The sequence below is a fragment of the Drosophila santomea genome, chromosome 2R, assembly GCF_016746245.2.
Source record: "Drosophila santomea strain STO CAGO 1482 chromosome 2R, Prin_Dsan_1.1, whole genome shotgun sequence".
Lineage (NCBI taxonomy): Eukaryota > Metazoa > Arthropoda > Insecta > Diptera > Drosophilidae > Drosophila > Drosophila santomea.
The window spans coordinates 4,713,626-4,841,459 of record NC_053017.2 but is presented as its reverse complement, the minus strand read 5'-3'; the positions used below and the strand labels follow the sequence as shown (position 1 = coordinate 4,841,459).

General features: G+C 40.1%; 2 protein-coding genes and 1 long non-coding RNA gene across 4 annotated transcripts; 1 reads left to right on the top strand and 2 right to left on the bottom strand.

Moving 5' to 3' along the window:
* Window positions 1–26,763: 26,763 nt before the first annotated feature.
* LOC120444801 (putative neural-cadherin 2) lies at window positions 26,764–76,323 on the bottom strand. The gene is made up of 14 exons (XM_039624748.2): window positions 76,239–76,323; window positions 59,719–60,186; window positions 53,132–53,275; window positions 48,511–48,626; window positions 46,927–47,091; window positions 44,046–44,183; window positions 40,755–41,175; window positions 39,412–40,320; window positions 37,496–38,579; window positions 36,857–37,027; window positions 34,381–34,622; window positions 29,153–29,374; window positions 28,889–29,062; window positions 26,764–28,435 (listed from the first exon to the last, which is right to left on the bottom strand). The coding sequence occupies exons 2-14, from the start codon at window positions 59,768–59,770 to the stop codon at window positions 28,083–28,085; spliced, it is 4,191 nt and encodes a 1,396-aa protein (XP_039480682.1). The 5' UTR covers window positions 59,771–60,186; window positions 76,239–76,323; the 3' UTR covers window positions 26,764–28,082.
* LOC120446414 (akirin) lies at window positions 49,581–50,361 on the bottom strand. 2 transcript variants are annotated; one of them, XM_039627373.1, is made up of 2 exons: window positions 50,343–50,361; window positions 49,581–50,249 (listed from the first exon to the last, which is right to left on the bottom strand). In XM_039627373.1, the coding sequence occupies exon 2, from the start codon at window positions 50,245–50,247 to the stop codon at window positions 49,684–49,686; it is 564 nt and encodes a 187-aa protein (XP_039483307.1). In that variant the 5' UTR covers window positions 50,248–50,249; window positions 50,343–50,361; the 3' UTR covers window positions 49,581–49,683. The 2 variants fall into 2 exon arrangements, with proteins under 2 accessions (XP_039483307.1, XP_039483308.1); XM_039627374.1 differs by lacking the exon at window positions 50,343–50,361 and having other exon boundaries at window positions 49,581–50,117; window positions 50,169–50,336.
* LOC120446417 lies at window positions 58,594–59,013 on the top strand. Its single transcript, XR_005615852.1, has 2 exons — window positions 58,594–58,722; window positions 58,786–59,013. It is a non-coding gene; the product is annotated as an uncharacterized LOC120446417 (long non-coding RNA).
* Window positions 76,324–127,834: the final 51,511 nt, after the last annotated feature.

Genomic DNA, 127,834 nt, shown 5'->3' with positions numbered 1-127,834 from the left:
ACCGCAGCAAACACGAACATGAACCGGTGGGAGAAAATCCAAGCCGAAGGAGACTAATGGAGGAGTTTTCCCGAGGAAACGGCCACCGAATTGATGGGTGTGTATGCATTCTAACGACCCCATTTGGTAACCCTTGGCCCCAGAGCCCCAACTTTATTTGTTTGTGCTACATCGCCACCCCCCCCCCTGTCACATGTGCGTCCGATTTATCACTGAATCGCATTTTAACCACACGATATTTGATCTTGTGCCATTTGACATAAGTCTTGGCCAGCCAGCGAGCTCCCCACATCCTCTAGCTGCAAGTTGGGCACACATTTCCACATTTCCACATATCCACATTTCCACGTTTCCACAGGGGGAGTTGTTTGTTTGCACCCTCGAAAATCAATAAACTGATAAACATATTGCATTGTGAGCTCCGAGTGGGTAAATTGAATCGAATCCCGTGCGGTCAGCTTACGGAACAAAGTTGTCAAAGCCAGAGTGGGTATCGAATGAAAACTAATTTTAAATTAATGGGGAAAGTTGAACGGCAAATCGATTGGGCAAGGCCATTATATTAGTGGGTAAAACAAAAATATTTGCACATTATTGGCTTAATTTTGGCGGTTATCGTTGGCTGGAATATTTAAATCAAGGAAAATGCTTCAAAAGTCCCATATTTAGTCTGGTTTATTTTGAACGACAAGAGTATAATTAAAACGAAAAATTTTGAAAACATTCAATTAAAACATGTTTTTGGTGGCACATAATCCTTTGCACCGGAATATTTTATATGTGATAATACTTTAAAAACAGTATTAATTTGACTTACAGCACACATTTGCACACATTTTAAATTTGTATTTGTAAAATACGTTTCTTTAATGTTAACACGCTATTTTATAAAATTATTTTATAACTATTACTTGTCTCAGTCCCTATTTTCTCAATTAATTAATTCGATTCAATTGGCTGCCAAATTAGACTGCTTCAAGATGTACTCACTCAAATTAGTTTAATAAAATTAAAGTCAATTTAAGCAAATCTCCTTAACAGGTTTGCTGGGGAATTGTGGAAAGGGGTTAAAAAACAGGAAATGCTTCCCAAGCATCTTATTTCAAAGACAACATTTTACCGACAAACAACTCTTGCACAAATGCCAAGAAAATAAAGGAGGCTGCTCTGATTATTTGCCTTTGTTATTAGATCGCAAGCCGTTGGGTGTTTGTGCCCAGCTGATAAAACAAAGCCAACCGTTTACTATAATAAAATATAATGATTATAATGTGGAGTGTAATCAGGGAAAATATCAATGATTCAATCCATGACAAGTGTTTGCGGGTCGAACCCAATTTGTTGCTTGTTTTGACATCATCAGTGGCATTTCGCATCGCATTCCATCTACCCATCAGCATCATTATCGTGGAGCTGCCGCTAGAATTTTTATGAGAAAAGTGGCCCCATAATCATTATGTATGAGTGCCATTTACCCCCCACTTTCCCCACAGCTCTTGAGGGAGCATCCAAGCAAGACAATCATTATCTTTTGCCGCCCATCGAGAATCGAGCACTCCCCACTTTCGTCCTCTTTCAGTGCCAGCAAAGGGGGAACTAAACTATTTTCTCTGTTTTGGTCTCCTGATCAGCATTTGATAAAGTAATTTGTCAATAAAACTAAGGAAGAACAGCTCACTTTAACCAGATATTGGCTAGATTGACAAAGATTAACGGACTTGATAAAAAGTATTTTTTTTACTTTGCAATTACATTTTTCTATTGAAGTGTAATATTTTTGACTGGGCACTACAAAATAATAATTTAAATCATTCATTCCCCCAAGGCGACTTGATTAATCACATAAAATGTTAATATTTTATTAATAACTTTTTCATTGACTTTATTCAATCTCCACCTTTTTTCCTGAATTTAAAAGCCCCCCGAGAATTTTCGTTTATTAACATTATGGCTGCCCTGTCATTATAAATTTAAAAAATACATTAAAGCCACAGGCGTTGGCCAACGTTAACTCTTTGAGGCCCGCATGGTCAGTGTTGTGTGTAAATTAGTGGTTAAGCAAATATTTGCTGCACAAAATAAGCAAATTATATATATTTATGTAGCCACATTAACAATTAATTACAATTGCCGTGCACAAGCGCCCAGAGTTTGATGATGATGATGACAACACGGCACACACGCCCCGTTGAATGCGGCTAATAAAATTTAAATATTGATTTTTATGCCTTGTTCTTGGGGCTATTTTATGGCTTTAGTTAGGGTTTAAGCTGAACAATGGTACGAACAGGGAGAGTTTTCGTGTGTAAATCAGCATAAATCCTGTGGTTTAGTTTGCTAACTGAATTGGGTCATTAGGAATGGTTTTAAGTCGCCATTAAAAGCTGAAAAAAACCTTAACGACTTGGGCAACTAGGTTAAAGCGGCCCACCACCTCCAAAGGCGACCAGAAAATCTATAATACTTGTGATTTCAAACGATTAACGTAAAGGTTCTCAGCTGCAATTGAGAGGGAACTTGTTAAGTATTCTCACACTTGATCATCAATTAGAATGCCTGCAGTCATAAGAAATTTGCGTACATCGTCATTTATCATATGGAGCCCAAATGCCTTTCCCCACCCACAAAAACCCCCAGCTGTGACCATTGTCTGAGTGGTTTGCTCCATTTATGCCAGAGAGCCTCATAAACAAAAACTTTTGTATAAATAAATAAGGAAGTGAAGAGTATTTCCCTTAAACGATTTCTCATGAATTGGACTGACAGAAATGATCGAAATAATTCTACCGAACTTGTGCTTAAATAATATTTAGAAAGGGCTTTATCCAAATGCTTAAACAACTTTTGTGGTTACCATTACTGTGACTTCTGTCGTCTATGATAATAATGGCGATGATGTCAGCATTTTTTTACCGACTTCCGTTAAAGGGAAACAATACAAATTATGTAGCAAAAAAATGAATTTTTGATCCGCTTTTACTTCATTTATCATTTTACTGATGATTTATATTTCATCATTGGTACGTCTTGGGAAACTGTGATATCAGCTACAGCTACCACTTTCATAAGGACTAGGGCTTCACATAGTGTATAGGCATTTTAATTCTGTTTTCACCTTTCGGACTCTCTCTCTTTAAAGATTTTCATAGATTTGTTCTGCAATCCAGGCATCATACATAAAAACTGTGATAGGGACTTGAAAAATTAAAAAATCTAATTTTTCCACCTACGCTTTAGACAATTTTTAATTAATTTCGTTTTTGATTTATTATATACATATGCTTATCTGTTGCAAATAAACACATATAACTTATTAATCAGTCATTAATACTCCAAAAGCTTGGCTGAGACGCCTGGGCTTGGTCAAATAAATCGCAGGGATTCGAAACTTCCACCGCACATATTAATTAACAGTCTGAAGAAGTCCATTGTCATAAAATGCTCAGACATGCAAGCAATTTGTATTACTTTGGGTGATTTAGGGAGGAGAAAAGCCTCGCCCAGCAGAATTTTATTGCCTGGGCGCGAAGTTTGTTAACCTTCTATAGATAAAAACCCTTTTTTGCTGGAAGGGAAAGTTTACTTTCTGCCGGAAGTTGTTTTCAACTCTGGGCTTGGCCAAAACGTTCCCCTTCTGACTCATTCTCCATTCTGGCGCTTCTCTAAGCCATTTATTTTCGAGGTGGTAAGGCACACAGATTAGCAGATTTATGCGAAGATTTTGCACTTGTTAAATGCTCGGTTTAGGCGCTTGTGTTTTCTTTGAGCCCAACTCAGTTTGTGCGTATTTTAATTAGAATTGGTGCCTTTTGAAGTGGGGTTTTCGTTAATTGAATTAAAATATTAACATGATTAATAATTGATGAAAAAAAACTTTTTGTTTTCCATCTTCCACCAGCTTTATCAACGAGCGAAACAACAATGCATTAAACTTTATCCTAGATTGTAAATTACTGGAAAATCTCAAATTCAACGCTTTCTACTTTCCCATGATTTGTTCCTCAGATTAATCCGAGACCCTGATAATATTTGCCTTCATTTTAATTCGTCATTTTTAATCATTTTTCGTCGAGATAAGGTTCTTATTTATCCATTACCGAAATACTTTCGACCGAAATTGATTTTGATACGCTTCCACTCGTCATTATCAATGGAGGCTGCACCCCGACATACAAAAACTTATCGAACAACTATAGATCATGGGCTTAATGGCAGCTCCGCGATATCGAAGAAATTGAACGGAATTTGAAAATATTTATCATGCTGTATTAATCAATTTCATATGCCTCAAAAAGTGGGATCGGGTCGGGCAACGGGGATTGTCTAATAAAAAGCTGTCTCGCATTTGATAAACGCGAGCGATAACAAAACGACACACGGAAGGTTTGCAGCACCCGCACGAGATTAGTTCAAAAAAATAAATATATTTGGGGCAGGGGCAACTTCAGCGGCTTCTTTGCCTTTTTTTCGTTGTTTTTCTTTCCTTTCTTTCTTGGCCAAACATTTCGGTTAGGCACGCTAACCCAACGAACCCGAAATGTGTGGGGAAACGGGGCCAACCCAAATAAAAAAATAAAAACATGAGGATAAAAAAACAGCGGTCAGAAAAAATTTCAAAAAGTCATCATTAACCATTAGGGACGTCATCGATTCAATTCGACGGGGTCGATGTCGTGGTTGGTGCACCTAATTAATTGTTAATTAATTAACATAGATACAATGTGCGTTGTGTGTTTGGCAACGGCCGAAGCCAAACATTTTCACGGCGGCTGCTGTTTTTGTCATAACTATTTTTCTGTTCGTTATTTTTTTTGGTTTTTTTTTTATTATTTTGTAAAACGCATTCAACACGCACTGGCGCCGAACAAATTCCCCAACAAAATGTCGAACAAAACGCAGCGAAGAAAACGAAAACCGAAATACATTTGCGTGGCTCTTTTGTTTTGGCCCAAAGTAAAGAAAAAAACGTCACTACCAGCGGTCGCTGCACGCGACCAAAACAGCAACTTAAATACCTACAAAAATCCAAAAACCAACAACCGAGAACGGCTGCCAGTTGACCACAACAAAAATACGGCCCAAAGGTACCGGATTTAGGGTCACTTTTTCTGTGGGCCAAATGGAGTGTTTGGTCAAGTGATGAGCAAATTAGCTGAAATTGAGCCGGTGGCAGTTAAATTAAAAAATGCTTAGGGTGAGAAACCCTTTTTGGACGGGTGACTGCGGGAAATGTGTGTCAATATTTTCAGTGGATGGGCTTTAAACGATGGAAGACATTTATTCTGTTCGGCCTAAGGTAAAAATATTAAATATTTTTATGAGAATGCCATTTCTAACGGCATAGAATTATTCCTCTTTATTTGCCAGTATTTGAAAAGGAGTTTATTTTAGGCTGTAATAAATAGAAAATAGTGTTGACTTGTGTGAATTAAAGAAGATTGTGTGATTAATTCTAGTACAAATTACATTCACACTACGGAGTTACCTCTAACAAACAGAGATTGCTCACTCATTACCCAAGCCGACTTCCTCAATCACAAATAAGACAAAAACTGTATCATTAAGATCATTAGTACAAACACAATCCCAATGAATTTGTACATAAAGTCATTGCAGTGCGGGCAACATCAGAGTATGAGGCACGCAACATTCAAATCAGAGCCAAAAACCAGTTATAACATTATTCAGGAAAAATGAATAAAACTAATAAAACTAAATGAATACATCGACCAAAGAAAACTACCGCACAACTTCGATGTAGTCGAATCCTGTCGAACGGGCAAAAACTTACTTCTACGTAAGAAGTTATTTTCAAAAATTGTAAGAAATTTATCATGTGCCCATAACTGTAACTTTGACCAGAAATAGACGCCAAAATCCAAAGCCATCGATAGCAACCGCAATACCGTTGATTTCCACGTTGATTTTGAGCAGATGCATGTGCAGCCAAGATACAGATACTAATAGATGTGTGCGAGTATCTTTTGTGTCCATTCAGGGGACTGGCCGGGCTTGTCTATCTAGTTATTATTGAAATTAAATTACCCTTAATTGAATCTGAAATGGTCAATAAAATCGCATGCCGACAACTATTTTGTTTCGGGCTTTGGGCTTTGATACGTTCCGCCATTGGCAATCCCTATCGTTGCCTCAATTTGTATTGGGTTTTTCTTTTTCTTTTTTTAATTTGCATATGCATGGCAAAAATTCCATTTTTGTTTTGTTATCGTTTACAATTTGTTACCCCTTTTCTTCGGGGCACGCTTGTTTATTTAAACAAAATGCAAATTGAATTAATTGTTGTTATTTCTCTTAGATCGGCTATCGCTTAATGTAGCAATTTGTCTTTGTCTGCGATAGCGATAGTTGGTGATATAAATCTTTAAATTGCCGCATTTTTGGGTTAACTGGATGTGGAGGTGAAGACAAAACGGTGTATTCCGGTTTTTGAAATTAGTTTTAGGTAAGTAAAAAGGTTACCATAGGTAATTGACTTTTTGTGCATACTGGTTTATTCAATCCCGACACAAAATACTAAAGCTATTACCAGAAGTCTTTATAATTTTTATAAATAGCACAAGCAAATAGTCGATATTCTCAAGCAATTAATGGCCACTTGGACACTTGAGCATTCTAGGAATTTATCCGTACTTGATAAGTTTTTCTATCTTGTCGGATCTGTTTTATTTTTATTCGCTTCTTGGAAACTATTGCTCCATATGTTCTCGAGCTACTCCAACCACTTCTGATTGCAATGGTTTCTTGTGGCTTCTTAGAGGAGAATCGTTCCACACTTTATACGACCAGGACTGAACGCTTATAGCTTTAATTACCTAATTGATCGATCTATTTCCCTGGCCCTCTGTCACACTTTTCTACGTCGGCTTAGTGTCTTCCGATAATTGCCCGACTCGTTAGGCAACCAATTCCACTTCAATTTCCATTTAAGCACTTAGGAAAATGCCCGTTTCGTGCTTTTCACATGGACAATTGACGGCGGAGTGAAGAAGATCAGTCAGAGTCAAGCTGCCAACGCAAATCAAAGCCAAATCAAATCAGCGACAAGTCAAAAGCTAATTAACTGAAAAACGCGCTGAGAGACTGAGTAAGAAAGCAGTTCAACGCAACAACTCGTCGGCCAAAGACTGATGATCGTGGCGAGTCAAAAGTAAATTACATGCGAACATGAAAGGTGCAGATAAAACATGCCAAACAAATAAAGCCCGGCTCGGGCAAACAAACAAACAACCTACAAGCAGCCAACAACAACACAGCAATGACATTAAGCATTAAGCATTTAGCCAAGGAGAATCAGCGAATTGATGATCAGCCAGTGATCTGTGTTGGCCCCAATGTACGCTCGATTGGGTGCTCCAAGTGGTCGCTGCGGTTCCTCATGTTGTTATGTATGCCAAACAAAGTCACTGCAAGTTGACGACATGAAAGAGGCTCAGATAAATAAATAAATGGCCAGGACCATGGGATCGCATCGGAACGTAGGATCGTTCGATCTCATAGATCGAGCAGCTCCACTTGGCCACAGTGCATATGTGCCGCATAGTTTGGCGTGCCTTCAATCAGACGGAATGCTCGGCTGCACAGAAAGGAAAATTATAAAATTCGAATCATGCCTTTAAGCTGGTATTATAGGAATAGTATTCATTATTAAGGTGGTTTTGTTGATTTTGTAGTGGCTAATTATTATTGCCCATTAATATTGTTAAATATTATAATTTTTAAAATGCGTGCAGGTAACATTTTTTCCTATATAAAGGTAAAACAGTTTTATAGAGCTTATATTTGTATCAGTTTTGTTGGATCAGCTACTAAGAAATAATGCTCTACCTTATAAATAAAACAAAAATGTTAACTTTAAGTCCCTAAGTCCGCATTTGTCCACTTTATAGATTTATAGACGAAATTTGCCTAGTGTACTCGTACATTTTGCTGGTGCTTACCAGGAAACTGTTTAGCGTTTTTAAAGTGCTCTCCTGGCACAAAACATGTCTGAGATCTTTTGACCATAAATCCAAACGCAGTCGAGCAGACAAGAGAAGACAATTTAAAAATTGTCTAAGTCGAAGGCAGTGCAGCGTAGAGTTCTTCCTTCCAATGGAGAGGTAACAAGTACCCACAGCTTCAGCTGCAACTCCAACTCCAACTCCGATTCCAGTCCAGCCATAAAAGGTCACACACAGCATTCTGGCCAAACACTTGTGAACCCGTTTAGCCTTGGCCCGTTTTGGGCGTCTGGGGCTGGTAATTGCCCCAAGATTTATTTGCACGCCCCCTTCGAATTGGGGATTCTGTGCTCTCGGTTTAAGAGTCTAGCAAAAAGCATTCTTTACCAGTCTGTGTCTCTTTTGGGCACAGATAACTTGCCACAACTCGGCTCTTCGGGCCAAAACTCGAGCGTGACTAGACCTTCTTCCCCCAACCATTGGCCATAAAGAAAAAAAGAATATATGAGAGATTCTCACGAGCCGGGCCTCTCAAATTGGTTGACAAACTAGCCGGGTCTGCTCATATGTGCCAGTCCATTTGCATATATCCGCTGCAAATCCATGCCTGCCTCTACCTTTCGGCCTAAGTAATTGCTTTTGTGGCACGTCTTTAATATGTTTATTGGCCCATGGAGATAGAGATGGAGATGGGGATGGGGATGGGGATGGAGGAGTCGAGCGAACGTGCAGCACCTCGGGGGGACTTTTCGACTCGATAAGCAGGGCATTAAGTGGTAGCCAAATCAGTTTGTGTTGCCGCCACCGAGTTCCTCCCAAGATCCCCATCCCCATCCCCATCCCCATCCGCATCCTCAGCCTCAGCCTCACCGGCTATTCATAAGTCGTGGCGAATTAGCTCTGGCATTGACTTTGGCATCTCCGATTGTGAGAGAATGCCCAAGGAGGTGCGGGTTTGAATAGATCCCGGCTTTTGGGATTATTGAAATATTCTACGAGAGATATCCGAATAATTGTATAAATTATTGGGTGAATTGAAAGGCATAGTGCCAGTATCTGATTTTGTATGGGTAATTAAGTGTTGGCTTACACATAATTATTTGCGGTTAAGCCAATAAATGTTTAGTTTCTAGCTAATGTTTAGTCGTGATTGTGAGCTGGGATTAGGTTGAATGAATTATAACATGAATACTTTTTAAGTGTTTGTATCAGCATAAGAATGAAATATTCGTTAATGTTTATAGCTGATATTTATTTCTTACCCAACCCATATGTAAACATAATTTCGTTTTTCAAGTTGATTCCCGACCTTCACTGTTCACATTTCCAGATGATTTTCGCGGTTCCTTCGACAGAACACGCTTAATGAACTCTAAAACACAATTCAGCATAAGACCAAGCCTTGCTGAAAAGAGTTTCGAATAAATAAACAGCCACATCCTCTTTCGAGTGGCCGAGGGCTAAGATGGGGAGCCAACCCCTTTGGCTGAACTTAATTAAAGTCGGCAAAAGACGCCTGCAAAAATTATGAATTCAGTTGATTTATAAGTAGAGCAAATGCAAAAAAAAGCAACAAAAAATTGCGGGACAAGTGACAATCGGCGACAATTCCTCATTCGCGAAGAACAAGGGGAGAACTCAAACTGCGGCAGCTCAACGTGATGAGCAATTGTGCAGAAAAAGTTTACATGGCCGCCGTAGGGGGGTAAGACTGTACGGGGGGCAGACATTGACATGAACTGCCAGCTAATCGACGGCGAAATAAAAAACAAAAACGTGAGCCCGAGCTGGAAGCCACTTCGGAGATGCTCCGACAAGGCGACCCATTTGTTGTTTTCACTTGTGCACCATTTCACAGACACTTCACTTGCCATTCCAGTGGGATGAAGAGGGTGAGAGAGGGGGAGAGGTGCCCCAAGGTTCAGGGGAGTAGATTCCAGCGGGGGCGAAGAAAGCGGGGTTACAGGGCACGACATATAGGGGTTTACGTTTAGTATACCCTATAAAACGGGCGGTTGTCACGACGTTTTCAAATCCCACCCTCACTTGCTTTTATGCCTCAATTTAGGCTTACGACTTCTGAATTTAATTGAATAATTTCAGTTTGTGTTAAATTTTAAATTTAAATTCATTTAAATTTGGTAAGCATTTTTTATTAGTTTAAAACTACTATAAACAAGCCGTTAGTAATAAAAATTACTATACATTCAAATTACCGAGTTTCTGTAACAAAGCTCCTTCAGTAACTCACTTTAAAATCAGTAAGTAAAAGGCATAAAGATTATGCATTCACATGAACTTCCAAGAAGTTAAACCCATTTAGGTTACGTTTATCGGCTATGATCGTTATGATCGCTCACGGAAAGAGTATCAACTGTTCGCCCATGCTTTCTACCTGCTTTGGTTTCCTTAGGACTCGGATTTGTTTTAGTTTAGCTGTCGCACCGCCTCCAAAGAACATTAAACGTGCATGTAAGGCAATAACTACTATTACGACTAAGACAGTGTCTAAGACTGCGGCTTTAGCCTGGAGTTTTTGTCTCCGTCTATGGGGCTTTTTGTCTGCAGCTTCCTGCCAGTTTTCCTCCTCTACTTCCACCTCTACTACTTCCATCTCGAGGTGAAGCTGGAGAGCTGAGTTGTCAAGATGAAGTTGAAGCTAAAGCCAAAGCTGGAACTGCCGCTAACGATGTGTTTATGCCAAACGACAAACTGTGGGAACAAATAAAAATTTAGCAAATGCCAGACACTGAAGACGAAGCGAAAGAGGGACTGCAAAATAAGAAGATGGGCCACTGAGAATCATCCGATTGTGGGTTGCAACATAGTGCGCTTATACAGATACTGTATCTGAAGTAAAATATATATGTAATCTGGAAAGGCTTTTCCGTTCCATTTTGGTATAAAGGCAACTGGAACCGTGCGAATGAAGTTAGCGCCGCCATTAATGTCGAAAATTTCAAACTGTCAATATTGTTAAACTATATTTTATGATATCTTGTCTCGCACTTGTTCTCCCCCATTTTCACCAACTTCATCCTCACTGATGCTACTTGACTTTTGGATTGCATTCTGTATTGAATAGACTTTAAAACTTTTGAACGCAGCTTCTGCCAACCGTATTTCATCGAAGGCATATTTCCCACTGTCATTTCTTGTTGTTGTTTTCTACGAAAAAAGTTGTATAAAATTCAAGCCACAAATCGCTCGTCACGTTTTTCGCGCGCATCTTCATCATCGTCTTCCGCTCTCCAACGTTTCAGATCCAGCTTTATTTCGTATATCATTTTATTTCGGTTAACCATTTTCCCGTATTTTTTGTCTGTCAATTCCAGGGACAGTAATCCAAAATACGGCATCGCGAGTGCTCGAATCTTTAATGCCCTTGCCACTAAATAATGGCATTCGCATTCAGAAGAAAAATGTTACGAGAAGGGACCGTGTAAGTCCGAATTATGCAACTATGTTGTGGGTTAAACAAGAAAGAAAAAAGGGCTTTTACGCGTTTCACTCGATAATTAAGAGAATTTCGGATGTTTGATGAAAAAAAGTAGTTGCTTCGTTATGTCGATCTCTTTGATTCGATTTCAGGTAAGAAACACTTGAATACTAAACCTTAAAAATTATTTAATTTAAAAATAAATTCCAGAATTCTTCTTAATAGTTTCTTTAAAAGTTTCCTTCTTGTATTGCAATTCACTCAGAGATGACAATCACTTGCTCCTTTACCGGCGACCCCAAGCTTTTTTACCCATTTTAAAGCCGCGAAATTACATTTCAAGCCAAGTGCATAACAACAAACACGATTTTTGCCTTACAAAAGGTTAAATTCCTCGATTACCTCCCGAGCATTAAACTGGAAAATGCAAACACCGAAAAACGCTTTTCATTTTACGAGTTACAGCTTCACCAGAGCTCCTCCCCGTTTTTCCCCCTATCTACCCAATTCGCGGTGGGAATCCTTTTCCTGTTTTTGCTGGTCATAATAGTAAAAGCAAATTGCGGCAATTGCATCCATCATTAGGCGCCACTTTTTGGGCCCGGCTTAGACAAAAGGTGCTCTTAACCCAGTGGACTCCCCCTCATAAATGATGTTTCTATGAACGAGCTCACATTCTTGCAATTTGCGCCGAGAGTCGGTGATTTGTTGCAGTTATCAGCATTTTTCATTTTCAAAAGCGCTCGCGGTCTGTTAACAGAGACACATCATCAACAAGGCGGCACTCGGAATGGAATGGAATGGAATGGAATATGCACTGAGAAAAAATTGAGAAAAACTCCAAGCTTACTAGCTAATATTCATTTAAAATCTCAGAATATTCACACATTACAAATGTACTTTTTAAATGCATACAACATTTACTTTGATAATAAAAGCGTGTCCGCAAAATGATAATATAACAGAAACAAATAAATGTTTATCAAAACAAACTTTTGAGAAATTGTGCTTTAGATAATTCGACTTTCCAGCATTCATCACAAGTCTTTTGTATGTGCCGAATTGCGTAGGTGATATTTTCTTCTTGTGTAGCTAAGGGCCCTTGCCACGCCCCTGTTGAGCTGCCTCCCACGCACCGAGTGTGTGTGAGTGTGCAAGTGGGTGCCATAAGTCAGATTTATGTGTGCAAAATAGTTTCTGGGGTTTCGGCTTGTCCCTATGCACTTTACCCTTCTCCAAGGCGGTGGGCGTTGGGGCGTTGAGGCGGGGAGGCGTGGCTGAGCCTAGTTTTACTGTTATGCTGCTGGCGCTGATGTGTAATATGATTTGTGGGCCTTGTTTAAAAGTTTTCCTCCAAGGCGTTATTTGTTATTGTCTCTGGTTGAACGTGGCCAGGGGTTGACATTCCAGCGACTACCAAAAGAAAAATCTGCATCAAGTAGCAGATTTTGTTTCACGGATAAAGTTTCTTTTTTGAGTAAGAGCAATTGTAGATGTGTGTGACTTAGAGATTTGAATTCAAGTGATGAATACAAAAATTTGACAGAAATGCTGATTGCGGAAAACAAACACTTAAGCACAAAAATATATAAAAAAAACTTGTTTTAAATTGAACAACACAAAGGAATTAAGTTTATTTGAGGATATATTTATATCCTTCTATTTTCAATTCACAAAAAAATCATACACTATATACGTATTTATTTTATAAAAACTCAATATTAACATTTTAAATTATTGAAAAGGGTTTAAAGTGTTCTATGTTTTTAAAAAAGTCTTTCACATCTGCATTATATGTATGTGGAAACCTCACAAAAAATATAGTAAAAGAGTCTTGACGAGTAGCCTGCAGCCATTTGACTTGAAACGAACTGTTAAAACATTAAACCAAATTACTGAAATTACATCAAAGAAGATAAAATCACTGAAAGTACAGAAAAAGAAGACGAAAACTGGGAGATTGTAGCCATTAAATAAAAGATACTTTTACGCCGACGAAGAGCCGAGAGGATTGCACAAGCGGCGAAAATATTTCACAATAAATGCATAAATCACAATTTGTTTGCCGGTATTGGAGATATCAGATGGAATGCTTACCGCCAAGGGAAATAATCCAATCCAAATTACCCTTTACAAAAAAGGAGGACGGGTAAGAAAAAGCACAACGAACTATACAAACACTTTCGAATTTCCGAACTTTATTTATCTCTTGATTTCGAGTCGCTGCTCTGCGGCATTCAAATGCATTTCACTGGCGGGCTCCCAAAATAAACACTTCATTATTAGAAACACATGCAACGCACTTTTGGCAGGGGGCAAATCTCCAAAGGGCTGGTCTTGTTTCAGTTATTATTACATTCGGTTGCTTGTATTGCCTGGCCCGCCTTGAGGGCGAATATTTAAAAATATACAATATTTTTCCTTCTCTATTTTCTCACATCACTGCACTTTAGCATTCTGTTGCTCTTGTTTTCCTCTGTCGATTTTTGCACGCACAACGGAAATGCTGGGGAAAGATGCAAATGTACGGTAACGGGATGGGGTTGGGGCTCCAAAATAAAAAGGAAAACGCACTGGGCTCCAAAAATAGATTTAAAGGCATCGAAATATGGGGAAACTTTAATGTAAGCAAAAGGCACAAGCACACCGCAAACAATGCTCACGATCAATTTTATTGTTGAGTTTTTTAGTTATAATATCTAAAACAAACTTGTTTCAAAATCTGAATATAAATGTCAAATTGATCGAATTTCTTAAATTGCAAATTTACACAAATATTTATTCAAACGGTTATAGATCTTTTTGCGTAACTGAGCAACACATTTTTAATGACTTTATAAATTTGAAATAATTGTAAGTTACATTTGAAGTGTTTAAACTAATCTTTTCAGGTTTTGCTTTTCTCTCTGGACCCCAATTTATGCCCATATTTTGTTTACATCCGGAACCGATCCCCGATTTTCCGCACCTTTTTCTGTTTAACTCCTTCGTCAGCACACTCTTCTGTTTTTTTTTTTAACAACGTGCACTTTTCACGCGCTCTCCCGCCAATAAAAGCCGCTTTTCCGACCGCCTTGTTCGCTTGCCGAAGCTTCCCGCTCGCGTGTCCAAATCGAACTGAAAAGCGAGGAATAAAAACTGCCCACGATCATCGGCGATGCTGATCCGCCGTTGTTGTTGCTCGTATCTTCTGCCGCGGAAGAGCGGCTAGGTTGTTATTCTTGTTTTGTGCCCCAGCACGGGACGGAAAGAGACGGGTGGACAGCGCAAGAAAGAGAGCGCTGACGGGAGCGAGTTCATCCGCGGTGCCGGTAAAATGAACGCTTTTGTTTATATTTTGAATGAACAGCCGGCTTTTGCATATATATATACAAGTACACAAGAAAAAACAAAGGAGAACTATATAGTCGACTATCAGGTACCCATCTAACGGGAGTGCTAAAACTAACACAGTAATTTGACAAAAAAAAATTATAAAAATAAAAGACAAATAATAAATGGTTCAATCTATCATTTATAAATCCAGGATCTCGATGTTCATACGGACGCACAGACAGACGGACAGAAATCCTTCTACCTTTTAGGTACTTGTGGGAATTTTGTAATGTCACATACAATATGTTTTTAGGATAGGTCAAAACATATTGTGTTTTCAAAGTTCTTTTTGATGTCTTTACTTGTTCATTCATGTGAACTCTACACAACTACTAATACGCTACTTCTCGCACAAGAATCGGCGGTCTACCAAGTAGAAGTAAACCACTTCCACATCCTTTCCAAGAATCTAGAATAACATATTACTCTAAAAGTAAAGGGAATAATTAGTATTTATTTATTTAGAACCAAGTTGATTTTTGAAAGTATGCTCATTTGGCTAGATTATGTCAGATGAGCCATTTAAAAGCACAGTCAACTAATAATATGTGAAACAAAGCGTTTACGATTCTACACAATAATATTTGCTTGATATAGAAGCACTGTCCGTCCGTCCGTAAGAACATCGAGATCTCATAAACTTTAAAATCCAAAAAGTTGGGAATAAAGCTTGCTTCTAGTTACTTTACAATTTAAATGACTTTGGTGTAAACCCATTCTAGATGATTATGCTTGGATAATCTACGTATTTGTTTAATAATGTTCGCAGTTTAAATAATTACCTTGGAAACAAGTTCAGAATGGTTTCAATCGTTCTGCTGATCATCAATAAATAAATAAATATTTCATATCCAAGTCCACATGTTTGTTCTCACGCTGAACTCATAAGACCGGACCTGCCACCGTTATCTTATCGTAGGCAACCTTGAAGCATTTGCGCTATTATGCGGTCAGCTGTTGGTCATTAGCCACATGATGGGGCGAAAACGGGGCTATGGGGCTATTAAAAAACGCTTGGCTAAAAAGCTGTCACATCGAAATGTGCAAGTGAAGATGACGGAGAGGGCAGATCCCGAAGGAAAGAGACAGCCCGTCGGCAAGTGCACCAAAATGCTTTAGTGGAAAAAAGAAGTGACCCACAGACAACGAATGTCATGCACGACGGAACCAGTTTTCCAGTTCGAAAATGTGTGACAAATATGAAAGGCGATCGACGCTGAGATATTGATGTCGGGCAACAACAAAAGTCGGGATCCAGAGATATATACTCGTCTGTAGTCGACGAGACAAAGCCGCCGACAGGCAGAAAGCTCTTAGATAATCATCTCTTTGAAATCGCTGACAAAGCGAGCGCAAAAATGGTAAAATAAAATGTTGGCAACGGAGGGGGAAATGAAAACAAATAAATAAGAATTCCTTTCAAGCGTAACGGAAGTCGTTGAGAGCTAAATGGTCAACGGGCCAGTGGGCAATGATTAAGAACGGGCTAACAAGCTGCCACCGGATGCTTAAGTCGGCTAAGTTGAGGGGCTTATGCCCGAAATTCGAGGAGCACTTCCATGTAGACTTCTCTTTCAATGTCTATTTTTCGAAGTGTTAACATGTTATTTGCATCTGAAAAAGGTCTTAAATTGTGTTGAACTATTGATTCGAGAAAATGATTATGAACTATTAAAATACGTATATTTTGTGAAAAGCAAACGGTTCCTTCTTAATACCTTACATAAGAATAAAAATGCTTGGGGTACCAACTTCTTATAGAAGCCTTGATCCGTTTAATAAGAGACTAAAAAATTATGAAGAAAAATTTTGCACTCCTAAAAATGTATTAAATTGTTTTTCATTATGTTTAAAATTCATATGTTTACGTAGCCTAGTAATAAATATACACAAAAAGTTTTGCATATTTAATCAAAATGCAGCATTCTGGCTTCGATTCTCATTTCGACTAATTTTCTATTAATATTAAACATATACAAAATCCTCGCCTCTATCCAAATAATTAGACATATTTATGTGTTCATAAATATCCCAGATATGATTCCACTTCGTCCGAATTCTTTGGCTCCGTTAAAACATATACATTTTTCTTTCAATCCAGTTTTACTTTGGTTGAAATCAAACCTTCGGCAGCTTTTAATTAAAATGCGATAAAAGTGAGAAAATTCGTTGCGGTTTGTCTAAATGGGCACCCAAAAAAGGCAATCAAACGCCCAAAAAAGAAACCTCGATGGTGAATAAATATGTGAGTGTGTCGAGAGGGGAAAATCAACGATTTCTTATCCCGCTTTTGGTGCGCACTTATTTATGTAAATCCCAGTCGTCCCAGTGGGCAAACATCTAAAATGCATTTGTGGAGCAAACGGAGTACGACTAAAAAAATAGGAAAAAAAACCAATCGAAGGCAATCCAATTCGAATTTAAGCCAATCCGATTCCGACGGCCACTCGAGACGTCTTTGGCAAAAGCCTATTGAATAATTTTCGATTTGATTTTCGTTACAAATGCTGTTTGAATACACTCTCTCCCCACCTCCTTGTTCGAGTTCGATTCATGCCTTAATCACTTGGTTACTTGATTTTCCACTTTATGACATAATAATGTGCCAATGCTGGCCAAAGCCCCTAAAAGGAAGAAAAGGTATTGAATTACTGCGAATATTTTATTTACCATTTTGGTGTGATAAATGGCGTGCTAGAAGTATTTTTTGGCTACCAGGTCATTAATCAATGTAATATTTGCTTAATGTTCGCTGAAAGTTTGAGATTGATTTGAAAATGTAACAAGAAGATATACAAAATATGAACACCATACCACACACGAACTTAAGACTTTATCGCTTGATGGTTGTAAAGTAAAAAACTGAGCTTCAAATTTAATCATTCAAAAACTCGCTTACCCAGCGCCACTTTCGTAAGCCAGTGGAATGTAATTAATTTTTTAGGCACTGCACGTTTTTCATTGAAACAATCAAAAGATATTGACTTTAAAATGAGGATGTGCATTTAACCCTGTTTACAGACCTGTTTTAAAACAAGCGTCCAAAAAACGCATATAACCGCCAAGCAAAGCACGTGATAAACGCACTTTACAGGTGATTTCATTTAGCGAGTGATGAATTAACGCACTGGCAAAAAAGGAGCAATGCAAAGAAAAAATGTGTAAAACGTTTGAAAAACCTTAGGATAATCTAGTAGAACTTGACTTAATTTTAAAATAGGAACTACCATTGCTTTTCGATATTGTTTTGAAATACCATTTTCATATTTGGCCATCAATCACTACAAGTTTACAGAAATCTGCAGAACGATTTCCCACAGCTTCAGAGACAGCTTTAGCCAAATCAACAGATCTGTGACAAAAAACTCACCGAGCACAACAAAAACATGGCTAAAAGAACCATAAAAACCAGCAACAATAAGCACAACAGCAGCAACATGGGAGACCGCAGCAGCAACAATGCCACGCTTTTCAAAGTGCTCCCAAGTTGCCAGGTTAGAGGCCCCCTCTATAGGACAGTGCCACCAGTGGCCCCATGACCACACCGAAATTTGTGTGAGAGCCGTTTAGAATCGCGGTTATGGGGAGAATCGAAACGCGAGGAGGAGTGCAGTTAATAAACTTCTGGCAGGGCCGAAAACTTGGTCTAAACCCGGCGAGAAAGTTGAGGAGCGCGGAGAAATTAGTTGGAAAGACGTGCGTAAGGTGTGTTGCGGACAGTTCCGCTTCAAGCCCGAAAACCAGGGGATCCAATGCGGTTCGGTCCGGGATTCGTGGCAGTCAGTCATTTAGCCCATCTCTGGGCTTTACATTGAGAAAAATTTCAACCCGTAATTGAAATAGTTTCTCTAGTAAAGTCAGCTTGATCAAATTAATAGGAGACTTTTATAATTCAACGTCAATTATCCAATAAAGTAAACTTCAAATTCGTTTTCGTTTCCGAAACAAAATGATACATTTATTGTAGATTAATCTTCTTGTTTTTGAACCTATTATATATTTTACAAACCAGGAATCTAACCAAGAAGCCTGTGGAATATATTTCAGTGGCCCTCCGCTCGTCATTCATTAAAACTGACGCGTCCTCTTCCAAACACAAAAGTTTTTGACAAAACGGGCAAGAAAATATGGCAGCAAAAAACTGAAATGCTTTCGCCTGCATTTTGGCCACGAGTCCGATAAAAGTGTCAGTTCCAAAAGTTTGTTCAAACGCAGGAGCATCTGGCCAACAGCAACAACTAAAATTAAAAGGGTATTTAGGCAGGGAAAGGGGAAAATGGGAAATGGAAAAGGGGACTAGAGTTTCATGGCTTTCCCCATTTGTGCGAGCCAAATGCATGGAATGTTCAGGGAGGTCAACTGACTAGCCTTGATTGGACCAAAGTTTCCCCAACTAGGTGAAAATATTAGCAAGTATCCATTTCACATTTCAGTTGAAGTTTGTTGAAAATGTTTACCCATGCTGGAAACATATGAAGAGTCTACCGATATAGTACGTTTCGTCATTTAATAGGACGTTAATAAATGAAACCACCAAAGTTCATTATTTATATTTAGGAAATATTATTTAAAAAGTTATTTGAGAGCGCGACAGCTAACTGCTAGTTTTAGGCAGCACTTTAACTATTTCTAATTATTGTAAGAAAGGAATGATCTATCGTTCTATCTATCGAAATTTAAAACCACTTCAGGAGTTTCAAGGGGGCCTTATCCACACAGAAAAACATCAAGAACAAACAGCAACCGCCGGTCATTTGGCAAAGGTCAACGACAAGCCATCGCAGAAAAGCATACAACTCAAACACCATCCAGAGCTGAACCGAAAATGTTCTACAACCAAATCAGCCTCCAGTCGGAGGTTCATTATTGATTTTTAGCCACCGAGCAGCAGGGAGCGGAAAAAATCGGTTAACACATATTAAAATAAGCTTAAAGCTGCTTGTTAGAGATGTCTATTTTAATTATTAACAAATTGTGCGCTGATTAAAAACATCATTAATTAAATATGAATCGGGGCATATGCCAACTTGCAGCCACTTCTCTTTGACACGAAATTATCGCCATTTTTCAGATGTCATTAAAAACGAGTTTCAACACTCGACAGTTTGAGGTTGATGATGAGGGGGGTTTAATGGATTTGTAAGGTGATTTATATCTACAATTAAAAAACACATACTTTTGTAACATCAACTCATAGTTATTCGCCGAATGTTTCGTTTATCAATATTTTAACAAACATACAAAATATAAATAGCGCGCTCGCTACCCTTTTTTTTAAGAGCTCGTAGTACAGAGATATCGGAAAATGACAGCTTTACTCATATGAATTCTAAGTTGAAAAAAATACCTCCTCTGACGTGGAATAGACGGCTATTAGGACTTCAACTCTCCGCCTGGAAGGACGATCGCGTCTGTATGATGCGTGCATACCTGGACAACTTCAGAGTTCAGTACAAAGAAGCTTTTTTCGCCCTATACAGAGTATATGTTCTTGGCTTTGTCCGTATGTCTGTCCGCATAACCGTCGAGGTTTTGAGAGCTTAGGTTTGAACATTTTCCTTTCAACCAGCCGACCTACGGGTATCTGATAGTCGAGGATATAAAGTATAGCGTTCTGCCTTGGTTTCATTTGTAGTTATAATTTCATTAATATTTCCATATATCCCATATGAAAGATGTTTATGAATATGAAAATGATATCTAATGGAAAGCTGATACTTAAATAAAGCGCATTGTACAAGCGACTCCCATATGAATAATTTACATTTCACACTTTTTTACCTTCTGTTTCATTTTTAAGCTTCTGCCTGTCGTCGCCGCGGCGACAATTTAGTAATTTAAATTGATTTATGTAACTAGAAATAAATAAAACCGGCAACACACCGCCAGCGGCCTCCTTCTATGCTGTTCTCTCTGGGCCTCGCTAATTAAATTTAATTTCCCACTGATTAAACGGATTTATTTCGATGTTTTCGAGCTTTCTGGTAGTTTTGACAGCTCTGCCAGGTATTTCTCTTCCACGTTGAATTATTAATTGGGTGATTGATTGTTACACTCGACGTGTGGTCCGTGGTCCATGGTCCCCCTCGGATTTCTGCGCTTCGTTTGTTTCGCATTAGCAGCAAGTGAAGTCCGAAGAGCAACTCCGCGGGGAGCTAACTACTCGATGAGGAAGCAGCTTTGGCTTTTTATTTATTTGCCGGCCTATTTGGGCGTGAGAATCGCTTTTTTCTGGCCTCTTTCCCGGCTTCTCCCGCTTCTTTAACAATTGTTGTCTTCAATGAAGGGGCTTGATTAGCCTCGGTTGCCGCGGTGTCAATATTAATGTAATTTTTTGTTCGAAGAGCAATGGCATGTTTTGGCGTTATTTGGAATTTTAAGAGCGCTAACTTTAAAATCGGTGCATACTCCAAAAAAATGTTGCAGAGAATGGTTTGAATGGGATACAAGTCTAGTTTCAATCTGGTGGTAAGAATATATGTATACATAATTTTATGTATTAGAATACAAGATAACCGTAAATTATATAAATTGTTATACCCCGGAAAATAACTTTCTAAAATTATTGATCATACAAACTTAAAGTGAATAGAGCAGAAAAATATGTAATTCGAAATTTGTGCAGAAACAAACTAATCAGAAATATTTAAAATTTAATCTGCTATGTTTGCAGTCCCTACATCACATCAGAAAATTAGACTAATTGCACTTACTATTAGTTTATTTTCTTTTGAAAAACACATTCGGCAGTTAGGCGCAAGGTTGCCAGAAGGCCGGAATCCGAAACGGTGGCTTGTCAAACTATGTGACACATAGGTGGCGCCAAATGAATTCAATTACTGGCGCCATCTGGCGACCGCTGTTTGTTACTGAAATATTTATTATACAGATGGCGTCACGAATTTGCTTACTGTCAAAAGCTAATTGCATTTATAAATAAATAGAATAATGCATTACATTTTGTATGTCAAAAATGTGTTGAACATATTTAATTACTTTTGCAATCACAAAATTCCTAACTTCATTTTTTGCAGGCAACTACTTTCACCAGAAAACTTGAAATATTTGTTCGGAAAAAATAAATATATAAAGAAATAAATAATATACCGTATTCCTTTTTTGAACACAAAATCCGCTGAGTTTGTCCAATATTAAATAATTATTATACCCGTTACTGGTAGAGTAAAAGGGTATTCTAGATTCGTTGAAAGGTATGTAACAGGCAGATGGAAGCGTTGCCGACCATATAAAGTATATATATTCTTGATCAGGATCAATAGCCGAGTCGATCTGACCATGTCCGTCTGTCCGTCTGTATGTCCGTCCGTATGAACGTCGAGATCTCAGGAACTACAAAAGCTAGAAAGTTGAGATTAAGCATACTGACTTCAGAGACATAGACGCAGCGCAGGTTTGTCGATTCTTGTTGCCACGCCACTCCAACGCACACAAACCGCCCAAAGCTGCCACGCCACAAACAGCCCAAGCTGCCACGCCACACTTTTCAAAAATGTTTTGATATTTTCATTTTTTCATTTTGTATTAGTCTTGTAATTTGTATCGATTGCCAAACAACTTTTGCCACGCCCACTCTAACGCCAACAACCGTCAAAACTGTCAGTGTTGAAGACTCTTCTTCGCACTTCCACTAGCTGAGTAACGGGTATCAGATAGTCGGGGAACTCGACTATAGCGTTCTCTCTTGTTCTACTCTTATATTAATGAGTTGATTTATGTCTTACCTACTTGCGTTTCAATAAATGTTCTAACATGTAATTGAGCTCATAATAATGTGATTATTTATTCTGATTCCAGCATTTCAATAACAATGCTGCGCATTTTCGTGGCCATTATTGCTGGCCAAATGACAAGGTAAATGCCTTTAATGCATTCGCTCAGAGCCCAAAGTTCACATCCCGCCAACCAATATTCATTAAAATAATAACAACATCCAGGCTAATGTTACCGGCCATTTTCGTTAAGTAATGGCCAGCGAATGGAAATGGAACAACATTTTCAAATGCTCAACGAGGAGGGTGTCGATGGGAGGTGGGAAGGGAGGCATTCGCAGTTTGCGGGCTAAGAGGTAATCCACAAATATTTTCAGACGCGAGCAAATTGGGGCCAAAAATAATTAAGAAATTGCATGATATTTATTAATAATTATTCTGTTCAGCGAGGAATATGCAAGTTCATGCGGCAAATCAGGCGAAATCAATGTAATTAGCATTCATTTTGGATACAAATAATGCAGTCGGTTCTCCTTTCTGGTTCATATTCCAATTATTAGCATAAATCCAAGCGATCTCCTAGTGAAGCTATTTAAATTGAAATCGTCCTAATGAGTTATAATAAATATATTATAAAAAGAGTGAAGCACTTGTTTCCTTCAATAAAACGCATAAAAGTCCAAAGTTGGTGAACAGTTTCAATGTTACTGTTTTTCAATAAAAATTTGTTTTCGTTTCCATATTGCAGTGCAGTAAACTTTACACCGTTCATCATGGAATCCTTCTAATTGGTGGTGAATGATAATTAGTTACTCTTCTATGGGCAATTAAACCATCGGAACATATTATATTTCACAATGGATCTTTGATTTTGAAACTGGATAGGTGAAAGTGGCTCTCCCTTCTTTCCCATTGTTTCTTACACAGAGCTGCTTTCGGCTGGCTTAGTTTGCTGGAAATGGGACTTAAACTTTACATCCTTAACATCCACAAGTCCTGTTGCGCATCTGTGTTCTGCTATTGTTGCTGCTTGGGCTGCGAATTCCGCTCGGCAAGAACCTTGTGTTAATGCAACTAATTAGCTCGTTTCCAGGCGGCTCCATCCCGCATTGAACTATTGATAGCGAATGATGCCACATTTGCAATTGGAATGTAACGTTTGAGAGAGAAGAGAATTATTTGTTAATTGAGGGACCATCAATATATGTTTTCTTTCCATAATAAGTACTTTGAAAGCGAGAAGGTTACATTGAGTTAAGATTTAGGAAATAACTTTAGTCTTGCCAGACTTATCGCCCTTATCGGCCATTCAAGTAATCACTGTACCGAGTAAAACACGATTTTTAACTTACTCTGTCAATATAAACCATCAATTTATCCATCCACAAAGAAAGCCAACTGGGAAACCAGAGCAGTACGGATATTTGAGGCCTGGTGACCATATTTCATATCGATAGCTCATTTATTATGCACCGTGAAGTGTTTTTTGTGCGCACCTGGTAATCCAGTTGGCGAACAAAATAGCGGGCAGGCAACCTGAACCGAGAAATTTCAAGGTCACCGTCACATTTTTTACGGCCTAAAGAGATGGCCCAAAACTGGCGGTTCATCAGCCGGCTGACAGCTTCTGGTTTCTGTAAGAGGCAATGCATGTTGCTCTGTCAAACGCTCCGTTAACTTTGCCTTTGGAGAGGCAACTACTTTCCCGAACTTGAATATGTTGGAAAAATATTATAAAGAATATTATACGTATTCCTTTTGACACAAATCCGCGAGTTTGGCCAATTAAATAATTATATACCCGTTACTGGTAGAGTAACAAGGGTATTCTGATTCGTGAAAGTATGTACGGCGATGGAAGCGTTGCCGACCATATAAAGTATATATATTCTTGATCAGGATCAATAGCCGAGTCGATCTGACCATGTCCGTCTGTCCGTCTGTATGTCCGTCCGTATGAACGTCGAGATCTCAGGAACTACAAAAGCTAGAAAGTTGAGATTAAGCATACTGACTTCAGAGACATAGACGCAGCGCAAGTTTGTCGATTCATGTTGCCACGCCCACTCTAACGCCCACAAAACGCCAAAAACTGTCAGTGTTGAAGACTCTTCTTCGCACTTCCACTAGCTGAGTAACGGGTATCAGATAGTCGGGGAACTCGACTATAGCGTTCTCTCTTGTTCTACTCTTATATTAATGAGTTGATTTATGTCTTACCTACTTGCGTTTCAATAAATGTTCTAACATGTAATTGAGCTTCATAATAATGTGCTTATTTATTCTGAGTTCCAGCATTTCAAATAACAATGCTGCGCATTTTCGTGGGCCATTATTGCTGGCCAAATGACGAGGTAAATGCCTTTAATGCATTCGCTCAGAGCCCAAAGTTCACATCTCCGCCAACCAATATTCAATTAAAAATAATAACAACATCCAGGCTAATGTTACCGGCCATTTTCGTTAAGTAATGGCCAGCGAATGGAAATGGAACGAACATTTTCAAATGCTCAACGAGGAGGGTGTCGATGGGAAGGGGAAAGTGGGAGTTGGGAGGTGGGAGGTGGGAAGGGAGGCATTCGGCAGTTTGCGGGCTAAGAGGTAATCCACAAATATTTTCAGACGCGAGCAAATTGGGGCCAAAAATAATTAAGCAAATTGCATGATATTTATTAATAATTTATTCTGTTCAGCGAGGAATATGCAAGTTCATGCGGCAAATCAGGCGAAAATCAATGTAATTAGCATTCATTTTGGATACAAATAATGCAGTCGGTTCTCCTTTCCGCTTCATATTCCAATTATTAGCATAAAATCCAAGCGATCTCCTAGTGAAGCTATTTAAATTGAAATCGTCCTTAATGAGTTATTAGAAATATGTTATAAAAAAGAGTGAAGCACTTGTTTCCTTCAATAAAACGCATAAAAGTCCAAAGTTTGTGAACAGTTTCAATGTTACTTGTTTTCCAATAAAAATTTGTTTTCGTTTCCATATTGCAGTGCAGTAAACTTTACACCGTTCATCATGGAATCCTTCAATTGTTGGTGAATGATAATTAGTTACTCTTCTAATGGGCAATTAAACCATCGGTACATATTATATTTCACAAATGCATCCTTTGATTTTGAAACTGGATACGTAGAAAGTGGCCTCTCCCCTTCTTTTCCATTGTTTCTTACACAAGAGCTGCTTTCGGCTGGCTTAGTTTGCTGGAAATGGGACTTAAACTTTACATCCTTAACATCCACAAGTCCTGTTTGCGCATCTGTGTTCTGCTATTGTTGCTGCCTTGGGCTGCGAATTCCGCTCGGCAAGAACCTTGGTGTTAATGCAACTAATTAGCTCGTTTCCAGGCGGCTCACATCCCTGCACTTGAACTATTGACTAGCGAATGATGCCACATTTGCAATTGGAATGTAACGTTTGCGAGAGAAGAGAGTTATTTTGTTAATTGAGGGACCATCAATATATGTTTTTTTCCATAATAAGTACTTGAAAGCGAAAAAGGTTACATTGAGTTAAGATTTAGGAAATAACTTTAGTCTTGCCAGACTTATCGCCCTAGTGACGGCCATTCAAGTAATCACTGTAGCGAGTAAAACACGATTTTTAACTTACCCGTACGTAAAGCGCTTTTAACTCTGTCAATATAAACCATCAATTTATCCATCCACAAAGAAAGCCAACTGGGAAACCAGAGCAGTACGGATATTTGAGGCCTGGTGACCATATCTCATATCGATAGCTCATTTATTATGCACCGTGAAGTGTTTTTTTCGCCCTGGTAAATCCACAGTTGGGGAACAAAAAAGCGGGCAGGCAACCTGAACCGAGAAATTTCAAAGGTCACCGCTCAACATTTTTTACGGCCTAGAAGAGATGGCCCCAAAACTGGCGGTTCATCCAGCCGGCTGACAGCTTCTGGTTTTCTGTAAGAGGCAATGCATGTTGCCCTGTCAAACGCTCCGTTGAACTTTGCCTTTGGAGGAGGCGCCCAAAGTGGCTTCCTTTCTGCGGCTTCCATTTGGACACCTTTGCCGGGACTTAACGGCGCGTTTAGGACACCAAATGCCGCAATGTCTGGGCCGGAAGTGGAGGCACCAAGCGTCATTAGGCAGTGTCAACAAGCGGATTGCCGGCAATGACGCTTGGCTGGCATCCAGAAATCCGAAATAGCGAAATTCCGACAATTGCAGGCGATATTGGCAGGGAAATTAGTCTGTGTGGAACTTGATACACGTCCTTTTTCTTTGGGGCTTTATTGATTTTTAAAAAATTATGCTTAGATGCTAGCTACTAACAAATTGTCCATTAACTAACGTAAATGTAATTAACCATTTGCTTCGTTTATGACTCATACTTTAATACATATTACAATATTGTTCTTAATACTTTCATTTTCTGTACGGTTGGTTGTGTAGTTGCTAGTAAATGCAGAAATATGAAATTGGTTTGATCAACACTCGTATTTGGGTTCGGTTTCCTTTTGTCGGTAATCGGTAATTAAATGTAGGTTTAATTGTTGTTAATTAGTCTATTAGTTGTTTGGTTTTGTTTTCATTTCTATGCTATAGTAGCCATTAATTTAGTCGTAAAATTACAGAATTGAATATGTACAAAATTATGTTACAGTAGAGCTTCCCTTCCGATTTACCTTTACCTTTCATTTTCACCAAAGTTAGTTATGATTTTCGTACTTTTATTAAATTTCCACCCCGTTCTGCAAACTTTTGTGGCTGCGTGGGTTAGGTCGCAGTTTTCAGCGCATGTTTTCCAGGCCGTCTTTTCCTGCTTTTCCGGCTTTCCCGGTTTTCAGGTGCCACCTGGCTCGGTGGCATTCGGTCACGTTCCCCAGTCGGCGGCTCACAAAATTTTGCAACGCTCAACATTTTCTGGGAATTGTCCGAATTCCGGTTTAGTTTGGTTCAACTTACGTTCTAGAGAGTTAACGGCGTATTTATAGTACATGGTCTTTAACTAACGTATAGCAAGTTTTATAAACTCTTTTTCATTGTAGTATGCTTAGTGTAATCATATAATTTAATTCGTAGAACTATTCATCGATTTCTCAGTTGGTTCAGTTGAATTTCATCGAGAAGATGAGCTTTGAAAGGAAGACACAGAAGGATGTTCGAAAGAAGGTGGCCAGGGAATGTTATACGCATTCGCTTTTCAGAGGATTATCTGTAGTCTTAAAGTTTTAAAAACTGGTTGAATAAAGTATACATAATTGAATACTTATTTAAATCATTTTTAACAGACTCACACATTTCCTAATATTGAAACTTAACAGCAAGGATTATTTTCCTTTCTTTTCCTAACAAAACGGTCTCAATCGAGGAGCTTGAGCAAATAGTAAAGGAAGTGTCCTTCTCCGAGGATCAGCTAGCATCGTATATGTGAGAAACACATAAAACCTTAAGTTAGTCTTAAATTCCACAGTTAGCCACATGTACATACAATTAACCCTAACCTGACACACGAACACACAAAACACCTGCTTCGTTCTGGGGATTTCCCCCATCATCGTGCTTACAGCTGAAACATCGTTTTAACTACAACTTAACTATTTATTTTTATAATACAACTTTGTCGACATCGGGCAGTGGCATTAACCCACTGATACCTCCGCAGCCGCCGCCTCCAGGACCTGCTCCACTTCCCGTCGCCACCACTGCAAGCACATTGCCTGTAGTCCCAGATCCACCTCCTCCTCCGCCTCCGCCTCCTGTCCCACTGCCTCCCAGCGGCGATGATGATGAGGCTCCAGCGCCAGCTCCAGCTCCAGGTCCATCTCCAGATCCTCCTCCGCCATCCGACGGCAGCTGGTTGGCTTTCGCCTTGTCGTGCACGTACATGGCGGCCAGGGCATTGAAACGTGGACCCCAGTTCTGTAGATAGTTAAAGTCTTGATTCTCATCATCGGTGCCTGGAATTGCACAGGGGAGAGAGTGAGTTTAAGCGATTTCTGCGGAAAGTGGGGAAAGGATGTGTCGGAAATGGCCGTTAAATTACGATATTTGATTGAACTGCGAACTGAATCTTGTTTGTGCTCAGGGTGATTTTAAATAGTTTAAAGGAGCCGGCAGTCAAGTGACAATTTCAATTTAACTTGCAGGCCAAGGAAGTAGTTCTAGAAAAACTGAGTCATATTACAAGCACACTTATTTATTTGCTCTTAAAAAAGTGTAATTATAAGAATCTTCTTATATGCAATAAAGGCACAATTGGAGCTTCAATACAAAACGATGGAGTAATTTTCCGACCAAAGCTACGAAGCTCCTTGAACATTAATTCCTTGAGTTTCAGCTTTTTCCGTTCAAAAGATTGGCAACGTTGCTCTAGGACTTGTTAAAGTGCAGACAACATAAAAGGTCCTTACCAGAGGCCAGCGAACTCAGCGACTCGGCGATGCTGCCGCTGCCCTCGAAGGTGAAGTTCCGCAGGTCGTCGAAGGGCGGTGCGTTGTTGTCCTTGTCGATGCGCTGCTTCCGCTCCTCCATCAGATAGGCCACGTTCAGCTCCTGGCCAGGTGGCAGCAGCGTCATCACGGGGTCTAAGTGCAAACAACCGCCCAATTACTTGGCCATGTCCCATCAGGGAGTCAGGACTCGGGATTCGGGCACTCTGCGCCGCGTTTACTCACAGATTATGGGCATCTTGCAGGCGGCAATGTCCGGCGGTCCTCCCTGTGCGCTGATTGGTATTTGCAGTGGCGTGATGTCGAAGGCCGTCATGTCGTCCTCGCCGCCGCCCTCGTCCTCGTAGCTGATTACCGTCTCCCGGACATCCTTCTCGGGTCCGGAGCGCTTCTTCTTCTTGGTCGTCTTGCGTTTGCGACTATATAGCACGAAGATCAGTGCGAGAACTGAAAGGTAGGTGGAAAACATAGGTTAATTGCCAGATTCTTAGCGAGAAGAGTGGCCGCAATCACCATTTCGTTGGTTAATCACAAGTATTATTTCTTTTTATTTATCTTTTTGTTATCTTTTACTTTAAATGAGTTAGTCGAGTTAGTTAGTAGTAGTTTATATATATACATAAATAGTGATTTTATACCTTCAGGAAAATGAGTAAATCTCTTAATATCAGAATCTTGTCCAACATATAATTTAACTTTGGGCAGTTATAATATCATTTCAAGTATTTATTCTTTCCTACCTCATGGTTTTCTTTAATATCTTAAAAAAATAACTTAACATTTATGAACTCCATCTATTCTTGTTCTTCTCCTGGTTGTCTTTCTTATTAAAATCCCCTTTCCAACTAAAAGTCTGTTTTCCTTTTTTTCGCAATAGAATAATGAACTGAAATTAATGAACTCAAAAACTTAAAGCAGGAATGGAAGTCTGTTGGGTGTCTGTTAACTGTCAGTGCCACAACAACAGCTTCATTTTCATTTAATGAAGGTAATTAAATGTAGGAAAAATTGTTGTCTTGTTTTTGCTTTCGCGTTGCCACACTTTAGCTGTATACATATAAAAATAAAAACCACTCTTAAACTTTTTGAATATGAAAGCTTTGAATGCTCTTGAAACCATCCCCCACTTTATATGCACATTTTTTTAAAAGGAAACTATTTTTGGCTAGCCGAATCTTATATAGCTTTCTTGAAAATAAATAAAAAAAAAAAACCCTGTCTGTTACCACATTAGAGCACTTTATGGTCAGAAATAACGAAACTATGATATCTTGTTTATTATTTTCAAATAATTTTGATACGATTTCTATATGATATAGTCATCCGATTTGAATTAAAACGAAAAATAATGTTTTGTCAAAAACTGGTATACAGCGAATTAGAGCTCATTGTGATTTCCATTTTTCCATTTCCATTTATATTTTTTTATTGTTTCTATTTATAATTTATATTGTGGCTCATTAAATTAATGATTGAAATCAATATACCCTCCGCAAGTGTTTTAAATTAAATCTAGGTTATGGCCCTGAAACGGTGCCAACAAATAAAGCATTCGAAATTTAAGAAGATAATGATACCAAGTCGCATCCAGTGCCATCAATTACAGGAAATCAACTCGCCAGTAGAGAAATGCTTTATGCTCTGTCCTTATAAATGAACTCTGTGCCTGTCTCTGCGAAAGTCAGCTGGCAGTTATTGCAACTAATGAATCCGCTTAGCCCAGAAGAAATGCTGGGGCATTAAAAACCAAAAAACGGGGTTGGGCAATCCCAAGGAAACATTCTTGGCTGGCATGTCATTTTGGAGAAGTCGTGCTAGAGTTTTAATTATTTTTACTTAGCTGTTTGCTTAACCCCACAGTGCCGCAGCCCAGTTAATATTCCTGTCAACTGAAGCGCAAATGATAAAATGCAAGTCTACGAGTGAGTTTCTCTTTTTGCGGTCGTCTATTCATACCCTTCCAAAGGGCATTTTGACTTCCGTTAGAAGTTTGCGACGCAGTGAAGTAGACATTCGCATACATGTATGCAATCTTGATCAGTATCAACAGCATTCTCGATATGGCCTTGTCGTTTGTCCTTCTGTTTGTCCGTCCGTTTGTCCGTCCGTTTGTCCGTCCGTTTGTCCTGTTTGTCCGTCCGTTTGTCCAAAAAGTCTTATTTTATTAAAGGTAGCGTATAAACTTAAATGGGATGGATCGATATAACGCATTATTTTGGTCATTTGATCAAGATCCGAATTAACAGTTGCAAAACAAGTTGAATTGAAATCCGAAAGAAAAGAAATAAGTTTCGTTGCATTTGACCATAAAGTGTCTTATTCGATAATCACTGTAAGGGAATAAAAGCTACGGCTTGCCGAAACCAGCGTCCTTTCTTGTTTTTGTGTTTCCACCGAGCAAACCCAAGCCGACAAACAGAAGGAGAGTGCTTGGGAGTTGCCCAGAATATGTTGCAGTGGCTGAGTGGAGGGAACTTATTAATAACTTTATGCTACTTAAGCAAACTAAAGTATAAAGGCAAACGCAGAAAGGACACCAAACTTAACAAGTTTTCATGCTACAACGACTCGGAGTCACTCGAAATGTGCATTTGGAATGCGAATGTTTTTGGCCGACTTGTAATCCGCTTAGCTGCAAATGACTGTCAAAGTGGGAGACCACTATGTTATCCATCCATCGGATCACCCACTACCATTCAGCCCGATTCAAGTCGTCCTGTGTCTCTGGGAGCTGGAAAGTTTAATGCAACAATTACAGCATAAAGTTGCAACAGCAGCAGCAGGACACAAAACCCAAAGCCACAACCGAGTACCGAATTGAACCGAAAATAGTTTACTACCAGTTCTTGGCCATGGCTTGAAGTGCATTAAATTTGTCTCTGGCCGCAGAAAGGAGCGACAAAACTTTCTAAATTATCTTGCCGCACAAGTTTTGCTATTAATGTGCCACCCCATCCAGAAAGAACCAACGGAAATCTTCGATAATTCGTCCAAAAGCGAAGCGCACCAAATCTGTTTTCGAAACTTTTGCAAATCAGAGAAAATTTCATAAAGTTGTTCATGACCGACAGGACTATTTTTAATTGTTTTTGAGGACGTGGATATCATTTTGCGGTTAGGTAAGGGAAATAGAGTAAGATAAAATAAAAAAGGTAGACATGCTTTTCGAATTTAGCTCCTCTTTGTAGACCCAGCAGCCATTATTAACACAATTAAACTGGCAAACGTGCTAAATAAATATTTTTGGACCCGGGAAAGTTATGAATTTAGTTTCCCGTTCAAACGTGCGGAAAAATCCAACTGCACAACAAAGCACTAAACTTAATTATAAGCTGACCAATCTGCTCCTTAAATTTTGACCAAAAATACCATATGAAAGCCCAATTTAAAGGTTGCGTTTGGGATAGATGGCACAGTGTTTTGCTAAGCAGGCCAGGGCCAACTGTTCATTCATCAACCTTTAATCAACATTACCTCCGACAAGAAAAATAAAACAAGAGCTAGAGCCCGAAAAACTGCTGCACAACAGCCGGAGGAGCAGGACGAAGGACGAAGGACGAAGGAAGCAGGGAGCAGCAGCGTCTAACCTACATAAAAACTAGCAAAAACAAAGCCAAAAATATCCCGTAAGATGAACAGAAGCCTGGGAGAACCGAAAGCTCTTTAACGGCCTTTGTTTGCACTTAACTGTAAAAGGACCAAGGACCGGGTAATATCTTGTTGCTGCCCGCCACGAACTTGCTGACCAGGTCAGCTCATCAAGTTTGTACTAGTAGTTCCCCAGTACTTGCTCCACTCTGACACTTGAAACCTTATGCTAAAATACAGTTCAGCGATTCACAGATTACACTGGAGCATCCTGAGCTCCTGCGCTCCTGTGCTCGGCACGAACAGAACATGAAAAAGCGTCGACTGTAAATAATGCTGGATAATTATTTAGTTTGTCCACCACCACTGCACTCCGCCTCACCGGAACTCCGGAGCTCGGGAACTTTACGCCACTTTACGGCGAATCAACACAAACTGGGGAGGGCAGGACTGCGGCTGTCAGATTTCATGTCTTCGGCTCCTCAGATATTTTCACATCATAAAAAAATTGAAAGGAGGCGCAGATGAAAGTACTTCTGTGCGACGGCTCGCCGTTTATTTATTGCGCCTATTTTGCGGTTTAGCGGTTTTATGGCCACTTTAGGCCTTTGTTTTCCCGCCCGCAGCGAACTGTGTAATTATCTGCCTTAGCAGCGACTAATTAGCTCTGTCCTGGCCTTTTGTTGTTGCCTGGATTGTACCCAGCTGCAACTTTGGCGCAAGTACTCATTAAAGTTGGCCCAAACGCGGCCGGATAAATCAGCGTCACTTTTAAATGTGGCCCAAAGTACCAAAGTAAATGGCCTACGGCGTTTGCCAGAATTCACGGCGAAAGAGCCAGAAATATATATGTGTGGATGTGGATAAAAGCCATCCGAAACAGGGCCCAAAGTGTGGCGCTAATTGAAAATCCCTTCAAATCCCAGACGAGCTGGCGAAACGAAAATAGATTGTCGTGCATTGCGTGCGAGAAAACGCATTTGCATTGGACTGGGAAGTGCGGAGTGGGAAAAATAGCCGAATGGCCAAAGCCACTTAACACTCGTTCGCAAAATCCATTAAGTGGTCGGAGCGTGGCTGAAATTTTATTCCATTTTCTGCGATTTTTTCAAGCAATAAAATGGTCCTAATTGGCTTGGCAGCATTTTCAAATCCCGTCTAAAAAATTTTAGCTTTTATTTTAGTCGACGCCTAAAATTAAGTTTTAATTAATTTGATTATAAGTTTGTCGATAGCAGAAAGAATGTAAAAAATTATGTTTTAATAGATGATAATTTTTTATTTTTTAACAGTTTTTTCTATATATTTTCCATCGATTAAAGTACATATGATGAAAGACTTTTTGTCTACGTCTTTGAAATTTGCTAGAAAATTCCAACAAGCTCTTCAGGCAAAACGAAACTTTTCTGCACTTTTTGCCAAGCTTAATTAGCCACTATGCAAATATTTTCGTGCTCCTTTTTCCGTAGCTAAACTAACAAATTGCCCCTGTCTGGGCATAAAAAAGTGTTGCAAAAATAAAGCAACGAATGCAGGATTTGTTGCCACTTTATGTTGTTGAAAATGCATGGCTGCCTCCCATGTTAACCCCTTACCTTTTTATTTTTTTAGCCCCACACGGCCACGACTGTCCAAACAGATGTCAGTGTCGTTGTATTTTTGTTGGTTCTTGGTTTTTTTTTGGAAGACGGGCTTCCCCAGCAAATTGCATTAACATGGAAGAAGTGTGTGTTTTTGGGTGGGGGCGTTTCCGAGCCAAGCAAAAATGTTGCAGCTTAAGCCGCTTAATTGTGGCACATGAATGGGAAAATTCGGCGTGGGAGGGGCCATTTAGTCTTCACTTGCGGTCACCCCCGTCTACTTACTCAGTATGATAATCAGGCAAACGAATATGGCCCCCAGGGCGCCCATGCTCAGCTTCAGGCGCTGTCCCTCCTGCACCAGCTCGCAATTTTCGCCCCAGTAGCCCTCCGGGCAAATGCATCGATACCGGAGCCGGGGCTCCAGATTGATGCAGGTGGCTCCGTTCAGACAGGGCAGGTCCAGGCACTCGTTGCGGTCCACACATCCCTTGGTGTCCGAGGACATGATGCGCCCCTCGCTGCAGCTGAAACGACAAATTCGGCGGACACGAGAGTTATTACGAATTCAGAGCCGCTTACTGCAATGGAGAGTGAAACGTATGCCCAGGGATTTCCCTGCTTTTTTCCTAGAGACCTTATAACTAAATAACTAAACTCTGGAATGATATGGATAATGTATGCTGTCGCAAGACTTCCCTGCTACTTTTCACTGCCACTAGCAACAAATTCAAACATTTTAAAACCTGAATGTAATTGACATACATTTTTGGCAAAACAAAGTCCTTATACAAATGAAACAGAATGATCGTTCAGGTAAGAGACAAAAATCGTATACATTAGTAATAAAATAAAATAAAATTAAGTTAAATAATACAAGATACGATTTTCATTCCACATTTACAATTAATAATATGTGTGATATTTGGATATATTTTTTATTTAAAATTACATTATTTTAAGTCAGTAATTTTACAACTCGAAACAAGGTAAATAGTTTTAAAACACATGAAATATACCCAAAAAAAAGGTAATTCTGGCTTTCAAAATTATAAGCGGAACATTGTAAAGTGCGCTTTTGTTCTGCGCATTTCTCCCCGAAATAAAAGTTTTTATTTTCACACAAAGTTGTGCAACCAAGGGATGGAATAATTTCCCCCATGAGCTGGGGCCCTCTCAAATATTTTCCAAAGCGCATTAAGGGCGTGAAGTTTTGGTTGGACTGGAATCCCTGGACAACTCAGCGATGGGGAAATTAAAGCTTTAAGCGCGACGAGGAGGACCTTACCCCTCGCACACACTTTGCACATTTAAATTGAAGTCATTCCGTATTCCAATTGAGGGCAGCCCCTTGTCCGACATCTTAGTGTCCTGAGTGAGTGACACAAATTCCAGCAGAGCACTGCGTAAACTGCTGCCCACAACTGGCAACGAAATTGAGGCTAAAGTAAGCATAATTTATGACACGTCGCCACCTGAAGCCGAAGCGTGTGACACTATTTAAATTTCTCTATTTCTGATAAAAAAAATCCAAAGGAAAAGACCGCAAGGATGCTATCCTGGCGAACACGTGTTAGAAAGCAGCAGGCCCAGATGTTCCTGTTCCCGAAAGCAAATGGAGCGAGAAGCTCACAGCTGGGGTGCTTAGTCTCCTGCCCCGAATAGCGGAGGAGCGACTAGGACATGATGCAGTGCAAGATTGAGTGTCCTCGCCGCTGTCGTCGGCTCTCAAATGGAGTCACTCCGCAAAACTAATGATGTGGAAAATGTGCTCTGCTCTGGGCGAGGCAACTGCCACTTTCATCGCCACATTCACAGCCACCTCCACATTCACCATCACATCCACCTGTACCGCCACTGCGACCCGTCATTGATGAGGTGTTGCGGAGCAGAAGCTCCAGGATCACGAGTCGTGCCCCAGATTTCCAACCATCCCCAGCCGGGAAAATGTGAAAATTTCCATGTGCAAACACTCGGAAAATACACATTTTTCGAACAATATAGTCGAACCGAGTTCATTGAACACGACGCAACGAATTTTAAGCTTAGGAATTAGGAACTTCAATAAAAAGTTTAGACTTCTAAAAAATATAGCATTGATACAATTGTCATGTCCTAGAAGATACAATAAAACATGAAGAGACAAATAAATGCTGATGCTTTAAAATAATAATAGAATATTTTGTAAAGTCCTTCATCTTCTACATTAGTTATTAAATTGTGGGCTTATTCATTTTGTAGTTATTCACTTTCTATTCCTATTTGTGTGGCTACATATTTCTCAGTGTGCATTTCCACTCCTTGCGGTGGCTGAGTTGCATGAGCGAAGGCAGACAGGCAATGACAATTGATATTATTTGTTTTGCATTCGAAGTCAATTTGCTGTTTGGCATTGTCTGTGTGCCTGCAGTTGGAAAATGGCAGGGAGTCCTTCTCGGAAATAAATGGATACGAGTATGTAGCCCTCCTGGCTGCTTTTATCGTAATGGCGTTCAGTTCTCAAAGTTATGTTTCCCTTGAATTTGGCTCACTAGTCAAACAGAGCCAAAAGTCTGTGAGGTAATTAGATAAATTCGATCTTCTATTGTCCAGCAAATAGTTATTTTATTTGTAATTGATATTGCTTCGATTTAATTACTACTTTTGGCAAAGGCGAACAATGAGGACTATAATTAAGTTGGAAGGCCAATAAATTACTGTGCACCGTTCACAAAGCACAAAGGGAATGCCCAGGAAGTGCATCCGAAAGAGCTATACTTACGTGCACTCGTACTCGTTCCACAAGTCGACGCAGTCAAAGGGATCGGGGCAGATGACATTCGAGCACGGCCTGTTCGAGGGGCAGTTCCGCTCCAGGTTGCGGGCCATCGTCGCCTGGCCCCATTGGGTGCCATTCATGGCGGGCGGCAGGGGCAAGTGTTTTCCATCCAGCCTGTTGGTGGAAAAGGGGAAAAGAATGGGGGAAAAATGGGAAAACTACGCATGAATGCCGGCAATCGAGGGGTCCTTTTCCTTTATCTTTGGCTAACAGATGTTAAGATGCTAGGGAGTGCCATATATTTATTGCATTCCTACTCCTGTGTGCTCCTTCCAGTCGTAATTTAAAGTGAATACCCCTTCGCTCTCAGGTTCAACATTTCTACGTTACAATTTCTGTTCATATTCGATAAGTTGTTTAGTTTAGTTGTGTGTACATTTTTCATTTTTTTCTATATTGGCTTTTATACTGAACTGTACAACTTTTACGTTAATTTTGAATAGTCTTTTGAGTTGAGTGAATATTTCTATTCTTCTAAAAGCGAACGGAGTACACAGTTTGTAAGTAAGGCATTGTTGGTATTACCCCTTTGAAAAGAGTATCTCTTCAACGCAATTGGCTCTAATCGGCATATGAGCTTACCTGATGTCGTCCAAGCAGCTTCTTTGAAAATCGGATTGCACCTCAAAGGTCTTGATTCCCGTATACTCGGCCTTGCCGCCCGCATAAACACCCTCCTGCTTGTCGATACTCAGCCACTGGTGTCCTGTGAAGTGAAAGGACTCGTTGTACCGCCTCGACTCCCCGCCATCCAGTTCCATTAGAGCTGCCGATCCATATCGACTAATGCGAATCACATGCCACTGGCCGTCGTTCACTGCGATTGCGGTTAGGGTCAGCAGCTGCTCCTCGTTTCTGATGGAGTTCAGATTGTAGCGGAACTGGAGGTGGCCCCTTCGAAGTTCCAGGATGGCGTACTCCCTGTGGTGTTGATCACTAACCCGGAAAAGTTCGCCTCCCTGCTCTCGAGTTCGAAATCTCAGCTGCAACTGGGTGGAAAATCTGTCGGGCTCAAAGCTGAGGGCGAATTTCACATAGCTCTGGGCCTTGAAAGTCGTAGGAATGGTGGGTACATTACAGCCAGGACCCATCCAACCCGGCTGGCAGTGGCACTTGGCCTGAACCAAGCTGGCCACACAATTTCCATGCTCCCAACAACGAGCTGTGTGCTCGGTTTTCAGGCAAACTTCGTCGGTCTGCGGACAGGCGGGAAAACTATTCCTGGCCAAAGCGGGAAAAGCCAAATCGTAGTGCTCTGAGTTGTGGATAACGTTGCGTATACAACCATCAAAGCCCTTCGAGCTAAAGGCATACTGCCAATTGTACAGGGTTTGATCGAAGTGCTGTCTATAGAGTCCGCCCAGCTGAAGGGGTTGATTCAGATTCAGGGACTCAGCGAAGGGGGGAATTTGTCCTCTCGCCTGGCAGGCATTATCATCGAATTCCGGCGGAGTGCCATCCTCCATTTCGGAGACCAAAGCAGTGCGACAGAAGTCCACGACCATGCGGACATTTTCGGAATCCCAAAAAATATCCAAGCGATGCCAGACACCATCATCCAGGGTTTTCTTCGTCTTTACCCTCAGCTCCAAAGTTCCCGAAGGTGTCACTTGAATGCTGTCGCTGACATTGACAGCAAGTTTTTCAATTTTCTCGACCAGTTTTTCTGCTTTGCCAGTTGGAATTTCAGGGCACATTTCACTTTGGTATCTGTGTGTCCCTCTGCTTTAGTATCCATCCTCATTGAATGCTGTCGCTGACATTGACAGCAAGTTTTTCAATTTTCTCGACCAGTTTTTCTGCTTTGCCAGTTGGAATTTCAGGGCACATTTCACTTTGGTATCTGTGTGTCCCTCTGCTTTAGTATCCATCCTCATTGATGTGTTTTTATTACTATTTTTTTAATTTTTTCCTGACCTGGCACGTGTTTGAGTTTCAAGTGTCTCTCCAATAAAAGATTTGACCCAAAAGCGTTTAAATAACGCCAAAAGGTGTTTAAATATATAATTAATTTTCAGATGCTGAATTAATTATTCGTCCATAAACAAATGCAAACTCTAAATAAATAAAAAATTAGGCTGCCTATTCGTTTGATATTAATTTGCATAATTACTTAAATGAGATGCGTAATTGTTATAAATAGCTGCAACATATCTCATTGAATACATTTTTAATCAGGCAAATGCATTAAATATACGCTGTACTTTGTTTTTTAATTTTTCAAGTGCTAGCGATTATTTCGCATTCGATTTTTTGTTGCGCTAATTCGACAGATGTTGGGCTTAGTGAGCGTTTAAACATTTTTTGCATCATTAATGATGCACAGCGATTTGCCACAGGCTATGTTAAATACATGTGCTACGAAACTTACATTCAACTGTTGGTTATTATTAAAGCTAGAAATTGTACTTCGTAATTTAGAATTGCAAATAACCAAAAATTGTTTGCCTTAGTTTTGTCTAGATAAGAGGTGTCTAGATAAAATTTAAAGTACTTACTTCGGTCATACTCCACTTTAAAGCCCGCTCTTATTTCGTCGCTGGCCAAAGGATCCAGTCGAAAGGTGAAGGGTCCCCCATTGCCCCTTAGTCGGTCATCGGGATCCTTGGCTGCCACCTCCAGAATTTTTTTACCAGACACATTCTCAGGTAAGGTGGGCCTATAATCCTGGGCGAAAGTCGGTGCATTATCATTGACATCCTTAACTATCACGGTCAGAGTTGCGGTTGCCGTTCGAGCAGGGCTTCCATCGTCAATGGCTAAAATCTGAATGTGGTGCCTATCCTGAGTTTCCCGATCCAAAGGTCGTTGTATGCTCACTGCTCCTCTATCACTAATGGCAAATTGTCTCTTCCGATTTGTGGCACGAACTATTTTGTAAGCTACTTTGGAGTGACCCCCCTGGTCGGCATCCGTGGCCTTAAATTGCTCGAGAATGGTTCCTACTTTCGTATCCTCATAGATGGAAACCTCGATGTGCTCCCGATCGAATTTTGGCACATTGTCGTTAATGTCTCGCAGCTTCACCACCACCCAGGAATAGGCCACATGATACTTGTCACTTCCACCGGGTCCATCGTCGCCTTTATCGTTGACCTGAATGCGGAACCGGAATCCGCTACTTTGCAGCGGATCCTCGTAGTCCAAGGGCTGTATGATTTTCAGTGAGCCCGTTCCATCGCCATTCCGAACCATCGCAAACTTATCCGCCCCGAAACCACTGTTCGGCACCACCTTGTATTGGAATGTGTTCGTTTCGTCCTCGTCCTGAACCGTCACCGTGAGAATGGGCGTCTCTGGGATGTAAGTGCCATTCGTTTCGTCCACCTCCGTAACCCACTCGTCCTTGGTGAACTGCGGCGGCATGTCGTTGAGGTCCTTGACGCGAATGGAGGCGGTGCCAGTACCTGCGAAATTGGACAGCAAACAAGTCGGACGAAGTGCGTCAGATGGGCGTCAATAGCAGATAGATGCAGTGGGAGACAAATGGCAAATTACTGGGGAGCATTTGATATGCTTTGGTCTACGTGTAAATTGGTTCTCTGAAGGATAAATGATGGTGGTCTCATAATTTACAGAGTTTGCAAAATTTGCTCAATTTATTTACTAAATTAATTTTCATACCAAACTGAACAAAATGTCATACCCTTCGGTACCAAGACTGTCCAATTTGTCTATCAAGTTGTAGTACAAGCCCTTTGAGTTTCTAGATACAGACATCTTATAAGCTTCGGCTAAGGCTAGGCCAATTGCCTCTGGTAATCTAACTCTTCTGAGAACTGATATTAACACCCACAGCAGCGAGACCAACTACCCGGCCACGTGCGCTTACACAACCCACCTTTAAGTCCACCGCCGTCCATTGCCACCACCTGGATGGAGTAGTCGGGCGTTCGCTCCCTGTCCAGACAGCAGACAGCCGTTTTGATGAGTCCCGTCTCCGGCTCGATTTCGAAGATGGGCGCCCCCGTCTCCTCTTCGATGACGTTCTTCTCAATCGAGTAGATTAGCTTGGCGTTGGTGCTCTCGTTGGGATCGTCGTAGTCGACGGCGGACATGGTCATCACCGAACTGCCGGCGGTGCCGTTCTCGGTCACGTTGCCGAAGTAGATGCCCTGCGGAAACTGCGGCGCATTGTCGTTGATGTCCTTTAGGTTCACCTGGATGTCCGCATAGCCTACTAGCCCCTCGCCGCCCTCGTCCTGGGCAAATACTGTGAAGCGCCACTGTGGCCTCCCATTCGGCTGATCTCTGTCCAGGGGCTGTGGATTCGGAAATACACAAGAGTTATTTATTAACAGGATTTAGTAGTAGAAGTACCAAAGTACCAATTCAATGCTCTTTCAAACCATCTCTTCTCATTTTACTCTAATTTAGTTGAGGAAGTTAAACCCTGATATTTGATATTCCTTAACTAACTTTGGTGTATCCGTTTTCTTGCAGTGTATCGCAAGAAGATTTGATTTGGCAGCTGTTTGTTTGTTTGCAAATTATTTTATGCCCCTTGGTAAATTGTAACTGAGCCACAGCCCAGTAACAGCCACAGTTGAAGACCTTGGTAACCCTTGAGCCGTTGGCCATCGCTTGTTGTTTGCTCCTAATCTGGCTTTGGTGGCTTTGCGATTGTAGGTGGTCTTACACACAGAAGTCTGTTATTAGATTTCTCATTAAATGAGTTATCCACACGAAATTGCATTGGCAATGACAAAATAAAAGCCATCCATTCGATGAAAATTCCCCTTAGCATTGGCTGTGATTGTTTGTGTGGGCCAGTGTGTTGAACAACCTTAGCCTGTCAACCTTTTGGTCTTGGCCTGGCTTTGGCCCCTATTCAAATTACCCTTAAACATTGCTTACTCAGCTAATGCATAGAGAACACACTTGAAATGTATTCAATGTGCTGGTATGTGTGGTCGGTTTGAAGGACAATTTGCTTTTACGATGAATTAATTCTGTAGTCTTATTGATGTAAATGAAAGCTAAGACTTGTATTTACTCTGAGTAACACAAGAAAATCTCAATATGTTACTTCTACGAGCACATTTAAGTGGTCAAAAAGGGAGGGAGAAATATATTTGTAAGTAAATCGAATGTAAGGTCTTCTGATGTTAAGCATATCATCTGCAAGCGTGAGGCTATTGGCCTTAAAGACATTAAATATATTGTTAAGTATGGCGTATAATACAATATACAATTCAATAAATCTAAGTGTTTGCCCTCTATGGATTTGTTGTATTCTATGTGACCCAGATTTCATGTCACTTTTTTAGTAGCTAACCAGACAACGCATGTGATTGACATTCTCTCAGCTGTCGGCAAATAAGCTTTAAACCGTAGTTCGCTCAATTAAAACAGGAAAAAATTGGCTTTACTACCACGTGACACGTAATGCAATCGCAATTACAAATTAAAAGCCGTCAGGCAGTCGGCAAGTGGCATCCGGCAATCGAAGGACCTCGGATCCCTACAAACTGAACTCTTTTTTCCAAGCCCATTTTGCCGCTTGATTTTACACACAATTTTATGCCAGCCAACCGCGCACCAATAACGAACGACGAACGTCATTTACATGTGGTCGGTTGTAGAGCGTCAAAACCACAAATGCCACATGCTGTCGCTGCCCCGCCCCCTGCCCACCACTACCCACTGCCCACCGCCCACTAGCCCACTTTTAACCCTATCGCATCAGTGAACTGCCCCATCCGACGGCAATAAAACAAATAAAGCGAACCGCCAGCGGCAACATTTGAACATTTTATGCAGAATGCGAATCGGAGTGGGGTTTTTTGTGGCTCGTACTTTGAAAGGCATCGGAAGGACCAATAGTGTTGGCACCTATTTTCCAGCTAGATTCTTGACTTTAGAGAAATCAATCAAATGTATTATGTTTGGCTATATCAAGTGCCTAATCTTATCTGAATCTGGTACCTATTGTCTACGATCATATAAGAATGGTTTGTGATAATTGAATGCCAAGTCAGAGCCAAGAGCATATGGACACCGCGATTGGGGTACTTGCTCAGCTTAAATAATATGGTTTAAATTACATGATCAAATACATTATCAAGTTAAAGTTATTTTAATAAAGTTTACATTACACCATAAGCGTTTAATCTTGGAAGAGTTGGTTAGCAACACTGAAACGTGAGAGTTTCGCGCCCCTTTGACTCGTTTGTTTTTATTATCTTTGTCTGAAATTAATTGGAGTCTATGTATCTGACAACCGACGGTGGCAGTTTTTTGCATCTAAATGGCATTACTTTTTGTTCGTTCATGCACCACTGGGCGTGGCATTTGTGTCTATGATTGTGTGTGTGGTCTGTCACAGTTTTAAATTAATCATACGCCACCGAACCGCGTGAAAAGCTTTATAGTTTACAAAACTCGCACAGCCGAGCATGGTAGGGGGTGACAACAATTGAAAAGCGAGGAAGTGTGGTAAATATTGAACGCGTTTCAATCTTTTTCGGTTATGAAAGGAGTGTCCAGGGAAAAAAACTTAAAAGGGCTGTCAAATCGCTTAACGCTTACCGTGCATTTTTTTGGTTGGTTACATTCGATTTTAAAGAAGCTCAAAATAAAATGTGGATCCTGTTAAAAAAATGTGTGTTCAAATGTGATTGCTTTTGAATGCCCATTAAATATGTTATGTTTTTGAATGCCCATTAAATATGTTCTGTTTCCCTATACTTGGCCAAAACTCTCCCATTGTGGCGGCAAAGATCACAATGTCATTTCACGAGCATTTATTTAGGGTGTATTCAGTTCCGTATCGCTGTGACCCTCTCACTTTTTTAGCTGTTCACTCGTCACACAATATAAACAATATAAAGCGCCATTGCGCGAGCGTAAGCTGTGGCTCAATTGTAAACGGCCAAGGGAAAGCCTTCAGTCAAAAAAAAAGTAGGCTCCCGGGGCTTATAGAGTAGGTACCCCCAAGCATGGTCACAAAGGAAAAAGTTATTTCCCCGTTTTTGTTCCAGCTTTTTTCGAGTTGCGCGCCATTTGCACGGTTTGCTGTTAAGGGGCCGACGCGAAATTTTAACTGGCTTTCATTACGCTCGTTTTACGAGGGGACTCGAAATTGGCATCTGTTTAAAAGGGAACGTGAGGTTACCGGGCGCCCACTTACCTTGAGAACAAAAATATCGCCCGTCGTGCGATTTATATCAAATTTACTATTCGCTGGGTTATCAGGGTCGATGCCCTGGCCAGTCAGGAAATATACAATATTTATTGGTCTATCTACATCGCCATCGGTGGCTGTGACCTGCAATGAAATGGAAAAGAAAATGGTTAGTAACAAAAACTGCAGTATACGGTGGGGATAAGGATTCAGATTCGGGGGAATCTGAACTGGACGCTGCTTACAAAATTGGTCGCTATAAATCAAATATGTAAATGAGCCAAATGCTTTAAATGTCCAATAAAGGGCAACGTGAAAGTCGAACCGGGGAAAGTCCGGGGAGGGGGGGATGGAAAATCTGGACGGTGGGCGTGGTAGGTGTTTTTCCCGTAGCCCGTAAAATTGCTTGTAAATTTATGCTTCGATTTTTTGCTCTACTATTTTTTGCACATTTTTTTCGGACCCTCCCACGATGGCCGCAAAATATTTTCTGACAAAAAAAGGAATGAAATGCTAATATAACCGAGATTTATGTAATTATTCAATCGGATTTCGGTTCATTCTCTTGTCTTATTGTTTTATTTTGTTTCGTTTTCGCTTTGTGATTGGTAAATTAAATCAGCATTTAGGACCATTTTCTTGGAATATTTGATCATAGGCAAAATGGTTATCGACTTCGATTTGGTTTTCTTGGGGATTGAGCAATTGAATAAAATCAACTTAATGGAATAGTACTGAAACGCTTCCCATGTCCATAGCATTATTATACTTGAAAATTCCCCAAGAATTTTACTTGTTTTAGTCCTTTTACAAATAACAGGTTATGAAGTGCCTCAATTTTCCTTGGCCGCTTACAAGCAGAAGGAAAACTTACAACTTCTTGTAATTGCTTCTCAACAACAAGCAACAATGCAAAAGAAGGATTAAGAATAAAAGAAGCACAGTCTAAAACACAGTCTGTGCGATGTAAAATGTTTAAGCACTTCAACTTATAATGATAAAAATCGCTACGAAAACATAAAAGTGTTAAATAAGACATATGTAACTCGAAATTATAGATATTTTAGTAACAATAAAATTAAAAAATAATTAAACCAACATATTGAATTGAATAACTTTTCTCGCTGTGGAACAACTGAAAGCTTTTTACCCACGGGGAGGACAACAGAATAGTAGATCCTTTAAACAGTTGTCATGTCAATTAAAAGCAATAATTGCCTTGTTCAGTTTGAATCTTATCTCTCTGCCTTTGTCGTGTGTAAAGTGAAGTATCTGGGTGGATTGTCTGTACAAATTGTGGAAACAAAACCAAAGTTATGCATGTGTGCAACCCATTTTCTATTATAATGAAAGAAAACTGAGTTTCAGTTGAATTACAACCAAACATGTAGCAATATCCTCTGGGTCCTTGGTCCATTAAATCATCGTCACGTGTTAAGTGCCTGCCATTTCCACCCATCCTCGTTTTCAGCTCCCATCCGCTGCACATTCACAATGCGACAATTTACGTTAAATGTTGAACACAATTTGATATGACAAAAGAGTTGTCTACGTGCCATCATTGTGCCCATTATTACTGCCCCGCCCATTTCGGACGCGGAAGCGATCCTTCGAGCAGCGTGCATTGTCCTTTCGCCAGGACGCCACCACACTCCCAAACTCCCACACTCCCATACATTCCTCTGCCTACACTTATGGGCGTAATTGAAATGCCAGGCCAGCCAAAACTCAAACACAGAATCCTCGCCAGAGCTGCGCTTTATATAAAAAATATTTGCATTTCATTTTCCAAGCACAGAAATCAATTTGGCTCCGAAGGTGTCGGCGACAGCAAACGCATTCCATTCACCTTGTATCCGTGCAACTGCAGCATATATGTATGTATGCAACAGAAACATATATCCATATATATCCTCCATAATGGGTCCTGCCGTGACAATGCTCCTCCGGCCGCACTTTGGCCCGCCATAAATGTGTAATTAAAAACTCGCCTTGTTTTTCATCGTTTCTTGTTTATTGGTTTGGGCATGACCGCTGAGCTGTGCAATTTTAATTTGTATTTAATGTTAAAGAAATATGAAAAAGTTGGCGTTAATGAAATGCTCTTGAAAATAAGTGCGCGTAATAAATCATTCGAATGTCACTTTCGGTTATTTATAAAGCTGCCCTAATAACAAATATGCATACAATTAAAATAAAACGTTAAAACTGGGCAGCCGCAGTCCGTGCAACCTTTTGCTTAGAGTGTATTGATTTGATTTGATTTATATTTATTTTTGTGGAAAAATAATTATAGCTAACATTCGAGCCATTTATTTCGTTTGGCAGTCCATAAGTGGGCCTTTACTTCATGCACCCGTTAAAGTGTATTTAAATGTTGATGTGGCCATAAACTCGACTTTTTCCACACTGGCCTTTATGTTGGAAAATAATGGCTTAAATAAAAGTCGCTTGTGAAAATATAAGTGTGAGTGGTCTGTGTGCGTGTGCGTACTCATGAAGTTGATGTATGTATTTGCGTTTGTGTACGCATTTTACTGCCGTTGCGAAACTATCACGTTCTTATTAATGAATGAGTATTTATGCATATTTACGGCTGAATTGGCCCACGCGAGTGCAGAATTTCCTCCCAACCTTTTCCCCGCTTGTATTCCTTTTCTCAGTCACTATTCGTTCGCCACTTGAGATTTCCAGCCTTTTGTGTTTGCTCACGGCCTGTTTTTCTTTCTCTTTTTTATTGCTCAGTTTTTGGCACTTTATGCAAATTTCACGTATTGAATGTGTTGCTTACGCTGCCGCTGGTATTTATATTTAAATTGCGTGAAGTCAATAAGGCGATAAGTGTTCCCCTGAAAAGTAGGCAATGGTTTCTCAACTGAAAACTAACCTGCAGAATGCGTTTGGGCAGATTGCGATCGTCTTCCTCAGTGATTTGTGTACGATATGTTTGACGATCGAATACCGGTGGATTATCGTTGACATCGCGAACGTTGATCACAACGGTGGTGTAATTATTTTTGCGATTCCGAGTTGCCTCCAGGCGCAGTTCGTACTGTAAGATACAAGATAGTTATGGTATTTTGGTATTATTGTATTGTATTATTGTATAAGTGGTCCAATTACCCATTTTAACATTATAAAGCTTATGTCAGGACAGGCAAACCTAATTAGGCAATTTATTAATTAAAAAAAATTTGTTTACCGTCACTAGCATAAGTTCAGCACAGTGGAAACAGAGTAAAACTTTTCTCATAATCTAGCGTAAACGTTTCAAAGCTAAACATATATTTATGGTTAATTACAACGGACACTTTTGGTGAATTACGATAGAGGACAATGCCCATCAGCAAAACTCAATTAATTCAATTACTGGACTGGCCCTGCTGTGTTGCAATGTGAACAACAAAAGCCAAATTCGCATGAATGGTCTGCGAAATTTTTTTTCCACGGCTGAAACAAAACAAAGTGAAAAGAAGTAGTACCAAATACGAAATTGGCAACACATGTTCCGGGTGCTGTGGCTGGTTGTTTTGGCCGTTGTGGCACTGCCACTGCTTGTTGCATGGCTGGATATTGACAGCTACACGGATTTTCAGTCCTGTTTGGGGTGCCAAAACAAGTTGCGTATAGGTGATGACTACGCTAGGCAGGGTGCGGATTTCTATGTGTGTCTGCCTGTGTTCCACACAAAAAAAAAAGTTTACTAGTTCTTTTCATGATTTTTTATAGAATTGCGATCTAAAGTGCACCCATGTATCATTGTTCATAGGTACATTTATTTCCACTTGTAATACCCTTCCCATATTTTATAGAGATACTCAAGTATCAGCTTATCCCGTACCTTTTGATTTGAAGTAAATTGGATATCTCTTCAGAGATAGCAAGAAATCTTTACTGATTTTTCCAAGTGATAGATCAGTGTGTTGGCAATCACGTTAAAAATGCGCAATGGGAAATGTAACGCCAGCTGTCTATATATATCCTCTGTACCCCAGAAGTTTTTTGAGATAGAAATGCTACATGTAAGCGAATTTTTCGTTTTTTCTGGATTCATTTTTGTATACGTCTTGGCTTGCCTGGTCGAAAGTTTGGAGAGCACCCCGAAAAGTTTTGCATAGTTTTACATATTTCCCTTTTTTGTTGTTCATCGCTAAAGCGGGAAAATATATAAATTATGCATGCAACTGAAAGTTAGGACCTAGTCGAAGAAACTAGAACTAAAAAAAAATGTGCACCAACTTGTAGACAAGTGGATACACAAACCAAAACATGTGGCATCAATAAATCATTTGTACATATGTATATAGTAGTTTTGGAAATAAAAAATCCTGATAAGTCAAATTATGTTAATACTAAAATAAGTTCCAAAATCAGTTATAAAATATTAATTTTTTTCTCAGCTTAGACTAGTTCTGCAGCGAAAACCACAGTTTCAGCAGTTGTGGAAATCGCAGAGTAGTCGACTACTTACCCTTGGCCTCGTTTCGTAGTCAAGTGGACTTGCCACGTAAATGACACCGGTGGTGTTCTGTACGGCAAATGCATTGCCTATGTTACCGCCTGTGATCTGGTATCGAATATTCGTCGCTGCAAAGAGATAATGAGAGCTCGACGTTAAAATAGATTAAATTTAACCAAGGGGGTAATTCGATTGGTTTACTACGTACGCCCAGAGCACTCGGCGTATGCGTAATGAAGATAAATCACATTTAAGTAAAATAAGATTTGGAATTCGTGATATGATCATCAGTCAAAAGAGGTGCGTTAATCGAGTTTTGTAAAGAATTAAGTTTTCTGGTTGGATTAAATTTTTATTTTTTCATGTGTCTACTGAATCAACTTGATATTTTATCAATGGAAATCGAATGGTTTTCTAACTCTTGTTAAAAAAAGTATTCAACAAAGTAATCCACAAAGAGGCTCCTCCAAAATAAATTTGGATTGCCTCAAGATTAAAAAACAATGAACAAAGTCAAAGAGCATGAAAATGGCAGCCACGGAGGTAGCTGAAATAATTAAGTTCATTAAAAAACATTTTCCCCCACGAGAAGGAGCACAAGGACATGCCCCCAATGTTTCATAAGAATGCCAGGCACAACAAGATGCCATATAATTTACTTATTTCATGTTTAAACAGCCTGCAAAAGTGTTGTCTTGGTGGCGGAATATGGAAATGCTCTCGTATGTGACAACCAGGACACGTCTGGAGGGAGCATGCGGGGTGCAGTGGGGGAAAAGTGTGGAAAACAGGAGCCGGGGCTGACGTTGCCACATTGTCTGTGCATTTATGCGGAAATGTGAAAGGCAAACATTAGCGTAAATTAGCGACGCGTAAATCGCTTAACCTGCTCGACTAGCTGGATGAGCAGGATGTCAGGAAGCTGGAGTTTTGAGGCATTAAAAGTTGGCCACTTTTGCTGTTTGTGGGCCGTAATAGCTTTCTGCACAATTAAGGAATTGGTTGGAGAGCTGCTCAGAAAGTTTCTTGCAGCGTTTCAAACAGATTTTAACACTAATTTAAGCCATTTAAAACCATTTGTATTAGAACAAATACAATATAAATTCAATTTATTGCTTTAAAGATTCATTCTTTGATAACTAATATAAACAATTTTCGAAAAAAATAATAAAAATATAGTCTTTACTATAACAAATAACTGGCCTTATGTTCACATTCTCGCTGCAATTGGTCGTGGTTGAACTTGATGAATGTATCATACTGCTCTGCCATTTTTTGAGTCAATGCTACTTCATATTCCTGCACTACTCGCTTCTCGCATTGATTCATCATCTCACAGCAAATAAGTTTTAATTGCTGATAGGTAAACAGATTTCTGCTATCTTCAGTTTTGGATTTGGCCGCCTGAAGCTCTGATTTTGGAGAACCTTCCTCCCAATCACTGGGGTCAGTGTCAAGCAATACTGGCAAACCTATCAAAATATCATTTGGAACCGCAGGCTCCGTATTAATTTTTAACTTCCTTTCTGGGATCTGCTTTCGTGCTCGTTTTGCGGAAAAATTCTCAGGTGTGTTCTCCTCCCAAGGAATCGATCGCTTCCGTGAAATACAACTAACGCCTGGAACAATTGGGCTTGATAATTTTCCTAATGTTCTTTCGTTGCAGTTACCACCACATCGTTTTGTCGGATTTATATGCCGAGATTCCTCCTCCAGAGTTAGTAAACGTTTTTGCATTATGTGATTCATGCCTAGAGTAAATAAATATGAATTTTCTTGGGTCTTAATATATTTCTTATTTGATCTGTTCACTTTCAACTCGACAAGTAAACTGCTATGCTTACTGTGCTCTGTTGCCAAATTATTTTCCCATTTTTCTATAAAAAATATATTTACGTCAGCAAACCCAATAAAAATACACTTAGCCAGCTAAGCTTTTAAAATAACTTCACATTTATTTAAAAAACTCCTTCAGCCGCCCTCGCTTGAAACATTAATTATATATTCTTTTCTGTCAGCCCATCGCTAGAAAAGAACCTATGAAACGAACTCCATCCAAAACCTATTTATTTTTGTTTTTTAAATTTTTTTCAAAACAGACCATTAGAACAACGTGAGCATCGGGAGTAGCTCAGGCGAGTCGTGTTAAGTGGTCCCCAGTCTTAGACAATGACGTTTACAATTTACGGCGTCATGACGCCATTTTTAAATCACTGATAATGATAATAAATTAATATACAGACACCAGAGACCCAGGCTCACATGGGAGCAGAAAAGGCAGTAAAAGTATCCCTGCTCGTCCTTCAGAACCTTTGCGATGTTGTTTGTGTACTTATTTAGCATGAAAAGTCATTTTAAAAAGTGGAGGGAAAAACATTCTCGCTTTTTGCCATGGTTTTTTGATCTTTCTAGCTCTTCGTGTGCTCATTTTTTGTTCTTTCCTTTTTATTTGAAGGTTGGGGTGTCGGATAAGTGTTTTTATGGCACACACTGAAAGGTTGTGCGACTCCGGGTTTTCTTCCCACCCAGCTCTTGGGTGGCTCTTTAAAAACGAGTTCTTAAAGCGATGGGATGCCAGGGAAATAAATGAGCTTCGTTTGGCCGCCTAGAACTCTTCGAACTGGTTCGAATGTGACAACATTTGGCCAACACATGGCAACTCCTCGCGCACATTCAAATAAATAATCTTTTCGCTCATAAATTCGCAATGTGGCACGCAATGGCACAAAAGTTTTACAGCTCCATTCGTATTTCAAAGTAGACACAAACATGGCAACGCAAGGAGTCGGTAAGAGTAAGAGATTTGTCCTGACCCTGTTTTGTTGGACTCAGCCTTCAATTCATATTCTATGCGACTCACACATACAACTAAAATCCCCTTCCTTCAGCGAGTAGTTCAAAATTTTCGTGTGCCCATTTATTTTCTTTTCGCCGGCTCTGTTTCCCGTTTCTGGTGGGATTACACTGGGCTTCGTTGCTGTGGCAGCGTATTCCTTTGAACTTAATTTAATTTAAATGATTTTAAGTAAACTTGTTTCCCATATTTTGGTTATTTATAAACACAGATATAACCATGTTTATTTTGTTATTCCTAAGCAGTTGATTTGAAATAGAATGATGTAATAGAATTTTCATATGTTGATCACTGACCGGTATAGCAATTAAATCGTAATCCCCAGCTTTTATTTCTTCTTGATATACAATACCATGTATTTTGTATGCATGACATAGATTTGTAACAGTGTGCTTTTGTTGTTTCTGCTTTGGTTTTTTCCAATTCGGGTTAATGCTTTTTTCGCAGTCGTCGCGACGGCGACATCAAGGACTCACAGTCTTCTCGGATGTCCTTTGAGAGCTGTTGCTGTTGGGGAGACAGATTCAAGACAAGACAAAGTTCTGCCCACGAGTTTGTCGTTGCCTTTGCCGTCGGTATGGAAAAAGTTGTTAAACGCTTTCAATGAGATTTTGAATGTTTTTCGTGCTGCAAATCGTATCTGCCGCAGAGGAAGAACTTTCCCCATCCCTCACCGTATTAACAATAATAATTTCCGCATGGGAATCAATAGGCAGATATACAAATACTCATATTAGATGCTCACTTGCTCTTCGCTTGTGCTTGTCTTTGTATTTTATGGATTTATGCATGACTATGAGCTGTATCTTCTGCTGTGTATCTTTGGTCTTACTGAGCATTTATATTTTTGTAATATTTCGCAAATATTTGCGGTACATGGCCGATGCCTAATAATATTTGACAATGGCTGCACACACAAACAGACGTTGCTTTGTATTAAAATATATAAATGTTGTAAATGTCTATTATGACTACGAGGAAGGGGAAAATATTCTGGAACGCCTGTTTAATATTTATGCATACATTTTCTGTGGCCCCATAAGGGAAATTGCCAAATTGGTTTTTACCAAATGTTTATGACGTCCTCTATGCATGAGTATTTTTTCGTATAATTTTTTGTGGCTTAAGGAAGGAAGTTATAGGATTCATGACTCAAGTCGAGTGAAAATGATTTGCGAAATCTAGCAATAATAACTGTCTTTTACAGCCTTTACATAAGTTTACAAGAAGTGAGAAGGTAAAGGGATTATTGCAATTGACGTCGTATAAATTACAGTGTGAATCTATAGTTGCGGAAATAAAGAAATAAAGCCTAAATTGAGCCTAACAAATATTTTAATTGTAGCTACAATTTTGTGGTTAAATTGAAAATGTAATGAGACAAACCAATAACGGCAATGATAGCTGTGCCCTGAATAAATTAAGCGTTTCAAGTCCTAAATTGCTCGGATATTTCTGTCATGCACATGTATGTAGCCAAAATTTACTGACATTCTTGATGGACTTTCTCCCTGAAGCAGCTGTCTACGTCTAAATGTCTTTCAAATGCAAATCGTTGGAGATGATATGAGCTCATTCCCCGGGGCAATTACAATTAAAGAAACACTTAATGAAATCAATTGGTAGTTTATGCAATATATATTCTTTTGCTCGAGCGATTAAGTACGAATATCCTCGCTCGGGCAAAAATATAATTTAAATAGAAGGACAAAATCACATTAGGCCTGATGAAGGGACGGTTTGTTGTTTATGTGTAGTGCTGGGATTGTTGTTACTCACACTCATTGTGATCCTTGGCGTTGACAGTGAGGACGGTGCTCTGCAAATCGGCATTTTCATCGATTTCAGTCTCGTACAGAAATCTATCGAAATATGGCGGTGAATCGTTTTTGTCGGCAATACCAATGCGTACAAATTTTGTAACTGCAAATAAGAAAGAAAAGGAAAGCCAGCCTTCATATAGATACTCATACTGTATAAATAGATTGCTTGGTTGCATGCTCTTAGTGTATGAAATGCCAATAAGCAGCATTAATTATGGCAAATTTATTGATTGACAAATTGCGCGCGTGCCTCCTTTGCGGTCGAGGAAGTCGTATACTCGTTCGTTTATGCTCGAAACGTGGCAGGCATAAAAGAGGGTAGTACTGCCACCCCACATTCGTACTTCACCAAAATTACTATACACCGAAAATATCAGGGCTATGCCATTACTAATACTTAAAGCTTAGACATTATAATTTTATTAAATAAGTACACAAAATGTTACTTTTAAGTTTAGTGGAATATTAAGAATACATTTGGGAAATTCTATGCAAAAATAGAAAAATTGGTTGGCACTCAACTAATTCAATAGTTTGATTTTCCTAATTTCTTAGCTTGTTAGGTAAACTGTTGGCATATAAGCCCTTTGCTACACTAGATAAACCCCTCAGTCAAATATAGTGATTCATAGGAATATGCTGCGCAACTGAAAGCCAGCAGAAATCACAAAACAATCTACTCAAAGCAAAAAGTTTGTGTCCCCCTTTTCCAGTCGAAAGCAAAATAAGTTTTCACAAAGTGCACTGTTAATTGAGGGATTTTCCGGCTCTCCCTTCGCCAAACTCAGCCACGTTTGTTTGCCTCACTTTATTTGCTTATTTCCTGCTAATGTCTTGCCAAACAAAACTTTCTGGATAGTTGTGTAGTTTAGTTTTCGGAACGGGAACGTGCGTTAATGAGTTTTACTCGACTAGGAGAGCTCAAGGCAAATACGGAAGGAAATTGCACTTCACAAATAAGCGTGGATTTTTGCAATCCCCCTTGACAAAGTTTATAAACTTTGGTGAGCTTGACAATTGTTTCCCGAAAAATATGAATTTCATGTAAAAGTCGGGTCATTAACAAGGAAATCCTCTCAAGCTTTTAAGTTTTCCCTAAATAATTAAGTTCCATTTTATTCGACTACTAAAATATTTTCAAGATGCGTCTTTTGTCAACCTAACTAGCAAATAACAAAGTGGTTTAAGCGTTCAATTTTCCCAAGAGCCTGAGCATGTCTTGAAAGGTTCTCCGCCTTGTTTCTGTATCGGATCCCACATGCCGGAAGCAATAATCTGTTTTTACAAAAAACACGAAGTGCTTGCACAACTTGGGCATAAATATGAGCACGATAAAATGTATACATTCAACAAGAATAAATGTTCGTTAACAGCCAGAGCAGCCAGAGTGAACTGGCGGTCCCACAACATAAAAGAGCATATCTGCAGTTTGGAAAAGGAAGAATTTAAATTGCCAGCAGGCGCACGATGCGTATACGAAATATTGAAAGGACGACAGTTGCCGGGGCAATCCTCTCGGATGCAAAAGCATTCTGTAAAATGCACTCGACATGTATACTCTTTAATAGTTTTAATTTCTTTTTAAAGCTGCCTTCGAAAATTTCAAGTTTTAGCAAGAAATATACGTTTTTGCAAGAGTGCAATTTATTTATCCATTGCGCAAACAAAAAGCACATATGCGCCAGGTACTTTATAATTTTTACACTTGTTTTGCAGCTGACATAAATTGAAAATACAATTTTTGGTGGCCAAGCGCAAGTGTTGAGCAAACTTTCGATATTTGACTTGCCTAAGCACGGCATTACAGAATCTGTTGAACCTTTAATTTGGTTTTGCTTTGTCCGCTTTGCAAGTAACTTAATTGAGTTTTTTTCAAAAGTTGCAGGACTGAGCAGTTTGAGAAACCAATTAAATATTCGTCGGAAAATTTGAAATGCAATGAGCTTTCACCCTTTTCCTGTGAAGTGTGTTTATGGCAGCGCTCTTACAAATTCTCCGCTCACACACATCATTCATTCGTTTGAATGCTCAAGTCAACTTAAAATTCTTTTCATGAAAAAAAAAAATATAAAAATATAAAAACTGAGTGAACTTCTCGCTTTTCAGGTCTTTCATACTCTACTATGGGCTAAGACAAATAGAATCTAATTTAGAATTTAGCTCTTTGCTTTACTTGGGTTGCAGGTAAGTCGACCTATTACGAGTTAGTCCTTCTTGGCCCAGAAAATGAAAGGAAATGAGAAATGAGCAAAATAAACACATACACACTCATATACACTGGTTTTTAGGGGCATCAGCCCAAGCCCAAAACTCGTATAAACACGACCCTAAAAAGAAGGAAAAGTGAGTTGAGTGAAAAGCATTTAGGAAGAAAACTCCAAGGACCCCATGCGTGTTGCTACAATATACTGAATAAATACAAACACACACGCAAACACGATGAGCAAACATTGCTGGCAGTTGGAATTGCATTTTGCTCCGTTTTTTCTTTCGCCCCGAGGTATCTTGACTTAATTTTTTGGCACTCTGTCATTATGGCTCAGTAAACGTAAGGGTTTGTATAAAAGTGCGAGTGGTCTGTATAAAACTAGAAAAAAATCTGGAAAAGAACATTCATATCTGTGTCTCAAGGAAAATGTAATTGACTATTTTACTACGATGTATACGATGTATAAGGGAATTCCTTATTTCAAGATTGTTTGGAGAAACTCATCATATTTTTATGCAAACAATTTAATAAGCGATGAATCTTTATTTTAGTTCTCTAATCCCTCCATCTGTATTATCACATTGCTTAACCCCTTGATGGCCGCGTAGCTGTGTTAAAGTGGCTGCCTTTTTGTTGGCGTTAAATTGAGCAGCAAAGTGGGCTGCGCCCAAGTCATCAGCCAGGTAGCATGCTCTCGCTTTTCCGCTTTTCGCCCGATTCCCCACACTTTCCAGCATTTTTCCATCGCTTGGCGGGGGGGGCAGTCAAAAGGGCTCACTTTAAGCTATTAACGTGCAGGTGGAGGCGTGAGGCGGAAGGGGCGTGGCCGAGGGCAGTGGCAGTTGAGCTGCCGTCAGCTATTTATGGTCGCATAACTGGCACACTAACAAGTCCAGCCACGCCCCCTGCCGCATCTGCGCCCACCTGCTGGTGAGCCATATGTCAGTCCATGAATGACTGGCAGCTGGCACTATTTTGTTTATTTTTTCTCTTTTTTGCAACCCCGTAAACATTTCTCTATTTTATATGCTGCTTTAGAATTCTTTTTTGTTGTTTCTATTTTTTTTTTGGTTTTTTGTTCAGCAAAGTAAAAGAAATAAAAAGGGGAGAAGGGAAAATGTGTGCAAAGTGGCGTCAAATGTCAGAGCTGTTCAAATCAGCCATGGAAACACACAGATATACAGACGCAGACTCTCGCAAAGTCAGAAATAGTCAAAGTAGTTTTTGTGGGGCAAAAAAAGGAAGCTACATTTTCCAAAAGGGAACAAAGCGCATCACATTAAAACTGACAGGAAGGAGGGGAAAATGTGAAGCTATTTTCCTTTGACAACTGAAAGCTTATCCCATTTTGGGTGGTATTTTTGTATGTCTTTGCTTGTATTTATATTTAATATAAGCTTTTCGATAGATGAATTTTATTTGGATTTGAAGAAATTATTACGGTTCTTTATGAAATGCAAATTGATTTTGTGTTGAAATAATTGCTGTCTATTTCCAGTATCACTACTAATCTAAATTCGGGTAATTTAACTGATTAAGATTCAGCAGACAACAGACTTCAAAGTGTGTTGGCCTACAAAGAAAACCGAAATTATTTTATTGGTGACTGAGGTCGTACTCTATGCCCTTTGGCATAATTTACTTTGGCGGAAAATCTAGTTAAACAAGCGCCCTCAAAGCTATGCCGCAAATAAATAAATTACAAGTTTTAATTTGCTAATTAGTTTTCAGGGTGACTCGTTTGACATCAAAACAAACAGACAGATAAATAAACACAACCAAAAATGTGCAGAAGTAGAGTGCGAATAAATAACCATAATGTTTTTGCGGCAATATTTTAATCCTCTAGGCATTTGAGAGCGCTTAGTTTACACATACAAACACCCACGTAAAACAACGCGCAATAAATTTGCAGTAAGTTTATGATAATCTTATGTTGTGTTTACTCATGTACGTTAGATTAAGTTTTCGCTTTAGTTTTCTGTGCGATATGCAAAAAGTTTTCGGTTATCCGAACTAAAACAAATATTGACAGAGATCGATGGTGCGGCGTGAAGTCCGCAAAATACCCCCCAATTGTGCGCGTAAAAGTTATTATTAGTTTAATGCCCATAGTGTTGGCAGGCGGAAAAGGAAGGATGTAAACAGTGCGTATGCGTGATATGCCATGTGGCACAAGTTTAAACTGCCTGACAGTTTTTACACGCCCATTATGTTGATGTATGATAAACGCCAAGGGTTCGGCTTTGTTGCGCTGCGTTTGTCAGTCTGACATTAGCATAATGGCAACTCATTTGACTTCTGACATAAGTGATTGGGACACGGGAGTTTTATAATTAGTTTTACCATTAATTTATTGCCGCCGCCAACACACTGTGTTCTTGCAAACAACTGCTGCTGACACTTGACGTTCGTTATAAATGTTCCATAAATAAAAAGGAATTTATAATTAGTACATGAATAGTTAACCGATAGGGCCATACAATTTAAAATACAAAAAAAAGCATATGATTTATTATGCTATCTTAAGGCTAAGCCATTACTAAGTTAGCTGTTAGGCTCATCCATATTGACCCCTTGCTGTGTAAGCATTAAAACAAATCTCACAAGGGAAACCCTTTGCACAGACTCATCTCCTTCAAAAACAAAGTACAATTAAATCCGTTTAATGAACTCGTTGAACCCCACGAAATTCAAATAATACCCTTGGACCCAGTCGGCCATGTATTCAATTCTCATTTTTTGTATCCAGTAACGTGCAGCTCATTAACTTTGATGATGGCCAGCTCGAATTTTTTCGGGCCCTTTGGCGTGGGCCTCTTTGTTGGGCTGAAATTTCAATTAAAACCGGGTCCAAGAGCGCGGAATATTTGTATTCATTAGCCGGGCCAATGATGATGATGATCTTCGTTACCGACATCCGATGCCGGAAGTGACCTGCACTTCAGCTTTATGCTTTATCCTCTGGGCTTTTCGCGAGTTAGCCAACACACAAAAATTGTTAATTAAACTTATGAAATGTCTAGAAGATTTTTTTTTACCATTTACCTCCTGCATTGCGCTGCGCATTTAAATTCCTGTGAGTTTCCTTTCGGCAAGGACTAATTAAAAAGTGTGCGCGGCGAACAGTGACAAACAAAGCGACAAACAGCAAAACAAAATATTCCGGAAGAGCTGGGGGAAAGTGTAGACAGTTCGGTGTACCGATATAAAAAAATATGGTGCTATTCCCAGACCCCCACCACAGCGCTGATGAGTTGACAAATATTTTGCCAGTCATAATGAGTTCTCGGGCAGAAGGACAGGCGGACTGAAGGACAGGAGGACAGGAGGACAAGGTGAGGTGGAGACCTTGTTTATGGGCCTCGTTTTCATCGCTCTCATCGCCGCTGTTCATTAAGAAACAGGACGGTCCACCGGCGTGTTAATTACGACCCACATCCGACGAGCGGGATGGCTTTCACTAGGCTGTGATGACAGGGTTAATGGTGGAACAGCGCCGAAAGCCGCAATTAAAAAGCTGGTTCGCAGCAATTTCACTTTTATCAGTGAACATGTATTGCGTATACGATATGTATGCCGTGTCACGGCTTGTGTGCGCCAATATGAAAAGTCATCCTAATCAGAAATTCATTTAAAGTTTCGATCTAATCTGGAAAGTTGCACTTCAAACTGCGGGTCGCAGTTCAGTCGGGCAGTCTGGCATTCTAACAAGTGGCTTTGTCCAAACTTCAGTTTCTTGGCTAAAAAACTGGCTTAAGACACTATCAACTCCAGCTCCATTACCCCTTTTTAAATGGAAATTCTCTCTACTTTATGATAGCTCTATGTTATAAATTTGGTACATTGATGCGTGTTATTAAACAGACTGCCTAAAAGTAGGCAATAGTTTAGTATATAGAAGTACACTAGTTTGAGCTATTGTTTTAAGATCCAAGAGGCTTTTGTTTATATAGAACAAAGAAACATTTTGAATTTTTTTGTATTTCTAGCCATAAGGGTGTTCGCTACATTCTTCATTACGTCGAGAGGAAATCAACTAAGGAAATTGCGTCGGGAAGGGCCGGGAACCAAAAATGCAAATTTAAGGTAAGGAGCAGCCACATCCCCGGGGGCGTCGTTAGCCAAGATCCCTCACGTGCCCACGTGCAGAGCCAGAATCTCAGACTCTTTCACTTTCGCCTCCGCAACAAATTACACTTCATGAAATTTTCACAAGACCATTTACATTGCCATAACGATGCAGGGACGCATGGGTAAATAATCATGTGCACTTATAAGTAGCTACACACAGATCTCAGATGCTGGGTATTTAAATGGCGGTACACACTTACCCAAATAGGTGCTATTTGTCAGAACCCAAAAGATTTTTAATGGATCGACCATAACTACGCAGTTGCAGTGGCAGCGAAAGCTATTTCGGCGGCTGTAAGTGAACAAACTGCTGAAAGTCGCAAAGCGTTAAGCAATTAATTTGCGTCGATTTGGGTGGCCAGGTGTTTTCCTGGGTGGTTTCTTTCTTCTGCAGCGACACCTTTCCGCAATTTCCTGTGATTAAAATGATAAGTTTGCCTGTGCCAGCTCGCGATTCTCGAGCTTTCCGGCTTTGCCGTTCCCTTTGTTGATTTGCACTAGTTTTAATGAGTTGCTGCGGTGGTTGTTGCCTTTGAGGTATTTTTGCAATTTGCGCTGTGCACTTTTATGGCGTTCACACAAATCAAAACGCTGCGCGTGTTTCATAGTAGTTGGCATTAATATTTTGTTTGCACAACTCAAGCTATCATTTTGCACTCAGCGACTAGCTAGAAACACAAGACACCAAAAATATTTTTCATAAATTAAAATTTCACTTCGCGGCGCGACCTTTAACGATATTGTTTGAGTTTATCCGTTTTTTTTTTTGGCGGAGTCTTGAATGGTTACATTTTGTCCTTGGCATGGCAATTAAAATTGTTCGTTTATTTATGTCAGCAACAATGTCTGGCACACACACTTTTCGCCATTATCCCCATTGCCAACATAATCCTTAGCTATTAAAAGCTTGTCACATTGTCGAAAACTCTAAGCAAGCTTCTCCAGCAGTTGCGGTCGTTTTCGAGGCCACTTAATTAGATTTGGTTAACATAAAGTTTTGTTTCCCAAAAATATGAAAGTAACTTCTAATGATTGACAATGTTGGGAGAGGTTAACTAGTTATGTAAAGAATAACGCCACAATGGGTGCTAATAACTCGTAAAGTTGTTATGATTATGATTGATTGTTAGAAGAATTTCATTGTAAGCAACTTAAAAAACAGTCATTATTATATACACAATTTTGTTTGTTATAATTACTTTTATAAACCAAATATCTTTTGAAGTTGTATTATTTGCATAGGGCTTTGCCTTTTATACAGAATACGCTTTTAATAACATTAAAAGTTGTTCATTACTTTTATTGCAACAGATTTGTTATTTAGAGGTCCAAGCTGCTGCCAAGGATATGCTCTAGTTTTGCTAGAGCTCCAGGCGAGGTAGAGCCTAAGTCTCAGCAATTAGAATTGCCAAACTTGCCTAGGAAATTCTCAAACGCTGCTCAAACAGTTGGCCATTAGCTAACTTGGGCCTAGGCCAAACAAAAGCCGGCCAAGGCGGGCCAATTAACGCAGCTAAGGCAGCCCGAAAGCCGCCCAAGGAGCTTTTTGGTCCTGGCCACAGCCTTGACCTTTATCCGGAGGCGTGGACAGGCTCCTAAATATTTAATTGTTTATGCTATAAGGGGTTAAGGCGAAGCCTCGTTTTCCCATCCAAACGCCCCTAAATGTACTTTAACAATTTGGCCCACTTGGGAAGGGACTTTTAATGGACAGCTGGCCGGCGGAGAAGCATCCACTTCTGCGTTGCGAAGCGATTAAAGCCAAGGCAAAGTAATTAGTGACTCAATTGCTTCGCTCTGGCGCCGAGCACCGCATACAAATAGCCTGTTTGGACTTTGATGGGCTATTGGTGGTTTTGTCATAAGCCCGTAAGACAAGCTGGCCAAATCAATTGCCAGCCAACTGGCACGTTGAAATATGAATAAAAATATAGAGCAGTCACTGAGAGAAATTGATGTGCCTTAACGAAATTTGTATTCATAATACACCAAAGCAAAATGCTATTCTATATTATGTATCTTAACAACAATCAGCATCAGACCTAGGATTCTTGTTAAATCTCTAAGACGTTTTTTGAGACCTAAGTTTGTTTTTGTCCGCACCGCCGACATTATCCCGATTTCACAGCGATTTGCTGAGCAGCACCCAAGCGGAGGAAAAATTGAGGTCAGTGAAATTAGCGTCAGACTTGCCGTCTTTAAGTCATTTTGCCAGCTCTATAATCCGCCTTTAACGCAATTTATGCAAATTTATGCGAGCTCCTGCTCAAACGGCAGCTGCTGCCTTGCATCGAATGAAACGGGAGATGCGAAATTGAAGTCGGCAAACAAGAGTTTTTCTTGTTTTCGGCCGGCTGTCTTATGCTCCTTTGCCTGCCAAAAAGTTAAACATGCTCGTTTCTTAACTTTTCTTTGAAACGGACCGAAGAAAAGAAAGCCTCAATGCAGCACAAATTTTGAAATTGCACTTTTCCGGCCCAAGATGAAGTCGGCCAAAGCAGAAAAGAAAAATAACGAAGAGGAAGTGGGTAAAACTGTTGCCCAGCCCCGGCGGAAATACAAAAGCATAAACTTTCCGGCCAAAACTAACCGCACACTCCACTCTTCAGGGCGTCGGGGCTGTATGAGGGGTATGCTTCAGTCGAGTGTCCCGGGCCGACATTTGAAAGCGCCAAAATATAAAGCGCAAAATGTGGCGGAAGTTTAATGAATATAAACTTGCCCGATCCCACAAGCCGCCACCAAAGACGTTGGATTTTGTGGGCAGGGGAAGGAAACCAGCCAAGTAAATTAGCCGAGTTCACTTGCAAGAAAATGGCAGGAGCAACGAAAGAAATGTGATATCTACCAAATGGATGTGGAATGACAAGTTTATGAAGACCACAGGAAATCAACTCGTTTATTTATGAAAGGCAGCTGCCCCAACTTGTCGACCACCTGCTAAGTTGAGAAAAAAAGCTGACAGTTGGTGCTTGAAAATGCCACATTTTAAAGCACCAAATTCGGAACTTCCAAATAAAGAGATAACAGAAATAAAGAAGATAAGAAAATACATATGTGAAATTGAAAAATACTAAGGAGCGTTATACCCGTTACTTGTGCAGTAAGCGGGTATACTATATTCGTTACAAAGTATGTAACATATAAAAGGAAGCACTTTCAGTATGAGAAACATGTTTTTAGCCACGCCCACAACCCGCCCAATACTGCCGCCCATACTTTTGGAAGGTTTTTTTTTGCTATTGTTTTCCCAATTTCTAGCAATATGCCAGAAAAAGTTGGAAATATCTCGTTTGCTTTTCAATTAGCGGAGTAAGGGGTATCTGATACTCGGGGAACTCGACTATAGCGTTCTCTCTTGACCATCTATAGAAGCGCTCCTTTTAATAACTGAACATCGATATTCAGGCGCATTTATTTATATTAATAAAATATTTTTCTTGTGTTTCTCATAAAAGAAAAATGAAACATACATTTTACAAATTATAATCTTTCTATTGCATTTATAAAAACAATACAATCACAAGGGCTTTCCATAAGTGGGACTTCATCCAACGAATTAAGCAACGTTTATTGCAACACAAAGTGCACTTGATTGTCGCAATTGGAAAGTTTTCCTTAAAATTAAAACATGTATGTACATATATGTATCTACGCAGCTCTAGGGGATGATCTAAGGAATTATCAGATAGAACTAAAGTCGAAAGCGCTTTTGCATTCTGGGAACCGCCGACAATTTGTTGCTTTTATTGCTCTTGTTGTTGTAAGCGTCGGTGCTGTCGAATGCTGTTTGTTGTTGGGCGAACAAATGGCAAAAGTTTTCGCTTTGTTTTCACAATTGTTGACGTGCAATTCAAATGAGTTAACAACGCAAAAAGTGAGTGACCCACATAGCCGCGCCAAAGCCAAAGCCAACATCTGGCGAACCAAGTTAAAAAAAGCGGAGGAGGAGGAGCGGAATAATAAAAAATAAAATCGCATAAAGGAAGTAGAAAAAACATAAATGGAAAAACATGAAAACTTGAAGTTGTAAAAACAGCGAAGCCCGAACAAGCAGGCAACATATGTATGTCCTTATTGTTGTTGATGCTGTTCACAGTTGCAGAACAACAAAGTGAATGAAGGCGGTCGGCAGATGGAAAAGTGCCTGTGCGGGGCGGGGCGGGGCGGGGCGGGGTAAACAATTATAAGCAGGGTTTCCGGGGAAAAGCCCAGCCAGTAGAGTAGATTGCTGCCTGTTGCAGACAAACATCCATTCCATCCACTCGAGTGTTTGCACGCTCGCCGACGAGCAGTTCCCAGCAAAATTGCATCCTTAAAGAGCAACTTGGCAAGTGCATCAAATGCGCTTAACAATTCAATTAGCGAGACACTGTAAGACGGATGGGGGGAACTTTGGGACTTTGGCTCAAGTTAGCCGAGCTGGCAAACAAATGAAGCAGCAAATATGCGCGCACGAAATAATCAATCGTCTCCGGGCCAACGGAACCCAAATAAAATGTAATTAATTACAGCTTGATTTCTTTGTTTTATGCTGGCCAACTTTTGCAGTTTGCCCAACTCCCCAGCATTCATTTAAGATGTACAGCTGCAGCTGAAGACATCCGACCGCAGGGAACAGGAAGCAGAAACTCAGCAACTCAGAAACTCTTGTTCTAGTAGTTCTCCGCCTGACGTTTGGCATTAGCAATTCCCGGGCTTAAAGGATTTTCCGGCGCCACCTTCTTCAGAGCATCCTGTTGAAAGCTGCAATTTGGAGCGGAGCTGAGGGCTCGTCTTGTTAATTTGTCTTAAACTTTCGCCAGCAGGGGATATTAAGTTGGGATCGGTCAAAACTCTGAATGATTTTGGACTCTGTATACTCGTAGATAGGTTTCACTACAATCAATCTAACTCAGAAATAATTCGAATTCTGATTAATTCCATGCAGACAAAACGGTTTTTGAAAGTATTATTAAATGTTGAATATACTTTATTTTTGTACACCTCATGCCATGCACTTTGAATTCAGTGAGTGAATTGAAGATTTCCCAGAATCGGAATTCCACTTAAGATCAATAAAGTGCCATTTAAGAAGCCAAACATTGTAAGTCCTTAGGTTGGTTTAGTGAGCCATAATAGTCTTATTATAAAGATACTCTACTGCGGCAGACGTGTCATGTTGTCATGGATGTACAACAATCGACAGTTGGTGACTAATAAAATGAAATACCATAAAAGCAGCAATACGACCGCCACTGTGGCGAGAGGACAATTGCTGTGCTGTGCCGAAATAACTAACCGCAAGTGGAGGGCACACAAACGGAAACACGGAAACAGGACACCAGAGGAGCCAAGGAGCCAAAGAGGCAAGGATCCAAGGAGCCCAGGAGCCCAGCTGCAAAGCTGAAAGTGTGAAAATAACATTTTAGCTTTTGTTGGCTCGTGACAGGCTCACGAGATCTCTGGGTCCTTAGTTTCGCCACTTTCGCCACTTTCATCCGCCTGTCCGATGTCAGTCAGCAGGACTCTTGTTGCTCACGTCGGGCATATGGCATATGTGTGTGTATGTGTATGTAGGCGTGTATGCTCCTTGAATGGGCTGGGTAAATGCGAAATCGACGTGTTTTCGTGTTTTCGGGCGTTGAGTATTTATGTGCTTTTATTTTGTCAACATTTCGTTTTGGCCCAAATGAAAATAAATTCAAATGATTTATTTACGAGCATTTGATTTATTTGATTTCCAGCATTTGTTTTTTCCTCTGCAATGCAATCGCTGCCACTCCACCGAAGATAAAATATCACCACCAGCCGCACCCTTTGCACATGCAATTTGTTTTCTATTTGCTCGGACTCAGTTTTGGGGTGGCGCTGTTTGATATGCCCCGGAATTTATTTTATGCGGAATGTTTATTTGATTTGCGCTGGAATTTTTCGTTTTTGCAGTTTCATTTTCAGTGCGACAGTCAATAAAAATTGCAGGGTATATTTTATTCCCATACCCATACCCCTACCCAAACACACACACACACACGCTCACGCACACGTTATTTGGTGTTATAGCGTTATAGTTCAGTCAAATGGCAGAAAAAGTATTGCTTTTTTTGATGGGATTACAGTGGCGGAGGCAGGGAAATTTATTCATATACATGGACTAATTCGAAACAGGATTAAAAGCAGGGCAATAACGCTTTTAAATACTAGAAAATGTTTGGTTTCTAGCAGATCGAAAGTAAACGCGATAGGAATTAAATGGATTTTACTTCGGCATTTTCAGTTCTTCAACTTTTCAATCGGGGCAATCTCAAGGCCAGAGTGTCAGAAAAGTTTCAGTGGAAAGAGAAAACCTCATCAATTGTCAAGGCCTTTATTGGCTCTATTTATTTGCTTTGCAAGGGCCAGAAAGAAAAACTGAAAACGACCGGGAAAAAGTTTTTTCCTTGGCCAATTCTATTTGGTATTATTTATCTAATGGCATTTGTCGACGGGCATAAAAATAAATAAATATATATCTGGCCAGACCATACACACGCCCCCAGCTCAAGTGTTTATGATATTTTGATTTTATTTCATGTGAAAGTTTTGCGCAAACTTTGGCCATCCCACAACGCCCATCCTCGTCAACATGCATTGATAATAATGACGCGCCCCTTACTCTTCTTCCCTACGATTTTGTCATGTGACATAAACATTTTGTTCGCACGACTTTTGTTAGTGGCGCAATAAAAACGCCTCGCCCGGCACTTTTGTCCAAAAACTTTCTTTTATTAAGATTAAAAATGACAAAGGCGCAATATTAGGGAAGTTCACGCTCCTTGGCGACCCGCTGATAAGCGTCAAAGACACTCGCTTCTGCTACTGCCTTTCGCTAAAAGACAAACTCATTTTCGCTTTCGCATTCAAGTGGGTGTCACGCATAAATTTCATAAATGTAAGCCTCATTATTTCTGCCTGCCATTTTGCGGCTGACGGAATCGCGAGAGCAGGCAAGAAGCCAAAGACACATCAGCCACGCCTTCATTTTCCGCATTTTCCCAACTTCCCAGCCCTTTGTCACGTGCCGAAAAAACTTTCGTATGCCCTCTCACAGAACGGAGGATCTGGAACTCATATAAATGGCGCAGTTGTGCTGGTCTCATGTGGAATTATTATTTTCTACTTAGAGCTGGGGGTTCGGCGAATAAATGATGCGGAAAATCGCTTCAAAAAAGGGCGACTTACCCAAAGTATTTAGAAAAATCTTTATACAAAGGCAAAGTGGGAAAGAAATGTAACAAATTGATATATAATATACCTTCAATAGGAAGAAGCTTTATAATTAATTTCAAAGCTCAGTTAACAAGTGCTTGCATATTCTTGAAACTCCATCATATTATTTAACTTTGAAAGTGATAAGCAACTAGTGAACTCCTTGGCTAAGAGTCAGCTATTTTGGGATTACGCCCAATCTTTCCCAATGTCCTTTTCTATCCACTCAACCCCGAGTAGTTTCGGTAGCCCATCACTCAATTCGAAGATCGCACTTCTGGAGCGTCTGCAAAATGCTCGAAAATCCAGGGCTTCCATCATCGATGGCATCGCGAGTTGGACAGACAGCTAATGTGACATCAATCAGGGCGTCCAACCACGCCCCTAATGTGTTCACAGCACACACTCAAGCACTCACACTCACGCACACAGTCGCATGAGCTGTAGCTATCCCGTTATCAGCAGCGGAGCATGTAATGCCGATGCCAAGGAGAGTTCGCTGTTGTTTGCTCGTTATGTCTGCGCTTGAGCGCGGTACCACGTGGCGTATGAGTGCTCGCCACGGCAATTGATTGACGACAGGGAGGCAAAGTAAATCAATTATTGTGGAACAAAAGTTTCGCATTATATTGCCCTGACAAATTGCTGTTTGTTACCCAAGCAATCGAGCATTTGGATCATTAAAAAGTTGCCCGGGCCACAAAAGGATTGGGATTTCATGCTCAACAAGAAAAACACCATAAATAACTTGGCTTCTTTTGCCGGGGCGTAATCTTGGTTGGAACATCAAATTGCCGTCGCAATGTAAACAAATTTTTGTTGTTAATATATTCGTTGAGATAGATCAATAAGCCAGATACTTGGCTTCGCTGGGGCCAAAAGGGGCTTTTTTACAACCGGACCTCATTTTGCATTATGGCCCGCAGATTTATTTCGCTCTACAAAACTGTCCCATAAATATGCAAATTTCGCTTCCTAAACAGAAAGATATACAAATAACTCTCAAACAGAACGGAAAGAGATTGCCCAAAGTATGTGAATAAATAAAAGGCTGAGAACTCATAAAACTGCATTATTGGGCTCTTGAGAGGGAAAAGTGGGGCTGAAGTGGGGGCGGAAAATGAATCACTGCGAAAAGTGAAGCAGCTAAATCTGACCGCAAATCACTTAAACTTTAGCGGAAACTCATTAGTTTCCCTTGCCATTTTCCCGCTGCATTTCTCGGTTAGAAAATGCACTGCCATCTGAGCCAAGAATGATTTCTATTGTTTCAGTTTTCAGTTTTAAGTGCGCGCAACTTTTCCAGTCAGTCGGGGATTCGCGAATCGATGGAAATTAATTAAATTGCACGTCTGTAGAAGATTTAAAATAGCTGACTAAATGCCGTTGATTTTGTATTTATTTTCCACTCCATTTTCCAGTCTCTTTCCGTGTCGTTGCCGTTGTGAAAAGCCAATTAATAGCCGTTCTATAGCCCTGAGACACAAGCTGTTGCCACTGAGGTGTTGTTATTTGCACTGCCTTTAACTAAACTTACTTTTATTATTTTATTGGACCCACTCTCTCTTTCCGTTTTGCTCGTTTTATGAACGAACTGCAAGGACGTGCCTTCAGCGCGGCTTGCCAAGGCTAATATAACAAAGAATTTGTCTTGAGGACATGCCATCATTTGGGCCAATGATTACATTATGCGATAATGTAGCTCCATAAAAGCCTGCAGGGTGACAAACAGATAGTGCTCAGAAAAGGGCGGTGGGCGGGCCGTTTCGTTTGCCGTAATAAGCTGTAAAAGTGCCACATACAGTTGACCTGATTCTGCCATCACATTCCTTTCTGTGCGCATCCTTGCTGCTCCTGCTTGCCCTCGTCGCCTTTGCTTAATCCAACTTTAAAATTATACACTAACGGCTCACACATACAGCTGGGAAATCGGCGGTGGAGCCGGAAAAGCGAAGCCGCGGGGAGAAAGAGGCGCCAGTAGAGCAAGGATTAAGTTTGAAGCACTGAACCGTGCAGAAACCTAATGCAGGATCCTGTGCACTCGTCCTTGCATTGGCTACAATCACACACTCCCCGCTCACAGTTCACGGTGGGAAAATGGGAAGGCGCTGAGGAAGAGCACTGCTTGTGCAAGATACATTCACAAAAAATACGACACCTGCAGTCAATAATAAGGTATCAAAAAAATTAGTTTACAAAATAATTTGCGCAATGTTATTGGGGCTGAACATAAAAAATAGTACCTTAACCTCAATATATTTACATTGTTTCAGTTTTGAACTAAGCAATGAAAAAGGAGTAAGAGAGACTTTTAAATTAAATAAAGAATGTCACCAAATTTTGAAAGTGTTTCCCGCTACTACCTATTTACGAGATATGGAATTTTTTCTTCTTCTTTTCTTAAAGTTTAAAATAATATTCCAAGTGATGTTTCCCAGTCGCGGAAAGCATTCGCGTTTTCATAAGAATGATTTCTCTCAGTGCATCTTCCTTGCTGTTCCTGTTAACTTTTTCTGCCCATTTTCCAGACTTTCCTCTTGAGGACATGGGTGTGTGGAAAAGCCCTTTCCGCTGTTGCGCCTTAGTTAGCTCCTGAACAAAAAAGTGGCAGCGCAAAAACTCGCAATTAAAACGGAAAATAAAATTTGCGAGAGGATGGTATGTGATCCAGTTGTTTGTCCGATGCTACATAATGATCCCCAAGTCACCTGTCACGCCCTGTGGCTTCCTTGGCTGGTAAATATGTACAAATTTCCTTTAATTTAATCGCAAATGTCTAACACTTACGAGAATACGAAAAATTCAGCTCATTCGTGGCGAGCTTATTAAATTACCAGAGGGTAATTTGTCCAGTATGCAGTACTAATTAAATTTATAAAAATTAATTTGTCTGCAATTTGCGCAGCCAGACAAAAGTGCCAAAACGTTGCCAGTGGCAACAGTCAACCAAAATAGAAGCGAACAAGAATTGTACTCGAGAAGAAGTGGCGGACTGAAAAAAAAATATGTCGCCAGTAATAAAGCGAGCAGCAACTGACTTAATTAGCAGCGGGCTGCGTTTGGGGGCCTTTTCGGTTTTCCCGCCAGAGTTGTTCTTTCCTTAAAAAAGAAATGAAGATACTTTCACTGTTTTAAAGGAAGAATTCCGGAAGACCCGGAGCAGTGACAATAATTTGAACATGTCTCAAGTTGATCATTAGCATATTTCATAGGCAGGCATATACACTCATAGGCATAAACAGGATACAATTTTCCCCAATGCTTTTCCTTTTCCTTTGCCTGCTGTCAAGCCGGTGGAAATCTCCCTGCCAGCTGCTTTTGCTGCACATCGACATCTTTGACGCGCCAAAAATGCACTCAGCCGTGTGACCCATTTCCCCAACTTTCCCTCCCCCGACGATTTCCCTCCCCCGTAGCCCATGATTTTTCGATAGCTGGGAAAAAGCTGGTGCAACTGCCTTGCATTTTATCCTTGCTAGGTTTGATATTTCCCGGGGATGCATTTCACTTCTTACTACCTGGAGTAACAAAATCTGCTTCGTAGTTACCATAAAATGATTTGATGAACGAGTTCTGTGCACAATTCGGAATTGCCAAAGGTTTTTTTTGTTTTTTGTGTTTTCTGGAAAAGTTGGCCAAGTCATAAGTTTTGAAATTTCATTTTTCCAGGTTTAAAGGTAGCTTAAAGTTCGTGCACCAGAAAACTTGAAAAGAATGTTGCCATAAGTACACAAGATTACTTTTAAGAAGTTAGGCAAAGTTCAAAGGCCAGCTTGGTCTACCCAAGTTAAAGGCAGAAAAAATTGGCGTAAGTCTGAGCAACCACAAGTATGATTAAAAGATTTCCAGCGGGTAGACTTGGTTAATACATCTTTAGAAATTTAAGAGTGTCGTCACACACGCCTACTATTAATGAAAATAAACAAGATATTCATGTACCTATAATTATAATACCCTATCTCTGATACACACTTAATACACTCGGCAGGTTCTTAGCAAAGGTATCCCTCACTGGCTTTCACTCAATTAACATTCGGCCTATATGGGAAAATCTCGTCACGTTTTGCTTTTCTTATGAAACATAATAAAGCCCGTCACGTTTTATTTGCCTTTCCCTGCGGTCTTCAGGATTACTGCTGAAAGGGATAACCCATCGAAAATGTTGCCGTTTGAAGAGTAAGGCGTTTGCCTCGCTTTACTTTCCTGTAATATTTTCTTTATTTGCTGTGTTAATACACTTGAACTGGAGTGCAGGAGCAGAAAGTCCTCTTTACTCGCCGCCTGTATCTGCTTGCCACGCCCCTTATGCATATGCATAGCCCACTTTTGACTGTGCAGTTGACTCAGCTGGCCAACTGTGTGGACTCCAGTTGAGTTTCCTGAACGCCCAGCACCTTGTTCCAGTCCGTCCATTTAGCCGGTGTTTTCCCACTCCCAACGGCTGGTAACATACCAATTAATTTTTATTTATTTTAATGCTGCCCCGTTTCCTTGGGGGCATAGCACAATTCCCGCTTTTCAGTTGCGAGTTCCAGTTTCTGTTGCAAATTTATGCATTACTTGCATTTTATTGACCCACTTCTCTCTATCCAGTTCGTTTTTATTTGTACGTTTTCAGTTGTACGACGACAACGAGGAAGAGGTTGAAATTAAATTTTATTTTAGCAACTTTATTTTTGGGTTCACCGGAAAACAAAGTGAGCAATTTTTACGTTACACAGAAAAACTTTCACTCGCCTTCCTTCCCGTTTTTTTTGTATATGTAATATTTGCAATAGATGGTTGAGCAAAGTTCAGTGCCAAAGTTTTAGCAACAACTCGAAGTTTAGCAACTTTTAAAATCTTTACGTATTTGTTTATGAGCAAAGTACAATTTGAATAGCTTAAATTTCAGCTGTGAAAATTGAATGTATCTGCTTGCGTTCTGCTCTGTGGCTTAAAAGTTAATTAGAAATGTTTTTTGAGCTCAAGGGATTTATTTGTTACAGACAGGTGGTGCTCATTGGGCTGTCAGATATTCAGAATGAAACGTTGAGGCCTTTGATTGTCCATAGGTAGCAGTTTGGGGGTTCGTAAGACATTTTATTAATTAGATGGGCACAAGTAATTATCTGGTTTCAATAACTTGCACTTAACAATTAATTAGTGTGAAATAAGTACTTATTTTAACTGATTTACGTGAACTTAATTTGACTTAACTTAAATCTACCTTTTGGTATTTTCATTTCCGTACTTGTTTCGCCCAAATCAAAACAATTGAGAACTATTTTCAGTAAAAATAAACCCCCATTAAAGTTTAAATATCCTGTGGACATCGCTCGTTACGAGATGAAAAGTTTAAAACTCAAGTGGGCTTAGGATTTTTTTGGCCAGTTGCTTGAAGCCAAAGCAAAGCGTTCGAGTGGCAAAAAATAAGTTAGCCCGAGTTATAAAGTTATACATTCCCTGGCAGGTCAGTGGGTGGAAATATCCGCAGGGGGCGTGGCATGGCGAGGCAGGGAAAAGGTTACGCTCGAGGTGCGCTGAAGTGGGCGTGGTTATTTAATTAGCCTGCTCCTGCCGCTGCCACTGTGAATTTCATTAAATTGTTGTCATGTAGCTTAGCTCGTTTATTTGCGCTGCTCAAACATTTCCGAATAAATTAGCTTGCTTTCAAGAGAGTGTAAAATGTTATGCATGTGTGTCTGGTAGAGATTTAATGAAAAGAGCTGCTCCTTCTGCAATTGTGGTTGCTCAACTGAGGCAGCAAGTAAAACCTGCAGTTGTTCTCTTGTTGCATGCACATTTATTGATTGGAATTATACGTTTTTCTTCCCTTGACCCTTGACCACCATCGATTTCTTTGAGTAGGTGAGTAGTCTCCCTTCTTAAACTATTAATGTCCATTGATGGTTGCAAAAAGAATACAAGATTTTTCTGAGGGTGCTGCTCAAATTGTGCTTTATTTCGTTTTTATATTTTTTCTGCTGTTCAAAATTGCATGAACCTTCTACTTTTGCTTTGTTACATCGCGAATCGGCTTATTTCAATGCTTTCAACTTTACTTTCCTTTTCTTGCTAATGGAAAAAGTGCTCAGAATTGCTTGATCGATTTGATTGTACCAATTTGCTTTACCTTAAGATTATACTTTAAGTTGTAGCTTTCAGCAATTGACTGCAAATAAATGGTCTGCTTTAATTTCATAAACAGCGACGCTTTCGATTTTTCCCAAAATGACATTGGAAAGTCGTTTTGATGAAACGTAACCACTTTAGTTTAAATTGATTGGCGGCTGGCAGGAGCCGTCAACCACAAAATGTATGTGTCCATTGATAACATTCCGCTGCCGTTTTGAGGCAATTTGGACATTGGGGCATCGGGCATCCGGCATCCGGCTCGAATCCGCTGAGGTGTGAAGCCCGCAAATGTTATTGGGGCACGTTCGCGGATCGGCTCGTGAGCAATTAGATGCAATAAATCACAGCTGCTTATCTGGCTGTGAACTGCGGGCCCCTGATTCGATTCGATTCGCCGTCAACCAGGGCAAGGGCTTCAGACTCGGAGGCTACCAACTTGCTCACATAGCTGCCTTCTCCTTCCACTCCTGTCCCTTCACCCTTTCCCAATTCAATTCCCGCCCACATATCGGGAGACATTTGGCGGAATCGCAGACCCGCGGCTTTTGGCTTGTGTAATGGCTCGATTTCACATCCCCGGGATGTATGACCAATTTCTGTCGCAGCGCTGGGAGTTGCAACTATTTTATCTGCCGCACAACAGAGCCGGCGAATATAATAATTTTATTTTATTGCTGCACTTTCTTCGGGCTCGGAGTTGGGCTATAAACTATAAACTGCGAGGGTGGGATGAGTGCCAAACCTCAAAGTAATGCCAACTGATAATAAATAGACTGGGGTTTTCTTTAGTTCAATATAAATTCTTACTGCAACAAGTTCAGGGCACCGACTTATAGTTTCCTTTGATAAGGAAACTCATTAAAAAAAATAGGAGACCAAGTTATAATTTTTGGTAATACCAATTTCATATTGGATCTTAAGGGAGATCAATTTCCTGCGGCCTGGGTATTCTCATATGTATTTAATTGCGATTTACATCAGTTTCCGATCATTGATGCATTGCCAAAATTTATCGTCAATTTTGGGCTGAACCATTAATCCTTATCTCCCAATGCTGAGCAGCCCGATAAGTAAGAAATTCAAGCGCACAGTTCCAGGACCTTCGACAAGATTGAAGGCAATCAGGGCGATTTATGGCTGTTGGCTTTGGATTACCGTATGATTTCGCAGAGAGTAAAATTTGGTCCCGAGGCGGACAAGTTATCTGGGCCGCAGCACAATTGCTTCCCTAACCTGGCTTAACATTTTCTGAGCCCGCTTCCATTATCCAGACAATGCTGACACACGTACCCTAATCATAATGCCAAGCATCGCTTTTTATGTGATGGCATGTAGGGCTCAGCTCGAGTCCCGAAAGCCACAAAAAGTAATGACACCGCAGACTCACTTACGGCAAATGAACCCCAGATGATAAATTAAGAGCGGCAAACATTTCACTTGCAGCTGGTGAATCGGAAGTGAAAGTTCAAGCGAAAGCCAGGTGAAACCCGAGGTGTGAAATAGCCGAGATTCGGAGCACTTCCGGGTACTCTGGGCACTCTGCCTTTGGTAACGTTTATGGTGGAATAAACCCAGCTGGTGTAGTGCCATTTAATTAGATTGGATAAATGCAAAAATCGTGTCTACAACTCAAATCAATTAGGAGGGCAGCAAGGCCGTGAGCCAGGATACTCTGGTTTTCCACCCGGTTGGTTTACGGCTTGATTTATGCAACTAATTAGCAAAAGCATAATTTCGGAAATATTATTATTTTATTAAGTTACACATTATGCGAAATGTGATTAGGGCAGCAGGATAATAGCAACGATGACAGGGGTACACGGCCTACCGAATGCTACCGAACGCTGTATATCCAGGACACTAATTATGCTGCTGCATAAATCATATTGTCCGTGAATCAGGATGGCAGCATCCTGATATTCATGCATGCAAACGGTTGGGGTTAGTTGGGCTTAAGCCCACCAGCCATTAATGTCAATTATGGCTTAGTTTGCGAGGCTCCTGCTTCACTTCACCGTAAAGTGTTGATTGATAATTTGATTGATTGATTAATTGCCAGTTTGATCGTTAGAGCTTCGCAGAGAGCGACTCTTCTTTTTTGCAGCTCTGATTTTCAGCCTCGTCCTCTGATGATGATGTCATAAATTGAGATTAATCATGTTTCTGATGGGCTCCCGCTTTTTCGGGATTGTCACAATGTGTATATAACATGAATGCCTCACAAGCCGCTTAGTGTTTTATATTTGAGCCCCGAATGCGATGTGGTGACATTGCTGCTGTACTGGCCATAATTGTTTGCGTTATGCGCGCAATTAGTTGTATCCTAAATATATTTATGCGCAATCGTATAGATTTGTTTGAGTTGCCCCAAAGCGGATTTGTTTATCTATCAGTTCATTATACAAGAGAGCTTATTGGCATTGATAATCCATTTTATGACGGGCGGTGGTTTGAAATGCACTCCATTGAAGTCACACATTTTAGATATAATTAACACGATATTTATGGATTTGTTGTCGGTGTCATTGCACCACCATTATAAGTGATTTGGGCAATGCCAAACTCGGAACTAATAATCAAATACCTTATTTGTATTCATAAATGGGAGCACTCGTACATTTAATTAATATACATATGGTATATGATATAGTTATAAGCGCAGAAATTGCTGTTAGGTTGGGTGAATACCAGCTCTGTCACTTATTTGAATACCAAAACTAAATTCAGGATAATAATCTTTGCTCGGTATGTGTGTTATGCCATACTATTGTATTAAACGAGTAATTTAAAACGCTTTTACGGTGCCGACCATCAACAGTTTAATTTTTCATGTTTTATTCCCCGTTGCTTTCCCAAATGGTAGCGCACTCGTGCATCGTGGCACTAGTTTTATTACTTTTAATTAAATTCCTGATTACACACAAATATTTTATTCCACGTGAGCGCACCGCGAAAGTTTTGCGAATTCTTTTTCAAAACTTTTCACACCATTTTGCCGCGAAAAGCTTTGCTTAATTATTGTTAACGTGCGTGTAAATTCCGCGGATAGTTTGACACCATTCTTTAACCATTTGAGTTAATTGATTCCATATTCCATTAATCATTACAAGAGCACGCGGTTGGGATGGATATTAATTAAAGCAGACGCACGCACGCAACGATTGTGATAAACTGGCATTTAAACGATGCCACATTCTAGCGCGAATATTTCAATTTAATTCCTTTCATTATTATTTCGACTAAAATTGATTGCCTTGGAAATTTGTGCGTTATCAGCGCGACGCGAGTGAATTCTCGGCTATCATATCACATGAAAATAATTTATCTCCCGTTTTTATTTCTGTTGAAGGAACATTCCACCAAGGAGCCACTTTACATTTCGGTGTAATTTTTCATGCTTTTCACAACTCAGCCACTCGGAAAGTGCACACACATATTTTTTTCGGGCTCTCGGATGCCGAAGAACACGCTCACCGCCGTCAACAACTCAAAATGTACTGAAAATGTGTCCTGCGACTTCGACGTCGGGATGCTGCAGTGTACAGAGTCCTCTCTGTACAGTAGCATTTACAGTGGCACTTACTGCTATTCAAAGGACATTTCCTAATGTGATAACAAGCGATTGTGTGAGAGGCCTCACTAGGTTAGTAGGTTGCCAGTAGCCGGCTTTCGCCAATGAAAGGACATTTTCTCTTGCCGACTGCCAATGCTAGTTAACAGCACGGATGGCGAAGCATCGCTCTGTTAACTCAACAAGTCTGAATAACCATGGCATGACCCGAAAGTAGGCAATATTTTGTACAAAATTAACGTATTTACAGTTTGCCAAACATAAATGTATTTAAGAAAAATATAAAAAATATTTAACGGGCTATTCATATATTTGCTAGGTAAATGCAGTTACGTTAATACTTGTTACCACAGATAACATTACCAGCCATTTCTATGAAAATCAAAAGACTTCCTGGCCAGATGCTCTCAGAAAACCCATTAGCCTTAACAGCTATGTTATTTTTATAACATAATGCCTCTCTTAAATTACCACTAGCTTACAGAATAAATCCATTTCGTTTTTCATGGCGTTAAGTTCTCTTTTTGTCCCAACATAAGCCGCTTTCTCTTCCTATGGGACGGTACTTCCAAAAATTGTCAAAGGCGAACGCAAGGACAAATCCGATGGATTAGATGGCTAATTAAATTACCTAGTCCTCGGTAATCATATAGAGAGTGATAGGAAAATGCAAAGAATTTTCAATTAATGCTGCAGATGACACTGTTCAACGCTCTTTTCGGGGCTAAACTGGCAGTTGAAGCATTACATTTCGCAACTTGGGCAATGTCACCATAACTCATGGTGCTGTATGTGCGGCTGAGAGGATGAACAAGTGTACGTGTATGTAGCGATTGTTGCATAATTTAAGTGCCTCGCAACAAAAATAAAAGAACAAGGAAATACGAAAAAACGAGGAAAGTTGGAAAATGATTTAAGCCGTTCCGGAGTCAGAGTGCGGCCATGTCTGCATGCGTGTATGTGTGTGTGTGTGTATGTGTGTGTAAGTCCGTGAGCGAGTGGCTAGGTGCATGTATGTGGGTATACGAACATGTGTGGGTGGCAGGACCATTACTTTGTATTTAATAAAACAATGTTGTCGACGCCCCAACCTGAGTGTTCGCCCCTGTCAAAGGCATTATCCCTGAATCTGAGTATCGCCTGTTGAAAAATCTCGAAACCCTTTATGGAGTGACGAAAAAACTCTGCAACTTATTTATTTAACTTCCACGCTCCACTTTGTTTATTTGCATTGCGAATTTGGCTTTATGTTATAATGAAAGCAAAAAAATGCAAGTTGCATGTTTTGTAAAAATTTTTTCTGCTTACTCTCGGTTCTGTTAATGCCATTCAAGGATTTCCATTCACTTACCAAAAAAATCATAGATAAACATATTTTATTATCATATTTAAAGCATTAATTAAGAGAATGAAAACAAAGTATTTTTCTTTTTAAACTTGAACAGGCATTTAAATAAATGTTAAGCAAACAACATGTGCTTTATTGCGCAAGCTGGCCTGCTTTTTTTCGACCGTTCATATGAATATGTATAATATAGTATAGATAGAAAAATCGATCTAAGCAAATATGTAGATTTATTATTACCCCTAATACCCAGCAGTCAACCTTAGTGCAGTGGCGTCTGATGACCTTAATGCTGAAATAATGCCAGATTCAGGCAGATACGAGTATCTCAAAAGTCTTCGGCGTTTGCCATGCGATTTGAGCAGCAGTCTGAGCTATATAATGCATTTCCGCACTGCATTTATGGAAGTAGCTGATTTAGCCTCAGAGTATGCAAAATATGCCTGTCTGCCTCGCATTTGCCTGCCAGGCCAAACATCTTCAGTTACTCAAGACGCAGCAAAATGTTCTCCGAACGCATCCCCTCAAGTCTGGCCAAAACCGCAGAAATGCATTAACCCCCAGAAAACCAGCCCACTGTGGGGCTGGGCCAGTGCTTTTTCCAATGTTTGTGTATGTTGACTAAATTCGTAGAAGAGCGCGGGCTAATATCAAACGGAAGTGCCAAACACAGACACACACAAACACTCACATACACACACACAGATCCCAGCCCCTTGGCTTCAGTACTTCACTCTCTGGGCCATCTTTCTTCGGTTGGCAACATCAGAGCTCCGCCTGCACTTGGCTTCGGTTTCCGTACACATTTGAACGTTTGAGAAATGCATGTGGAAAATGCCAGCCACTGACTGCATTTGTAACTGCAACCAGTTGGAGACTGCCAACAGAGTTGTGTGCACTTTTCAAAACATATGCACTTGACCTAAGTCCTTTAAAATATCAAATAGTATATTTCTGATTACTACTACCTATCATTACTATAGGAGTACAGTACTACAGAAGAACGTCTTTAATGCCTAACATTTATTAGGACAACAAACTTTATATATGTTGTGAGCTACCAAAAATGTTCTATTTGAAATATTTTAAGTAATTGCTCTCGTTAACTTCATAAAATGAATATGCTTCAGTAATTGTAAGCTCTTATATGCCAAACTTATATTTAAATGTATCCAACACATTTCTCCAGGTGTATATTTTTAAGGAGCTGCGTGTGCATCCTTGTGAGCGTGTTCGGCTAAGCGGCGCATTTCCTGGCCTGTGCCATCAACTAAATAGCATTCATTTACGTTGATTTATGCAGACTAAGGAAACCGAAGAGGCTGGAGTCGAGCTGGAGGAGCGATCTTTTTGTGGGGAATATTTATGCCCCAAAATGACACTTTAAAGTTGCAATAAAAACTGTGTCGTTGCTGCGCGGCCCCTTTGTTATTTATAGTTGGCAGTCCACGATGTAATTACTTTTTCAACACGCACGAGATGATGAGGCAGTTCCCCAATGGAGCACTCAACCCTCGGTTCAAACGGCAATGGCTGCATTAGTGGTTGGGTTCGTCGTTGTCAATTGCCAACTGCAATTGATAAATTGGCAATGGAGACGGGCTTCCATTGCCCCCCATTTCCCCCTCATTTTCCAGCGAACTTACTCTTCGCCTGCTCCTTTTTCTGGCATTGACAGTTCAATGTGCTCACTGATGCGCAAATATCAACTCCAATACATGCTCTCGGTAGTCTTTCAGCACCGCTCTTCGATATGACCGCCACCTCCTTTTTTCACCCATTTTCCAGCTTTCCCATTTTCACTGCGCTTTTTATGGCAGTTCGTGACCGAGTTGTAGACTCTTCAAACTAGTTTTCCAGCGAAAATAACATATATATATATTTAGTTCGCCCCATCCGATATTTTAGTTTTGTCTTTTTCGCGTGTTCCTTGAAATTGAATTAGTGGCAATGGCGGTTGGGATTCCTAATCTTCGAATGGTTTCAGAAGGCTGCCAAGTAATGGATGCGATAATTTGTTAAGGTTTCATTTGCTCGAATCTCTTGCAGCACTTGGCTCCCGATGTGTTTTTAGTTCATCGGGGAAGTCAACATAGAAACCGACTGGATTACTTTATTAAAAGTTAACGCCTTAAACTTTATTTAAGCTTCAAGAATTCGTAGTTTCTGTCGTGTATTCTGGTTAAATTCTGTTTGTCTGTAAAAATGTTTCAAAATATCTGAATTGCATTGAATAAGACGGTTCTATTATTCGAACTGGATAACATGAACATGGAAATGAACATGGAAATAAATGCTGACAGAGGACCAATAGTGCAATAAACCAAAGGCTTCATTTAGATTGATATCGGGTACCTTATATGCTGCAGAATTTACTGACTTCCTTTGAGCTGTTATTTATAAATAAATTTGATAAAAAAAAAACTTATTTAGAAGGCAATATACTCTGCTCGACTTGCTGCATGAAAACTGAGACCACAAAAGTGCGCATATAAAAATCTCATAAATTGAAATAAATAAGAAAAATAACAATTTCAACGCAACACACACAAGCACATTGGGGTCATAAAAATAGGGGAGCCCCCAGCCACGTTTCTCCTGCAGACCTTGTTGTAATATTCATAACTCTTTTCAAATGTGGTCAAGTGCTGGGCGAGTGTGTGTACTGGGATGTGCTGTCCTTCCGCCCAGATTCGACAGCTCTTGATATTGCTGGGTCTGGGAATCTAGGAGTCTGGGAATCTGGGGATCTGACCAGGAGCAAAATAGCAATAACTACAGTTGAGTGAGCTTAGCTCGCTTTTGAGTCTAAGCCGGCGGAACCGACCTGACTTGAGTTGGGCTTGGCACATTTTATTAAAAACGAGATGGACGACGGAATAAAGTCCGAAAAATTTCCACAACAAAATGCATTTTTCTTGTTCTCTTTGCATTGCATTTTTCTGCAGAAATGAAGTCCACGTTCGGTTGCCAGGACCCTCTTGCTTTGTGACTTGTATTTTTATTACATTTCCCCCGTTTTCACCGTCATGTCTGTTTCATTGTCTGGCGATTTATGGATTTTATTTGGCCACTTTTTACCCCATTGTTGGCATTTGTCGCCTTTTCCACGTTTTGTTGGCTTATTGCAAATACTGTGATGTTGTGTGCTGCCGGCCATCTTTTATACATAATACATACAAATATACGTACGTAAAGGCATGTGTTTATTTATATGAATTGAAACTCCTGCCATGTTTTCGCACTTGGCAACACATTGAGTTTGGAAGCCCAGAGCCTTGGTTCAGTTCTTTATTGGCCATGAAATGGAGACATTATGGTCAACACACACTCAGCTCCTGGTGTCCCAAATTGGGGCTCTTCTCGGAAGCGCGTCAATGACATTAACCCACTCCAAAAGCTGTCTGCAAGGCTTAATAGTAAAATTCTAATTAAATTCACACTTGGCCGACCCCATAAGCATTCCGCACACTTGTTCACTGACCATTTGTGTGATGCCACAGAGTTGAAATGGAAGAATGGCTGAAAGCGGGTCGAATCCCTTTAATGAAACCGCACACAATCCGGCCACAATTTTAGTTTTCACACAAAGGACCCGGTGAAAGACTATAAGCCGAGGATCACAAACGTTGATAAGACGCTTGAAAGTAATTACAACGCATATTAAGTATTTATAAAACCATAAAACGTTTATACTAAACCGAGGGATGAAGCAGATACCCACAAAGCCAAGAAGCAATTATTTTTAAACTCAGCTGGGTGGAATTGTTTGAAAAACTTGTAGGCTCGCTGGGCCACGTAAAGTAAAGAAGAGTGTTACGGATATAAGACGATACAAAATAATAAAATGTTGTCTTGCGCCTGGATACATCGTAAAAAAATGGCAAGACATAAATAGGGAAAAGAAAAAAAGAGTGGGAGAGGCGCCAAAAGGAAAACACTGGAGGGAAAACAATACTTGCTGCATGGGGAGCCAAAAATATATTAACGAAAACTTGTGTATTGTGTTTTGTGCACCTAAAAAGTTGTCTACTTTTTCAGAACACTTATATTCCTTTTGCAGTATGTGTGGGTAAGTCTGTGTGTCAAACGATTAGTGCAGGACTTTCAAAAGTTTCTGCGGCTTTCGGGGAGTCTGGAAAAGGGACACTTGAAGCTCCACTGGTTGTCATTTTAACGATGCCGCGAAGAGAAAAGTTTTGTGCAAATAGTTTATGGCTACTGCAGGGGAAAGTGGAAATACATGGTATAAACGTTGGCCCAAGTGAGCTGGAATGGTTCAAATGATTTTAATTGTTATGGTCAACATTAATTGGAGTGCGCGGAAAGTTTTTAATGGCCCTAAGATAATGTGTGCTCAACGAATATTATGAATAGTTAGGCAGACATATAAGGGGTCTTAGGAATTCACATGAATGCCGAACACAGTACACACGAAGCCAGAATCCTTTCACTGAAAAGTCCTTCCCTGAAAAACCATTCTAATTAGCTGAAAAATATAATTGTCGAATATAAGCCCATTTCGTTTTATGCCGAAAATATCTTGTCAAATTCAAAGCGATAAAATATGTGTATTACTCAAAGAGGATTTACCAAAAAGCAGGAGCAGACAATAATGAGAGACATATACATACAAAGGGGAGGACCGAAAAATCCCCGAAAAAACGCGCAGTGAAATACGATAATTATGCGACATTTAGCAGTTTAGCGACAGGAGCCAGGACATTCAGGCATTCGGGCATTCGGGCATTCAAGGAGCTTAATGGCTCTGGGAAGCCTGCTCCTCGCATCGAAAGAGTGAAAGCGAAAGTAAAAAGGGTAACAACATTGGAAAAACGAGGCAAAAAAGGAAAACACGCAGCGGAAATTACAAGGGCCGCCAGTTGGCAACGGCACAAAAAAAGGCTACGACAAGGGCCACAAATGCAAAATGAAATCGAATGCGCTGGGAGTAAATGTGTCAGGGGGCGGGAATGGGTTAACATTAATGTGTATGTGGAAGTGTGGAGGTGTGGAAGTGCGTTGCTCGGTTGGTGGGTTAAAGTTTTAAAACTCGTTAGTATGCACAGCGAAACGAAAAATCAACAATTTCTATTTTGATTATATTTTTACCACTGTGCCCGGGTAGTTTTTGGTTCGTTCCTCCGACGCCGTTGGCATTAAATGGCATATTGGTTTTATTTTTAACGTTTGCGTTTTAGAACCATCGGCAAACATTCCGGAACTCAAAATAAACCTTTTTTGCTCATAAATACGATAAAATATCGTAGTTCAAATTGTTACATTTCATATGCAGTCTGTAGATATTCGTTATTGCTATTTTATTTATACCCGAAACATTTTTGAAGTATTAATTAGTAATAACGTATACCAGATTTATTTTAAGAAATATTTTATTGGGCGGATGCCAATAAAGACTAATAATTTATATATTATTTGTAAGGTATCCCCCTTTCGAGTTTTATACGTTCAGACCCTTTCAGCAAACGGCCTTTCCTAAAAACCTAACCAGGCATATTTAATAAGCATTTAAATGAGCAAAGTTGTAGGCCCAAAAAAAGTTTTGTAGCCCAATTCTAAAAATGTATGTGTTTACCCCGGCGAATGCGTGATTTCCTTCTCCTGTAAAAAAAAGTCTTTTCAACTGCCGATAGTTACACTTTTACCTCGAGGCAAATGAGTCTGCCATAAAATTAAAAGAGCTCGCCCCAAAAATGTTTCATGTGCCGTATGCGAATCATCGTTAGCATTTGCCTCACATGACAAACAAATTTCGGTTAATGGCCATGGCCATAAAATGGATTTAAAGCCATTTTTTGCGGTCTACTGAAAATCTGCTGACCAGGCCGGCGACCTCAAAGCTAAATTAATGACAAAGCTTAAGTTGTTCCCTCCAAAATGCAGCCACAAATTGCTCAACATAATTCAGAAGGTATAACGTTTTCTTGTTGTTTGGATTTGATAAATTTACAAATCTGGGCATTAGTGCCGGAAGGCCAACCTTAAATAGATAAAATGTAAATTCAATAAGCGAATCAGCTTAAAAAAGGGGCTTTAAAATGCTTTAGTTTCGCTGATTTCAATGAATTATTAAAATCTGTTGTCCACCTTTTCGGCCTTTTCGTCCTCTTTGCCATGCATGTAGGTCAAATTGGGCCCGCTTGGCTGCCTGCTGAAATTTCAGCCATTTTGCAAGTCAACTAAGCGGCAAAGGAAAGTCACTCAGGAAGGATGTTTTGCTGAAGCGAAGGTGGCTTTCACTCTTGCCAACCCGTTTCGTTTGCCGGGTAATCCTGGTAAAGGAGATCCACTGCCCCCCCGTGTTTCTGTTGGCCTTTGTTTGCCGAAAGAGCAGCAAGAATAATTGCTGGAGCCGCAATTTTGGTCGTAGTAAAAGTTCAGTTTATTTTCCAGGCGAAAGTTGCAAAAATGCTTGCGGTCAGATTTCGGCAACATTTTCTGGGGGGAAGTACATCTTTCGGAAGCTGGTATGATCATAGTTAACTATCATCCACCATAATCGGGCTTAATCAGAGTTACTACTTCTTTTGGCTGAGTCCACAAAGGTGAATGCAACCGTTTAAAAGTCCAAACAGAGGGTACAAATATGTATAATTTGTTTGCTTATGTTTGGTTTATGGTGATAGCAGGTGTAGTGAAAAATAAATATTCATTCTTCACATGTAATGAAAATAATTAATGATCAAAAATGGTTCAACTAGACTGATTATTTAATACTACTCGTATATGTTCTTAATACAAAAACAAATATACACTTAGAATAGATAACTGCACTCAGTAATTGTTTTGAGTGCAGCAGAGAAATCACTCTCCTCATATAACTAATTCGTGCATTTACTTGCTGCACAGCCTCGGGAAAGTTTTCCCCAGCTTCTTAGCTGTCGCTGGCAAGAGATTTGGTTTCTGGCTCCTGGCTCCTGGCTTTTGGTTCCCAGTCGGTTTATCTGCTTCACCTGGTTTCTTTGGTCCCGCATGCTTGCATATGCATAAGTCAGAGGGTCCGTCTGAGTGACATGACCAAAGAGTCGCTTAACTACCACTGCAACTGGCAGCATACGTTGCGTATGCGCAATCTGCCGAGCAAGTCTTCGGGTATTAACCTAATTCCACGTAAGCGCATTACACTTCGCAAGCTGTGACTCTTGCCATTAAGCCACCAACAGTGCAAATAATTTAATATCTGATTTATGCGAGATGCGCACCGAGTGACTTAAGTCCTGAATTCCCCGAAGCCGGAAATAATTGATGACGGCAGCTCCCAAGTTTCAGCCCGATTATGCGGATTCCGTGGGTTTCAATGCCGTGATTAGCATGCCGAAAGTTTAGGACGAATGGCATTTGTTGACAGCCTTGTGAAATGCTCTTGTGGCCTCTTTTTAGCCATCGACACTTCGCTGAACTTTTATTGCCAGTGCAGCTGCCACTGGAGATATGAATATTTCACACAATTTATTGAGCTTTTAATCAGTTGCAGCCTTTGAGCCCATCAAATTATGCCCGAGCCTTATAGCTGAGCTTTGATAGCTATACATATATGTGAAAGATATGTGTATTTTAAAATGTATGGTTGCTCAATATATAGAAAGAATCTATATATGTATATATAAAGTGTTAGTAAAATATTTTGTTAGTTGGCTAATTATTAGAAATAATAACAAATTGAATTTAAATACATTGTTTTCTGGAAAAGCATATATTTTTAGTTTATTTTATATTTTTTTAGCTCGTTTAGTGGCTTTATCGGCTTATAAGCTCCAGGTTAAAATTCTTTAAAATGTTTGATTTATCCAGCAACAAAATAGAAAGGAAACAAAAAAGAAAGTCGAGAAATTGCATTTACGCGGTTCGTTAGACCAACAAACAGAGAAAAGAAACCAGGCAAACGGCTCAAAGGCCAAACCAAGTTGGTCCAAAAGGCAAATCCGGGTCGAAGCGGGTCGTGTTGGGTTGCTCTTGGCCAGAAGCACAAAATTGCAGCCAAACATTTTCGAGTGGCGGCTGCAGAGCAGCAGTTCCAGAATTATGCTACAAATTTATGAGACGACATAAATTTTGCAATGTTTGTTTTGGCTACACACACACACTCCGGCTCCCTAGCTCAGTACAAAAACAAACCCAAATATCTAAAGCACACACACACACACACACACACACACACATACACATACACAGAGCGAAAAAAGCAGTGGCAGCCTTAACCCATCCCACACAGCTGGGGGCCACAGTGGTCCTGCTCTATGATGAATGTCATGCGGTGAAATTTTAAGCCAGCAGAAAAACCAACGCCTGCATGCAGGGGAGGCAGGGGGGCGGGGGATGGGGTTGGAAAATGGAAAAGAAGGAAGGGAGAAAGGGAGAAAGGGAGAAAGGAAAAAGGCTGGATAAAGGGGGTGTGGCGTATAAACCATCGCCTCGTCATTCTAAAATTGAAAAATGCATGCAACTGTTTTGAAGGTTGCCTCTTGCATTGGCAATGGGCGTCTTTCTAGCGAATTTTACATGTCCAATTTTTTGCCGCTCCTTCTCTCTCTCTCTTTCGAAATTTTGCCCAGCTTCTTCTTTTGCTTTTCACAACCTACCCACCTCCCTCCCTCCACATCCATCTGTCTTTCTCACCAGTGTCCTGACAGCCAGCGACCTCCAAGCGCCGGCAAATAGACAGGCATGTAAATTACTGGCACATGTGCGTTGGGGGCATCTGCCACGCCCATCGGCATTATCCCGTTGACCCCAAAAACTACAGAAATTTGTATATGGTTCGCCCGATCTACACGTCCTGCATTGATGCAGTCCACGTCCACTTCAAGTGCTCTGCAGCTGGAGTGGGTTTTCACTTTTTTTCGTCATATTTTTAGAGGTCTTTAATCTGAACGGGAAAAACACTCAGCCCGTTCAAAAGGATGTGTTTTGGGATTTGTTCTGCTGTTTTCTCATTAAGAGGATTTATTTGGAGTGGTTACCGTATTTTAGCGTTGCAAAAAAACAAAAAACACCAATAACAAACATGGAAATAATAATAGATGCTTGAAACTAATTGAAAAGCCACAGAGGGATTATACAGACGCCTTATAAGCTTATCTCTATAAAATTGTAATAAATTCTGCTTAACAAATACATATTTTGCAATTTAGAAAATGGAAATTATCCATTTTAATCCTTCATCAAAAACTGAGTATTTATGTTGACCTCCTGCCAGGATATTCTACATTACTAGGCTGGGGTTTTACAGCACCGTCTGTTTAATGAGTTATAGTCCAAGGAGTTGGAAGAACCGCTTTGACACCCACCTGCCATTGCATTTAAAATGTCAGCTGCACTTTTTATTTTGTTCGCTACTGAACCGCTCGTTGCGGTGGTCAATGACAGGAAAATCTCCGATGCAGAACCCGAAAACTTCACTTCCGTTTATCCCCAAAAATGTCTGCTCCGTTGTACCCCGGCTTTCTGTGCCAAATTGCTGGCGTGTCGGGGCGAGCAACACGTCACATGCATAAATGCAGTTTTTATGCCCCAGCATGGTCCAAAATATTGCCCCTCCTCGAACCACCTATGAATGTCATTCTGCAACCAAAGACAGTGCAACAGTTTGCGTTGTTGCCGGTCTTTCCCATGTTGTTCTCGTTGCATTTGTTGCTTTTGCTGTTGCTGTTGCTGTTGCTGTTGCTGTTGCCGTTGTTGGCATTGCAGCTGAAGTTACTGTCATGTCAGCTCTGGCCGAGTAGAACGATATTTTAGCCGGATGTGTGCCTGTCCAGGATGGCTGGCACATAGCTTTTATGTCTATAATTTCTGCAACGAGGCATGTATGCACTCGTTGTTATTGTTGTCAACATGTTGTCCACCAACAACGGAACAGAACAGCACCGCATACACAGAAAGCAGTTCGGATGGTAATGGACTTGGCTGCGATCACTTAGGGCACACTGAAAAAAACGCGAACAAGATAATAAAATTCTTGAAATATTTTAAGCAATCATTCAAGAAATGAAACTCTTCTTTAATAAAGCTAAAAAGGGCGACATAAATACACTTTTCGTAAGCGGAAATCCTCAAATTAATAAATCTACACAATTTTGCCATTTGGCTATAGACATCTTTATCAACACTTTCCTTTCCTCTTCCAAAAATTTATCTTAGTGCTTGAGCTGCATATACAGCAACCACACTGTCAACATAAAGCACATTTAACATGCTATAAACTCGCCAGTGCAGCACTGGCAAACATTAAAAGCAGCCATGGGCTGGGATTCTGTACAGAATTCGATTGCGGAGGCATAATTGAAAAGTTAATTTCGAGAGCTCTAAATTTCAATTAACTTTGCCGAGCTGCAGTTGGATGGAACAATGTGGCAGGCGATATGATGGAAAAAAGCCGTAGAGGCAGCATGTTAAAGTCTTGGGCTGTCATTGCACGGCTACAGACATGCACTTACCATTGAAATGCGTTTTCCTAATGACAATAGCACTGGGCTCTGGAACGAGTGTAACTATTACAAAATGGCCAAAGATGCGGTCAATACGCCAATGCCTGAAGGGGTAAGCCACTCCCAGGTCCCAGGTAGATTGTCAACTGTCGAACGCATTAACATGTCCTGTCTGACCGTCTATTTTCTGAACAAATCAACCTACAAAAGACGGGGGACTGCCCACACAAATAAGTAGGAACAATGCCCAGTTTAGAACGAAGATAAATGCCAATGGCATGAATCCTCATATGAATGATGCGAAAGAACGAGTACAGTTGGCCACAGAGTGTAGTATTCCAGGCTTGCCATGCTTGCCATGCTTGCCAGGGTTGCCAGGGTGACACACTAACTGCATGAGTGAGTGCGTTAATATACGGCTCTCGAATAAATCAGATAAAGCCCTTACTTTTCTAACAATGCTCAGATAAATTCAATGCCTTGCAAAACTAGTAAATAAACGTTTCGTATTTTTATATTGCTTAAGTAAATGCAGAGATAGTTAAGATCTACTGCAAATGATTTTTGGCTGTGCGAGTAACTCACTAATTAGTTGCATTTATTTAAAGCACCGCAAGTTGATTGAAACTTATTTTGCGAGTGCACTCTGCTCTCGTCTATTATTTTCCGTACAAATGAATTGTTGTTTATTTGTCTCTTGCGCACGCACACTCTGACAAATTGCTGCCGTATATTTCAAGGCATTTAGCTGCTCCGCGTTTATGCAACAGTGAAACAACAATTGAAATAAAGGACTCTGCTTCCTCATGGATGGTGGCTGCGATGTGCGGGTGCACTGAACCCAGGAAACTCGACCACAATTCGCCATTTCTGGGCTTAATCCGCAGGAGACGAAATTCGATTTGCCAGTGCCAAAGGATTTCACCCAGCTTGACACACGCTCGTCAAGGCAAATATCTTCGCAGGCGGCGCTTTGTGACATCGTTTGCATGCCGAACATGAATTTCAAAGATTTCGCCGCCGCAGCTGACACTCGTTAGCAGCTAAAGATGGCCTTCATAAGGCCTCCCTTCCCTCGAGAAAAACGTGACAAATTGTGAGAAAAACTGTCTGCGCTTTTTATATACCTTTTCATCGATCTATAATAATGAGGTGCATAAATTGCCGTAAGCCGTAAGAAAGGGCCCTAAAATTGCATTATTTATTATCGAAAGTACCAAATGAATAGCCTAACCAGGCACGCTCTTCAAATGCACCGAAACTATGTAAATATGCAGTGAGAAAATTAAAAGCAAATGCAAATGTGACGTGCAACAAGGGCAAAAGCTTGCAGCTGTGTGCAGCATACATATGTGTGGCATACCAAATTTAGAAAATATTTATGCTAATATTTTGATGGACAAACATGGTAGCAGCATAAATATTGTTCTAAATTTTAGTCAAGTTGGTGATAAATTAACCAGCAAAATGCCAGCTGGCTTGGGTTACGTTTTTCCTCTTATTAGATAATTGCCCTGATGAAGAGGATAAATGCGCTTGCATACTGTTGACTTTTAGACAGCGAAAAATAAAAAAGGATACACATTTTATTTTTCCAACTATTAAATGAATTTCCTTTAAATATGTAATATTAGTTTCTAGCTCGCCAATAATACGTTTATAAAGAGGTTACTTAAGTCAAAGAAAATAAATACAAAATAAATACAAGTCATTGTAGTGTTCCTATATTAAGGCCAATAGTAAGTAAAATTCAAAGTTAAATTGATTTTAATTCGCTGCAATCTCATAATCTTGACCAATAATGCTCGCATTTATGGCATTCTTATCCACTTGTTGACCCCCAAAAGGAATTCTATTATGCAAGCAGAATGAAAACATGGCCCCAATGGTGTCCAACCACAAGTAAATAAAGAAGCCAAGGAATCTCTGCCAGGGATGAGAGCCAAAGGATCCACCTTCTCGTGTCAAAGGAAGCCGCTGCCAGAAGCACACAAAAAACACCAGCGAACACCAACTTTGCGTACTGGAATTTCTAATACGCTGGCAAACTGCTTGGCTTTTAAGCTGAAGACAGTTTAACTTTAACTTTTGCTAAACAAAGGCGAGGAAAACTTTTTCAGCATAAACTTTACATGAAAATTAAATAAGTGGCAGCTAAATACTCGAGGGCTCGTGGGAAGTAGGCAAGGGAAAGGAAATGAAGTGGGAGGCAAGACAATACACAGCGAAATTAATTCAAAAATGAACAAGAGAGAACGCTATAGTCGAGTTCCCCGACTATCTGATACCCGTTACTCAGCTAGTGGAAGTGCGAAGGAGAACACTGACAGTTTTTGGCAAATAGATAGAAATTTACAAGACTAATACAAAAATGGAAAAATATCAAAACATTTTTCAAAAACAAACTTGCGCTGCGTCTATGTCTCTGGAGTCCGTGTGCTTAATCTCTCTTTAGTAGTTCCTGAGATTTCAGCGTTCATACGGACGGACACACAGACGGACATGGCCAGATCGACTCGGCTATTGATCCTGATCAAGAATATATATACTTTATATGGTCGGAAACGCTTCCTTCTGCCTGTTACATACCTTTCAACGAATCTAGTATACCCTTTTACTCTACGAGTAACGGGTATAATTACAGTTCTTGGTTATAAAAACATTCAGGTAAAATACTTTAAAGGAATTACAAAAGTTTAGGCAAAATGAAAAAGCGAAAGTGCAAAACCGATATCAATATCAACACTTTAAAATCTAATCTAGTTAAAAATGTGTAATTGATTTCACCATTAAGCAATCACTGTCTCAACTCACTTGACTTCTATCAACATTTCTTCTATTTAAATTTTCCGTGCATCGAGAAACTCACTTCCTGAATCACCCAGCCCAAAGAATACGGCAAAAATGGAAGGCACAGGATGTGGTTCAGCCAGAGGAAGTCATCTGCCACTTCCTCCACACAGGACAATCAGGTAGAGGAGAATGAGCATCCTGAAGCTCCGGCGGTAGCAATAAAATCCTTTGCAGATACTTTGACAACTGCTGCTTGTCACATTCCAAATTTTGATTTGGGCCATGATAAATATTTATTTAATTTTAACACCCCTGGCCAAGGGCTATTTTAATATCAAAGACAAATGTTGCCCGCAGAAGTCAGCTAATTCACAGTTTATATGCCATTGCACGCTGCCACCCAGAAAGTGGCAGGCAAGATCCTAATCAGGAACTATTTTTAGGGTCCTGACAAATTCGTGTCGCCTGCCTGGACATTTATCATCGTTTAGGCGTCTGTATATGTAACCCGACTTATTATAGTGTGTGTGCCTTGTCACAATCAAAAACTCTTGCAATCATTACGGCATATTCCAACATTTCTCCGGCTCCCTCGCTGGTTTTTCAACTTCATTTTCATTCAGAGAAGTCAGCAAGTTGCCGCCGGCAAGTTTTGCTTCCGCTTCGCTATCCCAGCTATCCCAGCTTTCCCACACCTCCCAGCAGAACTTTCCTCTGCCAGTTTGCAACTGTCTTCTTGCCCACGATTTTCCCACAGTTTTCTCCTCGTCTCTCCAGCTGATTCCCTTGTTTTCAGCGTCTTTGTGGCAGCTGCAAATTGTCGCATTAAAGTTTTGCACTGCGTCCTGTTGCCTGCTGAACTATGAGACTTTACTTTGAATCGATTCATTTCAATTTAATGCCACCGCAAATTATGCCTTCGTCGAATTAATCAATCAATTGTCACGGAGAAATGGCTTTGAACTCCTTTAGTAGATGTGTTCTAAGCAACAACTTGTGAAGTGGGCTGCTCAAAAGTGCTGCACCATCATTGTATCCGATTACTTAAATTTACTAATGTAATCATTCATTTTCACTATATTTATAACGAAATATACAACAGATAATCTTATTTTGCTTTGAGGTTTCGAAAAGCATAGATATAAATATGGTGGGTAGCCACATGCCAGGGAAAGGACTAAACCATGTCGATGGCCGGAAAGTCAGGAACCTGAAGATAAACTGCCAAGTGCACGGATTCCTCAACAGGATATAAAGCACTTTAATTAACTTGCGGACGCGAGGCATTCCTAAAAGTTTCCGGGCATCAACTTTGAACCGCAAGGTAGTTTATTGTGCAGGGATTGCGGTGGGGTCGCAGCTTCAAGCAGCTGGAATGCATTTGCCCACTTACCGCATTATAGTAAGGATACCAATAAGGATACGCAGGTATGTGCCCTGAGCAGGCTGCTCTTTTCACCGGCGCAATTAATTTCGTTGAACATATTTGGGCACAAGCGGCAGCTCGCTCATTTGTGGTTCTTGGTTACGGCTTGAATTCTGTCTTTGGTCCTGAGTTATGCACGTGGTTAATTCGCAAAAGATATATTTAATTAAGTTGTGTTGGGAGACTAAAAATAATCCCCATGGGTCCTGTGAAAATATTGTCCCCTAACTTAGGAGTCCATAATGCATGGACAAACATAAGAGTCCTGGCAGCTGACTTGGCAAAGTATGCAAACAATTTTTATCAAAACAGAAACTTAAATAAAGCAAACAAATTGATGTGACCCATACTTTGAATATAACAAGATTCTCATCTCTCACCCCCAAAAAAATGAACAATACAGGGCAGGACAGGCAAAACAAAAAATGGTCCAGTATCTCTGGCCCAGAGCACAATTTATTGGCTCGGCATTCATTCATCAGCAGGACGAACTCATCAGACTGTAATAATTTGCTATCAGAGAGTGTCACGAACACGGTGCCTGGGGGCATGTGGGGGTTTTATGGGGAGGTTGGTCGAGTAGTGGAAACTAAAGGCTAGGTGGAGGGATCGGGGGTAGAGAAAATATTGGTTGTGGGTGTGGGTGTGGGTGTTGGAGTGAGCTTAGCAGTCAAAGTAAAATTGAATAACGGCACGAACGACACATAAGTGGTGGGAGGGGCTAGGCAGCGATTCCTATCCAAATAAGCAATCCCGGGGTGGGTCAAAGTCATCATGGTGATACCCTAGAAGATGATTTTAAGTTTCAATATGCAAAGAAGGACAGATATTTTTGGAAAAATATCCAACCCTTTATAAGGCTTAACAACTGTGCGAAACCGTAGATTATAATTTAATGCGTTCACAGGAAACCCTAGCTTTTCCGAATGAAAATGAAAGCTTAATGTCGAGTGTGACCAAGTGTCATATAGATGCAATTAAGAACAAATAATTTAGTGTGGCCATGCCGCGCAGAGCCAAATGCAATTAAATTCAAGTGAAATAAGCAGCCCTGGTAATTTGACTTTTTCTGAGCTCCTTTGCTCTCGGGTTTTCAAATAACCTTGCTATCCCCTACAAAACGGACAAAACGAACAAAAGAGGGCCAAAAAAGGGAGGAACCGGACGAGAAATGGGACAAAAGGGGCGTTGGGGGAGGATGTGCAATGGCAGTGTAATGTCAAGTGTGCGGAAGCATAAAACAAACTCCTAACGGGTTAGCTAGCAACTCTTTTTTCACTTTCTCCCCTTTCTCCGTTCGAATGTGTGCGTGATGGTGTATGTCCGCATGTATTTGTATTTGTCTATGTCAAGTGTCAACATTTACTTCGTGACAACACAAATTGTGGCTGTGGCCATTTTAGCACCCGCAACACTGCTCGTGTGAGTATAAGTGTGAGTGGAAAAGCCACAAGTGTTGTCCCTTCTTGGGATCGTAGCTCGCCTGTTTTTCCTAAAATGTTGTTGCCTTGCCTAGCTCGGGCTTGAGATTTTTCATTTTAGATGCGGTCGCCAACTTGCCACGCATTGGCCTCCCTCTGTCTCCCTCGCTCCCGTTCTTCCATCCCGCTCCCTTTGTGCATTGCAAATGAAGCCACAATAATAAAAACCCCAGGCTCTCATGTGAATACACAGAGAGTATGTGGGTCCACATTTAAAATGTGTATATGTATATGTATACACCTAACATAATTTACCAACAACTCATTCCAGGTTTCTCTGCTGGCCTTCCTCAGGAAATTTGAGTTTTGGGTTAGTAAGTTTGGCTACCTCTACATTGGCGACTTTTGGATATCAAAGTCCTCCAAAATGATTTTAGAAGAATTCAGTGTCGTAATACATTACTTAATAATTTTTTTCACTGTTCCGCACGCACACACGAGTGTTTTTGTGGCTTTGCCAGACTGCAACAACCTACAAATTATAGTTTCAAGCTGGCTTTCCCCTCCGGTTGTAGTTTGTCCTCCCAGTCAGATCCACAGTCGCACTTGTAGTAGCTGCTCTTATCTTCGGTGCTAACATGCTGAATGGTTTTGCGGGTTAGCTGGCACGGCTTCGTCCTTTTGCCCCTCTGATGTCATTTCTGTCGCATCGTAATTTCTAATTTGTTTGTATTATTGCCGCAGTTCTCTGCGACTTTCTTGCCTTTTGAGTTTGTCTCTATTACGGATGACATTTCTGACGTCTAAATTGAATAATGCTGCTTAAGTGCGACGTGCGAATGTGAAGTTTTGCGTTAACTTGACATTTTCTGGATGTTTCATTTATTTTCTAAGGAGCGCTAGTCACCTTAACAATTGTTTTTAATTGATTTCGAAATGACTATCCAAAAATTTCATTCTGTTCTACCTTTTCTCTTAAACTTGTTGTATAACACTTCAAAGTTTTGCTATAAATAAGACAACACTGTAGAATATCTGATTTTAATATTAATAGTGGGATTTATTTTAAAATTTATTCTGAACATGTATTAATTAAAGCATTCCGAAAAACTTTTATACGCATACAGTTATGCGAAAGCTTTCTTATGGTGTTGAAAATGTCCTTATACTACTGCTTAAACCCATTTCGAAATTAGAATACTGTCGGTCTTATACCCTAAATATTATGACAAGAAAGTACCAATGATAAATAAAAATTCATTTTCTAGACATATTTAATGCTATAAGTTTTCTATAAAAAAAGGAGAAGACTATATTATAGTGTATAAGTACCACAGGCACCATAAAAGCTCTTCGAAAGGACTCCTTTTATAAGACATCGCCATCCCTCGTTGAGTTCTGCCATAAAGCTTTTGTGGAGAGTTAAACTTAGATTTCCCCACATGTTACTTGCTTTCACCTCTTTCACATATTTTTTGGAAAATTAGGCGCCTTGGCTTAAATGCGAAATTGAATATTTTAGCAGAAAATAGTTATCGCCCATTTTACCAGAAATGCCACAATTATCACTCCATTATAGGTGTTCACGGCATTCAAGGTTGTTCTTTTATTTAAATATTATTTCTCAAGTTAACCACACGTCTGGACCACAAAGGCTTTGGTTTGCAAAAGTCGGCCCTAGCCATTTGCACATATGTTCACTTGGATAAGTCTTCTGGCCGAGTTGTTTGTGCTATTCGCAGTGATTATGTTTTGGCAATTGCCAGAAAACCTTTATACATTATAAAACAGTTTGGTCTGCCAGTTTGTAAAGTCGTCCAGTCAAAGTTTAATTGTTGAGGTTTCTGTTTGCGTCTGACATTTGTGTTTTTCGACCTCGCCCGCTGTAAGACTTAACTTGCATATATATGAGAATTTTTATGAGCCACTCATTAAGTATTTGGTGCAAAAGTTTCAGCAGTTTTATTTCTGCATTACTCCGATTTTTTTTCTGCTGCGGCGTGTGGTCAGCCAAAGTAAGTCTCAAGTGCAGTTGACTTTTAATTGGGGTCGAAATCAGTGGCGATGGCGACGGCGATGGCGTAATTATGCAATGGAATTTCCAGCAGCGAGATTAGCATTCCTTTTTTTCACTAGCTCATGCAAATTTTAGTATGCGCAATTTAGAGTAACTGCCGGAATGTCAAAGCTTAAGACGGGCTTATCTGTCCGTAATATATGTAAATATACATATATGTATATGTACAATATATTCGTATAAGAAAGTTACTTGGATGACCGCCGCAAGCGGTTGCAATTTATAAGAACTTATCGATGCCATCAATCACCTCAACGCACATGGTCCTTACCTCGAGCTAAACTGCAGAGTCTGATCTAGATAAATAACTTTATTAAGTGCAGCAAGTCCTCAAGTCAAAGTTCCAAACTTGAGGGAAAAATGCAATTGCTTCGGCAGTGGGATGCGGGTCACAAATTGAAATTGAACTTGAATCGAGCGGCAAGAGCTTTGTGCTAGATATTAATCAGAGTTGATTGCCTGTTAATATGGCGAAGCAATTGGATGGCAATCGCAGCCAAAAGTTTCAACCAAACGCTTAAAATTAATTTTCAAGTGGGGGAAGGTTGAACTATTTAAGTTCGAATTGGTATAAAAACCAAAAGATGCTTTAAGTGCTAACGCAAATGTAAAGTACATTTTAATGCAAAGTATTTTGCAAAAATTCTGAGATAAGAGCGTGAAATAGAAATAATCAATAAATCACAAGCTTCGATTGTCCAAATTAACGAGAACAATTCACTAGCAAGTGCTTATCAAAATGCTCGTCAGTGCAGCAAATGAATTTCAAAACCGCTGCGCATCTGCGACTTTTCCTCGCAAGCTTCTGTTTTCTAATAAACTTCGAAAACATAAATTAACAAAACGCCGCAGATTCACCCCAGAGATGCAGCTTCATAATTAAAAAGCTCTCTGGCTGCCCTGGAGGAGAGTCTACTCTCGTGGGTTAACCCTCAACAACTTTAACTCGGAAGAAAGTAGGTGAAAGTACTATTTAAACCAGCCTTGCTGAAATGCTCAGGAAGAGAAGGGGTGGCAAAAAAATTGTTCCACTTGCTGGAAAAGAACTCTTTGGCCAAGTTAAATATGAACAGAAAAAGAGGAAAGGCGAAGGAAAAATAAAAAACAGAAATATGAGAGCGGCAACTTTTAACCCTTTATTCAAATGGGTTGCCTATCTCTTGTTTTTGTGCCTTGCCCTCACTGAAGGCAGTAGTAAATTTGGGAAACATTTCGAAGGGGTGAATATTTCAGGCTTTTGTTGCTTATACTAATATAATCCCTAAGCCGGATCCTCTTTTCTTAGAGTATTTTTCTATCATTATTATCCATTTTAATGTAGGAAAGAGTTTGAAATCAGCGTGGTTTTATTGCCTGTCGGATATACACTTTGCAAAATTCGTTGAAATTTTTAAATAAGGTAAAGTTTGGTTTTGTGTACTAATAATAAACATTCTTTCAATGCCCATTTATCAATTTTTTGTAGTGCAGCTTAATTCTGGTCTGCAAAAGTTATCAGGGAGAGTGGCCAAGTTTTCGTTTTCATCAAGCATAAAATAACACGGACTGGCACTTACCAATTAACAAAAGTTTCCAAATATGCATTTGAATGTCGAATGCGGCTGAGTCCATTCAAATTAGAAGCAGGCGATTTAAAAGGCCCGCCACTCGCCAGCGTGTTTTCTCCCCCTCTCTTTCGGTCAGTCTCAGTCCGTTTCTTTCGCTCGAAGGATTGTGCAGTCCGTATCCTTGGGTTTCCACAGGATCTTAGGCTCGGAAAGGCTGTCGATGGATGCGCTCAGCAGTTGGGATTTGTTGTCGCCACGGCATAGGCAGCAGCATCTTGTCCGAAACTTTTTGATTTTAATTGTTGCATTCGCCTCGACTGCGTCGCCTGCTTCTCTTGCTTTTCTTGCTTTTCCCGATTTTCCTGCTTTCCCAGCTTTCTTGCTCCTTTCCGAATAACAGAGGCAATTAAACTTTCAGCTCTTTTGGTCGGGGTTGGCAATCGTGCAGTAAATGACTGACCCCGTTCGGATTTATCCCGTCTGTGTCCTTTGCTTATCGCCGTAGTATCTCTCCCTGTCACTTCTCCACTTCCTGTTGGCTAGCTGCAATTTTATGCAATTTTCTGGGGCAATTTCAGGACTCAGTCTCCGTTGTTTCTCGCCTTGCTTGTTTGGCCTGGACTTTAAGTTATTTTTACTGTCGGTTTTGTGTTTTCATTTGGGGAATTGGACAGTTTTTAACTGGATTTGTCAATTATTGCGATTTTGTACTTCCCATTGGATCCAGCTTAAGTTGTTGCCAGCCCTGCAAAAGAGTAAAAACGAGAAACATGAAGATTAGATTTGCGTATTCGGATACATAAAAGGAGGAGAAGAAGATATTAGTGCTCAAAGCATCCTTAGAGTAGATATAAGTTCAAAAATTAAACACACTTTTGTTTTTTCTGTAAAATAAGCTTGAATTTTATAAAATGAAGTGTCCTGATAAATTTAATACATACAATTTGAATTACTCTTTATATTGTAATTAAAATAAAAGAAAGTGGCCGGCTTAACAAGATCACACTTGCTGGTATTTAAATTCTGCGATGATTCGATGATTAATTATAAAAGCAGTCAAAGGGCAACATAGTACAAATTATTGGCATAATAAATATTGTACAGGAGAAAATACAAAATACCAACATACGAGAGGAGACACGAGGAGCGACAAGCTGAAATATTAAGTGCGATTAAAAATGCAATAAATGCGAGCACATAAAAGCGAAATTGAATAATTGTGTGACACATTTTTTCCCCCATACTTAAAGCACGATGTGCATATTTGCGAGCCAAACAGGCAAAAGAGCAAATGAGTTAAACAGTAGCCTTTTCATAATTAAAATATTAAATAAAGTCGGCAAATTTGCTTCCAGCTCACCGAAGTCAGGCAAATAAAACAGAATGGCTTTATTTGCATTTATTGTTGCCATTTTGGCTCCGTTTACGTGCCATTATGTCTCATTGGGGTCTCATAACAACAAAGCAACTTTATGTACCCAAAAATTTGACCCTAAATGTGCTGTAGTATGAGCTCTTATTATCGCCTTGATGATCCAAAATCCGTTGCTTCGATTAAACTTAATCCTTGCGAACTGAATAATGATGGTGGGGTGGTCGTGTTAATACTCTCAAAAGGGGATTTCGAAGTTTTTGTAATAAACTTCTTCACATTGCATTTGAGTTTGAGCCTCGTCTGGTCTCGTTTTCTTTTTTTTTGTGGAGCTTGTCTCTTTTGTGGCATGAATCACTTTTCTCGACGTTTTGTTTTCTAGCAACCGCAAAAGACAATACGGCGGCCTGTGTGTGTGATTCCCCAGTTTGCATGTGTGGAATGGCTCACACACACTCACGCACTCGCTGAGAAAGACTGCTATTTAATTTAAGAAGTAGAGCGCGTAAAAATTGTGCATTGTGGCATTCTCACAATGAGCAGAGTGCGAAGGGGAATGGATAAAACAGGGACTTATCTGCACTCCTTGCACGCTTCTCCATTTTCCTCATTTTCCAGCTCTTTTTTTTTTTGTGATTTTTGTGAGCTTGGCACAACAAAAGACAGTTTAGAAATCGCTGAAGGGTCGCAGACCGACATTGTCATTATGTTTCGGAATAGATGCAAATGCTGCCAGTTATTATGTCAAGTGTTTGTCGGTTTAAAGGGGCTTACTCTCTACTGTGCTACGTGGAATAAAGGGTGAGTCTGGTTTGATCAATCGATTAAAATAGTAAAATATTTACAAAAATATGTGAAAAAGATATAGAATGCGAAGTTAGCACCACTTTCTTTTGCTAGTCTGACTAATTCCCAAGTCTGCCCGTGCAAGCAAAACTCTTTAGGCAAATTCATCCGGCAATCACACAGACCATTTATCAAATACTTTCCCATCCCTGCGAATTAGAGACGAAAACTTTTCTTGCAACACACACTCACGGACACTTTCGGGCAAACTTTCATCGAACTGGTAGCAATTTAACACCATTTTATGCAGGCGTGAGATGGGCGAAAGTTAATCTCCTGCTATAAATCACAAGTTATTAATGCTCAACGTGTTCGCTGTAGTGCTCAATTTCCCATAGGAAGCTGCTGCATCATCGTGATTATCATCAACTCCGACCTTATTGGCGTCTCATCACCAGAGGATCTAGTTAGTTGCCTAATTAGTGGCGAGCTCTATTTAACCCAAATTTTAACAACTTACTTAAGTTGGGGGAACTTTGTATGCAGCCTTGCGTTCGCAAGTAACATGTTTATATTTACGCAGAGAAAATGAGTTTTGTTGGGTATGAAAAGCTTATATGCTTGCATTTCTTCATTCTTAGTATAATATTTTTGGGGTATGTTCTTACATGTTATTTAATTTTATAACGATAATGATAGAATAATCCACCACCAGACAGCTTAGCCGAAAGCCATTTGATGGAGCTCATCAACAGTTGCAAATCAATGCCAGGACCTAACAATTCACTCTTCGGATGGTGAGTGGTGAGTGTCTCAAATTTTCACATGGGACAAACTAAACTCGCACTTCATTCGGACAATTGACATGACCACTGACACGTGTAAGCCATGGCACGCGCTTTTCGAATTCCACGTATCATCTCCATGCGGTTCACATACATATAGATATATATACATATACTCGTGCATATATATACATTTCAGGATCTACAGGAGAATCGGACTAGACTAGACTACGATGAGGAGCAGCATCTCATGTTTCTGCGAAGGACATGACGATGTCATTGTCATTGGCCAACCAGCCAACCAGGCCAAAACTCCAGCGTCACGTCACGTCAACGAAACCAGTGCCAAACGCAAAGCAGAATCCAAATGCGACTACAGATTTGGGCGGGGAAGGGGCTGGACGGAGGGGCGCGCCACCAGATAAGGGGGCGTGGCATGGCGTAGCGTGGAGTGGAGTGGGCTCCAGACAGATTCGAGGAACAAGGGGACAAAGCATGAGTTATGGCTAGATATGACGACTGTGCTCAACAATTTCTCTCCATGATTCTTTATGATTGTGGTGCCGGGTGGTTTTTAAGTGGGTGGTGCTGCGGTGCCTTGATGCAATAGTCACTGTCTGCTCAGCTCATGGGAAGCATTTTTTACGAGCGACATATGTTAGTTCAAGTCGCCTAGGAAAATATTCTCTAGAAATATATTACTATTTATAAGGCTAGATCTAGAATTAAGCTTTCGCTTATTAAAATATAATTTTTATTTAAAATAGCAATGAAATAAATATAATTTTTTAGTTAGTTCTTTTAACGTTTATTTATATATGATTCTCAAATCATTTCTTTCTGTAATACATTTAAAAAATCGTACTTCTGGTGATGCTTCGCACTTTTTCCCTCCTTTTTCGCAGACAGCTGCTTTTGATTTCCTTGTGACATGTGCTTAATCCAATTTCCAATGCAATTGTCGCTACTGGGAAATGCCAAGCTGTGGGGATGATGCAACTCACGAGGACCCCCTATCATGTTTCCCAAAAACGCAACTATCCTGCTCTAGTGCGTGGTAAAGGGACTCCATTGTGGCTTGACAGTGTGGGGGAAAGTTTTTATGTTCTTGTCATTTCCCCGGGCAACGCCCCTACTATTTGGGTCCTATAAATGGGAGTTGTACAACTAGATGATGGACAACCATTCGACTCTGCTCACAGCGGTTGTCCGGTAATTGTCGAAAAATTTCAAACCAATGCCCTGGCATCGCACATGGATGAACACAAGTCAGATGGATAATTATGTTCACGGAGCAATATGCCCGAAAAACGAATGACAGGTGCGGACTCTGACTAAGAATGGTTAAGCACTGGAAACTCGATGAGTTGTCCGCCCAAATACAGAACGAATTAAACAAATCTACGATGTTTGTCAACCATTTCGGATGCTATGTTTCGGTTGCCTTTGCTGTTTCTGTTTTTTGCTGGCTACACTGGAGGGAAGAAATGATTTTAAGTTTAAAAACTTGAAAGTAAACATATGCAATAAATATTCGCGGCGTGAGACCTACACAAACACTTGCCCGGTAGCAATGCTTCTAAGGTACGCAAATAAGAGGAAAGGCCTTAAAAATTCACAACAGCATTTTGCCAAGTGTAAGACCATGGGGATCTAACGATTGAGCGTGGTCGAGCAATTTGAAAGCTCAATCATGTTGCTGCAGCTGTTCGTGCGAGTGGCCAAAATGCTGAAATGCCGAAAAACCGAAACGCGTGTCCTCCTGCTTTAGGGGTTTTCAGGAGCACCTCCACTTCCACTTCCACCTCCACCATCACCACCACCACCCCCCATCGCTCACACTCACACATGAGCAAATTATGTAAATGACATTAATCCTTATGGCGCACAATAGTTTAACGGTTCGGCGCTTTATTGTCACGTCCCAAAGGGGAGGCAGCACCAACAATGCCAAGCTCCGGCAGTCCGAATGCCATCGGACCGGACTGGACCCGTAGTCCAAAATCCACAGTCCGTATTCCGGAGACCGGAGTCCTGAGTCCTGAGTCTGTAGTCCGGACTTTTAATGCCCACGTGCTGGGGGATTGCGTGTTCCTCTCTTCGGACATCCATTCGCTTGGCCCCCCAAATGACAGCAAACTTTTCCTTGTTAATTGCGAAATCACTTGGTGGAACAAAAAGGAGCATTTCCCCTATATATACGGCGAATATACCGCACCCAAGGACTCACCCACTGCACAGCTTACATAATCAATTACGTGATCAACGTGATAACCTTCCTCTTGATTTGATTTATGCTCTGGTACTTGTATCTCAAGATACACATAAAGAAGTCTTGACTTTAATTAATTATGGATATTTTTATGGACAAGCCAAGGGATTCTATATTCTCTCAATCAGATAAAATATTTACCGAACTTTATGGTTTGGGAAAGAATACAATACAAAAAAGTACACCAAGTCTATGCAATGCCCCTAGCTTTTATGATCACAGCATTTCACAGTACCCCCTTTTTATTTATTATTAATTACACAACAGCGTTTTACACTCTGGTCATAATATATCATATTGATTGCATGTTGACTCAAGTAATGCCATCCAAATGGAGTGAAAATGCAATGTGCGTTCCAAGTCCAAGCATTTAACTGCTGGTTATTAAAAATTAAGTGCTTTTAAGGGCGAAAGAGGTAAAGCTAGTTGATTGTTATAAAAACGAGAGCAATACAATCGACATTAATGGTCAAATAAAGACCGCAATAATCACCGAAGAAATGTGAGGGAAAATTGCAGGCAATTACACCTGAAGGGAGAAACATATAAAAGAAAACCAGCTGGTGGTGCTAATGTCTGACCATTTTCCAAAGTGCTTTTCCATGCGCTCATCCAACCCATCGAGTGTGTTCCCCACACTTCATTGGGTTTTTCGCAGTCCGATTAATTTGTCCGTCGCCTAATTAGAATAATACAACTAATGTGGCCGGATCATGACACCCCAAATACCCCCAAAACCCCCACCCCACCAACCTCCTTTCACATGCGCATAATTAGCTGAAGCACTTTGAGTCTTCCCCGCCCTCTATCCATATCATTAACCTTCGAGCCGCATAAAATCATGGTGTATAAAAAGTGGAGGAAACCTTGGCGGAAAAGAGGAAAATCACAGTTTCGTTTTATGTACTCGCATTAATGTGCGTTTCTGGGAGGAAACGAAAGTGGGCTGTTGCCCTCGGGAACTGGGAACTGGGAACTGGGAACTGTGGGCTTGGATGAATGTTCCCCATGTGTGGCCGTGGAGTTCTGGTTTATTAATTCGCTGGAAACATGCAATCGCCTTGTTTACGAAAAGCTCCATGTTGATATTAGCCACAAGAAGCTGTCGAAACTGCGAAACGATGGCCAGCCAAATATGTCCAAATTGCGTACAGGATAATGTCCTGCAGCGAATCACTAAGGAGACGCTAATGCTTAAAGCCTTGGTTTTACTTTTATAAATTGTTATGCGAACTTATTTCTCATTATCCTTAATCATGGTTTAGCTGACGATTTTGATGGCTACCAAATCATTGACGGGAAAGCATTTAATACATGCAATCATGACTTACAATGCTCCGTGCAATTATTAACATGAAGCAAGTGCAGATATTGCCCAACATGCCATCCTCTAATGCTAGAGTCAACATCACAGCATCCCAGCTATTGCCACTTAAGTGCCTTTGGTGACTCCTGGCGGACAGCACTTCGGCCCTTTCACAGTGGAATTTCTTTAAATATTTAAAGAGCAATCGACTGCCCTGGGATCTCAATCAGTGCTCGAGAGGCACAAGAGCGAGAAATTAAACATGCATCTCGTTCATTTTTGGGTCACTCAATTAAATGAGTGCATCTTGAAGAGCACTTGGCAAGGTACATTCTCCGGCTCCTGGAAAAGCACTCGCTGGCTTTGCCCGCCCATCCCACCAACTAAATCGATTGCTGCTCACTGTTCGATGCTGAATGCCCGTTGTGCAAGTCGTTGTCGATGGGATGTCTTTGTTGTTGGCCCAGTCAAGTTGGCTTTTGATTAAAAGGACATTGGGAAAGAAAGTAGAGCAAAGTATGTGCTAAACTTTGTTCAAGTACGAGCAAGAAAGACAGTCAATGGAAAAGAATTCCCATGCCCAGCCAACGTACTCAGGAGGTATGTAATTGTTAAGTGCTCATTAGAAATGCTCCAGGCAGAGATGAGGTTGCATGGGTGTTTTTGCCGTGTGCCCTTCTCCTCCTGGCCAACTGCATTTTCAATTAAGGAGAGCCAAATATTTTGGCTGCACTTTGGGCGAAGGAGCCAATAAACTGTTGAATTTACGGCAGATCCTAATAGCTTTTCGCTCATTTATCCCTTCAGCTCGTCTGTATATCCCAGAGCAGCTCAACGCCTCCTGAGCAGAATCTCCCTTGCAATTCAGTTGAAACATTTTTGCAGACCCGATTGCAATTGCGTGCTCCCCTTTTATTTTTTGATTGCTTTAATTGCTTTCACTATTCCTGAAATGCTAAACTAAAACTTCCATGCTGAATTAATTGCAGTTTATTTTCTAGTAATATACTCATTAATAGAATTTCCCAAAAAAAAAAAGTTTTCATTGTTATTTTGTATCCTTGCTACAGATTATTTTATACAAATTCTGAATATGCACCTCATTCCTTCAATTTCCAATGCCTTTCGATTCCATATACAGCCGCAAGCCGCCTCAGAGTTCAAGAGCTCCGTTCAATCTCTTGCATCGCCAAGTTCTTGCCACTTTGAAGCTTACGTTTTGGAACAAATTGAATTGCTATTAGGCACTCTGGGCCACAATTTGCAAAAGCAACAACAATACCAACAACAAGACCAACAACAACTGCCAATCGACCAGGGGAACAAGTGATGTGTGCCAACCGCATAAGGGCATCTTCCAGTCAGCAACGGTTTTGCCGCCTGATCCTGGACTCCCTTTGCTGCTCCTTTTCCTGTCCTGGCTGCTCCTTTTGCTACTTTTTGCATTCACAGTTGGATGGCCATGCTGGGAACTTTTACCACTCGAGTACATTTGGTTTTTGCAGCCGATTAACAGTCAAAAGAGGGCAACAGTCGGCTAAAAACTAAGACGTTGCAGATTGTTGCAGGCGACTTTCCGCTTTCAGCACTCACAAAAAAATATTTGTCTAAAAATTACACTTCTCAATTACGCAAGTAGGGGAAGGGAAAAAACTTGAAAAACGTTTTTATTTACGCATCTTACTTCTCGTAATGCACACATTTTGGCTTCAAGGATTCAAAGTAAGTGATCATGTATATGCAAATTAATAATATTCCCTATAACTTTTGGTAAAAACCTACAGCTCTAGTAATTCAAAATATATTTCTTGAGTGCATTTGATGCTCCCCTTTTTGTAGCACATTCTCCCTTATGCAAAGCCGACCGCAATATTATCCAACTTAAGAAATGCACCAGGCAAGGCGCATATTGACTTCTCCGTTCGCCAGATTGTTTCGCTCCTGGCCTGAAAAGTGTTATTCCCCACTCGCAGTCCTTACCTTGTGACTATAATATTTGATTTTTACTATCGCTTGGCATTGTTATGCGAGTTGTGTGGGCTGCGGCTCGTGGGATCTCGGAGGAGATTACAATGGGCATTAGCATAATGTGCAGTATGGTCTGTCTGCCCTAATAAATTGATTTTTTCAACAATTTCCGCAGTTATGTGGCATTATAATTTTCACTTGCCTCAATTTTAGTTCTTAACCCACTTTACACACAAGTTGGCTGGCAAAACTTAACAACAGGAAGAAGCTGATAGCAGAAAATAACGCACACACGGTATCAAACTGGCAGCAAACAGTTTTGAGTTACAGCGGAAGGTGTAGGTTCAAAGCTCTGAGAGAAAGATTACGCGGGTGGGAGAATGTAACGGGAAGAATGTCAGTGGTAAAGGTGGAAAATGGGTGGAAAACTGTTTTGAGAGCATGGCAAAAACTTTAACGTATGCCTGCTCTTGCACTTTTCATTATAAACATTATGCATGTGTTTGGTTACAGCTAAAATTCCATCAGTAGATAGAGTCAGACCGAGTTTTATACGCTCTTTAAACCAAGAAGTGAGGTGTTTTAACAATCTATTTAATTTTGAATGAGTTCTGTTAAAGCACGTTTTAAGAGTAGATTTTAACACAATGTTTATTTCAACACCTATGAACACAGATAGGACATATTATTATTCTTTTAGGAAATACACGTCTAAAAAAGTTTTCGCCTTGTATTGGTTGAAAATCATTGCGGTGTACTTGTGGGAACTTATAAAAATTCTCTAAAAAAGTCACGGAAAATCCCTTCTTTTGCTGATATGCGTATAACGGAAAAGTTTAAGGAATTTGCTCTGCGTGTGCTGAACACAAGTTTTACAAACAAAAATAAAAGAACTTTCGCAGGAAATTCGTATTCTTGTTGACGTGAAAGTAATTTTCTGCACATGACAAGTTATGCTAAGTATGGGAAGAGTTCTGCTTTGAAACAAGATATGCTTTTTCTGCCCTTTTAGATCCGCAAATATTATTTAACTTTTATTACGTCTTATTTAGGTAAAATTCAAAAGAATCCCAAGTCAGTTAAATTAACTAAATAATTGAAGTACAGAAATTGCCGGACAGAAGACAGGAAAATATTTCGCACACATACACATTAAAATATGAATCGTTTTTGGTTTTGAAGTAAAGAAATTTGAAAAGTTAACGATTTGCAAAGTTGTAAATTAAATTAGTCCTGTGCAAGGACACAGTGAAGACATCGTGGTCTTCTTACAGTCTGTTACCTTTTTATACCCATTTCCCATAGAGTAAAAGAAATACTAGATTTTTTGAAAAGTATGTAACAGGTAGAAGCAAGATTTTCCGATCAAAACTGCCACGCCCAAAGTTTATATATATTATTTTTTTTACTTTCTTGCCTATATCTATAGATTTTTCAAACAAAAATGTAAAAATTTCTTGTTAGGAATCCCACTAGCTGAGTATCTGATAGTCAAGAAACTCGACTACAGCGTTCTCTTCTGTTTTAAATTAAGCTAAGCTTACAGGCGAAAAGTTATTGTGTCACACATCTGTAGTGTGAGTGTACTTTTCTTACTGGGCCGAAGAGTAAGCAAAAGTCATTTAAACTTTCGTATGCCTGGTCAGCCATGACTTAGCATGCATATCTCATACTCAGGAGTGGAAACCCTTTCCTATACAGAAACTTTTTCGATATTTCAAATGCAGCGAGTGCGAGATGGAAAGGATGGATAAAGAAAGGGGTTGCCGGCTTGTAGACAATAACTTTGCAAAATCCAATTACGAGAGCTGAAAATGTTTGGTGTGCCTTTATTTTACTTTTCGGTAGGTTTTTCTGCAGCCTGCATATTAAATTAGCCAGCAAATTGAGTGAGCCCTGCAACCTCTGACCTTTTTTCCCAGCCCACAGCTTTATTCTCAGGTTTGTGCTGCCAATTCGAAATCAAATTTTATTTATGGCCGGCTCGGTTTTACCGAATCAGGTCGAAGGGATATCTGACTCACTAATAAACACGTTAACAATGCAGGAAAGCAGACCTTGCCAGATATTGCGTATACGCAATGTCTTACGTGTGCGTGCTTCGGGGAAGAACCTGTCGGTGCCGCTCCCCTCTGTCCCCGGGGTTAATTTCATTTGTCAATATGAAAGCGCAAAAGTGATTTACTTAAGTGTAAACTCATTTTCCACTCAACAGCAGAACAATAACAGCATTGCACTTTGTTTGTTTGTGTGCTGTTGCAAGTGTCGCTATATTCCTGCCACACACCGGCAGCAACCAAAACAACAACAATGTCCCAGCGCTTTTCACCTTAACAACATAATGGCAATCAACTGATGGAAATGACGCAGCCACAGCTTCCAGGAAGGATTCGAGTGGATGGCGAAGGGAATTGAAATTGGCTTGGCTGGAGTGGAGTGGAGTGGAGTGGGGTGGAGCGTAGTTGGCGAATGGCGAACGTAGTTGCCTCTTGTTGCCCCTTGTTGCCCATTATTCATTTAAACCTGGGGATTGAGCAAAAAGTGTTGCATTGCCGCACAATCGACAAATAAGCCCTAGGCAATGTGTATTCTTTTTCAGCAGCCGACTCCTGGATTTTCCCTTTAACTTCCTCAGCAATTGAGATATTCATCCACACCCACAACGTCTGCGGCTTTCGATTTGTTTGCAATTTAGATGTATATATCGTGTGGCAGCAAAAGGTTGCCCTTCCTGCTTTCTTGGAAATTTGTAAGTTAGATAAAATTGCTTTTGATAGACGAATGCAGCATGTGTGTATTCCTAGATTGTGTGTCTTTATTTTTTATTGAATGAGCCAGATTTGCGCTGAGATAACAATCAACCAGGCCGACGGCAATTGTTCAAAGTATTTATGGGTGCTCAATTTGAATTGCTTCGCCAAAGACGATTTGCTTTAACAATGCGAGGAGACTACAAGACATTTTCATAAATAAATTAAAAGAGATTGTCTGAATGGGAATTATTAAGCGAGCTTTTTCGTTCTTAAACAATTGCGTGATTTTTACTCAGCATTTTGATTGCTGGAAGGAAGTATTTAAATAAAATTCGAGTTCTGTAAGTACAAAAAGAAATTGCTATTAGGGAAACCGGTTTGCTTACGTTTGGTTTCCACACGTACATAAGCATTGTGATTAAAGGCTAACTGGCATTAATATATAATTTGTATTCCATATTCACGTGTATTTCAAGCGTATTTATTATTCTGTTTGCTAAGGTAAAACTGCTATTTATTCCTATACATAAATTATTCTTATGTCAGCTCTAGATCATTACCTATAGATATATTCATTCTCGTTTTTTTTAGTCGACTTCATTTAAACGAAATTGGCAGCGTTCACCTAATGAAATTCCGGCCAATGGATTCCTTAAATCTTAAATTTTAATGTCACAACACACTTTCTCGTTTTTTCTGTTTTTGTTGTTTCCTGGCAGTTACACCATGATTGCCAGACATTGCTGTTGCTTACCATTTCAGATTACGGCCAGAGTTTAGTTGGCGCACAGGGCTTTTCCCTTCTAGCTGACACATGCCTACAAGCTTATTTATAATAAAAAATCATACATGAGCGCACAGACAATGAGACAATGGACGAGAATGGTTGGTACAAGCGGAAAGGGGGGTGGATGGGGAGTGGCAGGACACGGGGAAAGCGGAAAAAAACACACAAACAACAAGAAAAACGGCACAAAAATTGCTGGTTTGGGGAAAATGGGGAAATGGGAGGCGGCTCGGCTCCGTCGGAAACTTGTGCTTTTCCTGCTCTTCCTGGGAATTTTCAAGCCGTCATTAAGTGTTATGCGTATGTGTGTGTGTGTGTGAGGGGAGTGGGGAGTTATATAATACAGGGACTCATACAAGCACACCTCATCTAACCATTCATTGACATCATTTGGCATGGCAGATAACATTCAGCCAAGTGCAGAAATGCACTGAGAACTATTTCAATTACAATTGGGTTATTTATAAAAGAAAAAATATTGATTTTAATATAAAAATAGGAAAAAAAATCCTCTAAAAATTATTAAAATTTGTTTGCAAATTATTATAACCTTTCTTAGTACAATACAAATATTTATATAAAAACATAATATAATATACGTTTAAATAACAAACTTTGATACATTTTTTATAATATTATAATAAATTCAATAAGTACTTTTTCCAAGTGTATTGTGTAACAGCGAGATTTCCCAGATGGGTCAGTGGGCGTGGCGTGTGGCAGGTAGAGCAGGAAGGAGGAAGAAGAAATCCTGCCACCTTTACCAAGTCGCCCTGCACAACCTAACAATGTAATGAAATTTTCGAAATATCTATGATGATTTGCGGTTGCCATGATTGCCGGCCAGAAGACGCTAGAGCCAGTCCCAGTTGCACTCGTCCTTCCATTTCGGTCGCCTCTCCACTCGTGTCCTTGTTTCACACATCCTGCCCAGCTCGTAGGCTGACTTGCCCCATTGGTTTCCTGGCTGACAAAGCCAAGTGACCGAAGTCACACTTTGGTATCTCGGGTCCGTTGAGTCCTTTGAGGCGCCATATGAATGAATGTGTGCCTCACATAAGTACATATGTGCGTGCGCTACTACATTAAGCTTTGAAAATTGATTATGATGATATGGAATTTAAAATCCTAAATTGCGACTCGTATCACTCGTAGGTAATATATATTTCGAAGCAAAAGCATGTTGTTACTATTCGATTTGGGAATATTGAGACATGACATGTAATGCTATGAGTGTAATGTATATACTTTAAGGCCCCAAAATCTGCAGGCTTTAATACGTTTTATTGCAAAATATTATTTTGCGTTTATTATATATTCATTGCAAATAATCCTTGAGTCGCTTTCGATATAAATCGTCATTGGTGTTAGTGATACAAATTTAATAGAGACAATTGTGTGTAAAAAGTGAGCACTCATAGTTATCAATTCTTTAAGAGATTGGTGAATAAATGAATTGGAAACACTAATAGCCTTTGCAATTACCCAGATTTTCTGCGAATATCCTTCAAGCACCGGAGGCTTTATTTTTTCCAAAATGAATGACAATAAAATTCGGAAATAGAATGCACTACCCACTACTTGGATAATGGCGTTGATGACGTGGAAGACAGGCTTTGTAATCTGAAATGTGTTTGTAATGGAATTTCATTACTCAACAATCATCAAACTTTTTTTCTCGTCGTTGTGCATTTTCGATATTTACTTCACTAGCCAGCCTCAAAATGGGCGTAAATTTAAACTGACAGCAGACAATAATTGTATTATTTATGGTGATGACGATGGCGCACAAGTGCGGCACGAGATTTTACTCGACTCACTACCATTCTGACTTCCCAAAAGTTGTAAGGGAATTATTGTGAAATTTGTGGGAAATATAACGAATATGCGCATTCGCAATGCGATGAGTCTGGGTGTATGAAAATGTCTGAGAGTTTTGTCGCATGCAAACATAAATTTTTGTGTGCCATGCAAAATAACGTAATAACATTAAATATGCAAATGCCTTTTGTCAGCCATTGCATTTGCACATGACAAACAGTGCAAAATGGGGAGTGGTCGCAAAATGTGGGGCGGGCCACACATTTACTTGTATTTGTATTCATTCATGATGATTGCAGAAGGAAAGAAATGGCGGAAAAGCTGGGAAAGCTAAAAATGTGTGGAACGGGACACGCCGGCAATGCTGTCGACTTCATCACACATTTTGCAATTTGCATAAAGTGAAAATGATGCACATTTCTGTTTTCCTACGACAATTTGCCTTTTATTGATTTTCTTTGATTTCCTTCACTCAGATCGCACTCCCTCAGTCAAGGCCTCGCACTTCCCACTGCCTGTTCCAAATTTCCCCCATTTCCCACGCTATTTCCATGCCCAAGGAGCTCTCTCAATTTCTTCTAGGGTCTCCGACGATTCTACATGTGTTTTGAATGACGTTGAGTGCTGCTATGCAAACATTTTCTAACGAACACTTAGTGCAAATAGATTCGAGATTCGAGGGCTGCCAGCTCATGTGAAGTTTCCCATTCCGCATTTTCCATTTTGCCCACTTGCACACTCACTTGCCACGGCATTGTAGCCAAGTCTTCTCGGGTTTCTTAGCCTTTTTTTATTGCTTGCCAATTACTTCTTATTTTATGCTGCAGCTGCAGCTGCATCAGCATGGAGTCTTTCAATTTCATTAAAATTCCAAGCAATTACATTTAAGCTGACACTATGCCAGTGTCCGGGATTTTATTTACATGTGAGCCAATCAACTTATATGGGCATTACACAGCGAAAAATCTTTGTGACAGTGCTGTTTTATCTGTCCCAGACCATTTACACACTTCAACTTCAAGAATGTATAAGTTTATTTAATCTTTGAAAATTCCCCTTGACATAACAATTATAATAACCCTACTTATGCATTTACCCTCTCCACAGGTAATATTATCAGATACATTTCTGGATTATTCAAACAGCTTAGCCAGTCCCACGACTTAATAACTCTACCAACTGCGTAGGGCAATTAAAAAAGCCAATTTCGCGCTCTCGAAGCTCTTTGAAGTTTGGCAGGACTCAGTCACTTCCACTGGCTTTCTCCGCTGTGGGCGGAAACCTGTCCCAATGGGTTGCCGGCAAAGTTTGCCATATCACCAAGAGCCACATCAATTGACTGGCTGTCCGCCCTTGCATTTTCCACATTTTCGCATTTGCCACTGGCAACTGCTACACATATTGGTCAATAAAGTGCGCTCAAAATATTTACCACAACTTGTGCACTTTACCTATCACACAAGCTGAAGTTTGGGGTCCGTCCCGCGCTCTTTCCTCTGAGATTTGTTGTTAATTTTTGGGTAAAATTGCCGAAATGTTTCGGTTCCATGGAGAACCTCTCTGCTCATTCAACACACTTCTTACCACATGCCCTATGCAGTTTTGTAGCTGGTGTTGCAACTCGTACTTCTGCGGGAAACTTTTAATTGATTCAATCGCCTGTGCAAATTTTCGGTTTGACACAGGCAACAAATTTAATTCTTCTTTTTTCACACTTTTGGGACAGACATATCTTTTTTAAATAAAATCGAATATCTGCAAATAAGTACATTTTCTATTTCGCAATGAAGTGTTTCTGTTTTTTTGGCTTTCCAAATTAAAATCGTTTTTGGAAGCAATTGCCTTTATTAAATATTTAATAAATTGACTCGATTTTTATAAAGGACTCTTTGTATTCATACTTTTTTTTGAGTTATTGTTTAACCAAAATGTTTATTTTGTTTTAATATTTTTGTTCTGCGCACTAGCTAGTTCAGTGAAAGCCATTGTCATCGTCGCGTTTCCCGGGGAGGATGTTCCGGGAAGTGAATGCCACCGCTCGCCATGGGAGCTCCCAAATTTGTGCGTGCTGCTCCCGGCGTGCTTGTGAAATTAGTTAGAGGATTAAATTTGTACTTAATAGGATTTCTCATTAGGTGGCGGTTCGGGATCGAACCGGAATATTTGTTCGATACACACAGGCACCGCCAAACACGCAGCACCCTCCACACCCTTTCAACCCTCTGTCCATTAGCTTTGAGCCGCACAAATACCAGAATTCAGTACCCGGGGGAAACAGTAGTTAAGTGGTGGAAAGTATGCAAAACGGCGAGTTTTGGAAAAGCACATTAGTTGTGGACTTTAGTAGTAATGGTTGATAGATGAAGTGTACACCATTGAAGTGAACACACAACTTGAACTTTGTTGGAAGATTTGGAGGCGCCTTGGATCTTTGAAATTGAATGTTGGATGTTGATTTCCACATTTTTGATTAGCAATTCAGAAACAACATTTTACAGCATTTCTGACCATTTTCTTACTCTGACTCTATTTTCTTATTTGTAGAAGGAACTAGAGGACCATTCTGGCGCTTTCGTCGTAGGAATTTGAGCCATTTCACTTCTGAGCCACCAGCGCTTCCACACATTTTAACACCCAAGCCGCGAGTACGTATTCACAATTAACCACTTGGCAAGCCATAAATTTAACGCACACACCCACATGTGGGCGCTGCAAAAACCGCAGTGGGTTATGCACACACATATTCGGCAGAGCGGAAACCAAATCATTAGCTAGAAAAATTGACCAGGCCAACACAAGGAGGGGGAAGCGAACCGGACTTTTATTGAATTTTTCGCTGCCAGCAACTGTTGGGGGAAAAACAGAGGATTTGATGCCACGGGGGCGAATAAATTTCCATCAACTGCATTTTGCAGTTTCGGATGTCCCGGCAGTTAAGCGACCACATCCGCCAGAGGCCAAACCAAAATAATTATGTAACCAGCAAAATATTTCTGGCCATATGCCCCATCCTGCTATTCAAAGTTCCGGCCACACAATGTAAGCAAACTCGCCAGATTTTTAATTTGTTATCTGTTTGCTCTGGCTCCCGTTTGCGTGTGTTTGTTTTTTTTATATTTCCGCGAAATGTTGTCACTGCTGTGATTTGATATGGGCTTAGGGGCTGTCGCTATGCAAACTGGTTCTGTGATTTCTGCACTAATAAAAACAGTTCACGAAAAGGATCGAAAGCGTGGCGACAATTATCGCAAACTTTGAAAATGGTCAAAACTAATGATATTTGCGAATATATTGTCACTTTTATTTTACATTTCCTAAACGTAAATTAAAATTTTAAGTAAAATAACAGTGTTATATTAGTTTATTATTTCATTTATATTATTCTTTCATGATAATACATTGTTGTGCCATTATGATGGGGTTTTTATATAAAAGTGATTGTATTTTGAATGGTTAATGCGAATGTCTAACAAGTTTCTAAGAATTATGGCTAGATCGAGGCTGATATAAATCCTTTCGAATACCACTTCTCCTTTCCGTGTACAGAGTTGTTGATACTTACAATTCACTGCCACATTATCAGTGCTTTAAGTTGCCTAACAACTATGCAAAGTACCCCTATTCCGGGCACAAGTTTAAAGTCTCTAAGCATACACAACTGACCGTATCAGTGATTATTAATGAGCAGACCATAAAGCTCTTCTCGATTCAGTGGCTGGCCAAGTGCGAAGGCGATAATCAACTGCAAGTGCGCAGTGAAAACAACAGGCGGTGCAACTGGGCGGCAATCAACGATTCGGTGCTGATTAAAATCGCAACCTTCTCCACTGTGAGGGTGAAAATTAAAACCAGAGCGTTGGGAAAACCGAGGAAGGGCGGGTGGGACACATGAGAGCAAGCGGCTAAGATAACTGAACTCCAAGTCATGACCATATCATCGGTGCAGGCACCATAGAAAACAATTGCAATTTCTACGAGTGCGAGTGCGAGGACAATGGTCAGTGCGGGCGGATTCAAAAATGGACCGGGGTTGGGGTTCCAATGGGACAAAGGGGTATTTTACCCGCTGGCGACGGAAGAACCAGCATCGCTTCCATGTGGGCACCGTTAAGCGCCGAATTTATGCTTTGCCCAGCAGCAAAAGCAGCAGGCAGCAGGCAGCCGCTGGCCAACTCGGCCCCTTTATCAGTTTCACTGCCATAAGTATCGCACAAAAGGCATAAGTGCTGGGCGCCAAAGGGCACAGGGCAAAGGGCAGGGGGTAGTGTGCACACAGGAGCGGACAGTTTATATTGCCTCGCTGACTGTCGCAAGCATCAAGCATTTTGCACAAAGCTCCCTTTGACAGGCATCGATTTCATTCAAAAGCAGGTGCCCCCTCTAAAGGGCCCTGTAACACAGCTTTAGCATGAACCGCGTGTGCCAAGTTTGTTACTTTTTTCTTAAATTTATATTTCAAAATTCCTAATAATAATAGTAGAAATAATACTACTTGGGTTTTTTTAAATCATTTACATTTAAACGTTGAAAGGTACTCAACACACATCAATACCCTTTAGTAGTAAAATTACTGCTGACTGCAGAGCATCAGTTCACCTGGCATGGAAATCAAATATTTGCATGAGCTTTACTTATTACATGAAATTCCGGGCAGCCATACATAGAGGAAAATGCTTTCCCCCTTTTAACAGTACGAATAATGCAGAGTATGAGTTATGTGTTGCGCAATTAACATTTGTAATGCTGGCGCACCAGACATTTTCCCGCATTCTATTATTTTCACTCCCTGGCAGAGCACTTAAAATTAAAAATTACAATTACATTTAACTTGGCAGACAGAAGCGAAAATTTTGCAGCTCTGCGCCAGATGCCCCGCTTCCGAAAACGTCCCTAGGATGTGGCGGCGATATTTTATTTGCCACTCGGTTGGCTGAAAGTTGCCAGTTGGCAGAAGCCAAGAAATGAAGACGCCGAACAAAACACAGGACATGAGACACAGGTTTTCCATTGCCATCTCGGCCTGTTCTTGTATTTCGCGGGCAAGGAATAAAAGAGAAGATATTCATTAAGTGGCAAACAGACGCATTATGTTTACTTTTGGCCCAAAACTTTTGATTCACAAGGCCATAGTATTGGCTTTAAATGCATTTTCATAGAAGCCCTTTAAGGACAATTGGTGAATGATTATTGGTCATTAAACCTCATTGGACCATTGACCACAAACTTTTAATTGAATAAATTTCCCCAGTCTATATAAGTATGTATATATTTTCATGCGAAATTTTCCACAAAATGCAGCGTTAGTGGAATTTTCCATGCAGCCAGACGACTGCACTGCAGAGCGAGCTAAGGGGAAATTTTGAAAATGCCTCGCTGTCATCGACAACAACGGAAATTGAACTAATTATGTATTAGTTTGGCTCCAGGCGGAAAATTTGCGTTACGATGCGGATGAAATTGGCTTTTCAAATGTCGCCCGCTGCTGATTTGTGAATATAAATCGAGGATGCAATGGGCAACCGAAAATGGTTTCCAAAAATTGGGCCTTTTAAAATGCATTCGATTAGATTGGCTCAATTGAAAATCAAAATGGAAATCAATGGGCAGGATTTGATTTGGCTGGGACCGTTTTTCAGCTTCAATTAGCTAAAATAGTCCATCTCTTCCGCTTGTGCCAATTTATTCAGTCCATTTGAAGGCCGCCATTCCTATGTACAGAATAATAAATAGCTATCAGCCTATTGTCCCAATGAATAATAGGACGAAAATCGTTGGCACTTGAGGTATATGAACATACACTTCACACCGATGGCCTTGGCAAACAAATCACTTAGGATTGCGGAGTCTCGAGTTCATGAAACTCCATAAAAATAAGCCATTCGCGTCTGGTGCACATAAGTATATGTATGAGTGAGTAGGTCGTATATTATAAGTAGACAACACATTTAGCACACATTAATAAAACCGCAGTAACGTGCGACGAACAAAGGGAAAAAATCGCCACAAATGGGAAAAAATTGGGAATAAGAATGCGAGTATATGCCGAGCATCGGCAAAGAAAAATGTTCGACACACGCAGACACTCGCAGCAGCAACAATCACTCATCATAATGATGCCCAGACATCGGGGATAGAGTTCAGGATGAGGCCGAGGTAGGAGGTCATATGAAGGCCTATCTTGTGTGTATATAATCCTGTATTTTTGGCAGGAGTAAATTAATTGAATTCATTATCCCTGATAGATGTATGCGTATTTATAAGCGTGTGTTAGAAATGGGCATTTAATCAAATGTCCACAGTGTGAGCTTATGTTCCTGCCAAGAATTCAATGTGCCAAATAAACAGAATCATGAGCGGCCTCTGTTTGCTGCAAAATTTAGTTAAGACGAGGCAAATAATCTGATTATATTCGGATTTCCTTTCAGCAAACAACTATTGAAAATTATATTGATCAAATAAGTCATGCAACTAATTGACTTCCGAGTCCCAGATGAGAAAATGTTTATTAATTGATTGTTTAATGATTTAAATAAAACAGTAACATTGACGAAGGCTGCAAGAGAATCTTCAGAAAAAGGCATATTTTTATGCACCTGCAGAGGGTATATTGACTTTAGTCAAAAGTTTGAAAAGCTGTAAGGGAGACATTTTGCGGCTATTAAAAGTATATGGTATAAATATATATGACCATTTTTGATCAGTATCAACAGCCGGTCTTTAAACTTGGTAAATACGTCGGAGTGGGAAATATAGGACCAATATATTATATAACCCCTTTGAAATAATCCAAAAATATTGAAAAAAAAAGTTTACCTTCGTTTTTTTTGATAAAGTGTTTTAAGCTCGTTCACATCCGTTTTTCGAAAATTTATAATTTTAATTTAACCAAATGTGACGACTATATAATATATAGCTGACATAGGAAAAGTCTGAAATTATTAAATTTTTAGGTAATTAATGGAAAAATGCTATCCGAAAACAAAAATAAATAACTTCGGTTATCGTTGAACGAGCGGCCTTAGAAACAGTCAGAAAATGAATTGAAAGAAATATAATGAAATAATATTCTCGTTTTTACCATGAAGAGTTCCCGTTGCGACACGCCAGTTTTTATACCCGTTACTCGTAGATTAATAGGGTATACTAGATTCGTTGAAAAGTATGTAACATATATTTTTGATCAGGATCAATAACCAGTCGATCTGGCCATGACCGTCTGTCTGTCCGTATGAACGATAAGATCTCAGGAACTGAGCATGCTAACTCCAGAGACATAGACGCAGCTCAAGTTTATGTTGCCTTATTGCCACGCCCACAAACCACCCAAAACTGCCACACCCACACTTTTGAAACATTTTTAATATATTTTCATTTAATTGTCTTTTTCTGATAGTCTGGGAGCTTGACTACAGCATTCTGTTTTGTTTTTAATATAAATATAATTAAGCTTCGACCTAAACTAGCTTCCTTTCTTGCTAAATTTGTTATTCAATCAATTTTTAAAAACAGAGAGGCAAGTTTACATAAGTTTTAAAATTAGGTTTTCCATGTTTGGTCAAGTTCCTAATGTAAGATTGTTATTATTGTTAAATAGATAAAAGTTATTTTATGTAATTAGAAGTTTAGTAATATATTTATTTGAAAATTAATCATTTAATTGGTTTTCAAAAGCCTTTTAATGTAGATTTAAATGCGATTAAATTTCTAATTCGTTTGGGGGCAATCATTTTATGGTTATATTTGTTCAATCCAATCGTTTAACCTTGATGGAGCCAGAACACATTTTATCAATAAATTTACCCTAGCTTTTGGGGATTTCAATGTGTTTGCCATTCCGCCCACGACAGTTTGGTTTGTTGTTTCATATCAAACGTGTGTATACCGTATTTGTATTTTATATGTATATATACCGTGGAGTATCCGTTCAATTCAGCCAGTCGTTTGCGAGATACACGCAGCATTATTATTGTTGTTACAAAATATTTCCAATGAATATTAAATGTGGGTGCAATTTTAATTTGATTCAGCGCCTCGACTTTGTTTTTTATATGCCATTCGCGTGAGTCTTTCCATTCTTTTTATCATTACAAATGAATTACAATAAATATTGTTTCTGGGAGCCGTGCAACATATGAGTGTATAAAACACGTCCTCAACAGTGTGTATTGGTGAGGAAGTAAATGTTCCTTTCTTCTTAATTAAGGGAAACGCGTGTCAGAGGTATTTCAAAAAGCAGTTTCAAGGCATAATACATGTAATATTTCCTGTCACTTTGATTCCGATTGGCAAGTATTAAGGGCTGTAACAATGTTTATCCCGGCCATATAATATTGGAGTAATATTCAGGCATACGCTGGAAATGCCATTTACTGCGAGGCTTTTATGATTATTCCCTGGTTTTCCCTTTTCCTTGTTTTATTCTTTCAGTTGCGAAAAATGGTAAAGATGCAATTTAATTAATGCCAATTTTACCTTTCCTGCACTTACTCTCATTATAGCCTCTTATTTTGCGACTTTTCCCATTGATTTACCAAATTATCTTTAATAATTGGCGGATGTAAGGATTGGCGGATGTAATGAAGCTTCAACTCAATATGAAATTAAATTTTCGCTGATATGACACTCATTGCTAGACTTTTCAATTTCCCTAGGTGAAACGCTACTTCACCTGTAACGAATGTATGTCCCTCTTGTGTGGGCTGGTTCGCTATTAGGACTCATAAATAAGACAGAAGATCTCCTGGTTGGCTCTTTTCGCTATTCCTCGGGTGGCAGATGTGACAGCCATTTAAACATTGTGGAGACGGTAATGGGTGAGTGTGTGGATGTGGTTGCAGCACCGCCGGCACTTCAATTAATTAATTGCAATTTGCAAGACGCAGAGCGCTGCAGACAACGTTGCCCATTAAATGCGTTTAGTTGCAGCGGCTGTCAAATGGCGTTCTTCTTCCAGAGGCAGCATTGTGTAAGGTGCCATCATGGCGTATACTTGATGCTCCTTTCCATGCACCCCTGCACACGCTCGCATACATGAAGTATACGCCCCGAATGTTGACGTGTTATTAACACCGCGTGAATCCAGCAGATGTCGTCATGCCCATTATGCATCCATGCTACGACGCTGCGCCACGCATAAATAAATGACGGTGATACCGCTGCTGATGCCCCGAATAAGATTCAGCATCATGCACGACCAGATTGGTGAGACCCAGGTGGTTGTAGGTGCCGGCAGCAAGAGGATTATGCACCTGGTGGGATTTCTGTTGCACTGTATTGTATCCATGCTTCGTGTGGAGATAATGAGGTGTAATTCCCTGTGGGCGTACTCTGCCAGCCAATCGATGCAGTTAGGTGCCCTAATTATATCCCTAATATCCTATTGTATGAATATCTTCTGAATTAATCACATAAACAAAGTTCAATCAAAGCCGTAAGCAATATTCACCGTGATGTACAATATAACTCGCAATTCGTTTTATTTATTAACGTTATATAAAAGAATATAGGTTTGCGAACGGGTATGGCAAATATAGAAGCTCATGATGTTGGTACATATATTTTCAAAATTTCAGATGAGTTCAAAGAGCCATTAAATTTTGCCCTAATTACCGCAAATCGCCCGCAACTAATTTAATAATAGCAACAAACCATAAGGGAGGTTGGATTGAGGTCCGCCGGCGGATGGTTGGTAAATGCTGTATGGGAGTGGCAGCTGCATAAACTGGCCTCAATGGCCATTAAAAACTTCTCGTAGTTGGTATACATTTCCCCTCCTGATCCCCCGCCTATGTATGTTCGTATAAGTTAATAATTACAGTTATCGATTTGATTTTGAAGATCGCAAGCGACCGTTTATTGCAATTTATCATTTGAAACTAAATCTAGCGTACAAAATGTTTCCCTAAGTCCCTAGCAATCAAGTGAAGTCGTCGGCAGCGGCGCAGCAGGCGTCGGCCGCGGCGCAGCGCAGAAGTGTCGATGTCGCGCTTAACCGTTCGTTGGCGTTGATGGCAGCGGAGACTATGTGGAACCACAAGATGTTAGAGAATCAATTGCAGGGCAATAACTCCTCCCCTCTTAATTGACGCTTGTCCTCGAGCGGTCATCATAAGGATGGGATGTTTTTGAGTCGCATCGTTGGTGGGGTGATTCGTGGTAGTTTGGGCACAGCATTAATGGTTTGAATGCCAGGTGTTGATTGTTGCGTGCGTTCGAGGTTTGTGCAACTCGGATGTGTTCTGCATTGACAACTTGATTGCTTCTATTAAAATTCTGGTTTTTACTAAATTACTAATGAATTTATATCTACATATTTTTAGACCATTGGAACCTTTGCAGAAGGCATTGATTCCGTACATTTCGTCTTTAATTGGTAAATTTTATTATTATTCAAATTAAATTATTATTTATTTATTATTATTAGTTTCCTTTACTGATCATGTTTTAAAATATAAGAAATAAGGAATTAACTGATTCAATATGGAGATTTCAATGGCATTCAAATTGTAGTTCCGTTGTGTAAAGCGAGAACGTGTGAAAGTTTTAACATTTATTTGACCGTCAAGGCAGAAATCGGTATATTGTTTTCAAGTAGGCTACTGGTCTCATTCAATTTAAACTCGCTCCGCAGAAACGCATTCACAACGCAATCTCTTCTTTCACGAGCCCAATCTAATTCTGCAAACCTATGGCCAACTCGTCTGTCAAAGTCGAATCGTTTCAAATTTAATTCTCGTGGTTACGTTAATCAGTACGTTTAATGTTTCTATGTTCTACTTGTCTATCGATGTGGCCACAGTAATTATTCTGAAGCAATCATGATCTTATGTTACTTTTATGTACTAATTTCCCTGATTCTGTTAATATTGTGGTACTTCGGTCTTCCTTAACTAGTTCCTTCCTAAATCTACTTGATAACTTAGAACCTAATCTTGTATTAACCCTAACGAAAATTTCTTGCCCTTTGATATAGGTCTTTATGGGCTTTCTTGTCCGGTTGTGGTATTCTATGTCGGTTTCCTGTTTTTGCCTAAGTCGGTCTATATTGTCCAGTCTAGCTTGTTCATATTTTTCTGGAGCTACGGTAGCTATCCTGCCGAAGAACACCTCTAGAGGTCGTTTTTTTGTGACAGAATGGACAGTGTAGTTATATTCATAGATGGCCCTATCGAGAAGTTCCTCGAAGCCCCTATGTGTTCCATCTCCTTTCAAACATCTCATTATTTCAGAGAGTGTGGAGTGAAATCTTTCTATCTGTCCATTTACTGTACTCTTATACGGAGGTGCTTTGTAGAGCTCAATACCCAGCTGGTCTGTCAACATGAATTTGATAGAGGCTGAGTTGAGGGACTTTTCATTGTCCATTACTATTAATTTAGGCACTCCATAATAAAACACGATATCTCTTAGGGCTTTCCTAATGTCTTCTACAGCTTTGGATTTGATAACTCTTCCCATGGCCAGTTTGGAAAATTTATCAATCGCCGTGAGCACCAGATGTCGTTCTGTCGAGTAGATGTCAATATGAATAATTTGTCCGGGGTATTCTGGCAAGGGAGTTTGTCTTATTTCTGGATGCGTGGGATGTCTGTCATATTTAGCAGTCTTACACACCAAACACTGATTCACGATAGCCGAAACTTTTTTCCTCATTTTAGGAAAGTATACTCTTTCGGACAACTGAGCTTTATTTTCCACAGCATTTCTGTGTGCTCTGTTATGTGTCCTAAGTATTTCTTCCTCTTGTTCGGCTTCGTTAACAAGGTCTTTGACTTTGCTTTGGCAGAATCTAATCTTGAAACCCTGAAAATGGATGGGGTAGAGAATTTGAATTTTCCCCATTACATCCTCGGATGTGAAAATTCCATTAATCACGGATGGGTTAAGATATTCTTTCAAATCTGACAAGAGACTATCGGGTGTGAACAAGTTGCGATCTACTAAATGCCTTTGAAATGTCGGGAATGGAATGCTAAATGAGTAGTTCTCTGACTCGGACTCCCTGAAGAAAATTTGATTCTTGAATGCGTTTATCGGGGCTTCAACGCTAGGTATCAGCCCATGGCTCGAACTGTCAGAGCTGTGCATTGTTGAGGCTACTGTGTTAATTTGTTCGACTGTCGGTCCTCTGGACAGAGCGTCGGCTACAGTATTTTCTCTGCCTGGCTTGTAGAAAATTTCGTAGTCATATTCCTCAAGGTATGCTTTCCATCTCTTAATCCTCGCATTTCCATTCCAACTACTGAGAGAATGGGTCAAAGGCTGATGGTCAGTAAAGATTTTCACCTTTGCTTTACCGTAAAGGTAAATTTTTAGCTTTTTTAGAGCCCAGATAATGGCTAACATTTCCTTCTCATTCGTGGCATAATTTTCTTCCGCCTTCGAGAGTGTTCTCGATAAAAATGAGATGGGTCTGTTCTCTTGTGAAAGAACAGCACCTACTGCGAAATTGGAAGCATCCGTTGTTAGGTGAAATTCTTTCTTAAAGTCCGGGTAGTGGAGTATTACGTCTGGAGAAACCAAGCTGCTCTTCAATTTCTTGAAGGCTTCTATTGCTTCGCGATTAAGGGAGACGGATTTTTTTGACGATAATGTCCTGGAAATTCGACCATCCTCCCCTCTCAAAAGCGAGCTAAGTGGTTTTGCTAACTTAGCGTAGTTAGGAATAAATCGCCTGTAATATCCGGATAATCCCAAGAATGATCTCAGTTCTTTGAGTGTCCTTGGAATTGGAAAGTCTGAGATTGCCTGTACCTTGGTTGGGCTGGTTTCAATGCCCTTGTCGGACACGACGAAGCCTAGGAACTCCACTTTTCTCTTCATGAACTCGCATTTATCCAACTGACATTTCATGTTGGCTTGCTGAAGAGTTCTGAAAATAGTGTCAAGGTTCTGGTAATGTGTTTCATCATCTTTACTAAAGATGATGATGTCGTCAATATAAATGAAACATATCTTACCGATATGTTCGTGAAGAATATCGTCCAGTGCGCGCTGGAAAATTGACGGTGCATTTTTCAGACCGAATGGGAGTCGTGTAAACTCATATTTTCCATTATTGATGGAGAAGGCGGTCTTTTCGATATCAGATTCCTTTAAAAGAATCTGATGAAACCCACTTTTCAGATCGAGCACTGAGAAAATCTTGTTGTCTCCCAATTGGGCCAACACTTCATTAATGTCAGGGATAGGGTATCTGTCCGCTACCGTTACCATGTTAAGTTTTCGATAGTCAATTACCACCCTGTATTTTTTCTTGCCAGAGGAGTCGAGTTTTTTTGGTACAATCCACACTGGTGAATTGTAAGGTGACCTTGAGGGTCGAATGATTCCATCGTGTAAAAGTTCGGAAATTTGTTTGTGTACCTCGTCTTTAAGAGACATTGGGTACTGATAGAATTTTGAGTATATTGGCGTATCCGATATAGTTCGGATTGCTGCCCTTACACTTGTTGTGTAGGTTAGTTTTTGATTCGGGTCTGCGAAGAGACCTGGATACGAATCAATTATTTTATTCAATATCATTCTCTGTTCCACCTCTAAGTGTTTTATTCTCGGACTAATTGTGCTAACAGCCTCGAACTGTTTTTCTTTGAGAACAACTCTTTTCCCGTTTTCCAGTGTCATGGTTAGGTTCTTCAAATCAATTTGCGCTCCCATTCCCTTCATTGTGTCTTTGCCAAGTATGGCGTCAAAAGTCTTCAGCGTTGGTAACAAAAAAAATTTTATTTCGAAATCGAAAAGGCTTGCTCTTTTGTAATGCGATATTTTTACATCACCGCCTGGAGTATCAGCTATGTAAGGCTTGTTATTTGGTATCGCGTTCGTCACCAAATTGGGCTGGATGTAATTTTTATTAGAGCCTGTGTCAATCAACACCCTTAAAACCTTTCCACTCCCCACTCTACATTCGAAGTATGGTAGTGAGGAGTCTTCTACTCTAAAAAATGCAACACGTGGTCTCGTTGTTCGCTGTCCAAATTGTCTATTTGTCCATCACAGTATTCATTTAGTGTGCCGTTTATATTGTTCTGGGTTTCATAATCTTGCATCGACCGTTGATAGCCTGTCATGCTTGAACTGGACCCAGTTACTTCAATACTTGGCTGTCTCATGTTCACTGTTTGGATGTTGTAGTTCTTTTGTCGTTTGTTTATGTCCGAGTGTGGTCTATTCATATAATTAATGTTTCGCGTCTGTACACTGCCGTCCACGTCCATTGGTTCTGGTCTTGGTTGTGGTTTGGTCGCAAAGGGACGGGGTGGGGCATTATATTGTTGCCATTGCTGTTGATAGTTTTGTCGGGGTGGAATGAACGGTGCATTACCGAAGTTAGACACGTGTTGCCTTGGCGCCGGGAATGGCTGGCCTAAATATTGTGGAGGTCTCCTCATGGGATGTCGTGGAGGGACCGGTGGAGGCTGTCGATGGCCAAAGGCATTCGACGGCTGAAAATTGCGGGGTGCCGGAATGGGTTTTTCGTTTCCTCTGAAACTCGACTGTTGACCCTTATTCGCCGCATGGTTTGACCTGAAAGTTTGATTTTCAAGTTTAAGGCAATAATGTAAAGCTGAGGGGAGATCAGCTGGCTCTTTTATTGCCAAAAGGCGAGGTAAATCTCCTCGAAGGCCTCTGATAAAAGTATCCAGAGCTTTTTCTCTGTACATTTTTGTAACAAAGTGCTCGGATTCTCGGCTCATTTGCATGCAGCCGACTTTATTTAGAATAAGCGACAGATTTTTGTAGACGTCTTGGTGGAAGTCTTCCACCGACTGCTGGTGGCCTTGAACCAAAGTTGACATTTGGTATTCCAAGGTAGTTATGTCCCGTTTATCTGCGTAATGCAGAGTGAGACATCTCGACATGGCCTTCCAGTCCAGCGGAATGCTGTAGGACTCGAGTGCCACATCAGCACTTCCAACAATTTTATTTCTTATGGTATGAAGTATACCATAATATTTTGGAGTACCCACAAATGGGGTATAAGTCTCCATGATTCTATCAACGCTCTTTTTCCAAGACCCGAATTCTGCTGGATTTCCAGAGAATTCCCTGATCGATTTTACGATATCAGGCACCCTGTCAAAGTCCGCTAAATTATTTCTGTATTCGGGCTCGACGACCTGGTCGCTCACGTCAGTAAAGTCAAGAGTATTGTTGTTCATTTGTTTTATCAATCCAGGTAAAACTTGGGCCACCGTTTGGCCAATTAATGCTGTCAACTGTTCGACACTCATGTCTACGCGATGCTGTTCAGGCGGGTCGTGTCTTTCTGAGGGCACCGGTCTTTCGTTTGAACTAAAAGCTGATGGTCTTATTATATTATTAGGATTTGCCATACTGATTTTTAATTCGGACAACACCTGCACAAAACAAGCCTAAACCAATTTGAACTTAACAAAAGTTGTGGGCAGAAAATATGGAATGCGTGTGTATGTGTTTGCTTATTTATCTTTTGTTTTTGTTTTTTTATTTTTTATTTTATATTTTTTTTATTTTTGCATGCAATAAATTTTAGCTCACCGCGGTTATTTTGCTTTGAGAACAGTGTACCAGAAAGGAACAGTAAATAGGAAAATTTTCCTTTCAGAAGATCTCTAGGAACTGGGTTGAAAATATAGTATTAATAATAATATCAATAATAATAATAAAATAATAATAATAATATAATAATAATAATGTAATAATAATAATATAATAATAATAATATAATAATAATAATATAATACTAATAATATAATAATAAAAATATAATAATAATAATAATATTATAATAATAATATAATAATAATAATATACTTAATTTTTTTTTTTTTTTTTTTTTTTTTTTTTTGGTATACTTATGTTTTATTATGGGTGGATGCCTGAATTTCAAATTGCTGATGTTTTTTCCAGTGTACTTTCCAGGTTCTTGTAGTCTCTCTGCCTCCTCTTCGGTTGTTTCAGCTTCAGCTTCTTCGTCGTCAACGTGTTCTTATTCCTGTTCTTTTTGGCGGGCTGCTGCTGCTGCTACGGCTGTGCTGTTGTTGTTCTTTTTTTTCCTTCTTGTCTGCACTTTGGTTCACGCAGCCGTTCTCTGCCGTTCGTCGTCTTTACCTCTGCCGTTACGTTTTGGGTTGCACTGTTAACTGTTATCCGTGTTGCTCTTCTGTAGTTCCGTTATTCTCGGCGTTCTACTTCTACTTTTCCTTCTCCTTTTCGATGAAATTGCTGTTCTTCGTTTTGCATTTATTTAACATAGAATTGTTGCGGTCACTCCTCCTGGCTGGGTGAATGTTGTCCTTTTTGCCTGGGCTACTGGGGAATCCACGTCAGCACTCCAAAGAAGGTTTTCTGCGGGCTGGCCTGACAGAAACTGTGATCCACCAATGGGCAATGCTATGCCGATAAGTATTTTCCTCTTCCGGAAAATCTGTTTTTTTCTCAAACAATTTTATTTTATAGCCGACCGTGAATTTTGTTTGTTAATAACTCGCGGGAGTTTCTTCGGCACAATTT

Excerpts from the sequence above, each read along its gene's own strand:
- LOC120446414 (XM_039627373.1), bottom strand. The coding sequence starts at position 50,247 with ATGAATCACATAATGCAAAAACGTTTACTAACTCTGGAGGAGGAATCT.
- LOC120444801 (XM_039624748.2), bottom strand. The coding sequence starts at position 59,770 with ATGGTCGATCCATTAAAAATCTTTTGGGTTCTGACAAATAGCACCTAT. Across the intron at positions 53,276-59,718 it reads GACAAATAGCACCTATTTGG|TTACAAAATTTGTACGCATT; the intron begins GTAAGTGTGTAC and ends TCTTATTTGCAG. Across the intron at positions 41,176-44,045 it reads GCGATATTTTTGTTCTCAAG|CCCCTGGACAGAGATCAGCC; the intron begins GTAAGTGGGCGC and ends CCGAATCCACAG.